The 116,558-nt window shown below is 42.4% G+C and overlaps 2 protein-coding genes across 8 annotated transcripts; both read left to right on the forward strand.

Moving 5' to 3' along the window:
• The first annotated feature begins 19,437 nt into the window (after positions 1-19,437).
• Positions 19,438-41,361, forward strand: DDX52 (DExD-box helicase 52). Its single transcript, XM_080922777.1, has 15 exons — positions 19,438-19,534; positions 20,540-20,738; positions 25,210-25,340; positions 26,612-26,797; positions 28,433-28,576; positions 29,192-29,303; positions 30,636-30,708; positions 31,509-31,712; positions 33,315-33,405; positions 34,731-34,853; positions 34,944-35,094; positions 35,605-35,680; positions 37,222-37,293; positions 39,250-39,336; positions 40,961-41,361. The coding sequence occupies exons 1-15, from the start codon at positions 19,448-19,450 to the stop codon at positions 41,016-41,018; spliced, it is 1,794 nt and encodes a 597-aa protein (XP_080778903.1). The 5' UTR covers positions 19,438-19,447; the 3' UTR covers positions 41,019-41,361.
• Positions 41,362-43,603: 2,242 nt separating this feature from the next.
• Positions 43,604-115,443, forward strand: SYNRG (synergin gamma). Of its 7 annotated transcripts, none has more exons than XM_080923884.1 (23): positions 43,604-43,717; positions 50,877-50,917; positions 53,888-54,009; positions 55,605-55,735; positions 58,291-58,396; positions 59,085-59,196; positions 62,347-62,643; positions 63,870-64,106; positions 64,957-65,034; positions 66,796-66,992; positions 67,560-67,808; positions 70,868-71,001; positions 77,745-77,857; positions 78,058-78,120; positions 83,582-84,514; positions 93,807-94,166; positions 96,630-96,793; positions 97,627-97,680; positions 98,298-98,394; positions 99,866-100,014; positions 110,523-110,633; positions 110,994-111,029; positions 112,146-115,443. In XM_080923884.1, exons 1-23 carry the CDS (start codon positions 43,647-43,649, stop codon positions 112,275-112,277), a joined length of 3,987 nt encoding a protein of 1,328 aa, XP_080780010.1. In that variant the 5' UTR covers positions 43,604-43,646; the 3' UTR covers positions 112,278-115,443. The 7 variants fall into 7 exon arrangements, with proteins under 7 accessions (XP_080780010.1, XP_080780011.1, XP_080780012.1 ...); XM_080923885.1 differs by having other exon boundaries at positions 53,891-54,009; XM_080923886.1 differs by lacking the exon at positions 110,994-111,029.
• The last annotated feature ends 1,115 nt before the right edge of the window (positions 115,444-116,558 follow it).

Raw genomic sequence — 116,558 nt, forward strand, 5'->3', positions numbered from 1 at the left:
ACATAGCCCTCCAACTTCTCCAGTCCCTTCTCAGACCTCTCCCATCATCAACTAAGGTCTGAAAAGATTGAGAGACTTGTTCTTACTTCATGTAAAGAATTGAATTTCAGCTCCACAGTAAAATTCCCAGAGCTTCAGTGCTCTGCTACTAGAAGACTGTTTGCTCACGCCGGGGTGGGGAGGTTGGGGGGGGGGTTGGAGGGGCAGTCCTCATGACCTCACACACCCCTGACTGAGCAGGTGTTTCCTAGTAACCTGCTGGCAGCCGCTGGGCTCTAGATGCTGTAGACCTGCCAGAATCAGAGTTATAGGCAAGCTATCAAAACCATTAAAATTGTGCAAGGTTGTTGAGTTGAGAAACAGCACCCACCCCCAAAACCCAAAGGATTCTTAAGCACCTGCAAAACAAGCAGAAAACATAATCTTTGTGGGTTCCTGTTACTGTATACACCAATGCTGAAAGTAATGGGACCACTAAGAGACTCATTCATCGAAATCGAGAAAATTATAAAACTTCACCGAAGGACAACAAAAGGCTCTTTAAAAAAAGGGAAGCAATCCGTTATTATTTTAAAAAACAAATTTATTTATAAATTCAGTGTTATTTTAATAGAAATCTAAGCTTGGCTATTTCAGTATATAGGAAACTTACAAGTTAACCTTAAAATATGAAATAGAAATGGGAACAGGAATGGCAAAGACAAGGCAAGCGTGGAGCCATGCCTTTAATCCCAGTGTCTGAGAGGCAGAGAGGCAGAAGCAGGCTGATCTCTGAGTTTAAGGTTAGCCTGTTCTACATAGTGGGTTCCAGGCTGTCCAGGGTTACGTAGTGAGACTCTATCCCAAACAATAACAAAATGATTGCAAAGGCAATTTGGAAAGGGAGAGGAATGACATGTAAGTTTTGTCTTGCAAAGGCTGATGGTCAAGGTAATATTGTCTAGAACACAGAGGCTGGAGAGATAGTTCGATGGTTAAGAATACTTACTGATTTTCCCTAATGACCTAATCTCAATCCCTAGATCCCCAAGGTGTAAGGAGAGAACCAACTCAGAAGAATTGACCTCCACATGTGGGCCATGGTACATGCATGCACATATGCACACACAGACACAGACATACACACACAAATAAAATACAAAAACAAAACAAACAAAAAAAAAAACATGAAGCCAGTTAGCATCCTAGTATAAAGCAGGCACAGTCTTAGTCACTTACTGAGAAGCCAGTGACAGCCGATGGCTTCTCGAGGAGAGAGAATCCATTTTCTTTAAGGGCATGGACCATAAAGAAAAGGTCAACCACACTCTGGTGTGTGACTCCACAAGCATGAGCGCAGGGACAACATAAATTGGACTCCATGAGTTATTAACCGAAGAAGATATGGAAACTGGTAAGGAAGGGAGAGGTGAGGGTAACCCTATAGAAGGCGGAGGAAAAGTGAGGCGTGAATGTGATGAGGACGCGTTGCATGTTTGGAAAAGGAATGAGAAGGCTGGAGAGAGGACTCAGTAGTTAAAAGGACTTAACTGTTCTTGCAGAGCACCCACATGGGGAATCACAATCTGAGGGGGTCCTACAACTTCTTCTGATCTCCAGGAACCCCAGCACATACATGTAGACAAAACACTCATACACATAAAAACAAACAAACAGATATTTTAAAGTAAAAAGAAACTCGATATCAAGAATCAGTGAATGATGAATGAATGAATGATTAGCTAAATGAAGGGAAGTGGGAAGAGCTTGTGACAAGAGAAGCGTCAGAATTAGGCAGGAACTCGGTCTCCTCCATGTTCATAGCCAGACTGACATGTCTCTGCATATTTCCATGTCTCTGTGTGTTCCAGAGTCAGCTTGTAGCCTCTGTGAGAACATGGGCACTCTATTTTATTAAGCCACACAGCAGCTAGAAAGTTCTCTCAGACCCAGATTTCATCTTGTTTGACCTATGCCTCACTGAGTATGAGCTGATCTATCTTATGCTTGAACCCCTCCTCTGGCAAAGGAATTTCTACTTCCCAGTAACACTAATGATGACCGGTCCTGACGGTTACCTATGGGCCAGTTTTAAGTTCTTGGTATCAATTCATCATATAAAGGCCCGCTCCAAGGAGCTTGGTTTATATAAAATTCAGACAAAATCCTAGAAAGGACTCTGGGGTTTTCCTCCTGGTCTCAGGAGTCTCATTAAAGAGGAAAGGAGATTTTTGTCTTGGAATAGAAGGTTCATAGAGATTATAAGGCAAGACAGTTGGTGTTCCCTGTGCCACAAGTTTATTGTATTGGGTTCTAAAGAAATAGTGGCTCAACATGTATTTGAAGTATATTCTAACTGTACATGTCATTAGCCCTTTTGATCTATGTAACAACCCAATTTTTTAAAACAGTAGAATAAGCTGGTGTTTGAAAAATTAAAGCACTATTCTGAGGCCAGGGAGCTAATAGCTGGCCTTCTACCTCAGACTCTCTCAGCTCAGAGGCTGAACTGATAGCCACTCCAAGCCTGCACAAGTTTTTAAAAATCAGTATGCTTTACCTCTGGTGATCTAGCTTCCAAGTCAAAAAAAATCAATACCCCCATCTGGTATGTGCTAATGTCACATTCTCAGGGCATCCATTGGACATATGGAAGTGATGCTGATGGTGGTAGTGACTGGATGGATGAAGGAAGCGGACTATTTAGCATCTCCCTTGGTTAGATGGGCTAAGACAAGTGAAAGGCTTCCTGCCTCTCTTCTCCATTTTGGTTGCTCGGCACCCGAGCACCAGTTGAGTTGGCCTCACATCTGGAACATAAATAAATAAAGGGAGCTTCTCCCAGGCCTTTCTCTCAGGACCCAGCTGTAGGCTAGAAGCAGAAAGTGAATATGCAGAGTGGCCAATTAGTTCACTGTGGTGCCCTCATGACCTCTGACCCCTGCTGGGACACCTCATCCATTAGCTGTCCCCTTCCCTTTGCACCCTCCTCTCTCACAGTGTGAGCCTTGTCTGGCCATTCTCTTGCAGCAAAGAAACATGCTCAAGCATTGGGCCCACAGCTTCTTGTCTCTGCTCCTTTGTCCCCTCCCTCTGTTGTCCTTGTTTCTAACCTGGTCACCACTCCTTGACCCTATGTTCGACCCTCCTGGGATTGAGGAGGCTGCATCCCCAAAGCAGGGCTTGCTGGGAGGAAGAGAGTCAGCTTTTGCTTTCCCTTGTTCCTCAGATTTCTTTCCACAAGTAAGTTTTGATCTTGTTTCTTGAAATGCTATAATGCCGTCCCTGGGATGATGATCTCTTTGAAAAGCAGATGTGGTGAAGGATCTGTCTGGGTGTAGTCAACGGTATTGCTCCTTCACTATCCTGGCTTAGCTTCTGTGAAGCTTGGATATATGTATTTATAGATAATGTCCACATATGTATACGTAAAGGTATATATAATAGTCTGATATTAGAAAGGGGAAACCCAGTTCAAGATTATGCATATATGCAGATATTTTGTGAATAAGCATACAGCAGTCATTGAAATAGTAAAGTCAACTCACTCTATCAAACTTGCTAAAGCCTTCCAAGTGCTCCCAGCATCAACTAGCCCTTCAGATTTCCTGCTAGGGATGAAAAGATGCTGATGGTGTCATCCTAGCTGAAAGCAGCAAGTGCTTGGCACCTTAGCTCCAAATCCTGGTCCTGGATAATGGGGTGACGTCCCGTTTTGCGAGTTACGTTCTGTACAGAGCACTTCCCATACATCTCGGCCTCTCATAATAAACAGTGAGGTGATGTCATGATTAATAATCATCCTCTCTCACAAGAATCAAAGGTCATGACCAGGTAAGTTCTGAATTTTACCTGAGGATTTATTTTTTATTTATATGTATACAGAAGTAAGCCTGTGCTTCCAAAAGAGGATGTCAGATCCCCTGAAACTGGAATTCCAGGTGGTTATACGCTGTCTGGTGTGGAGCCGGGAGCAAACTCATGTTTTCTGGGAAGAGCAGGGGGTGCTCTTAAGCAATGAGCCGTCACTCCAGCTCAGGATTGTGTGATCAGTTAAGGGTAGGAAAGGAACACGAATGGGGACAGAATAGCTCTAGAACTCTGAAGCCCAGTGTGATGCTTCCTCCAATTTACAAAGTACTTAAGGTGTTTAACCCCAACGAATGCTGTTCCCCCCCCCCCCCCCGTAAACCATCCAGTATAGCACCAGGTAGCAATGACTAGCAAAACAACTGACATACCTTATTGCTGTCAGCCCTCACAACTTCCCATACATAGGAGCTATGCCTCCCATTTTACAGAGAAGGAAACTAAGACTGAGAGGTTAAGAAACTAACCCAGATGGGTGAAGAGACAGTCAACCTTAAGTGCTTGTATTGCTGTTATGAGTTCTGCTCACAGCACCCACATCCAGCTGTTCACAACTGCCTAAAACTCCAGGGAATGTGCGCCCTCTTCTGGCCTCCATGGGCACTGCACCCATGTGTACAAACACACAGGAAGTCACCTGTACATATATACATAATTAAAAATTTTTTTAATGTAAAAGAAACCCAACTCAGGCCACACATAGCTACTAAGTAGAGGAACTAAGATTCCAATCTAAACCTGTTTGATTCCCCAAATCCTGTGTTTCCAATTCCTACTCTAAAAATAATTTCTTAAAGGGGCTGGAGAGATGGCTCAGTGGTTAAAGGCTCTGACTGCTCTTCCAAAGGACCCAGGTTTAAATCCCAGCACCCACATGGCAGCTCACAACTGTCTATAACTCCAAGATTTGACTCTCACATAGATATACATACAGACAATACACCAATGCCCATAAAATAAAGGTAAATACATTTTAAAGGCCTGTGGGAAATATAGCATATACATACATAAATACACACACATAAGGTAACAGGAAGAAAGGGACAAAGAAGGTAAATTCCCATCAAGAGTAGCAAGGCCAGCCTTATGGTGAATACAAAGATCCATTCTCTTAATGGAAATTCATCTTAATGCCAGAGAGCCTAGCAATGTTAATATAAGGAAACATCCTACTGTGTATCTGTGTCATAACCATATCTGACCACAATAAGGCATGGGCTATGTCTAATTCACCATGGTCTACCCTTCCCCTTGCCCATCATACCCCAATAGCCCCAGCATAGAGCCATACATGAACAAGGCTCATGATAGGAACTTCCCAACCAATCCTGAGAAGGGTACCTTGCAAAGTATTTGACTGATGGCCTTGCTGGCTTAAGGGATACTGCAACCCCAAAGCTTGAAGACCCCCTTTCTTTCTTCCTCATCTCTCTCTCCCTCCCTGCAGCTCCTCTGACAAGCCCACAGGCTGAGTGATAGGGGGTCGCACTGTACCAGAGATGATTTATGGTGCTTTGTTATACAAATCTTTTCATATTCCATTCCCTCTATTCTGCAGCCAATTCATCATGCTATTTCAACGCAGCCTCAGATGGTGCACTGTGGTTCAGTCCTGAGGACAATTGTCCATGCCACTCCTGGTATTCAGATCTAAAAATGAAAAGAACCACCTGTCTGTTGGAGTTATCTTAAACGTCTCTGCTTCTCTAAGGGCCTGGTGCAGTCAGACCATTGAAAAGAGAAGAGCATGCAGCTAACAGGCTTGGAAGGTGAGGTCTGCAGCTGCCTGGGAACTAAAGCAGTGAGTCTGCGGGATGACGCATGATGCTTCAGGGGGCTGCAAAACCACATCGCAAAGAAAACCCAGAGATCTGTTTTACTCAGTGCCCCCAGAAACTCCTGCTCTCTTGGGTCAATTTTATTTTCAGTCCTAGAGATCAAAGGCAGAGCCCCCTGTGTGCTAGGCAAACGTTCTCTAACTCACTGAGTTACAACTCACCCCTTCCAACCCAAAGTAAAATATTTTGAAGCTTCCTCTTACGATGTAAGCTGACATTAAACTAATTCAAATAACTTTCATCATGGCTATATGAGTAAAACAGAAGTAAGCATTTTCTTCTATCATTTTAACTTAGTGTGCACATGTGTGTGTTTGTGTGTGTGTGTGTATACATACATGTCTGTTTATGTATGTACATCTCTGTGTAAATGTGGCCATGTTTCTGATACAGCACATGTATGGAGGTCCGGAGTACCACCTCAGGTATCAGGCCTTGCTTTGTACCTATTTCAGCCTGAGTTGGTTGTTGTTGTTGTTGTTGTTGTTGTTGTTGTATTTTCCCTGTGTTCTACAAACTTGCTGTCTTCTGGCTTCTGTGGAGTCTCCTGTCTCTACCTTCCATCTCCCCATCAGGGCACAGAGATTGCAGACACTTGAAATATGGTGTCCAGCTTTTGCCTGGGTCAAGGAGTCAAACTCAGGTTCCCAGGCTCTCCTTCCCGAGCTGATCCCGGCACCCATGCATTGCTGCAGCCACTGCCATCATCTTGACTGTTTAGTTTAGCAGCCATACCGACTTGAGTTCTTTGGGGAAAACCACACCTCCTAAATGCTGATATAAGAGCGCGTCAACACAGGCCCTTTGTTTAGTGATGACTGCATGGCATCGCCTTATTGCAAAGAAGTCTGTATGTTAGGTATCAGTTGCCTGACTTTCGGTAGTCCAGGTCAGCACAGCACTGTTTCCTACTGTGATGAACCATCTTTCTCCATCTTCATTTTCCCTTTATACACACAGAGAGGACTTTCACTTCCGATCCTAAAAGACAAAAAAAAAAAAAAAAAAAAAACCAAAATGCAACATAGAACAACAAGGTAACCCAGTCACAAAAGAATAGATATAACATGCAGTCACTGATAATGGGATACTAACCCCAGAAAGCCCTGAACACCCCAGAAACAACCGACAGACTGTGTGAAGATCAAGAAAAAAAGAAAAAGAATATTTTAATTAAAATAGAACTGTATCACATCCCCCTTTTTTTCCTAAAGCCCCTCCCAGTTTCTCTCCTATCTCCTCAAATTAATAACCTCTTTTCCTATATTATGGTTACATATATACATATGTGTATGTATAGGTACCCACAAATACTTAATTACAACCTTATAAAAATGTGTTTGTATACTTTTATGCAAAAATGCTTAAAATCTGTACATTTATCTTTGTTTTTTAAAATAAAGTTAATAAAAAAAGAACAACAAGCAAGCTTTTGTTGTTGCTGTTTTGTTTTATTTGAAAGACTGTATCTCCTTATGCTTACCTGGGTGGTCCTCAAACTCATCACTGTAGACAAAGCTGGTTTTGAATTTGTAGTCTTCCTGTCTTGGTCTCCCAAGTGGTAGGATGACAGTTGTGTGCTACCACACCTAGTAAAGAGATGTTTAAGTGTATGCTTGTGTGTGTGTGTGTGTGTGTGTGTCTATGCACACGTGGGTGTTAGCAGTCAATGTTAAGTGTCTTCCTCCATCCCTGTCCACCTGGAGCTCATCACAGCCTAGACAAGCTGGCCAATGAGCTCCAAGAATCTGCCTGTCTCCATCCTTCTTTGGGGTTACAGATTTGTACTGCCAGGGTCTACTTTTTACATGGATGCTGAAGATCTGAGCTTAGCAAGCATTTTACTGGCTTGGCTAGTGTCAGAACTCTTAAAACAAGATACTTTGTAAAAACAATGAGCTCAAAAAAGTTAGATACTCCTACATGCAGGTATTTACCCTTGACCTACAGGATGCTAGCATTCACATTGTTCCATCTGATTGTTTCCATCTCTGTTCTGTTGTAATAAAGGAGAAGGCTATCCCAAAACAAATGAAGTGAAACAGAGAAGGTGCATGCAAGAGATTTTAAAAGTGTTAAGTCATTTGTTAACACTAATCATTATATAATATCAAATAGGACAATCTGATTTGGATATTCCCCTGAGAATTCCCCCCCCAAATTGTACAGTCATGGTCCCCAAACACCCCAGAGTGGCCCAATAAGTCCATTGTGGCAACACATGTATTGAACAGTATTGAAATCTGTCAGAAATGGCACAGGAGAGGCCTGCCGGGAATCATATAAATCACTAGTCGATGAAACAGATTATGTTTCAGCAGTAGACAGTTCTTCGTCTTTTATCATTTATTTGGTTTGGTTTGGTTTTGAGACAGGGTCTCTCTGTGTGGCTCTAGCTGTCCTGGAACTCACTCTGTAGACAGCTGGCCTCTCAGAGATTGGCCTGCCTCTGCCCACGCGCTACCATCAAAGGCATGCGCCACCATACCCAGCCGTTGTTCTCCATCTAATAAGGTCGGATCTTTGTGAGCCGGGTTTTCTGCAGTGGCATACTCAAAACCAAGAACTACATGGATTATAATGTGGAGAAGCAAACGTGGCACCGTGTAGCTGAGCCCATCATTCTGGGTGTGCAACAACCAAGACACTCATACATCTCTCTAGCAAGTAAGTGTGGATATTTTAGAATGAAATTAGAGTTATGTTTTCTTTGCAGCTATGTGTTGTGTCTTCAAATGGCTACTAAGTTGTGAAACCATAAACATGTGCTGAGATGTTTAGACCTAGCCAATTAATATATGGAATTTAAATTGCTCTCATTTATGTATTCGTTCATTCATTCATTCACTTATTCGGGGGTAATGCTTGCACATATGTGTGTAATGAGTGCATTCCAGGGAACACATATAGAGGCCACCTTGCAGGGGTCAATTCTCACATTCTACTATGTGGACGCCAAGGACTGAACTTGGGTCATCAGGTTTGGGTTTTACCCGATAACCCATCTCATCAGCTCGATATGTGGAATTTTAAGAATATTTCTTTTGGCCCAAGTTCCTGAAATTGTTTCAAAGGCTGAGGCACTGCAAACAAGGATGTTTGGGAACCCGGATCTCTGAACAATAAATCCAGCACACATGGCTGTGATGCTGAGTGGATTAACACACAGAGTCTTCAGAAGAGCATCAGGAAGCCGGGCATCGCTGCTCCAGTACTCGGGACGTGTTTCTTCCTTTTTGGGGGACTAAGACTACAAAGACCTTGGAAGGTCTGCATGACCAACAATAACACTGTATAGCTACAGTTACAATCAGGCATTTGGGGCTAAATCTACTATTCACAACTTATTCCATTCTTTCTTATTACTTTAACTCTTTGATCTTCTAAGACTGAAATCTTCAACTGCTTCCCCACAATTAAAGCACATAGACTTTGTCTCTGGTGCACCACAGAGTTTTGAAGACTACCTGTTAAAAACTGTTTTACAGGTTTGCATCATCTGAAAGTCAGAATATGTTTTTAGATTGGCTTCAAAGAGACAGAAAGTGTTTCCTCTCCTTCTGACTCCCAAAGTCCAACTGCGGCTTCCCACAGCTGCCGAGCTGAGGAAGTGGTGAGGCGTAACTTCCTACCTATTGTACAACCTCTGACTTGATGCGGCTTCAATGTCTCCTAAGTTGCCTCCTATTCTAATACAACTTCAGACTTGTGTAAAAATAGTATCCTAATCCTGTGTTCCTCACCCCGGTTTTAAAACTATTGATAGTTTACCTCATTTGCTTTTATATTTACACTTTGATCATTCCATTCACATGGTGTCTTGTGGATATCTCTACTCTAATTTTTCTCTTTGTAATGAATAGAAATCTTGTAGGGACATACTTTGTTGACAATGTGAATATCTTGTTTCTCATCCAAATTTCATCCACTAATTTTCCACAAACTGGGAACTAAATCATTACTGATGAGTGTCAGAAAATCATTCTCCAATTCTAATTTCATAATTTTTCCCTGCGTTTTATATATTTGCCTTTTTTTTTTTTTTTTTTTTTTTTTGTGTGAGACAGGGTCTTGCTATCCATCCCATGCTGGCCTAGAACTCATGATTCTCCTGTCTCAACCTTCTGAGTGCTGGGATTCCAGATGTGTGATATAATATCCAGCTTCTACATTTACTAAGTAATACTCTTTATTGTTATAATATTTTGTGTGTGAGAGTGTCTGTCTGTTTGTCTGACTGAGGACAATTTGCCAGAGTCATCTTTTTCCTTCCACCATGTGGGTTCCCTAGGATCAAAGTCATCAAGATTGGCCCCTTTACCCATCACCTATACCTCTTGAGAATCTAACAAAAAGGCTCACTTGCCCTCTCCCATGTGTGTTTTGATGGTTTGTATAGCTATATTTCCCATTCAGTGGGTGTGGTTTATTATTATCACTATTTTTATACTAATTACTCCCGTTTGGCCAGTCAGAATTTCTTCAGGATGACTCTCTTGATGTATTAGTCAGGGTTCTCTAGAGTCACAGAACTTATGGGTAGTCTCTATATAGTAAGGGAATTTGTTGGTGACTTATGGTCTATAGTTCAACTTCCCAACAATGGTCGGCAGCAGTTGTGAATAGAAGTCCAAGGATCCTGCTCGGTCCCACAAGGCAGGCAGGTAAAGAAGAGAGAGCCTTCCTTCTTCCAATGTCCTTAAGTCTTTCCAGCAGAAGGTGTGTCCCAGATTAAAGGTGTAACCACCATGCCTTGATCTGGGACTTGCCTTGTCCCTGATGACCTTGAGCTCAGAGATCTCCTTGCCTTAGTCTCCTAGTATTCTTAGCCACTGTGCCTCAAGATCTTTATGTCAGAAACTTGTATCTCCCAGCCTCAAGATCAGGATCACAGGTGAGCCTTCCAATTCTGGATTGTGGCTCATTCCAGATATAGTCAAGTTGACAACCAGGAATATCCACTACACTTGGTTATCCTGATTTTTTTTTTCTGAGTGCTTCCTAACTTACTGGCTTAATCCATTGTTCAAAAGTCATATTTTCCTTTCCAAGCTCTAGCCAGTTTCCCAGAGCTATGATTCTTTCTGTCGTAAACGGAATTTAGAAGCCAAGATGTGAGTGGAGGGTCTGAGTATCGTCTCTAAGAGCAAGGAGACACGTACACGTGTGCATGTGCATACACACAGAGCTTTAGGTTAAAAATCATGATTTTAGAGGCTGGGGAGATGGTTTGAGTGTTAGAGTAGCCTCGGACTAAGTTTGAGGACCCACATTCAAATCCTCAGCACTAGCACGAGTGGAGATGTGAACCTGTAACCTTGGTACTGGACCTGGAGTGGGGGTGCACTGGCACGAGTGGTGATGTGAACCTGTAACCTTGGTACTGGACCTGGGGTGGGGGTGGGGACAGAGACAAGTTACCAGAAAGAGAACTTTTCTCAAGAGAGCAAAGTGAAAAGCAATAGAGGAAGAGACCGGACTTCACCCCCTTGGGGGCCACATGCTCAAGAACTTGCACACACTCACTGCACATGCGTATCCGTACACACTACCTATTTTTTTTCAATCCATGAATTAAACTGCCCTGCCCAATTCCTCTCTGCCATTATAGAATTCATTCTACTGTTCTCCCTTTCCAGATCAGTAACTTTCTTTTCTCTCTGCGAGGAAACGGAACCTCATTCTTCATAGTGTATTACTTATTCACTGACTCCCAGAATACCCAGAATGAATCAGAGGCCTGCCTGCTACTGCAAGGAAGCACTCTAGAGTTTAATATTAATTAATAGTTTTCCCTTTCTTTAGTCTAAGAGTATTTAGTAAAACAACATTGTCTGTAAAATTCCTTGGGCTGAGGAGGTCCCCGCCACATACACAGCTGCTTTCCCATGTGATTATTATGCTTTATACTTGTATTTCATTTTAGGTTGTTTTCTAACCATATGAACATTAACAGAGCTCTAAAACTCAGGACCCCCCCCCAAAAAAAAGAAATATTAAGAAGCCAGGAACAGTAACCCACAGCTATAATACCAGCTTCTCATGAGGATGAGGCAGGAGGATCACATTGACCCATGGTGTTGGGCAACATAGCCAGACTCCACTGAGACTGACATAGGGGAGGAAGCAAGGTGGGGGAGGGGAAGAGAGAAATGCCATCCTTTCCCTCTTCTCAGTCCAGCCCCAGTTTTTACTTCCTTCCCACTCACTCCTTACAGGTGATTAAGGCATTTATCTCCAGGTTTTCACTCTGTTCCCAAAAGCAGGCTCATTTTCTCACTTTGTTTTGTCTTGCCCCAATAGTAGCATACTACAAATAATCTTTTTATACTTTGCTCTCACCCCCCCCCACTAAATCATATATCCTAGAAATCATTCCCTATTGGTTTACACATCTCTTCCGGATTGTTTTCTACAGGTATAGGATTCTCGTGAGCTTATCTGGTCACTTATTCAACTACTCTCTCACACACATCCTCACACTGTCATTGGGTTGCATTTATTGTTCTGCAAGTATGAATACAAGCACTGCAACAAAGAACCATGTGCATGTGTATTTTCAGGTTTTTGGAGGCATAAATTCAGGGTAGGTCCTTAGCGGGAATTAATGGCTTGAAAGTCAACACTTTTCAAGTATGTCTAGGTACATAATAAAATTTGAATTCAGAAATTTAGAGTAGTTTTGTGATCGTGTTCATTATACAGTTGTCCAGATGGGTACTTTTGTTTTAGATTTTGAGTCACTTGACATTATATACCATGTGTTGCTTTGTTTTGTTCTGTTTCTTTGAGACAAGCCCTTGATTATATTACCCAGGCTAGCCTGGAACTCATTATGTAGCCCAGGCTACTCTAGAAGTTGTACTGTACTGGCTCCAGCCTCCTGAGCACTGGACTTAGAACAGGAGCCTCACCAGGTTCACCATCACATCCGCCCACTTTCCGTCTTTCAACAGCACAAATACACCTTAATAAAGATGTTCTGACGATGACTAACAACCTCTTCCCAAGCAGATTCAGACTCATATTTACTCACTGAATTTGATTTTTAACTCCAAGAAGAATACAGCACAGGAATATTGGGGGAGGGACCCCTTGGTCAGAGAAACAATGGTAGGTGAGGACAGGTGGCATCTGCCTGTAGGAATGAACACAGTCAGGATATCTCTACTTCTCTAAGGAGGAGGTATTTAATCTGTGCAGAGCCAGGGTCTCATGATAAATAATGAAGAAGTTGATGAGAAGGTGCTACAGAACCAGCAAATTAGACTGCAAATCATGCAAACAAGTGTGTGTGTGTGTGTGTGTGTGAGAGAGAGAGAGAGAGAGAGAGAGAGAGAGAGAGAGAGAGAGAGAGAGAGAGAGAGAGAGATCTTAGGTTGAAACTACCACAGCTTTGAAGTTGGTAAGGTATTTTAAAAAATCCTTTATAATTATGATTGGACACTCTTGATTGGGCATCAAAGGAGCAAGAATATGTACATCCCAGTCAATCTGTGCTCAGTACAGTAACATTATTCCTGAGCTTTATTGTGTGTGTCTTCCTTTTGGATGGCTTCTCTTATGCGGGGTGGAGATGCTCTGATAACCATCTATCCTGAAGGAGACTGGTTCCATTTGGAAATCTTTGGAATTTGGGGCTTTCGAAGCTGAAGATCAAAGATAGGAATCAGTCATCTCTTCCATTGCTGACCAACAATGGCAAAAAAAAAAAAAAAAAAAAAAAAATCCTCTTTTGTCTTTCTCACTGTAAAAGAAAAACAAAAGTTTCCCTGTGATACAAACATTAACACTTTACCACATTTACTTTGCCCCTTTATGCTTCCTTCACATGGTTGCCTTTCCCACTGTAAATTCCCCCTCTTAATCCCCCCTGTAAGTAACAAATACCCCAGGGGATATTCTCTGTGACTGTGTAAATATCCTCCTTCTTGTTTCATGAAGAGATAAGAACAGGTACCTCACAAGACCCCTTAAGTACCATTCTATGCAAATGAGCTCATGCCAAATCCTATAACCAAGAAGCCAAGCTTTATTAATTACCGTTGCCTTCCTGACATCACTAACCAGCTGTGCTCCAGGAGCTCAAGCCTTGAAACCACACAAGCGGGTTCAGTATCCAGTGTTGCTACGTACTATGTATGAGAGTGACAGATAGGCTGCTTCACAGTGCCGAGCCCTGGTTTCTTTCTTTCGGGTGGGGAGAGCTGTTATAACAGTTCGGAGTACTCAGTCTGAAAGGTACTCAGGACTCTGCAGCAAATGAGAGGTGCTCAATAGGTGATGGCTGTTAATAATTGTGAAGGAGATTTGTTTTAGTTAGCTTCGAACTCTGAGGTAATCTCTCTTCCAGAAAAAAAAAACACATCCTGTCATACTACACACTGTGTAGTTGGTCTCAAACTCTAGGGAAGGCTCGTCGGAAAATAAGAGCTGCCCATGTAATTCGAGGGAGGGGGGAGGTGTCTGTGGATTCTAGAGCAGGCATTCCAACAAGACTGGAGCGCCACCATGAGGTCAGCGCTGGTGCAGGTGCTGTTTGTTGGAATTCTGTCCTAAGGACATTAGGAAGATGGTTACCAATGGTAACCATTGCTGGGTTTGTTATTTATAGCCTCCTGTCCTCTACATAAACTGGATTTTAAGTGAGCCCTGGAGGTATGGTTCAGGAGTCTCCATTTTCCTTGGAGATACACGACTATTCCTTTCTCTAAAACACTCTTAGAAACTCCACTCAAGACTAGGGATGTGGCTAGTTAGTAAAGTGCTTACCGTACAAGCATGAGGGCTTCGGTGAAACCCCCAGAACCCATGTAAAGCCTGGTGTGGTAGCCTGGATCTGCAATCCTAGCTCATCTCCAGCGAGATTGGAGGTGGAGACAGGAGAAACTCTGGAAGCTCCCAGATCAGCAAACAGACCACGTCTCAAAGCGGAAGGCAAAGAAGTAACACCAAAGTTGTCCTCTGACCTCGGTATGAGGGCTGTGGTCTTACTCTGTAGCGTAACTTGTCCTTGAACTGTCAGCAACCCTCCTGCCTTGGCACCCTGAGTGCCAGGATTACAGCCCACGCTGCCACACGTCAGTACTTAATGTGCTTTGGATGTGCTCCTTTCCCTGAGGACTGTCTTCAGTTTCACTAACTCTAAACTTACCTCCCTTGCACTGCTGTGATCGTAAATTTTTGAAGTGTTTCTATCATTGGCTTAACATCCCTGAATATTCTCAGTACCTCCAAGTGTGCATAAGGCTCTTCACAAGGAAGAGCACCCACCTCCCTGTCCAGTTCCAAGTCTTGTTACAAACTTGCTTCCAGCTTTCTGGGACTACTAGTAGACCTGGTTTTTCACTGTGGCTGTTTGCTTTATTTAAATACCTTTACCCCCCATGGGGCAGTGGTGGCTCATGCCTTTAATCCTAGCACTTAGGAAGCAGAGGCAGTCTGATCTCTGTGAGTTTGAGGCCAGCCTGGTCTACAAAGTGAGTTTCAGAACAGCCAGAACTGCATAGAGAAACTCTATTTCAATCAACCAATCAATCAGTCAATGAATTCATACCTTTACCCACCACACCTATTGGAGAAAAATAACTTTTTAAGACAGCATCTCATGTAGGTTCCAGGCTAGCCTTCCACTGACTATGTACTGAAGGATGACCTTGAATTTATTTTTAAATTTTTATTTCTTGTGAATGTGTCTGTGCCACAGCATGCATGTGGAGGTAAAGGACAGCTTGTGGGAATCTCTTCTCTTCATCCATGTGGGTTCCCAGGAATAAACTGAGATCATCAGACTTGACAGCAAGTGTCTTTACATGCTTAACTATCTCACTAGCGAGATGACCTTGAACTTCTCTGACCCTTTGCCTCTGTATCAGGATTATAACATTGCCTAATAATGGGGACTGAATCCCATTACTAATAATAGGGCTTTATGAATCCCAAGCAACCATCTACTAACTGAACTATCCATAGCCTGCTGTGCCAAGTTCATTCTCTCTACAAAACCCACCCTAATGTTCTACAATGCACATTCCATCACCTGTGAACCCTCAATAACAACTCCTTCACTCTGTGAATCTTCTTCTGCTGTTCCTAGAATGTTTTCATACTCTGTGTGAGCCCCACACCCTAGTAGGCTCTACTCCTTGAGCACAAAAAATGGTATAAGTAATCCCTGCATCCCTGTGCTCTATGGTGGACACTGTAAAAACAATGTTCTCTTGATGAAGCTTGCTGGATGAGAATTAGGGAGTACAAGAAGAAAAATATTCTAAGACACCCCTTCAGGCTATGGAGTGGTCACTCTGTTCATAACAACAAGCTGTTCCAAGCAGCCGCCACCTTGGTGTTGCACAGACTTTGTGTTCTCACTGGCTACAGTTGAGAAGCCATGTGTGTCCAACAATCACACCATACTAGTTTTTGGAGAAATTCCAGTTATACAGAACCAGGATTCAATTTCCTCTCCACTTTTATTGACCATACTTTGAAATAGTCTCGTTTTGTTTGTTCCCCAAGAGGAAATGCTCTCTTAATGACTCAGCTGGACATTGTTGAGGCAAGCAATGGTGTAAGTCAGCTCCCATTTGACTTCATTCATTCAGTCTGCCCAAATCTATTAATGCAAAGCACCAGCTAAAGAAATGGGTCCACTGCTAAATCCATAGAGATCTTTGTGTGTTTTGTCGAATTTCACTAGCTCAGTAAGATTTCCAGAGCTGGGGAGGTGGCTCAGTTGGTAAGTTACTAGCCACACAAGCACGAGGATTTTCATTCAGAACCAGGAAACCCATATACAAAGCAAGGTGTCATGTGCCCATAACGCTAGAAACGGGGGTATGGGAGGCAGTCTAGGGTACAATTGAATTCCTGAAGCTCATCATTGGCTAGTAAGTCCAGCCAACTGGGGAAGCTTTGGGTTCAATAAGACAAACCTTGTCTGAAAAAAATAAATGTGGGGTATGGAAAGATGGCTTAGTGGTTAAGAGCACTTACTGGCCTTATGAAGGACCTGGGTTCGGGTCCCAGGATTTACACAGTGGCTCAAAACCACTTATAACTCCAGTTCCAGAGAATTCAATGCCACCTTCTGACTGCTTAACATGAAAAGACTTCACACTCGGTGTATTTAGAGGCATTACACATTGCCCCAGCTTCAGAAATTTTAAAGCTTGTGGGCCAATGTGGAGCTGTAAGTGCAGTGCAATTAGAAAAGAAGCTCTGGCCAGGTGTGGTGGTGCACCTGTTATCTGAACATTTGGGAGGCAGACGAAGGTGGATCTCTGCAAGACCAACTGCCAAGCCCCTGCTTTTAAAGTAAAGGATATAGAGAACAAATTGAATGAGCAAGACAAATCTCTGGAAGGAGGGAAGTGAGCTGCGTCATTGGTATAATGCTAAACATGTCCTAGTAAGGAAGGCCACCCACAGGGCTTTCCTCAGCTCCTGGGAGGTTAACTCTCTAGTGAACCATCAATACCATGGTGCTATAAATGGATAGGAGATACTACAACCTCCACTGTGTTAACCTGGATAAACTTTGGTCCTGGCTAAGCTAAATGCTACAGACTTCTTCACAGCCTTATCTGGTTTTTGGTTTTGTTTTTTGTTTTGTTTTGTTTTTTTAACTTGGGTTCTCAGGGTCAATGTCAGATCATCAAGTTTGCAAGGATGGTGTCTTTACCTGTTGAGTCATCTTCTAGTCTCCTCAAAGTCCCGTTTCCCCATTTTTAGGGGGATTAATATACTTAAAAAAGTAAGATGTTCCCACTGTAAGCTGTAAGAAGGGATCAGGGAAGAGATTTTTATGATGCCTTATGCTCACTCCATATCTGCTCTACTTGAGTATGAAAGTCTCACTAGAACTGACTTCTCCTCTCTCCTTCCTATATCATATACCTATATAAATGATATAGACATATGCCATTTCAGTCTATGCACTGTATTATTTATATGTTGATGTCCCCAGTTTTGTTTCTCCAGCTTTCAGTACTGAGATTCAGACTCTTGGGTCCAAGCACCAAATTGGATGTCTTCAGTTAATCAACTAGAGATCTTCATGTCTACAAACGAAACAATTCCATGATCTATGTCTCGTTCTCACCAAAAGGATGTTCCTCCTTTATTATTAGTTCAGTAGATGGCATGCCATCAGCCCAGCCCAAAGCACAGTATTTAGTTATCTTTTGGCCTATTTCCTCAGTCTGCACAAACTCCAACAGGTACATTAAACTCTATTTCCAAAAAAAAATCTATATCCCAAATCAATCCACATTTGCATGGTTATCAATGCAGACAAAGGCAACATCATTTCTATTTACTCTCTGTTTACACTCTTATTTGCTCTATGTCCCTTCTTTAAGTAACCCCTAATACTGATGTATGGCACTTTCATGTAGTCATTCATCAAACATTAATGGAAAGCAAACAGAACCAGGGATATAATAGTAAAACAAAAATAGATCTTCATGTTCGTGGGCTTACATTCCAGAAGAAAGTTAATACAAAAATTTTTTAAGTTGAGTAGTTCAAACACAATGAGAATGAATCTAAAAATCAAATGGGATAAACTAAGATAAGTTGCCCCTTCTATAAATTTTGTTTTTGTAGCATTAAAAATTTTTTTATTAGATACTCTGTGTATTTACATTTGAAATGTTATCCCCTTTGCCCACCCCCTTCCCATCCCCCTTTACTTGTCTTCACAAAGGTGCACTAGCTCCCAATCCCCCTCTCCACCTCAGCCTTGGCATTCCCCTACATTGGGAAAACGTGCCCTCCCTAGACCAAAGGCCTCTTCTCACATTGATGCCAGACACTGCTATTCTCCGCTGCATATGCAACTGGAGCCATGGGCCTCTCATTGTGGCTCAGTGGTTGGTGTTCTAGTCCATGGGAGCTGTGGAGGATTTGGCTGGTCAACAATGTTCTTCCCATGAGGTAGCAACCCCATTCAGCTCCTTCACACACCCCCAGCACCCTCACTGGGGTCCCCGAGCTTAGTCTGATGGTTAGCTACAAGCATGCTCAGCTGCATGACTCTGGCAGAGCCCCTGAGGAGACACCCCTATCTGGTTCCTACCAGCAAGCACCTCCCAGAATCAGGGATAGTGCTTGGGCCAGGTGCTGCGCATAGGGTAGATTTTGTAGCAAGTTTACATTAAACTCTTCATCAGGTCCTTGTTATAGTTTTGAGATCTGCTTTGTTTGCCCCTGTAAGCTTAGCTCCAGCCACTCCGACTTTCTTAATTTCTTCCTTCATCCCTCCCTTCCTCCCTTTTTTCGTCTTTCCTTCTTTTCGTGGCACTGGAGAAGCAATTGGCTTCTGTTCTAACAAGGTTTCAGACCCTTTCCCTCCTTCAGATGGGTTTCCTCTTATCTGGAATGCTGTTCCCATGTCTTGGGGAAGTGGCCCCCTTCTCAGTTCAAACATTTGCTTGAAGTTAACCAATCTAACTAAAGTAGTTTCTACCCCTTCTCTGTCCATCACATCTTTTAATTTGCTTCACGGCACTTTCCATTTTCCTCAGTTACAGTAACTGTTTAATAGTACCTCTGTCCTTACTAAACTGAAACCTAAAGTGCAGAATCTTGGCGTGTTGCTCACCAAACTATCACTAAGTCTAGAACACTCCCTCGCACCAGTCATAGCTAGGCTCCGCCTCTTGGAGCTACTTCCGGTTACGGCCTGTCCGGAAGCAGTCGCAGAGAGAAAGTCGTAAACGCAGGCGTGGTGAAGCCGCGGGGCCTTCTGGGTAAAGATGGATTCCTACGACCTGTTTCGCCGGCTCGGAGCCGGCGCCAAGTTCGATGTGAAGCGGTTCTCAGCAGACGCTACTCGATTTCAGGTACTTTCTGTACGCGGGGAACCGAGTGACTGAGAAAGGGCGAGATCCGGAGAATGAGACCGCTGCCAGCCGGGCAGCCGGCACATTAGATCCCCCGAGGCCCGGCTCTGATCACCCCCTAGCATTTCCCTCTTGGGATTCAGCTTCCCCTAAGATTTACCCCAGACTTTTGAATGAGTATTTATTAAGCTCTGGTAGACTCAGTTGAGTCTGGCACAGATACTCTTTTGTTTCCCGGCTTCTTACTTTACTCACAAAGTTGGAGTCCTTTCCGAGGCCCCTTCTTAGGAACTAAGAAAACACTCTTTCACCGTAACCTAGTCAGATTTGACTTAATGTGCAGATAAGATGTACTGTAGTGGGCAGTTTGGTTTATTTTTTTTCCCCCCATCGCTCCAACCAAAGGCATTTAGAGTAAACAACCAGAAGAGTGGTGTTGAAATGCGGGGATTTCTTAGAGAAGTAGTGAGCATGAAAGGAAGTCAGTTGGGGCTTACTTGTGAAACATTTTAAATATAACCTTACTGTAAAAGAACAGCCTTTATAGAGAGTGATATCTGTATTTCTTCGCCCTGACTCCACTGCTATGGTTACATTTGAACCCTGAATCGGGGTTTTCTGGGACCAAATGCAGTGTCTGCTAGTGAATACTTCTGAGATTTTCGCTGAAGTATTTGGTGATGCCTAGATTTTTTTTCTTCTGTCTTACTGCTATTTACCTTTAGGGTTGGTGTGAGGATGAAATAATTTAGTATCTAATAAACATTCTTGACACATAGTAAGTGTCTATAAGTATCCATTGCTGTTGTTGTTGTTACTGGTAAGAGGCCAGAGAGTGTCTTTGTTTCGATTCCATTTGCCTGAACACACTACTTAGCTCAACAGATTCTTGTTTGAAAGGATTAAACATGTGAATTATTGAACCCATGTCCTCTATATTACTAGTCATGTTTGAATGGAAGCAGTTCTGACAGTAAATTTTATTTAAAACTTTTGGGATTTCAGGTAGGAAAAAGAAAATTCGATTCTGAGTCTTCAGAGGTTCTGAAGGGACTAGACTTCTTCAGAAACAAGAAGCCTGTCTCAGAGGAGTGTGGAGCATTACAAATACACCATGATCTCCAAAATGAGGAGAAAACAGAAGGGGGCCTGTTGGAAAGGAGTACGGAGCCCAAGAAGAAAAAGAGAAAGAAGCTGATTGCAGGTTAGTGTTGGCTTTCTGCTGAATGTTTTTTCAATTCCAAAACAATGTAAGCTGATAAATCTTGTTGATGCCATTTGGATTCTACCTAGTTACTGGCTGTAATTGCTACTGTAATGATAGTCATGCATAGCCTTCTGGAGAACAATAATCCCAAAGTGGAGGCACTCTGTTAAAAGATTCATCACTTCCTTAGAATAGATACCGCAGAATGACTTCCCACACCTTTGCCTCTACTGGGTTTTTTGAGACAAGGATTCCCAATCTCCCTGGGATTGGAGGCTAGGGAGATGGAAAAGCAGATTCAGATGTTGCCACAAAAGCCTAATGATCTGAGTTTGATTCCCAGAACTCACATAAAAGTAGAAGGATAGAACTGAGTCCACAACCCTGCCTTGTCTCTGAGTTCAAGGCCAGTCTGGCAGCCAGGGATACACAGGGAAAAAAACCCTGTCTCAAAAAAAAAAAAAAGTGACTACACAATGTTTTCCTTTGCCATCTACACAAATGCTATGGCACAAACCCCTACCCCCAATCATAACACATTAAACCAAGTGCTGGGTCACAGGCATGAGCCACTAGTACTGTTTTTATTTGTTTGCTTTGTTTTTTTCTCCAATCTAATTAATAAAATTCTTAATTTAGATATTATTATTATTATTTATTTTTTAAAAGTGTGTATCCTAGGCTGCCCTTTAATTCCTGTTGTAGATAAGAGTGACCCTGCACACCTGCTCATTCTGCCTTCCTCTCCCAAGTGCTGTAGTTTTAGAGGAGTGCCATCACATGGTTTTCTGTTGTTCGGAGAATCGAATTTAGGGCTTTCTGCAGGCTGGACATGTAGTCTGCTCACTGAGCTGTATCATCCCCACTCCCTTCTTAAAAATTTGTATTTTCTTGATAATTAAATGAGGTTAAGCTTTTGTTTGTTTGTTTTGAGTTTCTGTGTAGCCCTGGCTTTCCTGGAACTCACTATGTAAACTAGGCTAGCCTCAAATTCACAGAGATTCTCCTGTCCTCTGAGTGCTGGGATCAAAGGCCCATGCCACTACATCCAGCTTTGAATATCTTTTCATATGCTTTGTGGATGTTTCGTTTCAGCTTTTCTAAATTTTCTTTTTCTTTTCATAGTTTTTCTTTCTCTCCTGTATAGGAAATGCTCTGTGGGAGCATTTATGTGTTACGCCTATTAAATTTCTTAGCTACATATCTTTTTTATACAGTAAATACATAAATTATGTAATGATGTGAGTAAATTTTTTTTTCAAATTTTATTTTCTGTCCCCTAGTTCTATATTTCTTGAGATACTGTATTCACACTGTTCTATGCCTGTTTTCAAAAAAGATGGATATACTATTTTCATATGCATGTATACTATCTACATTCTGTTATGAACCTTTCTTCTCTCCTCTCTGTTCTTGCCTTCTCTCTTTTGAGACAGTCTTATTTGCTCCTGACTGGCATGGAGCTGGCTATATAGACCATGATGACCTTAAACTTAGGGCAATACTTTCGCCACTGCCTTCCCTTAAAAACAAAAACAAACCCCAAATACCAAACAGTAAGCCCAAGATATCTTGGAATTGCTTAGAATCAATAAGACATTCACTGACTTACTCTCTTTAACAATGTATAGATGCTCCACAGTTGACTTAAGTTTGATTTAAAAAAAAAAAAAACCACTGTTTTTATCCATTTGTGTGTGGTGTGGTGTGGTGTGTGTGTGTGTGTGTGTGTGTGTGTGTGTGTGTGTGTGTGTGCGTGTGTATGTGCGTGTATGTGCGTGCGCGCGCGCGAGTTTTCATATGATGTTGCACATGTGGAGGTCAGAAGACATTCTGCAGGAGTCTATTAGTCTATTTTCTCTTTCTATCATGTACATTCAGGGAATCAGTCTCATGTTGTCAGGCTTGAGGTTTAGTATCTTTGCCTGCTGAGCCATCTTGCCAGCCCTTAAGATTGATTTTAGAAGGTCATCTATGATTGGCATTTAGTTTTTCCCATACTTTTGCTGTTGTAGTGTTATAAAAATGTCAGTGAACTTTGTGTGTTTATATGACTGTATCTGTCCGACAGATACTTAGAATTCAGTTTGCAGATAGATTTAGATATTATAGTATAATCTACCAGAAACATTGCATCACTCAGAAACAGAGTGTCTTGATCTTTGTCAAACACTGTATACTTCGTAAGGCAAATACAGTATTTGGTTTGACTAGTGTCTATGTCGAAGACATTTATTATGCTTCCATATTTCTGCTATTACATTCTAAAAGTCTTCCTAGCTTCAAGGAAGTTGGTGAAACCTTTGTCCACTATTAAGAAAAGAAATGTCACAAATTTAGAGATAGGACTCAAATTTGGACAATTGGAAATCCATAGATGTGTGTTATAGCCATTCAGTAGTAAGTGTATGTAGACTGTAGGCCTGTGATATATGTATTTATTTTTAATTAGATATTATAATTGTGGATTAGTGATGATTGGGGTTTATTAGTTCTGCTGTATGTGTGAACCAAGTCTACTCTAGACTGCTAAAGTGATTCTCCTTCACAAGCTGTCTACAGGAGATGTCTTTGTGTCTCTGTCTCTCTCCGTCCCCCTTTCCCTCCCTCCCCTTCACCTCTCTCTCTTTCAAGTAATTCTTCCCTGTGATATCTACTGGAAATATAAGGAGTTTTCTCTCTGTAAATTAATCTCTTCCTATTTTACATTCTTTTTGTACTAGGTTATTCATCCATTTCTTCTTAGTTTAGTAAGTGTCAGATATTATGGAAATTAGCATAGAATCAAAGATCCCCTATGTGTTCCTACCTGTCACTTTGTTTTGCAGCATTGAAATCCTCAATCCTGCTGGTCTATATGTTATAAAGACTGAATAGAGCTAGGTGGTGACACACACCTTTGTTCACAGCACCCAGAAGGCAGAGGCAGCAGATCTCTTGAGTTTAAGGAAACCTTATTTAGAGAGTGAGTTTCAGGACAGCCAGGGCTACACAGAGAAACCCTGTCCCAAAGAAACGGGGGTGGGGAGAGAAGAGTGGATAGTGGGTATAGTAGCACATGCTTTCTAATCCTAGTGCAGAGGCAGGCAGATCTCTAAATTCTTGGCTAACCTTGTCTATCTTGTCTATATAGCAAGTTCTGGGTCAATCATGGAAGGAGAGAGAGAGAGAGAGAGAGAGAGAGAGAGAGAGAGAGAGAGAACAGGAACATAAACCTTTGGACTCTTCTGTTTGGTTGGTTGGTTCTTGTGTTCCTGTGCCAGTGTCACTCCCTTTACTTATTGTGGCCTTACATCTAAAAACAAACAGAAAGCAGAGCAGCGGATAGATGACAAGGCATATTACCATTCACATACAGAGTACTGGGGACCTAGGACCACATACAAACTAAATATGTGGCCTAACATCTAAAAACAAACAGAAAGCAGAGCAGCGGATAGATGCCAAGGCATATTACCATTCACATACAGAGTACTGGGGACCTAGGACCACATACAAACTAAATATGCACCCTGTTGCTGAGCTACAGCCAATCCAGATATATACTTTAAAATAGATGCAGTTTCATTGCATGTCAGTTATGTCTCAGTGAAATTAAAAATTCTATTTTAATAATGCCACAAAAGATCAGGAGAGATGGCTTGGCAGGTAAAAGTACTGACTGCTATTTCAGAGCATCAGCATGAATTTCCAGCACCCACATGGCATTTTACAATGCCTGTAACTCCAGTTTCAGGGCTTGGGATACCTCTGTTTGTTTGTTTCCCTGGCTACCTAGCATACAAATATAGTACACAGACAAAACATCCATACTCATTTTTTAAAAAATCAATTAGAAACCCAGGCATAGTAATATTTGCCTACAATCTCATTATTCTGGTGGAGGAGGCTGGAAGACCTATAGTTCAAAGCCAGACTAGACTATTAAAAAAAACAAAATAATCATTGAAGATCTTTGCTCACTACTCATAGAATTTTTTTTGATTGTTCTCACATATTTGCTCTACCATATAAACATTAAAGCAGCTAATTTGGTCACTAAGACAATCAGGTCTGTGTCTATTGAGCCAGTGTGGTTTACAGATCCAGGAATAACTGCTGTCTCTGTGCCGTGGGCAACCCTAAGCATGGTTGTTTCACTGCTATTGCACATGAAGTCTTTCTCTATCGCAGTAGTTTCTAGCTCGATGTTTGATGAACAAGCTGGCTGCCCGGTATCTTCTCAGTCCATCTCCTGTCTGACACATACAGTTGTCTCGATTTTCACAACTGATACAGCCAACAGAAGGAAGAGAGTGAACCTGGGCTCTCTGACTGCCACATTACAGCTCTCAGTTCCTGGCCTTATATACACTCATTTCTCTTCTCCATTGGATCTGCTTATGCCTTTTCTGGTTTAGTGTGAAGTATAGCCAGTTTGCCACACCTAACACTGTTGCCCTTGATACCTTTGATTTTTAAAACATAGAAGATCCTGCTCAAGAAGACTTCGATGGTACAATACAGTGGACATCCTCTGTAGAAGCAAAGCTTCAAGATAAAGCCAATGGAGAGAAGAAATTAACTTCAGGAAAGTTGGAACATCTCAGAAAGGAAAAGGTTCGAAAAATACCTTCATTTCCCAAAAGTGTACATAGTTTTCACTGGACTTCCCATTTGTGAATTTATTTTGTTAAGATGGAAAACTAATTACATTTGTTCGGTTTTACTGTAATGAAGACTGACAGAAGCCATCTGCATTGCTGGAGTGCTCAATTATAGTTTATAGTAAGATCATATAAGAGTTTAGCTCCAGTTGTTCATAGACTTGTTGTGTGTGTATAAAGTTCTTAAGCTCCTCAAGTTTCAAGAGTAATAGTGTGCCTAGAATTAACATTTTCAAGTTTCTTGGGCTGGGGAGATGGCTCAGTGGTTAAGAACATTGACTACTCTTGCAGAGGACCCATGTTCAGTTCTCAGTACCCATAAGGCAGCTCACAACCATCTGTAACTCCAGTTCCAGGGGAATCTGATACCGTGTCTGACCTCTGCAGTCATCAGGCACACACGTGATGCTAATACATACATACATACATACATACATACATACATACATACATACGGACAAAAACACTCATATACAGAAATTATTTTTTAATTTAAATTTCTTAACTCCTTTTGGTAAGTATAAAATTTGGCACCCTTTCTTTCAGTGTTGAACTTATGGTTTAAAAGCATTTTTTTCCTGGTAGGGATTATGGGATTAGAATTCTTTTTGTTGTAGCCTACATGGATCTCTTGATTCTCCTGCCTCTACCTCCCAAGCCACTGTATCTATGGAGAGATAAAGTTCTTAAAGAAGGTAATTTGTGATAAGTCTATAGGACATGAAAGAACAAATGAATCTGTTGCTTCCTGTGCCCTTGCCACTTGGCTGGTAGAGACTGCAGTGCTGTGCTTCAGTGACCCTGACGCCAATCTGTGGCTGTTGGTGCACTAGAACACGTACAAATTGCCCAGTCAGTACCTCTAAACAGCACCCTTGGCATTCAGTTTTAAGAAACACATGGGCTTTTTTTGTTTTTAAAGTATTAAAAAGCCCTGGCATTTGTATGCTAAGAACAAGATTGAAACATAATTTCAGAGCGTACCTTCTACAGGTTTCTATAGTTATATAAGTGTGACAGAAACACATCACAGTGCAGACAGGTGGATCCCATCATTTGGGAGGGTTTTCTGGCTTTGATTCCCATGAAATGTACTCAGTGTAGGTGTTGACTGGGGGCTTGTGTCACTATAGCTTTTGCCAGAACTGTTACTGCTGTTGGAAAGTATCTAAGATGGTTGTTGTTTAGCCATATCCATGTTGGATCTTTTGTCTCAATTTATAGATCAACTTCTTTCGGAACAAACACAAGATACATGTTCAAGGAACTGATCTTCCTGACCCAATTGCTACATTTCAGCAACTTGACCAAGAATATAAAATCAATTCTCGATTGCTCCAGAATATTCTAGATGCAGGCTTCCAGGTGCCCACGCCAATTCAGATGCAAGCCATTCCAGTTATGCTGCACGTGAGTGTGAAGATCTAGGATCCTTAACACCCTCCTGTGTTCTCACGCTCTTCCTGACCCCTTGAAATCCTCCCACCTTTAGGCCCCCATTAAGTCTTTCATTTGATCTGAAGGCCAGTCTCAAGTGTTTGTATCTCATAAACCTGCTCAGTGCAAGTAGATGCTACTTTCCTTTATCAGTACTTTGTGTGTGTGTGTGTGTGTGTGTGTGTGTGTGTGCGTGCATAGCCTTGAATTCATGATCCTACTGCCTTAGCCTCTCTTAGTTAAGTTTGTAATGCCCAGAAGCTGCAACAGAAATACAAATGCTTTTTGAAGTTCTTACGCATATTCTAACTTGGCCTTCCCACTGCCTCCCATACTTTTATTATTGACATCGCCTTCACATACGATAAAGCACAGCTGAACAGTGTGTAACCCACATAACTCAACTGTTCTCCAACAGAGCTGTACATTTCCGTATACCTCAGAAAATTCTCTTGTGCCCCATTCATTCATTCCTTACCCTACGTGACGGGGGGACTAAAACAGAACAGTATTCTGATTGCCATATTCGTGTACAATTGTCTCTAATCTTTTACTCAATGTTTTTGAAACTTATAACACATCTACTACTAAGTAGCACTCTACTATATGAATATATTAGCAATATGCTTATTGAATCACTTGTTGATAGATGTGTAAATTAGATGAAATGTTAGTAAACTAAATTTTTCTGAGGACTTTGAAAAATAACAATGATACAGCCATGTAGTGGTGGCACACACTTTTATTCCCAGCACTGCCAGAGGCTGAGACAGGCGGATCTCTGAGTTTGAGGCCAACCTGTTCTACACAGTGCAGGACAGCCAGGACTCTTACACAGAGAAACCCTGTCTACAAAAATAAACTATCAAATTTGCAGTGCAAAGTTCCCTACCTCCCTCTCTCTCTTCCCCTCCTTTTCTCCATTCCTCTTTCTCTCTTTTTCCCTCTCCCCATTTACAAAATAATCAACCTCAGTTAAGGAGAGGAAAGATATGAATTATCTCTTTTCACTCCATTACATTATTTCTTTTCTTTGCTTTGTATACTGAAATATGCTGTGTGTTTGAGTGATTTTATTAAAGCACATTTACTTTCCCCTTAGGTTATTTCGACCATTTTTTTTTTTCAGCTTAAGGCTTTAAAAATGATAGTGACCCCCTTTGAAGATTATTATATTCTTGTCACCTAAGTTGTCACCACTGTTTAATTCTAACATTCACTCACTGTGTTATTTAACAAATTCATCTCAAGGGGATTCAGTGGGGTAGAATGTGCTTTGGAAACAGAATTTAATGGGAAATAGTGGTTGTAATTCTCTCTGGGTTTTGTTGTCCATGGTGCCTACCATTCAAATGCACATGAGTGGCAGTGCTCAGTGCTCCAACCAACACTGTTAGGGCCATAGTGGTGAGAGTGGGTGCTAGAAATAGATGGGGGCAGTTAGAGAAGTGGGTAGGGTGTGAACAGTTGGATTTAGTTCATTCGGTTTTAAGTGGCAGAGTGTGAGTTGGGATTATATCATTCAGTTTCATTTGTTTTCATGGCTGCTCATGTTGTCTGACCAGGCTCTGAAAACTTGATTAACTTGTTCTGTACTTCTGTTGTTAGGGTCGGGAACTTCTGGCTTCTGCTCCTACTGGATCTGGAAAGACGTTGGCATTCAGCATTCCCATTTTAATGCAGCTGAAACAACCCACAAACAAAGGCTTTAGAGCCCTGGTTATATCCCCAACCCGAGAACTTGCCAGCCAGGTATGACTTAGAGTTTTGAGAATGTATCTGTGTGTGCCTTGATATCTTTCTTGCTAAGTTGGTAAAGCTCTCAAGAGTGTACTTTGTATAATATAACATATGAGCTGCTCTTGTAAATGTCTACAATTTTCTAAAATGCAATTTGACAATTACAGTTCTTTAGTAAAGGCCCCGAGATCTTTCAGATTGAGAGGGTACAGTGATATGTTTATTGCTGAGTGTGGCACATGCCTTTAGTCCCAGCACTCTAGAAGCAGGGGATCTAGAGAATCTCTATGAGCTCTTGGCCAGGGCTACCGGGCGAGACCTTGTCTGAAAAAAGAAGAAAGAAAAATAAAATGCCCCGGTTTTCTGAGAAAGTAAAAGCTCGTTGATGAGTTCCACTCTCCTGAGCAGTAGTAGGACGTCTCACTCTGAAAACCGCAGCAGATGGAAGGAGTTTGCTTTTGTTTCATGGGCGTGGTTTAAGATCATGGGTCTTTCCGCACTGCAGACCACCCTGCAGCACACTGCAGGTTCCTCTGTGGGTTGGTAATAGGGACACCAAAGGCATAAAAGAAGCTGTGTGCCCAGGCCTAGTGTCTTAACGTTGGTTCTCTCACCTCTTTGTTTTAGATTCACAGAGAATTAATTAAAATATCTGAGGGTACAGGATTCAGGATACATATGATCCACAAAGCTGCAATAGCAGCTAAGAAATTTGGACCTGAATCATCTAAGAGATTTGGTAAGAACTTCCTGCTTAGTGTATGTAAGGGATTTGGAAATAATAAAGGTCGCAATTGCTATATAAAAATTGTTACAGGGCAAGTCAGGAGAGAGAGAGAGTGAGTATGTGTGTGTGTGTTTAAGTCAGGGCTTTAGGTAATTCATACTGGCTTCAAATCTATTTGAAGTTGAAAATGTCCTTGAACTTCTGACCCTCTTGCTTAGGCTTCTAAGTGCTGGGATCACAGACGTACACCACCACACCCAGGCTATGTAGTGCTAGGAATCAAACCAAGATCTTTGTGCCTGGTAGGCAAATATTATACCAACTGAGGCACATCTCTAAGCTCCTTATTATTTCATTTTATTGAGACAAGTTTATCTGTATAGTTCTTAGACAGTAGAACTGTTCTATAGGCCAGGCTGAACTCAGAGATCCACCTGCTTCCGCCTCAAGTGCTGGGATTAAAGGTGTAAGCCACTACTGTGTCCTGCTTTCATTAGTTCTTTCTGAGGAAAGTGAACATAGACTTTCACCCTAAAGATCTGTCTATCCCAGATGATTCTCCCCATCAGTCACCACAGGGAAATTTGTAGTTGTTGCAGCTGGGATGGGAACCAGTAGAAATGCTGTAAAGCCCCTCAATGCCCAAAATGGTCATCTGCAGAAAGTTGGGTGGCTCACCGTGTCAGCGATGCTAGGGGTTTGGAACCCCACCTCATGCCCTGGTTTCTAATCTTTCATGGGAATGCCTTGGCAGATACGATTGGATTACTTGTCTCCCTTCTAGGAACCAGAGAATTTGCTTTTAACTTGAGCTCTGAGAATTTAAGACTTTTCAAGCCAAGCATGGTGGCACATACCTGCAGTCTTACCACTGAGACAGGAGGATCAGAGAAGTTTTAAGGCCAGCCTGGGGTTAGGATAATACATTGTTGTCTCTTAGAAGTTGAAATAGCTGCAAGTGTAATCAAGGGGTGCAGCTCTAGCCTAGTGTCTATAATAGCAGGCCTTGGCTTTACTAATCGGACACTCAGGTAGGGTAACATGACCACGGCTTTGAGGGAGTCTGAACTACACAGCAAGACTCAGACGCAGGCAACGAAAAGGTTGAGGAAGCTGCTCAAATTGTAATAAAGAGAGCAGAGATAGAGATAAAGAGATAGAGGGAGAGGTTTACACTGTGGTGGAGGGGGAAATGTATATGGCTTACTAACAAGAATTTGATTTTTGTGTTAACAGCTCTTCCCTTCCTACTTATGGTTATTAACTGAAATCCTGAAGGCTTAATTATGTTCTCAAAGAAATTCATCTTATTTTTGCAATTTCTTCCATTTGTTTTTCCTGTAGATATCCTTGTGACGACTCCAAATCGACTGATCTACTTGTTGAAGCAGGATCCACCAGGGATAGACCTAACGAGGTGCAGTGTGTCTTTAATTCACTTGCTTATGTTACTAGTTTCCTTGTTACTGTGACTGCTTATTTGGCAGACAGACATTGAGGGGAGGAAGGGCTGCTGTTTGAAGGTGTATAGTTCATTGTGGTACTGGGGCAGGGAGTTGAGGTCTGGAGTCCTTGCATCCACAGTTAGAAAGCAGTACAGTGATGGCTGTTGACTCTTAGCTGCCTTTCTCCTTTTTATTCAGTCTGAGTCCCAACCCAGTAGTGTGCTTTGTAGCTTGGGTCTTCCAACCTCAGTTAACCTGGTCTAGATAATCCTCATGAACAAGCCCAGAGGCTTGTCTCTGGTGATCCTGGATCCTGTCGGGTTGACAGTATCGTCCATCCCAGTTCCTTTGTTCTCAGTTGCTTTTCTTGTCCTTTGGTGCATATTGTCTGCCAGCTTATGTCAGTGCTCTGCTGAGAATAAGAATTTGAATTATCTAGCAGAAAACTGGGAGTTAACTGGTCAGGAAGAAAACTATACACTTGACTAAACAGTACATCACTCCCCAAGGCCTTTTCATGTCTTTTAGCAAAGGCAAAGGGATCCTGAAGGAATCCTCTGTTGTTGCTAATATAGCTTGTCTTTGAGGACTTAAAGGAGGTAACCGTGAGTTACATTTATCATGTTTTGTGCTAATTTTTCTTGTACATTTTTTTCTCATGTGAGAAAAAAAGTAGCATCATTGTTGGGTTTTTTTCATGTATACTGACAGTTCCGTGAAGTGTCCTGGATCTTCCAGTTCTGTAACCATGGGTTGTTTTGCTCTTTATTAGTGTTGAGTGGCTGGTAGTAGATGAATCGGACAAACTGTTTGAAGATGGCAAAACTGGGTTTAGAGACCAGCTGGCTTCCATCTTCCTGGCCTGCACGTCCCCCAAGGTCAGAAGAGCAATGTTCAGTGCAACTTTTGCATATGATGTTGAGCAATGGTGCAAGCTCAACCTGGACAGCGTCGTTTCCGTTTCCATTGGTGCAAGGTAAACACTTGTTCTTTCACATTATTCCACTCACTTGTTCTCTTGGGGGACTGGGTCTTTTGTTTTGTTTTAATTCAGTGAGATAGTCATTTAGTGTGACACCAAGTGAGAGAAGTTTTACTGATAGAAGTGTACTTTTCTGCATCATGTCAAAGTGTTGAATCTGTACACACCCGTTAATGAGTTTGAAGAAAGGGTCTCTGTTTCATTTATCTGCACTATACAGATTCGGTCACGAGACAGGAAAGAATCTCCACAGCTGCTTACGGATGCAAAATACATCTTTCCTGTCACTTTTCCCTTTAACCCATCCTCCCTGGCCCTAGAAACCATCCAGATTCCAGCCAGCCTGGGCCTGGGCTTCATTGCACGGGTCTGAAGTGCTGACTGAGCACATGTAGAGACTGCATCTCTCTTCAGAATATGAACAGTTGTTTCCAGTGAGCTACTGAAAATACATTTTTAAAGAAAAATTACTGATTATCTCTCAAAGAAGATGTTAACTGGAAAACCTCCCCAGAATCATCAGTTGGGAACCCTGAGTTTACCGACAGCTGAATGGTGGCAGCGAGGAATGAAAGGAAGAATAAAAGGGGCATGTCTTCAGTTGTCAGCATTTAGTTAAATCTTTAGTGCTGCATTTAAGTGGCATACAAAATACAGCCCCACATGTATGAACTGTTATGAACACGGCACAAAGAACTGAAGAGAATCAATGAATACATATAATAGCAGTTAGGAGCCAATCATGGTGATCTTGTCAAACTGGATCAAAAAATAGACTGGCAACATTTAAAAAAAAAAAAAAAAAAGAAAGAAATGTGCTTTTCAAGGTGAGAGTAAGAATTTCTCAGAATTGAACAATGAAGATTTTCATGTTTGCCTATTTATTCGTCCCACCTTCATTCATTCACTCATTCATTCATTCACAAAATGTGCCATAAGCTCTGTGGCCACCCCTACTTGGTTTCTCTGATTGTTTAAGTAGTACTTCATGGTCCTACTGCTGTTACTTTGCCACGTGATAAGTAATTCTGGTGCAAAAATGGATTTGATAAGCACCAGGGATGTAGTTGTTGATAGAGCAGTTATGTAGCAGGAGATCTCTGTTCTGTTCTCCAGCACTGGAAAAGGGTTTGAGATAGATAAGCATTTTATGCTAAATAAATACACTACCTTAGTTTTAAAAAAAAAAAGGTGAAGGAAAAGCATGGGTTGGCAAGATGACAAAACAGGGTGCTTTCACTAAGTGTGCTGCTGAGGTAGGTCCCAGAACCCTGTGCAGGGACACACTTGGGAAAGTTGGTGCTGTGTCACACAGGTGCACACATGGTGGTCAGAGGACAATTCTTGGAAGTTGATTTAGTCTCAGGCTGACCCATTTACACGGCAAGAGCCTTTACCAAAGCTCTGTGTCATCACTGGCTGGTTTGGGTTTTTTGTTTTGTTTTTAGACAATAAAGCTTTTCTACATCTAGTCCCAGCAGACTAGTCCTAAACTCACAGAGCCCTGTACCACCCTCCCAGCTGCTGGGATTGCAGGTCTTTCACCAGCATGCCCAGCTAAAATTTGATTTGTAAAAGACGTGTTTTTTCCCTTAGGAATTCTGCAGTCGAAACTGTTGAACAGGAGCTTCTCTTTGTTGGATCTGAGACTGGAAAACTTCTGGCCATGAGAGAACTTGTTAAAAAGGTGTGTTGGAATGTACTTTGGACTTCCAGTAAAGGTCATTCATGCTTTTTGATCATCCTGCATTGTATTTAGTGTTGATTCAGTCTTAGTGATCCAGTACATGGTGAGGCTTCTGTCCTTGCTGGAGAAGAGGACGTTCCTGGTGATGCCCTGAGTCCACAACTGCCTGTCCTTCGCTCCCTCATCTCTGCTGGTTTGTTAGAGATGACCTGGGGCACTGAGGAATGAGTGATCCCCTCTGTCTGCTTTTGCTTTTTATCCCAAAATAAGTAGAGGAGAAGCCTTGGTTAGAAAGTTTAAAGGCTAGAGAGTTGGCTTAGTGGTTAAGGGCACTTAAAGCTCTTGCAGAGAACCTGGGTTCAAAGTCCCAGCACCCACCTGGTATATCACAACCATCTCTTAACTGAAGTTCCAGAGCACCTGGCACCCTCTCTGACCTTTGTGAGCACCAGGCACATACTTGGTTATGTACATACATGTAAGCAGAACACTCATACACATAAAGTACATCCTTGGGGCCTGGAAGAGGCATGCTGTAGGAGCCAGGACATGGACTTCCATTTTCTCAAAGACAACAGCAGATATGACTGTAGTATGCTGAGAGCTCCTAGCTGATGCTCAGGTGTTTCTTGATCCTGGTGGGGAATGGGAATTTTTTATTTGTTTACATTGAGACATCTAGAACTAAAGATACAGAAAAATTCTAAAGTTGGAGTAAGCAATGAATTAAAGACACAGTTTTTACATTATGACCAGAATCAAAGTCCTGGGACTGAGAGGTGGTGGTTTTAGCATGGACATAGATTATTATAGGAAGGCAAGTTTATTGGAGTTAGTGAGATAAGAAATATCATTCAAGGACAGTGGAAGCCCTTTGTAGAGGATGGATGGTGAGGAAGATGCCAGATTGAGATACTGGCAATAGAAGTGTATGTCTTAGAAGTTATATTGTTGTGATAAAACACTGACAAAAAAAGAAGTGCAACCCGGGGAAGAAGAGTTTATTTCAGCTCACAGTTCCATATTAGAGTCCATCACTATGGGACATCAGAGCAGCAGAACAGGCACATAAAGGCAAGGACTGATGGAGAGGCAGTGGAGGGATGCTGCTTAATGGTTTGTTCTCTGATAGATTGTTCAACCTACTTAGAGCACCTGGGATCACCTGCCTAGAGATGGCACCACACACATTGGATTAGCCCATTAATCACTCATTAAGAAAATGCACTACAGACTTGCCTGCAGACGAATCTTAGTGGAGGCGTTTCTTCAGTTGTATTCTTTCTTACAAGCTATATGTGCTGATTTTTGCTTCTTTCTCCTAGGGTTTCAATCCACCTGTTCTTGTTTTTGTTCAGTCCATTGAAAGGGCTAAAGAACTTTTCCATGAGCTCATATATGAAGGTATTAATGTGGACGTCATTCATGCAGAAAGAACACAGCAGCAGGTAGAAAGTCAGCTCTACTACAAACGTCATGCACTGCCTGTTTGCCCTCTAGATTGGTACTAAAGCGTTTAATGTGTCTTCTTTCACCAGAGAGATAACACAGTCCACAGCTTCAGAGCAGGAAAAATCTGGGTTCTTATTTGTACAGCCTTACTTGCAAGAGGGATTGACTTTAAAGGTGTAAACCTGGTCATCAATTATGATTTCCCAACCAGCTCAGTGGAATACATCCACAGGATAGGTGAGCCTTTGTTTTCATGCCCTTGTTGCCTACGTCGTTCTCAGCACTTCTGCCGTTCCTGTTCGACTCACTCTTCGGTTCTAGGTGCTGTGAAAATCCAGTGACCTCTTTTCAGGTGTGGGGGAGGTTACATTTTCTTATTTAATGATGTGTGTGAGAGTGCTGATGGTGTGGGGGTTGGAGGAAGACATCAGGTGCTGGTCTTCAACTTTCCAGTTGTTTAAGGTGAAGTCTTTCTTGCCCTTCATTGTATATGTCAGAATAGTGACCTGTGAGCTTTCCTCATCTCCACCTCCCATCTTAACATAGGGACACAGATCACAGACATGTCTTATTGCCCTGGCTTTTACACGGATTCTGGGGATTTGTATTTCTATCCTCTTGTTTGTGCAATAAGGGATTGCCCCACTAAGAGATCACTCCAAACCTCCGGGTCATTTATGGAAACCTTGAGAGTTGTTTCCAGTCAAACAAACAAATAAAACATTTTCATGGTCTGGTTTCTTCTAGGTCGAACAGGAAGAGCAGGAAATAAGGGAAAGGCTGTCACATTTTTCACTGAAGATGATAAACCATTACTAAGAAGGTAAACTAGAGGCTGGGTTTTAGATCTCTTGTCTGGTGTGTTTGATTCCAGCATCACTCCTACCACCCACCATCCAAACATTTAAGAAGCGTGTAAATTAGGAAACATAACTTGGTAATTTAGTTGCAGTTCATAAAATTGCTTCATTCTTCTTCTGTGTGTATTTATTAGTAGATTATTACAAATGAATATGTCCCAAATGATATATTAGTTAACTAAATTTTAGCCTTGAGCTGGATGTGATACTGCCTATAATCTTAGTACTTAGGTGGCAGAGCCAAGTAAATTGACATTAGGTTGAGGCCAAGAATCGGGAAAGATCTATTAGCATTTGGAAGTGTTGACAGTAGAATATTTAATTTTAGGTTTCAGACTAACAGAACTCACCAGAGTGGAGCAGTGTTATTTGCTGTTTAGTATTTGTGGGGGGACGGCGGCGGTGCTGGTGGCCTTACTGTGTACCTCAAGCTTGATTTAGTCTCTGAGTAGCATGGACTATCGTCAGATTTAGAGCCTGTACCTCCCAAATCCTGGAGTGATGGGGTGACTTTGCTTGTTGCTAAGATTGTGGGGCTTTTCAGTTTGAGGCGCTCTCCTTTACCATGGTGCACCGGCTGTGTTATTTTGGACCAAATAGAGTTTTAAATTTAGTCCCAGAATCACTTGCCATAGAGGAAAAAGTATTTTAGTGACACATTTTATTTTTGTCAGTTATAGCCCTTTGAAGTCTGGATATCATATACTTTTAGATTTCCCAGTCTTAATTTCGTCCATTATTACAGATTTTTATGTAGATTTCTGATTTTGGAGACAGGGCTTCACTGTGTAGCCTAGCCTGGCCTGAAGCTTACAGTCTGCCTGCCTCTGTCTCCCAAGAGCTAGTATTCCAGGCTTGTGACACCAATCTCAGCTATAAAGGTGCAGGGTTCTCGATTCTGGCTGCCTACAGTAATTTTGGACTGAAGGATCTGATGGCACCTACATTCTATACATGTACCTTCAAAGCTTCCATTTCGTCACACAAGCTCTGTCTTGCTTTAAGCAGACTTTCACCTGTCTGTATGGAGAGGTGTGTTGTAAGAGCCTCGATGGCTCTAAGGGCTTAATAACCACGAGAATGTGACCAATGACTCCAACATCAGTGAGCCATAACGATTAGTTTTTCATCTGTGAGATGAGGTTTGTAGGATTTCCCATCTTAAGTCATTGTGAGGACTGAATAGGTAATAATACGTAGAAATCTTTCAGTCCAGCCCTTAATAATAACTGTCACTTAATAAATTGAGACTTACCTCTAGCTTCACTGAGGATTAGAAATAGCTGCCACCTAAAGTTACTCATCCATATATTGATTTCAGTCCAGTGAATGCTTCTCTCAGGAATCTAGTATGGGTGCACTTAACAAAAATTGGTACTCTCTGAGAAGACTGTTGTGGAATACTCGAGTAGTTTTAGTAGCTCTTGTGTTGTACAGAGAATTGTGCACATGACTAATTTTGTACATTAATGAGATATTCCTGTTTCGTGGGTTTCTTTTTCAGTGTTGCTAATGTTATCCAGCAGGCTGGTTGTCCTGTGCCTGAATACATAAAAGGTTTCCAGAAACTACTAAGGTATGCATTTAAACTTACTCAGAGCCTTTTCTTTGTCTTTACACATTCTTGCTTTTTGTTGATTTTGTTTCTTCCTCTTTGCCTTTATTTAGTTTATAGTTTAAGTATATGTATCCTAGAATGGTGAACTATTTAATTTTACATGTTTTTTTGTTTATTTGGTTTTTTTGTTTTGTTTTGTTTGAGACCGAGTTTTACTATGTAGACCCAGACTGACCTCAGATTGACAGACATATGATCCAAATGCTGGGATCATACAGGCCTGTGTGTCACTAGGCCTGAAAAGATTTTTCCTGTTTTTAGTCTTTTTTTTTTAATGTATATGAATATGCTGTCACTGTCTTCAGACACATCAGATCCCATTACAGGTGGTTGGTTGTGACCCACCATGTGGTTGCTGGGAATTGAACTCAGGACCTCTGAAAGAGCAGTCGGTGCTCTTAACTGCTGAGCCATCCTTCTTCCAGTCTCATATGTTTTTAAATCTTACATACAAATGGTTCTTGAGTTAAAACAGGTTTAAGATCATCTAAGCTCATTGTAAACTGAAGGTATTATAAGTAGAAAGTGGGCTAGGCAGTAGTGGCACATGCCTATAGTCTCAGCATACAGGAGGCAGAGGGAGGTGAATTTCTGAGTTTGAGGTCACCCTGGTCTCCAGAGTGAGTTCCAGAACAGGCAAGGCTACACAGAGAAACCATGTCTCAAAAACCAAAAACAACAACAACAACAACAAAATTAAATTAGCACATCTAATCTACCAAACATCCTAGCACAGTAACCCAGTGTACTGTAGACTTTCAGGGCTTATGTGGTTTGCTTTGTTTTTTGAGACAGGGTCTTACTCTTTACTTAGGTTGGCTTGAAAGTCACAGCAGTCTCTCTACTTTGACTGTTCTAAGTACTGAGATTACAGGCATGGCTTACCAGGACTTGCTCTAGAGTATCTATCTGTCACCCTCATTGTTGACTTACATGGAGCTTTGGTTCCCTGCTGCCATCCAACATAGCTAAAAAAATTTTGTGCCACATAATGCATGCTGGAAGGGCCAAAGTGCACAGTAGTTTGTTGAGCAGGAGTCTGCATCATAAATCGTAAAGGCTATGGTGTGGCTTCCATGACAGCAGCAACTGGGTGTGCTCCTTCGCTCTGCCCTTGCCTGTTGAGTCTCCTGTGTGTGTGGCTGAGTGACATTCACTGCATTCACAGTCCTGTGTGTTTTGCAGGACTCTTCTCTTGCAGGACTGCACTTCTGTGTGCACTAAACAGCAGTTCCTGTCTTCCCCCTTTCCTAGTCCTGGTAACCATTGTTTTGTTTCCTGTTTCTGGTTTTACTTTCTAGGTACCTCATATAAGTTGAATCATACATTATTGTCTTTTTGTTGTGGACTTACTTCACTTTGCACAATGTCTTTTAGTCAGAATTTCCTTCCTCAGAGCCCCTACCGCATTTTACCTGGCATCTGTGTGTCATTTAGTTTGCAGCTGCCTTACATCTGTTGAGTAAGAAGTACATGATGTTGAGTCTTTCGAAGACTATCATACACTCTAGCTTTTTATCCTCTTCAACATACTCTAACCCTAACAGTGATGTGCTTCTAAAGCATTTTAAGTAAACATTTTACTTCAGAATATATTAGTTCCTTCTCAACGTTTTCATCTTTGAAATTGGATTCTTAAAAACTATTCAGTGAGTGAAATATGCTTAGAATTATTAATCATGATTACTTGTCTGGAGTCAGATTCTCTAATGTTTACTGACATAGAACATGAGGTTGTCCCAGAGTGAATTTAATCACAGCCAATGTGATTTTAAAGGCTGGTTTCCTGTGTCCTTGTGAACCAGGTGTAAGTGCTGTCAGCTGATCTGGTCCGTTGAAATGAGTAGAGCCTCGTCTAGCTTTAGCATCTAAATGAACTTGTGTTTATTTCCTCTCTCACTTCTCAACTTCCAGCAAACAAAAGAAAAAAATGATTAAGAAGCCATTGGAAAGAGAGAGCATTAGTACAACTCCGAAATATTTCTTAGAGCAAGCTAAACAGTAAGTACCTATATGGTAAGAAAATTACTACATAATTAGTAGGCATTGCTTTTTCTTACAAAACATTTTTAGAAGTAAAATGAATGCATAGATAATGAATTATAGGAGATGGTAAGAATGTGTCTCAGGATGCCTTTGATTTGGGAATTTGCATATTTTACTGTTGAAAATTTTCAGTATTGATATATATTAATCATCTGAGTTTCCCACCATTTTTGAAAGTAAAGTTTGCTGTGAATTAGAATTGTAACTCATACTCTGCACTGTCTGCATTAGGCCAAGCTGCTGAAGCCAGTAGTTAGGATCACTGACAGATGATGATCAAACCTTTCTTGAAGCTTCTGTCTCCTGGACAGGATTTCATATGATCTTAGGCTTACGCTAAAGTGCACTATATCCCTCAAAAATTACTACTTAGCTTAGGGTTTTCTTGGAGGGGTGGTGAATACTTAGCATAGGTCTTATAGAATACACACAGGTATGTTTTATCTATTAGTGCTAAGAAGCTACATGTTTTGGTAGGGGGTTGCCAGAATATTCTGAACTCCATTACCCTAATTAAAGAAGGTGATACTTTTCACAAATTTCCCAGTACTAGAATAGCATGTGCTCTAATAGAATCTCTCAGTGTGTGTGTGTGCGTGTGTGTGTAGTTTTTGTGTGGCAGGTAGTTTGGAGTACGATGAGGGCTGTTAGGCACCTGTTGGAGTCCTGCTTCTTAGGAGAGCTAAGATAACAGGTGCACTTCTCTTGGGCACTGAGTAGAAGCCGGTGGAGGCTTTTCTTGACCCTGAAAGTCAGATGGAGCATAACATGGAGACAATTGAATTTAATAGGATGCATTATTATTATTATTATTATTATTATTATTATTATTATTATTATTATTATTATTTAGATTAAACACTATTGAGTAATTACACTTTAAATGTTTTGTGTTTATAGCAGTCTTTTGGGTTTACTAAAACTCAGCTACAAGAAGCCTTTTGAGTGCTGGTTAAGTCTGTGGTATCAGCCACACACTTAAGGCTTTCTTTCCATTTTCTTCTAATTTAAAGACTGTCTTTCTAAACATAGAACAAGATCCATCATGATCTAGTTCATGCTCCTTCTCCATTACAGATACAGTTCATGTCTTCAGCTCAGCTTCCACATTAAACTTGGAACCCAATCCCTCATTGTCTAGAGGGCCTCCCTCAGGCCCTACAGACCTAGCCTGGTGTGATGAGGGGCAGATTTGGATTTAGAGCCTAAAAACTGATTCTAATAGGAACTTTTCTTGGGTAAATTGGGCAAGTTGCTAATCCAGTGTGTGATGACAGGCAGGTTTTATCCATTCTGACTGGTTGTCTTCATTTGAAAAATTCGTGTACAAACAACACTTAACAGCAAGCAGTGTCTGGTACTTACCACATGCTCTGTCCTTTGTGCTGTGTAGTAGTGTGGTAGTGTACAATGTTTTTCATATGGACAGAGGTTTTATGCTAGGCAGAAACCTACATCTTTGTTCCCAGCTCCTCAGATGCTTTGCAGTACAGTAACTTTTAGCACATGTATATTTAGTCACAGTTATAGAAGTAAATTTATGTAGAATTTTTGATTCAGCATGTCTTCCTTTTCATAGGAAAAAGGTTGCTGGCCAAAACAGCAAGAAGAAAGAAACTCTTAAAAAAAAAAGTTAAAAAAAACCACCTTAGAAGGCATCCCTGCAATGAACTCGGCATGAATTCTCATGGAGTACTTAAGACCATCTTGACCAAACATTTTAAATCAACAAGGATGTGAGAGAACAAAATGGTCCTGATTTAGTGATACGTCAAGCTTCACTTTGTAGGTGGAATTTATACAATGGAAATAACATGCATTGACATTTCTGCCTAAAGTCAGAGAGATACTTCTTATAGAAGAACAAGAGCTGGTGCTAAAATAACACCCAAATGTGGTGAACTTTTAAGGATTTTGCCCTTCAAGTGTGAAGGAAAGTGTGATGCATGCTGTGGAGAGGCATCTGCAACAATTTTAAAATAAAACCTTGAGCTTGAATGTACCGTCCACACGTGTGTGCATGGGGAGCGGGTGTGTGGGATGTGAACAAGAGCAGCAGCACAGGCCAGCCACAGGAAGGAGCCTAGTGCTCCCTTTAGTGTTTCTTCCTGGTGTGAGCCACAACAAGGGGGTCCTCCATCTGTGGTTACCCAAGTTCCAGAGGATTGGAAACTTCAGTCTACTGGGTTTTACTTACACTGCCCTGGGGAGGAAGCTCATGCTTAGCTGTCAGTGTTGCGACTGTAAAGTTATGATCAACCTCTCCCTGCCTGACTCTTCTCCATCATGTAACCATGTTCTTTCCTGCCTCTTTCCACTCAAGACGATTTGGCTTGAAAGCGGATAGCACTCACTATATCCTATCCTGATAAGGAAGAACATTCCCGTTACACGATACACCTGGCTTCATTGGCACTCATCTTTGATGGCCTTCATCCCCCTCACTCACCAGAGGACTGATCATTTGAACCAAGGCAGTGCGCACAGTGTGCAGGTTTTCCTCAATTACCTGCTTTGAACAGTGGAATAAAAAAGGTTTAGTACAAGTTGATGCACTTAAGACTGGAGCCTAGAATTGCTCCGGCTCCATGCTGCCACGGGACTACAACGTAGGTGACTGCCCTTAGCCGGATTAAGCCTCTTTACTCTAGGCAGTTAATGCTTCAGTCTAAAATCAGCACAGGAGAGTTTTTTTTAATGTGTATTTGTTTTGAAAAGGGATCTCTATCCCGGACTGGTCTAGGACTCACAGCAGTCCTACTGTTTCAGCCCCTTTACCTCTGAGAGTACAGACATGAGACTGTCTTGAATAGGTGGGACAAAGATTCTTTTAAAAATAAGGCTTCATTTTAAAAAGCTAAAAGTAATTTTTTATTCTTGCAGGTAATTGAGTCAGTGTGTATCCTAAAGTGGGTATACACTTTAAACTGGTGTCAACTGTGTTCTTTCATTTTAGACCTTCAGCTTTTCAACTGTGTTTTAAGACTGAAAGTACCTATCTCTGTGTCTGAAGTTCTGTAAGCTCAAAACAGATATTCCCTCAGCAAGCATTTAGCTTTCTTTTAGGTATGCAGGACTTGCTAACAGCACCAGTCTTGCATTAATGGCAGTGCTGAAGTACGGAAACTTCAGTGCGTCAGAGCAGGGTTCTAGCTCAGATGGGAAATGTTCTTGGAAGGGTACAGGTAGAGATGCTAATGGATCACTTTGACAATCCCTATCCCATTATTTTCTCCTCTTTCCTGAGCTATCATCCAATCCATGAAGTAGCCACAAAACTTGTATTGGCTTGTTTTGTCAAAGGGTCAGTAATGAATTTAAACTCCTATATGTCAGTAAGGAGTCTCCTACATAAAAGCTTTGTTCAGGGAAGAAGAGTGAAATAGTAAGCAAAACCAAACAACAAGGAAAAGAGATCTCACAAATAATGGGTCCTAGCTAAAGGGCCAAGGACTCTGAGGATACACGGGGCTGGACACACTGCTTGCACCTCCAAGATCTGAGCGTATTACAAAAACTTTCAAGATTGACTTTTCTCAGTTCTAAAATAGCAGTAATAACTCAGGGACACCAAACGTTTAAATGCACATAAAACTCACTGGTGTAATAAACTAATAACCAATTATAATTGTCTCTTAGCAAAAGCTGTAAAGCAAGAAGTGGCAAGGACTCGTTATGATTAATCCACTAAGAGCTTGACAAACCTTACTTTCAACACATTTTACTTTCAGGTAGCTTGATTAGGGATGGAGGTGTCAAAGTAAAAATATGTGTAGGTTCAGCATAATTGTGCTTGTTGCGCCTCACGAAGGCAAAATCGAGTAGTGCATCTTGGAGGATATCCTCTTTGTGTGTATTGGGTTCATGTGTGCTGTGCTCTTGATTGGCTTAAAATGCTGTCTGTACCTGTGATGGATGCTGAAGAGAGTCAAGAGAGCCGAGGAAAACGGCTAGAAAGGCCGTCTAGGATCCGTCTGTTGTGTAAAGAAACAGCAGAAGAGCACTTGTGTTCCATCATCCGGTTAAATCAGGACCTACTGTGTGCACTAGTGCAGATCCGCATTTGCAAAGTAAACTGCACCAGCCGCAGTGTTATGGCTCCTGCAGCACGAGGCGGGGGCGTGCCGCTCGTGCCCGAGGGCTATGAAGTCACGTGGGCGCGCCGCCCCGCCCCGTCGTCGGCCGGGACTTAGTGGGGCGGTGTCTGCCCCGGAAGTGCCTGTCTTCGGCTGACAGCTGCTGGCGCGGCGGCGGCCGGGAGCAAGATGGCGCTGCGGCCCGGAGCCGGAGCCAGCGGCGCGTCGGGGGCGGGCGCGGGGCCCGGCGGGGCAGGCAGGTGGGTCGCCGGGGCGGGGCGCGGGACCGGCGGAGTGGGCAGGTGGGTCGGCGGGATGGGCAGGTGGGGCCGGGCGCAGGGGCAGCAGTTGCGAGGCGCAAGCGTCCTGGGGACTCTCGGGGAGCGCGCTCGGGTGCAGGCTCCGCCGCACCTGCCGCGGGGGCCTCGACTGCCCGCGAGTCCCTCTCCAGGCTTGCTGGACTCCAGATGCTGTTGAAGCGAAGGCTGCGACGGTCTAGTCACAGAGCTGCCAGAACCGTTTTAGGAGTGTAGAGTATTGTCCTTCCTCTCATAAAGAGCCCTGTCCAGTCCTTTTTCTTTTCTTCACTTACAAATAGGAAAATCTGAAGACCTTTGAATTACTCATTGTCTTGAGATAGAGCTTGTCTAGTAGATGAAACTCTTTAACATTTGTCTGTCCCCTTTTTAAAAAGACATCTTGAAACAAAGAGAATTCACTGACCAAGAGCAGTTATGCTCTTGTTACAACAAAAGCTTCTAGACTTTATTGAGCTCCTTTTAAAAATAAAAATCTGCTCTTTGTTATATTTCAGATCATTTTTAGCCTGTGCTTCCTATATCCAGGATAGTAAAGGGGCATTTGTAACTTAAGTTCATTTTCATTTAATGAAATGTTTGATTTCAGAAAGTCTGCACCCATTTCTATCATGACTCAGTTTGTGTTTATCTAATTAGCTAACATACAGCACACACATTCCGAGATAAAATTAGCTTTATATTTTTAAATATCCTAAGTTATCTTTGGAAAGTGAAGTATTTGGGGTTTTTTCATGTATAGTTTAATTTTGGAGTCACACTCCAAATGTGTAAAAGATTTTAAGGTTACCACCTCTTACAGGTGCATATGTGAGATACACACACACACACACATTCACAGTCAATTGAACACTTGAATAAAGCAAATGTGTGTGGCTGGCCAGGTTTTCTGCTTCCTCTATAGTCTGACTTTAAACTTAAAAGGTTTTACTTCCTCCTTGTTTCTCACTGTTTCGTTAGGGTTTTTCATTTTTCATTAGCGGTCATTAGAAATCACTTTTGCCTGCAGAATATTTACATGATAATTTCTGAAGTAGCATTTCTAAATGGCATTAATCTAATCAAATGTATGATTAATAATGGGACCAGTCCTAGAAATTTTCAAAGAATTTTGTTTTAGGCACACAAAGGGGGGGAACCCTAGGTACAGAAAAGTTAAGGGCATTTTTCTCAGTTTAGTTTATAGTATTTTAATGTCAATCACTGGTCCAAGCAGGGGTGCTGGTGCATGTCTGTAATCTGAGACGTAGGCAGGAAGATTAGGAGTTCAAATACATGCTCAGGTATATGGAGAATTGGAGGTTAGTCTGGGCACCCTGAGATCCTGTCTTGGGGAAAAGAACAAGGACAATAAACTTATATGCACACCAACAGGCACCAAATATACAGGAGACAGGAAGTGGTTCTTTGAAGGGTATTTGGCATTACATTTATTAGATACTTTCCTGGGCTGAGAAACTGTATACTCAGGAATATTTTGGTTTTGGGAAAGCAAAGCTAAGAGCTAAAGTTATCTATAAGAAAGCTAACAAAGTAGCAGAGTATATAATTGGAGTAGAACAGAAGCCAGCACTAAGATTTCAGTGGGGAAAAGAAATTACCAGCTGGAACTGATTCTGAGGCCTACCTTCTGCCTCAGATACTATTTCTTAAATACTTTGTTTAAAAGTATTTTAGCTACTTAGTTTCCTAAGAGGCTAGCCAGAGGCAGCCACATGCAAACAGTTGCTTTTGCCCAGGATACTGAATGGACTGTCCTAGAATAAAAGCTTGAGACTTATAAATGACAATATTTGCCTTTAGTCAAATAAAGCAACAGAGTTGAAAACAACGGGGATGAGTGTTTAGTGAACCCACTTGTAGTCATGTGTAATGACTACACATGTAAATGTATAAAGTACTGGTTTGAGAATGTTGTTTATTTTTGTGACAGTGTCTTTTATTAATTTAACTCAGGCTAGAGTTGAACAAATAGCCCAGGGCAGCCTCAAATTTGTGATCTGACTACCTCAATCTCACTATTGCTAGGTTTGTGGACTTCACTACACTGAGCTAATGGCAGTATCATTATTTTTGATGACCTCTCTAATACCACAGTTCTCAACCTGTGGGTCTGGACCCCTCTTGTGGGGTCACACATCAGCTATTTACATCATGATTCATAGCAGTAGCAAAATTACAGTTATGATGTAGCAATGAAATCATTTTATGGTCACCCCCACACAAAGAACTGTATTATAGGGTCACAGCATTAGGAAGGCTAAAAACCACTGCCCTAGTGGGTTCAAAAGACTCAGGACACACCCCAGTGCTCAGATTGTTCACAAAGTAGCCTTAGCACTCTGTTTTCTTGCCCTGCTCTCCCACAAGCTCTATGGGTACTTGTCTCTCCATCCTCTGCTGTTTCTTGCCTATCCTCGAATGTTTTTTAAATGTAAGTATTTGTGAATTCCACCAAAATGCGCAATAGTTAAGTTGGTCTTCAGCTGCACCAGGGGGAGGGGAAGGAGTTGAGATTGTCATAGGGGATTGGGGGAGTGAGGGGCTAGCAAATGCTATGGGAGGAACACATCCGCAATGCCAGGGGGCTACTGGATGAAGAGAAGAATTTCATATGATAAGAAGGAAAGGGACAGTATGCCCAATCTGAAAAGGCCATGAGGGGAAGGAAATGAGAACTCTGTCTGACCCACAGAGGGATGGATGGGACCATTCTGAGCCTAGTTGTGCGTCTTCTGACGACAGGATCTTTACTGAATCTGTCTCTCACCAGTAATGTATTATATGTATCAGGAACCAGATCCCGAGGCTGAGGAGATCCATTGAGGAAACTGTATTTAGGAGTCCAGGCCTGAGACCTGTAGCAAATGTAGGTTAGTAGCAAAAGGCTTGTGACAAGCAGAGCTCTGGATCTGAGACTTGGCAGTATTTCAGTTAGTCTCTTTTAGTTTGTTCCTTCAAGTCAAATTCTTGGAAGCTCACTTCATTCGAACCCACCCTCCATCGCTGACCTTCCCTCAAGCTCAGCTGTCTTATCAGCATCTTCCTGCTTATCAGCATTTTATCCGCTTATCTAGCCAATCTAAGAATTAGATGTCCAGGCCTGAGAGGAGGTGGGGCTTGATGCCAAGCACAATAATCTGCACTCAACACCAGGGCTCACGTAGTACAAGGAGAGAACTGACTCCCCCAAGTTTTCCTCCCACCTCCACGTGAACAGCTACACACACACACACACACACACACACACACACACACACAAAATAAATGCAACGAAAAGAATGGGAGGGACTGGAGAGATGAGCACTCACATGGAGGAGGAGGAGGCTCAGAACTGCCTTTAACTCCAGCTCCAGGGCATCTGATGCCCTCTTCTGGCCTCCTTGGCTGTCCACACACAGAAACACAAATGAAAAGAAAAACATGTTAGTGCTAGTTAACTAAATATTTCGTAATAAAAACACAGGGGTCACTAAGCAACTTTGGGTTGTTAAATTTTTACTAGAGTAAGTCATATTTATCAGTATAGTTGCTTTGTTCTTGTGTGTGTTTAATTTTTCAAGTAGCTTTAAAAATCTATAACAGGTATTTTTAAATCATGTTTTATATTAATGTGTATGGAGTTTGTCTATATGTGCACACCACACATATGCCTGGTGTCCTCAGAAGAGGATGGCAGATACCCTGGAAATAGTTAGGGGTGACTGTGAGCTACCATGTGGATGCTGGAAACTGAACCTAGGTCCCTTACAAGAGCAGCTTACTAACCATCCCTCCAGCCCTGTAATACATTCTATATTTTTTTCTCTGTGGTTGCCTTAATTTGGGACCTTGACACACATTGGATTCTGTGTCCTCACGTGACAGGAGAGGGAGAAGACAGGGCAATACAGATTACAACTGGCTAAAAGAATAGAATTCACTCCAAGTTTTACTGAACCACTCCACCATACTGGTAACTTGAATCTTTAAGGCAGGAGTGGTTGCCTACTTAACTGTATCCCTTGCTACTAAGCTTATCAATCTTGGTGTGTAAGTGGTACCTTTTAAAACAGATGATCACCAGTGCTGTCCTTGAACTCAAAATATTTCCTCCAGTGAGCAGCATGGTGGCACACATTATAGTCCTACTATCAGGACGTAAGACAGGAGCATGGATTGAGCCTGGAAGTTTTGTCTTAGACCGACAAACCAGTTAACACATAACTCAGCTGTTACTTTCTCATGTATACCATTAAGAAAAGGGCTGACTCAGCCACAGGATTGACCAGTGACCAGTTCCTCCACAAAAGCAAGATGGATGTCCAATTAGAATGCTAAACCATTTTGTCCTTTAAGGGAACAAAGCAAAACACTAAAACACTAGAACCATGGAATCTAAAGTTGATATTTTAGGCTTTTTCCTGCGAGGGGAGGATGAGAATAGGTTTTTTGTCGCTGTTGTTGATTTTTTTGTTTGTTTGTTTTGTTTTGTATTTTTAAAGCAAGAATTCCTGAATTGGACGTTCAGTTCCTGGTGCTCAATAGCCTACTCTAAAACCCTTCAAGAGTATTTTTGAATCTGAAACTGAGAGACTTTCCTAGCCAGAAGGCTTCCTTTCTTGGGCTGGAGAGATGATTCAGTGGTTAAGAGGACTTGCTGGGTGGGGTCTTGGGGTTTGATTCCTAGACCCTCGTGTTGGCTTGTAAGCGGTTGTAATTGCCAGAGGACCTCACACCCTCTTTTGGCCTCCATGGGCACTGCATGCTTGTGTTGTAGCTGTACGTGCACCCTACACATAATTTGGAAAAAAAAAAAAAAGCCTCCCTCCCTTTCTCGATTCATCCCCGTTCCGGTCTCAGCAAAAGGACTGGTTGCTCAAACCAGATCCCTCTTCCTTGTTAATCCTGTCCCTTCAAACCCCTGGTTTTTCCTGTCACTAAGGATGCCACGCTTACCTTCCCTTTACTGGCTGGCACTCCCACTGGAAGACCTTCATCCAGAAGGTGGTGCCTTTTTCCTCCTCTTCCTCTGAACAAGCTTTTCAGCATCGGTAGACATTGGCAGCTACTTTCTTGAACTCAGTCCTAAGTTCTGAGCTGCTTCTTGCCTCTCAGTGGCCATTCTCCCTTTGGTTTCAAGAGTGAGACACTTCAAGGTTGCCTGTGGTGTCCTCTTGCTACATGCGCCAACTTTCTTGCTTATATTACACATTCGGTGGTTGGTTTGTTGTTCTTTATAACCTTAATTTAAACAATTTATCGGAAGCACTGGATTTTTCCAGGTCTTTCAAGTTTGAGTAACATTTCTTTCCCTTCCTTCCTTCTTTCCTTCATTTCTCCCTTCCTTTCTTTCGACAGGGTCTTCCTACATAGCCCTGGCTGTCCTGGAACTCACTCTGTAGACCAGGCTGGCCTTGAACTCATAGAGATCCACCTGCCTCTGCCTCTGCTGGGACTATAGATGTGCACCACCATGCCCAGCTTGAGTAAGTTTCTAACTGCCTGTTGGGTTGCTCTTTGAGGTCTCATCTCCAGCACCTCTCTCCCCCATGGCCATTAAGAAGCTGTGCGCTGGGCTCCCATGTCCTTGCCATTGTCCCAGTCAGCATCCTCTGTGACTTCTGTGTTCCCACTGTTCTCTAACCTACTGGCAGCTACTGGGTTCTCTCCAGACTTCTCTTTTCATAGCTTCTGCCCACTTCCTTCCCATCCCTCCTGCCTTGTTTGTCACTCTTTATATCACTCATTAAGAACCTTGTGGTATTTTCTTGGCCAATTCTTCTTACTTCAAGTCTTTCCATATGCTGCCATTAAAGTACCTTCCCAAAGCACACTTTATGATATGCTGTTCTTCTCAAAATGTCTGATGGCAGAGATGTCACAACCAAGCCACAGTAGCATACCACTTCACACCCATTTCTGTGTGTTTGTGTGTGTAACTTATTATATATAAAGAAAGGATAAATTATATAGCTATAATATGTTATACATACAATATATATGTTTTAGTTAATTTTAGTTAAATTAAAATAATTATATATGTATGTTATATATTATATACACATATACACATTATACATATATATATGGGACTGGAGATGGTTCTGTGCTTACAAGCCCTGGCAGTTCTTCCAAAGGTTCCAGGTTTGATTCCCAGGATCCATACGATGGCTCTTAATCATCTGTAATTCTGATTTTCTAGAGGATTCAACTCCTTCTTATCTTGGTTGGTACCAGGTGTACATTTAGTGCACAGACATACGTGTAGGCAGGAGACCTATACACCACACACACGTACACAAAGGTGGTGTGGGATGTGAAGGCAGAGTCCTGTGCATTGTGGTAGGGATATGAACTGGTGCAATAACCATGAAAAACAGTTTGGTAGTTTCTCAAATGTACACATAGAATTACCATATGGCCTATGCTGTCTCCCTCATGGGAGAGATAACCTAAAAGTTAATTGTTCTCTTCTGAGCTCTTAGTATTTGGACCTCACTTAAACAGTTGGCACACTTACCCTATGTCTTCAAGATTGCAAGCTGCTTCAGTTCTTTTGTGTAGTAGATGCTCATTAAATGTTTCCTGAACAGACATGAATTCTCTATTATTTCATGGATGGAGAAATTGGAGTTCAAGGAGGTCACAAGGTGACAGAGACAGGACTTAGTGTCAGGGCCTTCTGTTTTCTATCTCATATACCCCCTTAAAAGTTCCCTTCACATTATCATTATAATATATTGGATAGTAGGGAAATTTATTCTTTATTAATATTAATAATCCTGGGGCTGAAGAGATGGCTCAGCAGTTAAGAACATTTGCTGCTCTTGCAAAGGACCCGGATTTAGTTCCCAGCATGGCAACTCACAAGCATTTGAAACTCTAGTTCTAAGGGATCCAGTGCCCTCTTCTGGCCTCCATTGGTAGCAGGTATGCATGCAATGCACAGGCAAATGTGCAGGCAAACACACATGTAAATTTGTTAATATGTTAACAAGTCATTGCTGTGCTGCTGAACTGATGCTGGGCTCTGTCTGGGTCCTTCATTTGTGTAAGGATCAGATTTTGATTGAAATCTCATACAGATGAAGGTACTGATGTCTTTGCATTCTTCTTTCAGTTTCATGTTTCCTGTTGCAGGTGGAATGAGACCCTCTCAAGGTATGTGAGAGCTTATATTTCTTTGTCAATAATAGAATGGCACCCAGGGCTAGGCTCATACATGCTAGGCAAGCACTCTGCCCATTGCCACATCCTCAGCCCCCAAACTGAAGTTGTTTTCCACTGTTTCCTAGTTTAGGATTAAATGGGGAAGTAAAAGATAAGTTATATTGCTGCCCAATGAAATAAAGTTTCCTGTAAGTTTCAACTCTGTTTGTTACTTTCTCTTAAATTTTCTTTCAAAGCCAGACTGTGGCACCCACCTTTAATCCAGCACTCGGGAGGCTGAGGCAGGTAGAGCTCAGTAAGTTGGAGGCCAGCTTGGTCTACAGAATGAGTTCCAGGACAGCCAGGACGGTTCCACAGAGAAACCCTGCCCTGAAAAACTAAACAACAACAACAATAATAATAGAGAATTATTTTTTAAATGTTTAGTTTGGACAGTGAACGGATCATTCTTCATGTCTCCCAAACTCACTCATCTACTATATTAGTAAGTTATTATTTAACCTCACAGGTGAAGGGAATCTTCAGGGCAACAATATTAAGAACAAATGATAACGTTGCAACAAGTTGCAATTCTCTTGTCTTCTTCCACATTCTCTGTGCCAGAGGGCAGGAGATGTGTCTTGTCCTCTCCGGTATGTCCAGCATCCTACCTGCATGTATGATAGATTCCCTGTAGATATTGGTTGAATGAATAAGTGAACCTCTTTAGTGTCTCATGCATGTTTCTTTCTGTTTGTCATGGTCTTATTAATAATGATGTAAAAAAAGGAGATCTCATATTCTGATTTAAAAGTATCCAAGTCTTAAGTCAGTGGTAATACACACCTTTAATCCCAGGACTTGGGAAGCAGATATAAGCAGATTTTTATGTTTGAGGCTGATCTGCAAACCAGGCTACACTGTAAGACCCTGTCTCAAGAAAGAATGATATTTATGTCTCAGCCAGCTATGGTGATATATGCCTATAATTCTAGCATTTGGGAGGCTGAGATAGGGTTGTGAGTTTGAGCCAGCCTGGACTACATAGCAAGACTCTATTTCGAGATACACACACACACACACACACACATACACACGGGGGGGGGGGGGAGAGAGAGAGAGAGAGAGAGAGAGAGAGAGAGAGAATAAAAAAGAGCTGAGTCTCAGTTTTATCCACGGAAATCTCTCTATTGAGTAAATCCCATCTCTTGGTTATAGGACTGGAGTTCAATTTTAGCCATACCTTATTGATGGCTGGAGTTGGGAGATAAAATTTTAGCCCATTCTACTATAAACAAAAGTCTAGGGAGGAGTTTACCTACATTTGTCTTTCTGTTCCTTTCTTCAGTTCCACTGCTCTACACCTCTCAGCTCCCAGCTGCCTTTGAAAAGCAGCTCACAGAGCCAGTGCTGGTTGGCTATGGCAGACTCAATGGGGAAACAGAAACTCCTGGATCCCCAGCAAAGATGAGAGATAAGGGCACTCCAAGCAGCTCACTTTGACTTTGTCTCCATCAGTGGGAGAGGTTGAGTTTCAGGCCAACTTTCCAAGGGTCAGCTGTATTCCTTTCATTGAGGGAAGGAGGGAGGGGGGAGAGAGAGAGAGAGAGAGAGAGAAAGAATGGCTGGGCATGATGGTATATACCCTTAACCCATCACTCAAAGGCAGACAGGCAGGTCTCTATGATTTGAGATCGTCCTAATCTTTATAGTAAAACCTTGTCTCAAAAATAAACCAGGATCCCTGTTATAGGAACCCCAAAGGGCTATTTGTTCTCTGCTCCTGGGAATATTTCATCAGAGAAGTTTAGGTAATACTTATATACATGAGACGTTCCCCATGGTTTTCCTTTCCTCGTATTTTATATGCTTTGCACAGCAATGACTATGTAAATGTGCATGTAAAGGTAAAGGCGATGAAGAAGAATAGCATTAATAACATTATAAACATTAAATGACATAATAAACATTAAATGGTTTTACAGATGAGAAATAAAGGCACAATGAAGTTAAGGAAAACAGGTGGTATACACGTGCAATCCCAGCTCTCAGGAAGTTAGAGGCCAGACTGGCTATATAGTGAGTTCTAGATTGGGGAGAAGGGGAGAGCCCCAGAGACACATACAAACATGCAGAGTGAGGGAACAAGCAGATAACCCAATAGATAGTAAGTAACCTGTTCATTTGGCTCCCAGAGTTCATGATCTTAAGTGTTACCTACTTTATATAGTAGGCGACCCCAGAACTTTACAAAATAAGCATTTTGTTATGTTGTTATGTGCCTGTGAGTGAGGAATTCAAGCGTGGCTTTGCTGGAGATTCTGGCTCAGAGCATCTTGTGAGTGGTAGTAAAGCTGTCAGGCAGAACTGCAGTCATTGGAAAGTTTTATGGAGTGGAAAGATCTGTTGTTCTTAGGATGCAGCAGTGCCTTCCCCCAGCACAAGTACTACAAGGAATCAAGAAGAAGCTGACAGCCAGCCCTGGGAGCCAAGGCGTGGTGGCACACATCTGTAATTGTAACTTTGGGAGATGGAGGCAGAGGGTTGGGCAGACCAGTCCTTCAGTCACATAAGATCTTGTCTCAAAATGACCTAGGCTGGGGAGTTACATGCTGCTATCACCACAGCATCCAGCATGAGAGAAAATGGTGCAAGCTTACAAATACCCGAGGGGCAAAATCCCTGGGGCCTGTGGTGAAGGCTAAGTACTGTATTTAGGCCATGCTATTCATTTCATATCCACATTCAAGTTCTGCATAACCAATATTACTTTCATTTAAAAAATGAAATTCTGTATCGAGCTCAAGATCACATAGCTAAGTAGATAGATGATAGAATTCTCATTCATGCCTGTGTCATCAGGACCTTTGTGCTCCTTCCATTGTAATATGTAGCTTTTCAATTGAGTGCTCTGGATGTTCCAGTTTCAAGAAAACAAACCTTAGAACATGTTGATTTTAATAAAGCCTTGGTGTTTTCCAGCAGGCCTGATTCCAATGCAACAGCAAGGATTTCCTATGGTCTCTGTCATGCAACCCAATATGCAAGGCATGATGGGAATGAATTACAGCTCTCAGATGTCCCAAGGACCCATTGCAATGCAGGTACTTACTTCTTAGTTGATTGTTTATAAAGTAACTGCTTTTTTCTAGGCATCTGCATGTCAAGAGCTATGTCTTGATGTTGTCTTTAGCAATAGTTTACATTTTAATGGAGTTTTATTATATCTGGATTCAAAGGATCCCCTTTGTCTTGGCCTCCCAAGAAGGTGGAATATCAGGTATGTGCTACATACAGTTCAGACTCACACATGCTAGGGGACTGTTACTTTTCTATTGCTGTGATAAAACAGTATGATCTAGGTAACTTATAAAAGAAAGAGCTTCTTAGGTACTTACAGTTTCAGAGGGCAATTCCATGACCATTGTGGTGGGGTACACATGATAGCAGGGAGGTAGGTAGGTGGGCAGGCACTGGAGCAGAGGTCACTTCCTTATCCACAAGTGGGAAGCAAAGAAAAAGAGCTAGCTGGGAATGGTGCTGGGTTTTGAAGCATCAAAGCCTACCCCCATGACACTTCCTCCAATAAGGCCATACTTCCTATAAGGCCGTATACCTCCTAATTCTTTCCAGATAGTTTGACCTGCTGGGGACCAAGCATTCAAATATATGAGCCTATGGGGGCATTCTCATTCAAACTGCCATAGTAACTATTCTAAAAAGAATAAATGTTACTTATTGGAATTAGAAGAATAGACAGTAGAGCTATGTGTTCTTTCTTTCTGGGACTATATTTTTTTATGATCTAAGAAATAAAAACTGACGTAGAAAAATCTTGATAGGGAACTCAAAATTATAAAAAGTGACACAGGGGCTGGAGAGATGGCTCAGTGGTTAAGCGCACTGACTGCTCTTCCAGAGGTCCTGAGTTCAAATCTTAGCAACCACATGGTGGCTCACAACCATCTGTAATGGGATCTGATGCCCTCTTCTGGTGTGTTTAAGCAATTTCAGAAAAATATGGCTGTTATTGTTACTCTGGGTCTAAAGAGTTTGTGAGTGGATATTGTGATGAAGAATTTTTATTTCTGGATACTTCAGTTAAGGGTATATTATTGCATTGATATATAATTTACTATTGATTAGATCTGCTGTTATTTTATGTGTAAGAATGTTTGCCTTCCTTTATGTATGTATACCATGTGTGTGCCTGGAGCCTGCTGGGGTCAGAAGAGGCCATCTAATCACCTACACCTGGAGTTACAGGTGGTTACAAGATATCAATTAGGTGCTGGGAATCAAAGCCAGTTCTTTTGCAAGAGCAGCAAGTACTCTTAACCACTGAACCATCTCACCACTCCAAAATATTCATTATCCTATAAACACTGGGAATCAAGTTCAGCATTACCTGTGGAAAGAATGCTAGACACCAGGGTCTTCACTGATGCTGGGAAAACACATATGCATACCTATACCATGTAGCATAACTATATGCTTCTACACACAGCCTGAAGGAGCTCATACCAATGGTGTCCTCTGACTCTAAAGGGAATGTTGAGCCTACTTTTTAAAATATTTTACTAGAATATATCATATATCTTACTAATAAAAATGCTATGAGGTAATTTTGCAAGTTACTTTTTTTAATAATTAAAAAGAAAATCCATGTGTTATTTAATCTATTACCTGTTTCTTCTAGGCAGGAATACCAATGGGGCCAATGCCAGCAGCAGGTGTGCCTTTCCTGGGTCAGCCACCTTTCCTGGGCATGCGTCCTGCAGGCCCACAGTACACTCCAGACATGCAGAAGCAGTTTGCAGAAGAGCAACAGTAAGATATCCCAGGGTGCAGGGGTAACAGGGTTACACTGTAGCTACTCTGTAGTTATCAAGGATTCTGTAATGTGAAGCTGAAGGAGATATACTGTCTTAAGGACACTTGAAAAATAGGTTTGCTTGGTGTTTTATTTTGAGACGGGGATACTTCTATAAGAAGGTTAGAACCAGCTGAATGGTGTAGCACTTACCTGTAAGCCTGACCTCTCTGGAGCCTGAGGTGGAAGAGCTGTGAGTTTAAGGCCAGATAGGACTATAGACAACAAACAAACAAACAAATTTGTGTTGGTTTCAAAAGGGTTCTTAAAGGTCCTTTGATTCAAACTTCTTGTTTTCTCTCTGAGGGAGGGGAGAACCAGGGAGATGGAGCAGTTTGCCAACACAGGTTACAAGACAGCAGCAAAAATGGTTGTTCCCCCAGCCCCTTCCTGTTCCTCCGAGCATGGCTTTTGCTCCTGGAGACACTGTCTTCCTTCCCAAGGAAATTTCCTGTATGTTTGGTTAGTTTTTATCTTTTTGTTTGTTTTGAAAAGGCCCATGTGGCCATGAATTTGCAATCTTTGTGCCCAACCCTCTCAAATGCTAGAATTATAGGTTTTTGTCTCTAGATCCAGCTTCCTAAATTGATTGTTGCTGCTGCTGTTTGATGGTACATTAGTAACTGCTAGGCAAGGGCTATACCACAGAGCCATCTCCAGCCTGCAGATTACTTGCATATATGCAGAACAAAGCATGCTTTTATGTTCATCTACCTCCCTGGTTTTTGCAACTGCTCAGTGCACCAAGATTGTTTCCTCTGCTGCTGGTGATATTGTCTAGAAGTGCAGGAAGGGTTCATGTTCTCTGCTAACTAAAGAATTGAAAAGCAGAAAAGAAATAGTATTGAAGATCTTGTGGAGTCCCAGCAGAGCCATCCTATGGTACCTGGGGAATTGGGGTCCTTTCTTGGGATTCTTAGTCTTTCTGATAAGAAATGGGCACAAAGGAAATTTTAAGAACAGAGAACAGATTCAAACAGAGGCTCAAGGACAGTGTATTAGAGTTTGAAAGAGGAACTCAGGCAGGCTGTAACTCTCACACTGCCTGGAAGCAGAGAGAATGGAGAAGATGAGCTGGCTCACAGGTCAGCCACACAGTGGCAGGCCGCTGCATGGCTGGGCAAGGGAGCCATAGAGACACAGCGAGGAAGCCCAAAGTGTTAGGGAGCTTAGCTCTGGCCAGGAGGAAAGACAGAAGAGAAGAAGAAAGTAATTACGTTTTTTCTCAGTCAGGCCTCAGAAAGGTGGGCACCTCAAAGAGACAGCAGCAGGAGGAGGAGATTCTGAGAAGGAAAGGCATTATCTTAGTTGGGGTTTTATTGCTGTGAAGAGACCCCATGACCACAGCAGCTCTTAAAGACAAACATTTCACTGTGGCTGGCTTACAGTTTCGGAGCTTTAATCCATTATCATTGTGGCAGGGACCATGGCAGCGTGCAGGCAAACATGATGTTAGAGAAGCAGCTGAGGGTTTCACATTTTGATCTAAAAGCAACAGGAGACTGTGTGCCACTCGGTGTAGCCTGCTTCCACAGTGGCACACTTCCTTTGACAAGGCCACATAATAGCCCACTCCCTATGGGCCAAGCATTTAGACATATGAGTCTATGGGATCGTAACTATTCAAACCATTTTTTAATTGATAATTTTTTAACTGATAATTTAAAAAATATTTCTAGGGCTGGAGAGATGGCTCAGTGGTTAAGAGCACTGACTGCTCTTCCAGAGGTCCTGAGTTCAATTTTCAGCAACCACATGGTGGCTCACAACCATCTGTAATGGGCTCCGATGTCTTCTTCTGGTGTGTCTGGAGACAGCAATAGTGTACTCACATATATAAAATAAATAAATCTTTAAAAAATGTTTACAAATATTTTTAGGTTAAATATAATTACATACCACACCCTTCTCTTTTCTCTCTGAATCCTCCTGTCTACACCTCTCCCACTCCTTGCTCTCTCTCAAATTCATGGCCCCTTATGTACAACCTACTCAGTCCATATAGTTTTACTTGTATGCATATAATTTCATAGCTGACCATTTGGTATTAGATGACCAATCGGAGAGCTCTTTCTTAAAGTGAACCTACCCTCCTGGGGTGGTCCCACAGCCAAGGTTCCTGGCCTTGCCTTGTTGGGTTAATCCTTAAGAAAGGAGACAAAGGCCCGTCCCCACCTAGAGGTGAGTTTCCCTCTTTACACTTGGATGATGTATGGCATGCAGAGGCCCCAGGTTTTATACCCAGTTCCACCCCCTACAAAAGGATACTTCTTTGCCTTGCAAATTAGGTAAGAAAAGCATAAATGTAAATGAATCATTCCATAGATCCATTTAAAGTATTTTAGAGCTAGTTTACAGAAGAAACAGATTGTCATAAGAGAATTACATATAATTAAGAGTGAAGATTATAATTCTAGAAATGCAAGTTGGTATTGCTGAAGCTGACAGTATAAATTGGAATGTAGCCATTACTCCTTGAAGTTGAATGTTGATGTAATTGTTTTCCTTTCAGAAAACGATTTGAACAGCAACAAAAGCTCTTAGAAGAAGAAAGAAAAAGACGTCAGTTTGAAGAGCAAAAACAAAAGCTCAGACTTCTGAGTAGTGTGAAACCCAAGGTAATGCACCTGCTTCTCCTCCCAGAGCTCGCCTGGCTTGAATGTGCCTCCTCACTCCGGCGCCAGCCCAAGCTGGGCTCTGGTGGATTTCTTTACATCATGGTTTGCCTAAGTCCTAAGGGGAATTGTTTTTCTTTTTCTATACAGATAGGTCTCTATTGTTAGGCCATTGTCTTCTCAACTCCTTTTTTTTTTTTAACCACCTTGACAATATTGGTAATCATTTTCTTGGGAAGCATTGATTGTAAAGGGGATGTTAGGAATTGGATTTATCGGGATCCTCATAGAACTTTTAGTATCTCACAGCCCTGTGCAATAGTATTTGAGGATGAACCTTTTAATGTTTTTATACCCTGTAGAATGTCTTTTTATGCATTATTTTATATCCTCATTGGTGTCTTCTGACTTGAAAAATTAATTGTTGCAAGTACGCTGTGAGAACGCTGACCTGAAGCCTGTGCAGTGGCTTGTTCCCATATTCCTGTACCTGAGAGTCAAAGGCAAGAGGGTGGCTGTGCATGGGTCTGAGGCCAGCCTGGACTAGACAGAGAGCTCCAAGGCAAACCTAGCCTCAAAACAAAACAAACAAAAACCGGAGGAGGAGGTGGAGGAGGAGAGATTACTGGGAATAGTTATCTAGGTTTTAGTTTAACAATGAAAGAAGTAAACAAGGTCTTTGTCTTAACAGACTGGAGAGAAGAACAGAGACGATGCTTTGGAAGCCATAAAAGGAAACTTGGATGGGTTTTCCAGAGATGCTAAGATGCACCCCACTCCGGCTTCACACCCAAAGAAACCAGGTAGTTTTCATTTTAAGAGACAGGAAGTGTTTAGGAGGTAGTTGATCATCTCCTTGTGTTTAATTGGCCTTTGCGCATATAGGTCTCTGTTGAATTTTTCCTTTAAGCTAAACTCAGATTTAATATTTTAAAATATAGGGATCTGACCCTCTGGTTAAACTTAGCCTGTACTGATGGAAGAGAGTCTATAGTGCTGGGCATGTTGGTGTATGCCTTTAATCCCAGCACTCTCTGGGAGGCAGAGGCTGGAGGATCTCTAAATTTGAGGCCAGCCCTTTCTGCTGGAACTACATAGAGAGAGAAACCCTGTCTTGAAATAAGAAAAAAGATAGCCTGCTGACTCAAAGAAACAGTGAGTGCACTAGTCCATCTTCATTATTATGAAGTGGGTACTTTTCAGAGCTAGGTCAGATTTTACTGTTGATATGACAGAATTTAGAAATTCTCAAAGTAGTCATGGCTGTGATATTCCACAGTAATCAAATAAAACTCAGGAAAGTTCAGTTTTTTTTTTCTTCAGTAAATCTCTTTGTAGTTTTTAATCCTGAGATAAAACTTAGAGAAACAGAGTAAATGGATATTTTTGTTTGTTATCATTTTAAAGACTTAATTGAAATTGTCTTGTCTGCAAATTGTTTTTTCATCTTTTTAAAATTAAATACTTTGACATTTTGTTATAAGGTAACTTCAATAATAATTACCATTAATAGACAATTTCCATAAATCACTTAGCAAGCCAGAAAGTACTGTCTTCTGCTAGAAAATATTATATCAATAGTTTTTAATCTTAAATCCTTATGATTTAATATCTCTTATAAATTAATATCAGGAGAAAATAATCTAATATTGGCATATTATCAATTATTTTTAAGGTATTTATTTTTGCATATGTGTATGTATATGTATAAGTGTATATGTGTGTGTGTGTATATATATATATATATATATATATATATATATATATATACATATATATGTGTATGTTTGTGTGTGTGTGTGTATATATATATATATATATATATATATATATATATATATATATATATATACTAGTGTATATTTGTGTGTGTGTGTTGGTGTCCACCAAGGCCATCAGATCCCCTGCACCTGGAGTCAGCAGGCTATTGTGAAACTGATCTGGACACCAGGAACCACGTATCAGGTCCTTCACAAGAGTAGCAAATGCTCTTAATTGCTGAGCCACCTCTGTAGCCTATTATTAATTTATGATTTTCTGACTCAGCTTTGACTCTGTCCTGTTAATTCACTGATTAGATTATGTACCTTGATTCCTATTACCAAAATCTTGCCCAGAGTAAAGAAAACACTGAAATATAGAAAGCTATTAGCAATGATTTTGGGATCAGGAAAGGCATATTTAAAACTGAAGATTGTAAGCCAAACAAGTAATAATGAAGTGATCCAGGCAGTGTAGCAGCACATCCCTGGAATCTCAGCACTCGGGAGGCTAAGGTAGGGAAGTTGTGAGCTTGAGGCTAGTCCATAGGATATACATAGCAAGTTCTAAGTCAATTCAAGCTATGTAGCTGACCTTGTCCCCAAACAAACACTGAAAGTTAAGACTAAAACTGAACCTGGCACTCAACATAGAAAAGACAGAGCAGTGGCCATTGTAGGCCAGACATTGTGTCCACACCAAGTTTTCTTGTCAGCACAGAGCTGTGGTCAGCAGTTAACGGCAAGTAAGACATGTGAGGTAATCAGTTGGTGTGTTATTCAGATTGCCAGAGGTCAGCACACTTACAGCCAACACTTCTTTTAAAAGAAGTTACAGCAATGTGTTTGCATATTTATTTTCATCTTTCACACAACTTTCAGTAATTCCAGATTTCATGCCACCAGTTCTTAAGTAACAAGCTTGAAATTGCCATCTTTTTCAAATGAGAGGCTGTTCCTTGTTACATTAGACATTAGTAGATAGCAAAGCAATTCAAACATGCTAAAAAAGAAGAAATAGCTAGGTGTGGTGGCACACACATTTGAACCCCAGCATGCAGAAGGCAGAGGCAGAGACAGGTGGATCTCTTGAGTTCAAGGACAGCCTGGTCTATACAGTGAGTTCCAGGACAGCCAGGGCACAGAGAAACCATGTCCCCCAAAAACAAAACAAAAAAACAAAAACCAAACAAAAATGAAATGGAACTGTCAGTGAGTTCTGTGTTAAACATAGCTCCTGCAGAGCACATTTATTATGTAAGTGAATCACACACAATGATAAAAGCCACAGTGTGGCTGGGGAGATGGCTCGGAAGAATTCTTGCCATGTAAGCATGGGGACCTCGTTCACATTCCAAGCACCCATAGAAAACAATGGAATTTTGTTCATTTTATGCAGCACTCGGAGGGAGGGAGGGAGGGAGGGAGGAAGGGAAGGAGGGAAGGAAGGGGAGAAGGAAAGATATCTTTCTAGAGCTGAGTGTGGTGATAGATGCCTTTAATCTGAGCACTCAGAAGGCAAAGGCAGGAAGATCTCTAAGTTCGAGGCCAGCCTGATCTAAGAAATGAGTTCCAGGACAGCCAGGGCTTAGTAGAGAGGCCCTGTTTCAAAAAAAAAGAAAAGAAAGAAGTAGTATCTATATAGACAAACCACTTTGTAATTGTCACTTGTATGCACAGTTAATACTACCTAATAAAATGAAGGACAGGGGGAGCTGGTGAAATGGCTCAGAGGTTAAGAGTACTGGCTGCTCTTCCAGAGGTCCTGAGTTCAATTCCCAGCAACCACATGGTGGCTCACAACCATCTGTAATGAGATCTGATGCCCTCTTCTGGAGTATCTGAAGACAGCTACAGTGTATTCATAATAAAAACAAATAAATAAATCTTTAAAAAAAAAATAAAGGACAAGAATTTGAGTTACTTTTGTATGTTTTGAACCAAATGCAGACTAGCTCTCAATCTTGTTAGAGCAAAGCAAACATCAGGGTGTTCTGTTTCTTGCTCTCCTCCACTGTTCTTATTTGAGTGTGCTCTGAGGGTTGTCACTTCCGCTGTTCATGTTTCAGTGTGTTATGAGCGTTGTTAGCTCCATTGTTCATATTTCATCGTGCTCTGAGGGTTGTTGCATCTGGATTTCTCTCCCTCTAGTTTTCACTCCTGTGTATTTCATTGCCATTTTCCATTTTGCAGACTGCCCCACATCATCTCATTCTACTAAAACTATTTCCCCACCATCAGCCTTTCTTGGTGAAGATGAATTCAGTGGCTTTATGCAGGGGCCTGTTGAGCCTCCCAACTGTGGGCCTTCTTCCACAGGCCGGCCCTTTCAGTCTTTCCTCCCCGGCACCCCACTCGGCCAGTTACACACGCAGAAGGCTGGGGCACAGCCTCTACCTCCAGGTCAGGCTCCAGTGTCTTTTGCCGTACACAGTGTCCGTGGGCAAACTCCTTGTTTACCTGCTGCTTCCCACAGTGTGCAGAAAGCAGGTAATGCCTGGTGTTATTATCAAAGTGTTAGAAAACCTAGGGTAATTTACTTCTCTTACTTATGTAGAATTATGCAGTGCTGTTGGCAAAGGAACACATATGTGATTTATGAGAACCATTGACAGCCACCAGTGCAAGGCTAGATTCAGTTTTTTATTCTTTATTTACCAGAAAAGTTATGTAAAGCCTTTCACTGCTGTGTTAGAACCAGGGGAGACTTCAGGAGCAACTGGCCTCCAGTTTTATGTTATGAATTCCAGATTAGGTTAAGAATAATGCACAGGGAGTACTGCTTTTTAAAAGCAGTCTTTCTACACAAAGAATCAATAAAAAGTTAAAAATGAATGTGGGGGGAGGTAGAGTGCTTGCCACTGAGCCTACTGACTGAGGTTACCCTCAGTGCATTCTGGAAGGGAGAAGTGACATGGACCAGTGTGCACACACACAAAATACATGCAGTCCTTTAAAATGTGGTCTCTAGCCAGCTATGGTGCACACATCTGTAATGCATTCCTTAAGACATGGAGGCAAAAGAATCCGAGGAGTTCAGGGTCATCCTTGGCTACACAGTTCAAGGCAAACCTGGCTATATGAGACCCTGTTTCAGAAAAAAGGTGGGTGAGGCAGGAGGAGAATCTTATCTCCTAATAAGATGCATATGGTGACTCATGTCTGTAATTCAAGCACTAGGCAGACAGAGGCTGGAGAATCTGCTTAGGTTTGAGGCCAGCCTGCTGCAGTGACACTCTTTGCCTTGCACAAGTCTTTAAACATCCCATTACTTCAGTTTTTATCATCTGTAAAATTGTGGGGCAGGCACAGACTCTCTCAAGACATAGTGTGTGTGGAAGGGCCTTGGGAGACCTGTACTTAGACTATAAGACTTGCCATTCAGCAGATGTGTAACCAGGCCAGACAGGGAGCTCCCGTGAGCCAGGAGGGGTGTCTGTGTAAGGTAGCAGCAGTTTGCCACCTTCCCACAGCAGTGCTGCACTATGAGATTCTGCTTCCTATGGCACAGGATCCCTGAGAACTAGAGTAAGGTAATTGTTTTAAGTTCTCCAAAACCTCTGGCTCAAATCCTACACAAATGGGTAACATTTGAATTATTACAACATTCATGCTGTGTGGGGAGGACTTCCCCTGAGAATACCGGGTGGGAAGGGATGAAGGAAAGGCTGGTATGTGCAGTTATATACAAATAACCCTTCGTGCTGTTTGTTTAGGCCCTTCCTTGGAAGAGAAGCTCCTAGTATCTTGTGATATAGGTGCATCTGGGCAGGAACACATTAAATTAAACACTCCTGAAGCTGGGCACAAAGCCGTAGTCCCAGGTTCCAGTAAGAACTTTCCTGACTTAATGGCCCATAACGGGGGTGCAGTAGATGGATGTGTGAGTGGTCCTCCCACCACTGCAGTCGCAGGAAAGACTTCAGATCAAACCCTGTCGAAGGAAGAGAGTGGTGAGCTCCTGGGACATTCAGCACACTTTGTTTAACCCACTGTTGCTCGGATGCTAACACTTTAAGCATTAATCTTAAAATGGATGCTGCTTGATTGTGCTAATTAAAATTTTGCTTAAATATTTATGCAATCTTTTCTCCAATTAACCCCTAAGATTTTGCTCTGAATTCTTTGAATACACTATATTACTTCTTTTCAAATGATTTTGGTAACCCTGTTTCTTAATCAGAATCACGCCTGATCTAAAATTTCCTCTCATTTTTACAACAGTTCCCTTTCGATTCCCCTCATATTTTCTGGTTTTTCATAAAGGTTAAAAAGTTGAGCTATAACTGGAAAAGTCACCAATGAAAATGTACTTACCCTCTCTGAACTAAATTGTTTGCACTGCTGCGTGAAAGATCCAGATTCGTAACTCAAGGCTCTCTGGCCATGAGTCCCCAGCACAGAGGAGACAAACAGGTCTTCAACCTTCAGTAGAACATGAGCTTGGTACCTGCATGGCCCTGTCCCGTTCCCAGAACACAAAAGCTGAATCCAAATTTTAACTAAAGAGACAAATCTCAGGAGGATGTTCTACATGTGTAATTTTAAGCCACTGTCTGTTGTGTTCTCTTAACCTGTCATACACATGAGATGTGCAAGCCTCCTGCAGCCCCATGACTGATTTGGTACCTTGTATTCTTTCTTTACACTTAATACATAGTTACTCAACAAGACTTGCTTGGAAACCAAGTACTTTCATTATATTGGTGACTTTTTTCTAGTGTCTTCAGCCAGTACTCCTCTGTGTAAAAAATGGTGACTTTTCTCCAGACCATGTGCATATTAACCATCTTTACCTTGTAGGTGTGGGCGTGTTTCCCTCTCAGGATCCTGGTCAGCCCAGAATGCCTCCTTGGATTTACAATGAGAGTTTGGTTCCAGGTAAAGTGAAGCTTCTTTGCCCAGCATTCCCTTCTGGATACTTTACTGTAAATGTTATAGTGGTATTTCTAAATATTTATAGTAGTGGTTATTAAGTATGTAGAAGGAATTGTTTAAGAGTATAGGAAACTAGGTAAACCTCATGTTTTAAGGCTACTTTATGGACTGGGGGTGGTGATGCACAGTTTTAATCCAAGCACTTAGCAGAGAGACGCAGTGACTCTCTCTGAGTTCCAGGGCAGCCAAAGTGAGACCTTGTCTCAAAAGAAGAAAGAAAGAAAGCAGAGCCAAGAAAAGAATAGAAAAAAAGACTGTTTTATTGGGAGTGACAAGATTGCTTGTTGGGCAAAGGCCAAGCCATTAGAGTTACTGTGTTTTAAATGATATTATCAGATGCTTATTTCAGAGGCTACTAATATTCCATCAAGAATCACAATACTGGGACTAAAGAGATGGCTCAGTGGTTTAGAGCACATCTGGTCTTCCAGAGGCTCCAGGTTCAAGTCCCAGAACCCACATTATGACTCATAACCACCCACTCCAGGCGTCTTCGGGCACTAGACATGCATGTAGTACATAGACTGACATGCAGACACAACACTTATACACATACAATTTTTAAAATATCGTGTTAAAAAATCACACTAGTATGTTTAATACGTTATGCATTGTTAATATATATATATGTACATATATATATATATATATATATATTCTTTTTTTCTGGTTGTCCTATGAAACTATGAAATGAAAGATTGGGTAACATCATTTTCTACATTGGAAAGTGGTGTTTGGTTTGGTTTTTTAATGTGTATTATTATTGTTGAGTTGAAAAAATTACTAAAATTGCTTGGTATTGGGTGGTAGTTCTCAGTAGATACAAGATGACAGTGAGTTTAAGCCATGATCAATAAACACAGAAACAATAGCCCTTTCAGTCGCAGACACTGAGGTTAGTAAATCATAGCTGCTGTTTGCCGTTCAGCGCCTTGCAAGCTGCAGGTTATGTCCTTTGGCTCATCAGTGCCAAGGCTGATACGGACAAAAGTCGTTTTACACTTGAACAAATGTTGATACAAGTTCTACAGAAGGGGATGGGGAGATGGCTCAGTGGTTAAGAGCACTGACTGTTCTTCCAAAGGTCTTGAATTCAATCCCCAGCAACTACATGGTGGCTCACAGCCATCTGTAAAGGGATCTGATGCCCTCTTCTGGTGTGTCTGAAGACAGCTACAGTGTATTCATATACCTAAGATAAACCTTTAAAAAAAAAAAAAAAAAAAAAAAAAGGCCTCTACAAAAGAAAATTTTTGGGAGAAATTGGTATATGTCTGCTTTGTATTTTAATCATACAACCACAATTCGTAGGCTAGATATTCTCTCAAACCATGTGGGGCCCAGTCTGCCCATCCTCTGCCCTTTCTTCTCTTTAAACCCTGCAGAAACTAGATCTTAGTATATATTTTAGTTTTATTCATTTTCTGTCAGTTTGTCTTTTTGCTTTCATTCTCCTCTACACATGCAGGCAGCCTTTCCTAGTCATGTATGTGTTGGTTTGCATGTATGTGGAGGTCAGAGGGTCCTGGGGATTGAATTCAGGCATTCAGGCTTGGCACCGGGAACCTCTTCCCCCACTGAGCCAAATGCCAGCCATATTTATGCAATCTGACCTAAAATTATAATTTTATACCAATGGTGGCAGCAGCAAAGTCAACCACCTACAGTGTGTTTGCATTTGTCATTTGATTTTTCTTTCAATAGATGCCTATAAGAAAATTTTAGAAACCACAATGACTCCAACTGGAATAGATACTGCTAAACTTTATCCCATTCTGATGTCATCTGGACTTCCCAGGGAAACCCTCGGACAGATATGGGCCTTAGCTAATCGAACTACACCTGGCAAGCTCACTAAGGAGGAGCTTTATACGGTTCTCGCCATGGTAGCAGTAACACAGGTAGACTGTGTGTCTTATGTCAGAACAAGTGTGTTGTTTCTACAGATTGAAAGAGTGTGAATCCCCTTTTCATTGTAGCCTTGTTGATTTCCTTATACATTAAAATTTAGGAGCTTTGTGATATACTTTTCCAAAAGTATATAGTCCATATAATGCACATCCTAGCACATTATCCCTTTGTTTGAAAGTGAAAATAATTGATGAAATCAATTTTTTGCAGGTACTTAGAATTCCTTAAAGTATACTTAGGCTGGTAACAAGTTTTCTTATATTTTGAAATTAGTTTAGGTTCTTTGATTTTAGCAAATTAGTCAAACTTATCAGACAGAAAAATGTCACAGTTGCTGTGTGCTGACCTTGTCTAAGTATTAGCATTGGGGGTTTTAAATGGAGAGAATGTGCATGAAAGAATGGCCTTGTATATAACGTTTGTAATAGTGTAGAACAGTAGTGGATCCTGCAGCATCCTCCTCCTTACTGTTCCCCTGCTAGCAGATAAAGAAAGGGAAACTTCCTGTAGGTCTGCAGCTGGCTAAAATGTTTCCATTTTCCTGGTGTTCCCTGTAGAGAGGTGTTCCTGCCATGAGCCCTGATGCTCTGAACCAGTTCCCCGCGGCTCCCATTCCTACCTTAAGTGGCTTTCCTATGACTCTACCTACCCCTGTGAGCCAGCCAACAGCCATGCCCTCTGGCCCTGCAAGCTCCATGCCCCTCACCCTTGGACAGCCCATCATGGGTATTAACCTTGTTGGACCAGTGGGTGGAGCTGCAGCGCCAACTTCCAGTGGCTTCATGCCAGCCTTCCCCTCAAACCAGGTAAGTGGAGAAGCTCTGTGTGTGCCAGATCATTCCAGAAGGTACATGTGGGCAGCTTTCCTTCAGATTCAGTGCTGGATTAGAGCGGGCACTGTGGAGACAGGTGTGATTCATCCGTGTGCTCCCACCTAGGATACTCAAGATCCTAAATTTGACCCCAGCTCTTCAAAAAATAAGATAATTTTTAAGTATTAATACAAAATTCAGTTGTTTTGTTTTCAATTATTCTTTAAATACACAAAATATTGTTAAGGAGGAAGTTGAGGAAGACATGTGATATCAATCTCTGTCCTTCTTCACAAGCACACACACACAATCACACATATACCACACACATACAGATTTGAAGCCAGACATGATAGGCCACACCTCTGATTGCAGCACTCAGAAGTCAGAGGCAGAAGATCTGAGTTTGAGGTCAGCCTGGTTTACATAGAGAGTTCCAGGCCAGCCAGGGCTTCATGGTAAATCCTGTATCAAAAATTTCACTTCTCAGGTTAGCAAACCAATAATTTTAATGTATAGATACATAATGTCATGCAGGGAAAAATGACTAATCCTGCAAGTTTATTGGCACAACTGTTTGAAAACATGCACCTCAGAGATGGCAGCTGAAGTTCACAGAGTCAAGATGGAAGCAGTGATACTGCTTGGTGAATAAAATGTTACTGCTCATCACAAAGAAACTGTTCAATGATTTCAGTTTCTCAACACAGTGGAAAGTAATCATTAAAGTGAACTGAGTAGATCTCCATTTAGGACATGGAAGGATGTACCTGTTTCATAATTACATTTCTAAAGTTGAACAGTGTAATGTGAGCTTGTTCCATGAAGCAAATAGACCATGAGCAATCTGCTGCTCTGAGTGGTAGCCTCGAAGCCAGTGTTTGCTTCATCTGTTCGACTGGTTATGGGGGCTCATGTCATGTCTGTTCACAAACATTGCTGTCAGCAACTGGACAAATGTAATCCAGCTACTTTTAAAATGTTAGGTTAGCTATTTAAACCAACCCTTCCATTACATTTGTGCCAGTGAATACTTTAAAGTATGAGACAGGATTCTTGCTTTGAGCATCTCTGTTGTTATAGCTCAGTTCTTGCCTGGAGCTGTAAGTGCTCAGTGATAGAGCAATTGTCCAATATGCACAAGACCCTGTGTTCAATTCCAGCATGTGTGCATACACCAACACACACCCTATGCGTGATTATGAAACTAGGCAGTTGTAATTAAATTGAGCAATTAAATGATAGTCTCTGAGGTTGATTCGTGAAGAGGAGTTATTTACTTTGGCAATCTCCTGTTTCCTATGTAAATATCCTTTAACAGGATCAAGTTATCTGAAAGGCCTCAATCGAAAAAATGCCGCTATAAGATTCAGCTGTAGGGCATATTTTAAATTAGTGATTGTAGGTGGTGCCATCCCTGGGCTGGTGGTCCTGGTTCTATAAAAAGGTGGGCTGAGCAGGCCAGTAAGCAGCACTTCTCTGTCCCTGCCTCCATGTTCCTGCCCTCTATTTGCATTCTTGTTCTGTCTTCCTTCCATGATGAACAAATGCAAAGTATAAGCTGAATAAACCCTCTCCTCTCCAAGTTATTTTGGTCAGTGTTTAATCATAGCACTAGTAATCCTAAGACAAGTTGGTACCAGAAGAGCAGAGTATTGCTGTGATCAACCTAATCATGTTTTGTGGGATGATTGTAGAAGGACTTTGAAACTTAAGGCCAGAAAAGCCATTGTGTGTTGAGAGCTAAATGAACTGTAATGCAGGAGCTTGGGAGATGACAATGTTGAGCGTAGTGTAAGTGATGGAGGCCTGGCTTGTGAAGTTTAAGAAGAAAGCCTTTTGTGTGAACAGTTTATGGCTTTGGTCAGCCGGAGCTGAAGAATCAGCTGTGATTAGCAAGAGACCAGAATCATTAAAACCTTGCTATGCCGAAACATGGGATGCAGGTCAGCTGGGGTTGAAGAATCAGCTGTGGTTAAGAAGAGACCAGCATCACTGAGCTGAAGTCTTTTGGGAAGTGTTTCCAGAGAGTTAGCACACAGAAACTGTGTTCCAGGCATGGCCAAAGTTGGACCTTGTGCTGATAGCTGAATTTTTGTAGTGTACAAGTCACCCAGGTGGTGATGGCTTTGAAGGTGTGAAGGGTTTGTGGAGAACAGCTGAGGACTGGTACTGTGTGGCAGGGCTGGAGTCCCTGAAAATAGCTCAGGAGGGGTTGTTGGTGAAAGTGCAGGCCAGTGCAGCTAGGGACCTCAGCAGTTTTGAACAACAGTAGCAGTGGACTGGAACAAGCTGGAACCTGGAAGACAGGCTTCAAGTGCTGTAAAGGGCAGAACCAGGGAAGGGAACCATGCCCTTGGAGTGAGTCCCAGATAATTGGTCACTGAGTTAATTACATTGTGGAAGTTTGGTTTTGCTTGGTTCAGATTGTGACTATGTCCTGGTCCTTCCCTCTTAAAGTAAGAAAGTATCTTATGTTTTATTTTACAGGAGCCTACAGTTAAGAGGCTTTGGATTTTAAAAGAAACGGCTTTTTTTTTTTAAGACTGAATTTTTAAAGACTGTGGGACTTTTAAAATTCATGATGTTTGTGTTGTAATGTTGATATTAATGTGTGATCTTGGGAAAGAACAAGAAAGGAACGGTTATGACTTAACAGTGATGTGTTTGTGTGTCAGATGTGCTGGCTAGTTTTATGTCAACTTGACACAAGCTAGAGTTACCTGAAAGAGGGAAGTTCAATTGAGAAAACTCCCTCCATAAGAGCTGGTTATGAGGAAGGTGGTGCCATCTCTGGGCTGGTGGTCATGGGTTCAGTCAGAAAGCAGGCTGAGCAAGCCATGATGAACAAAGCCAGTAAGCAGCATTCCTCCATGGCCTCTGCATCAGCTCCTGCCTCCAGGTTCCTGCCCTGTTTGAGCTCCTGTCCTGACTTCCTTCAGTGATGAACAGTGATGTGGAAATGTAAGCCAAATAAACTCCTCCACAGGTTGCTTTGGTTGCAGTGTTTCATTGCAGTAGTCCTAACCCGACTCTAACACTTGTAAATCTAGGTGGGAAAGACAGAAGAAGATGACTTCCAGGATTTTCAAGATGCTTCGAAGTCAGGATCCATCGACGATTCTTTCACTGACTTCCAAGAGGTGCCTGCCTCCTCAAAAACCAGTAATTCCCAGCATGGAAACAGGTAGAACAGAGTTGAATATATTTAACTTTACATTTTATCATTAGGGAAAGGGTATCCGTAGTATGAACCTGAAAACAGCAAATCCTGTCCAGAGAGCAGTTCTGTACCTCTTCCTCTCATGACCACTGGGCTGCCCCTGCATTCAGACTGTCACCCTCTGCTTCTGTGCTCTGTGTCCACTTGACCTGTGGCTCCTCCCTTCCTTCCAGTGTACACCTGCTTGTCCTGTTTATTTTTTTAGCCTGCTTTGTGGGACTGGGTGTGGTGGGGCACCCCTTCAAGGGAGGCAGTTGCAAGTGGATCGCTGTGAGTTCTAGGTCAGCCTAGTCTACATAGTGAGTTTCAGGACAGCCAGGGCTCCACAGAGAAATCTTCTCTTAAAAAGAGAAAGACAAAGGAAAACAACAAACCTGACTTGTGACAGCTGAGTGTCTGACCTAACGCCACAGTGGCTTCCTGTTCTCATATTAGATCCAGTTCTTCAGCTGTTGAAAATAATTTGAACCAGGAACATGTGATTTTGTATTTTATAGTAGTATGACATAATCCTGATTTTCCATAAAATTGTAATTCAGGGCCCTGGATTTTAATTATTCATGTGTCTTTTCGGTTTTTTTTTTTTTTTTTTTTTTTTTTTTTGGCCAGTGGCTTCTGTTTGCTCCAGATTTCTGTTTTGTTTGCACACCCCCCCACAAACATTCATTTCACTTACATTTTCTTCTAGAGCATCAGTTCTCAACCTTCCTAACACCGTGACCCTTTAATACAGTTCCTCATACTGGGCTGACCCCCAGCCATAAAATTGTTTCTGTTGCTACTTCATGACTAATTTTGCTACTGTTATGAATCATAATATAAAGGCCTGTGTTTTCTGATGTTCTTAGGTGATCTCCATGAAAGAATCATTTGACAACACCCTTCCCAAAGATATCGTACCCCTCAGGTTGAGAAGCTATGCTCTAGAGTTTGTCATTGGTTCAGTTAGCACACCAGCAGCATCTCATCTGCCTGGGTTCAGTCAGCACACTGTCAGCACCTCACCCGTCCCGCCTACCCCTTCTCTCTGTTTGGATCCTTCTTCACAGATTGGAAGAGCAGACTAAGTACACAATAGAGCTGCGTTTGGTCTTAGTTGTTTCTGTCAGACAGAACACATACTGTGTCTCTCTTATGTTCTCTTATGTGGTTGGTACCGTCACTTCCATTTTACTCAGTCAGACCTCCCACATCACACTATACTAAAGATAGGTAGGAGAGAGGAGTTTTCAGACCAGAAACAGAGATGATTCTGAGTAGAATATAAAGATTATATTCTACATAGCTAGACATGGTGCCACACACATGTAATCCCCACACTTAGCAAGCTGAGGCTGGAGATGTGCCATTAGTAAGGGTTACAGTGTGAGGCAACAGAAACATGTGTAAGCCACATGCAGTGTCTAGTACTATAATGCCAGCGTGCCCATCATGCATCCAGGACAAAACATTGTGTCACATGTTTGCCCAGACCTCCTTCCAGACAAAACTTACACATCCTATCCAAACGAGTCAGGCAAGACATCTCAAATTTACTGAATAGAATCAGGTTAATTTCCTACTAAGAGCCAGATATTTGTTACATCACCATTACTAATCTTCCGTGGTTGGTCCATGATATCACCATACCCAGTCACTAAGCTGAAGGCATGTGTCCTGTCTCTGGTTGGCTCTGCCTGCTATAGAAGCCCGTGTGTGCTCTCGCTCCACCTGCCATTTTCATGTTCAAAGTCCAGTCCTCCAGAGACATTTGCTTCTCACCATTCCTGGTTGGTCTCTCTAAAGCTAATTCAAAAGTTATTTCAAAAATCAGCTAAATATTGGGGTTTTCTAACTCCTCCAGCTACCCATGCATGTAAAATGAGTTACCGTCCCCACTTTCTACTACTGATTGTATCCTAATTGTAATGATCTATCTCTCTAGTTTCACTCTAGTATTGCTTGGCTCAAACATACTATTGGATGATAATATTATAGTATGTGGACTATAAACAGTCCCTCAAGTGAGTAGGGGGAAAGGCCTTTCAGTTGATGGAGTTAAAATAAAAGTTTAAAAATGGTAGCCAGACTTGAGATGTGTAGGCTTTTGACAGATTTTTTTTTTAAAGATTTATGTATTTTAGTTATATGAGTACAGTGTTGCTATCTTCAGACACACCAGAAGAGGACATCAAATCCAATGTGAGCTACCATGTGGTTGCTGGAAATTGAACTCACGACCTCTGGAAGAATATAGTCAGTGCTCTTAACGCTGAGCCATCTCTCCAGCCCAACACACAGCCTTTTCAATGTTAGATACTGTAGTTAATGCAGGTGATTGGTTTCAGGTGTGTGAGAGATTCAAGTGGGTTACATACAAATACCACACACATCATACTAGAGACACACATCTGTGTGTGAGTTATCTGAACTGTGACTATCTATATTCTCTATTAAGCATTCTGCAGAGTCATGATAACTAAGCCTAGAGAATGCACCTTGGTCAGTGTCTTTAGGCAGAAAATGGGCACATTTGTCAGAAAAGACGACAGAACAGATAAAGGTTCAGGAGTAGACTGGGTGGAAAGTGTAAGGAAAGACAGACAAGGGAACAAATGCCTTCTGCAGCACAGGCTTTATTCGGGAAGAGGCCTATAAGGAGAACTCTGGTCTAAGGAACCAGAGAGCCTACCTCCATGAACAGTAATGGGGTGGGAAAGGAGAGGGGGAAGATGACTGAGATTTCCCTTTTGGGAGCCTGTTATTAGGAAATAGGTGAGCAGTGTGGAAAAGAATGTTAGATCCATAACCGTCCCTGTGGCCACCATTAGTGGTGGGCTAGCAGAGTGGGAAGGGCAGGAACCTAGAATAGGAAGTTGCTTTAGTTTGAGAGGCAAATTGCTTTCTGTAATTGCTGTGTTTAACCAGAATGGAGAAGCTTTACACAGTGAAGTGGCCATGGCTAACAAGGGGCACTGTTATTTGGTGAGAAAACCTTAGCAGTTAGAGCAGCCCCTGTTGTGGGAAGCCTTGTAATCTGTGGTCACATCCATAAAGCATCCTTAGAATAAGAAATGGCTTCAAGAAGGGCTTTTCCCACTGTGAGCCCAGAGGGAGCTGCTCTGGGTTTTGAATGACATGATGAAAATGCTGTATTCTTGATACACGGGAAGAGAGAGAGCATCCAGGCATGAAAGTACTGACGTCCAATTGTGTATTCAGAAAGTACTTAGGTGGGGGCAACCAGGAGAGCCAGTCACACAGATGAGGCTCTGAGACAAAGCTGTAGCACCAGGGACCATGGGGCTCTTTGTTTGTTTGTTTGTTTACTGAGAACTAAGCATTTCTTTGGGTTTGTTTCCTGTGGTTTGTTTGTTGAAACAGGGTCTCCATATTACATAGCTCTGGCCATCCTAAAACTATATAGACCATGGTGGCCTCAGTCTCACAGAGATCTGCCTACCTCTGCCTCCCAAGTACTGGGATTAAACACTGCACTATCACATTGTAATCTAAGAATTTATTTACAAGCCTTAATATTTAGCAGAGTGAGAAAAAAAAACAAAACCCTTATCTGTATAAGGAATATCAAATAGTCTTTTCTGTCACATACTATAAAACATGTGTTTGGGACAAGGAATTCTAATACACACACACACACACACACACACACACACACACACACACACACACACACACACACACACCATCCCATAAAAAGTCCAGTGCTCTGCTCCAGGAATGTGAAGACTGGAGCAGTGACCTTCTAACCTCTTCCTTCCTTTCCCGTGCTAACTTTGTACAAACGGGCCAATCGGGTAAGACATGAGCTCACACCCCAGCCATTAGAGAGGAGATTTGGTCACTTTCTGTCTCTGTGTGCTCTTCAGGGCACATCCGCTTGATCAAGAATAAGGTTTACCTTGTTCAGACTCTTGAGTTGGAATGGTGGTTTTAACTTTTAACTTTTAACACCTGCCACAGCCACATGGCAGTAGATTCTCTGGGGAAAACAAAATGTGTTCTTTGATGATCAGGTTCCCAGTTTTGCCTTTCAATAGAATGCAGATTCTTACATTTCAAAACAGTGTGTCCCTCTTACACGAGAACTTCCCTTAAAGAGCAGAAATGACTGTTTTCATGTATAAAGCAGATAATGACTGCTATACATAAGTGGCATAAACACCCTGATGCTGATTACAGCCTTCTCTTAAAAAATAATAGCTCCTGAGAAGGGCTGCAATGAAGCCTGATTTGTGGTGTGCGGGTAATTGGTGTATGTCAACTTTCTGGATGGTAACTGGATTCTCTTAGTTTTCATCAGCTGTTTCATTACCCTGCAGAGTCTCTCTTTGTCCAATTCTGTGGATATAATTTTAGAATTAATTATATTCAATTAAATGTCACATTTAGCAGAAAGATTTTGCCGCTTGAGCTTTTAAAAGACCATAGCTAAAATTGGAGGGTTACAAAAAGCAGGCGGGCCATCTAGCTTCCTGGGCTTTTTGTCCTTAAACACCAATTACCTGCAACATTCTGGTCAATGAGCTATAGTTGAATTATTTATGGAACTATAAAAGCACCCACCTACATGTATAGATGATAAGCCATTACATTTGTCAAGATCAGATAGCAGCAGCTGTGTGGCAGTGATGTGAAATTTTAATATTCAATGCCTTTAAGTCTTGAAACACAGTGGACCCAATTACCATGCGTGTGGGACAGCCTGGATTTTACACAGTTGTGGGCCACTGATAAGAAGATTTAAATGACTGTGGAAAGGGTTTGCTGCAGGGCAGAGACCTCAGTAGAAATCCATTTTCTGTCTTGTACTGTGGTTGAGATTGGCCCTGACTGTGGTGCAATGGAGTCATTCATATGTAAAGGTTCCTCTTCCAGGGAACTGCCTGGCTCTGATAAGAGGAAAAAAGCAAAGCTTCTATCCTATACTCCAGTCTTCCAAGAATTGCCTACGCAGAAGCTACTCATTCCACTATTCTTTCCATCCAGAAAAAAAAAAATGCACAGATAAAACTATCTTCATCTAATTGTGAAGTGATTGATGTTTTGCTACAAAGATAGCCCAGCTCTCTGGGAGCTGGTGTGATCCTGGTAAAAATGTCCTCTTATGTCTGTCACTGCTTATCAGATGTCAAACTTCCACACAATGATCAAAAGCAGAATTTACATCTTGGCTTAAAGAACATTTTACAAATAGACTTTTATCTTAACTGTCTCATTTCTACAGCCTGAGCCCATTTTAAAGAAGTCTTACATTTGGTGGTTGTAATTTATCTTTAAATATTAGGTATACATTTTTGGAATCTCACTGTTAAATTATTGTGAAATCTAAGTTAAAACCATAGGAAGTTGTTGGTTTTTTTCTTTTAAGATTTATGTATTTATTTATTTTATGTATGTGAGTACACTGTTGCTGTCTTCAAACACACCAGAAGAGGGCATCAGATCCCATTACAGATGGTTGTGAGCCACCATGTGGTTACTGGGAATTGAACTCAGGACCTCTGGAAGAGCAGTCAGTGCTCTTAACCACTGAGCCATTTCCCCAGCCCCCATAGTTTCTAACTTTTGAGCAAGAGCCATAGGACTGTGGATGCAGCCTGGTTGGCAGCCTACATACCCTATTGTACAGGAAGCTCCTGTTCAATTTTCAGCCTAAAATTGTAGCCCCAGCATTCAGGAGGTAGAGGCAGGAGGTATCTTCCTCAGGTACATGAAGGATGCATGACATACTGTCTCTTTAAAAAAATTATTACATTATTTTTATGAGGTGGAGGTAGGTGCTTGTGTGCCATGTATGCATGTGAAGGTCAAATGACCACCTTTGGGTCTCTTTTCTCCTTCCACCATGCAGATCCTGGATGGAACCTTTATCCACTGAATGGACTCACCAGCTGCTTTGTTTTGTTTACTGTTAGGAAAGACTAGAGAGAAGACTCAGTGGTTACATTTAAGAGCACTTGTTCCTCTTCCATAGTGAGGGAAAGTTAAGAGAACATACCCAGATAGGGAGAAAGGATGGCTATTTCCTTACTCGTGGGAAAGGCAGGAGAGAAAAAGCCTGCCCAGCAGTGAACATCTGGGTGAAGAGATAAGAAAACAGAAGTAAGATCTTATAAAATGCTCCCTCCCATTCCCACAGATGTCAGCCTGCTTCAGTAAAGTAGTTTGGACTTTGTTGTTTTCCTTAACTTGCTCAACATTTCTGTCTCTGGTATTTCCCAGGAAATCTGTCTGCCCCACAGAATGAATACACCTAACACCAGAATAAGTTCCATCTTTAACTCCCAGATTATAACTTGTAATTCTAGCTCCTGGGGATCCAATGCCCTCTTCTGGCCTCTGGGTATACCTAAATACATGTGGCATAACCAGACATGCACAGTTTGTCTGTCTGTCTGTCTGTGTTTGAGACTGGGTCTTACTATGTATCTTTTGGTGTTCTGGTACTCACTCTGTAGACCAGGCTGGCCTTGAACTCACAGAGGTCCACCTGCCTCTGACTCCTGAGTGCTAGAATTAAAGGTGTGTGCCACTACGTCAGGCATACATAAGTAAATTTTTTTAGGAAGGAAGAAAGGAAGGAGAGAAGAAAGGAAGGCAAGGAAGGGCAGTGAATTGTGACCTCTAGCTTCATTCTGAGCCCCGTGTGCTGGTGAGGGAGGGTTGAGCTCTGGGCAGTAACACAGGTCTCTCCTTTCTTGCAGTGCTCCATCACTCCTGATCCCACTTCCTGGAACTAAAGCCTCCACAGACAAATATGCAGTGTTTAAAGGGATTTCCACTGACAAGCCCTCTGAAAACCCTGCTTCATTTGGAGGTAAAGGCAGTTTGTCAGTTGATAAATCTGTGGCCATAACTTTTAATTAAGTTGTATAAATCTTTAAGTGACACATTTTTTATTGAATGTCAGATACTGCTCCACATGTTAAATATGTTTGTGCAGCCCAACGTCCCGTGCTTCTCTGGCTGTGATCTCTGGGTTCCTCACTGTAATGAGTTTCTGTCTCTCTGTCGCAGAGTCTGGTGATAAATACAGTGCTTTCAGGGAACTCGAGCAAACAACAGACAGTAAGCCTTTAGGTAAGTTTGGATTCCTTTTTTTTCTTTTCCTTTTGCCAAGTTGGGGAAAAAAGCAGTGCCTTGTACATGTTAAGTAAGTATTTTACCTCTGAGCTACCTCCTCTAACACTTTAGGAATTTGTGTGTATGTGTGTGTTTGGTTTTAGTGACATCATAAACATCTGTTTTTTAATTCTATATCTATATGTTTTTGTTTGTTTTTATAATGTTTATGAGTACACTGTAGCTAACTTCAGACACATTAGAAGAGGGCATTGAATCTCATTATAGATGGTTATAAGCAACAATGTGGTTGCTGGGTTTTGAACTCAGGATCTCTGGAAGAATAGTCAGTGCTCTTAACCACTGAGCCATCTCTCCAGCCTCTCTATATATGTTATTTTTAAAAACTGGCAACCCAGATATTGTAGCACCCACCTGTAACTGTGACGTAGACAGGATGGTTGCCACAAGGTTGGGGCAAATCTGGGTTACGTAGCTAGTTCCAGGCCAACCTAGTGAGAACTGTCAGAGCCACTAGAAAGGCCTAGCTGGTTGGGAACTCACAGGGATCCACTAGTCTCTGCTATTCAAGTGCTGGGATTAAAGGTCTGTGCCACTACACCCAGCTAAAAAGAAATTGACATTGTTATCATATGGCGTAGTAATATTGTTGTGCTACATACTTAGACTGCAGGTGTTTTCATTCAGAAGTCCTTAATGGTTGCTGCAAGGCATAGGAAGTACTGTAATGAGCTGAGTAGCACACAGTCTTATGGGGCAAGGATAATCTTGGGAACTTTGAAATTACAGTGAGGCAGTGTGGCTCAGTTATTGTGAGGTACTTTCTCAGATTTTGGGTAATATCAAATCAATAAAATTTCCTCTGAAAACAGTGTGTTGCCTTCACTGGAGTCTTCACATAGATCCTGTGTCAGAAATATACATTTCATAAAGGCTGCTCTCTGTACAAAAAGACAGCTACCAGTCCGAATCAAGACTTTTTATATCAGTTCCTGATATAGTACTTAGCATTATTTATGTTTTCTTGGTTTCTTGTCCATCATTTGAAAAGAAAAGCACTGTAGAACATCATTACTTCAAAACAGCTCTGGGCTGGAGAGATGGCTAAGTGGTTAAGGACACTTATTATCAAGCCTGACAGTCTGGGTCTTGTCACCAGAATGCACATAGTGAAAGGAGAGAACAGCTCCTGCCAGTCATCTATGACCATAACACATTCGAATGTGGTAGCATGCATGTACACATACACACAAAATACATAAATAAACCTACATTTTTTAATTAAAAAAAAAAAAAAAGCTGGCTCTGGTGAGTTTATAAACCTCAGCAGGCACTCAAGCTTGTTCTCCTTGAATAGCAGGTTCAAAGCCAGTCTGGAGAACAGCAGGAAACAACATCTGTAACAAAGCAGAAAGTATCATAAGGCAGGAATGCAGATTTCACATTCAAAGAAGTGGGGTGTGGCACGATTTGACATAAAAAAGCTGTAGCTTAGATGGCATCTGTGAGAGTCGATCTGCACTTCCTATAGAGAGCCTAAGTGTGAGGCAGCACAGCTAATAAAGAAATACATCTCCTTAGGATTTCTCCTCATTAGTGACACAGTCCTAACACTTAATACTCTTCAAGAACTAAAAATCATTAAGAAAATGGAAACATAGTATTGTACAAAATAAATTCATGGAAGCAAGCAAGACTTGGCCTAATTGGCATTTTACCAAGTGGCATTCCAAAGTTTCAGAGCTGAGATATGTGGCTCGGTGTAGAGTGAATCCTTAGAATTCATGGGCGGGCTCCTGGTTTTCATCCCCAGCACTGCTAAATTAATCCATTAATTGAATGAGTGAGTGAGTGAATCAGTCAGACATTAGCTGCTCACCTATTCAGGAGGAAGGAGCAATCAGTTCCTGTACTGTACTGAGTTTGATTCAAGTCACTATTGTTCAGGATTTTCAAAATTGGCTATAATTTAGTGAGAAAGATGAAGAGGTGTGTATGTGTGTGAGAGGGAAGTTAGTATGTGTGGTTACGCATGGCATGTAGTTTGGGTAATCCATAGGTTGCAGCCTAAACCTTAACTCTGGATATTGTAGAATGTATCTGCTCAAATGGGGATTCTTCCTGAGAACGCAGCCACATTCTGTTCACGCCCTAAGTGCTCAAAACTGGCTTCTATACTTTTTCATGGGTGGGAAATATTATCTATGAGTGAGGGCAGTGTCATAGATATTCCCCTGCACCAGCATCTCTCCTCAGGAAGGGAATTCAGTCTCTCATGGATTTTAAGTTCCAGCAGCATTTCCTTGTGTTTCATCCAACTCTTTAGGATGTGAAAGCAATTTCTCCCTTTATACTTGTGTTAGGCACTAGGCACTTCTGAGGAATCTTGATGTCATTTAATCTTAGGCAAGTTTCAAGTAGAGCCTGGTTTAATATCAGGATTCTTTGTGTGGTATGGTGTTAATGATCATGATATGAATATTTAAAATTTTTATGTACATAAGTGGGTTTGCCTGTATGTATATGTACCTACCACATTCAAGCCTGGTGCCCACAGAGGACAGAAAAGGGCACCGGATCTCTGGGAACTGGATTTAACAGGCAGTTGTGAGCACCCATGTGAGTGCTGGGAACTGAACCCAGATCCTCTGAAAGAACAGTCGGGTTCTGTTAACTGCTGGGCCATCTCTCTAGAGATACTAGGGAAGGAAGGGTGGTGGTATCCAAAATGTAAGCAGCCCCATTCTGAGCCCAGGTCTGGGTCATCGTCTTTTTTATTTGCCTTTGTTTCACTCCATGTCACTTGGTTTAAAGCCCTCTGAGTTACTAACTTTGTTCAATTTAGGAGAAACTGTTTTATTCCTTTTTGAAAACTTCCCTTGAAGTGGGGCATTTGTGGTACAGACCTTTCCTCCCAGCACTTAGAAAGTGGAGACAGGAGAATGAGGAACACAAGGTTATTCTTGGCTACATAACAAATTTGAGTCAAAAATGAGGGGGGATGAGAGCGTGCTGTGATGTAGAGCCTCTGTGGGCTCAGAAATGAGTCTCTCCTGCGGTGCTGAGTGACAGTTCAATGTCACTCACAGGTTCAGCCAGAGCTGTTTGTAAGTTCTGAACAGTGTTCTGCATAAAGGAAGGACACTTGTTATTGGAGCTTTAACTAAACACACCCTTAAAGTTCTCTCAGGACCTAAAAAGTTACAAAAATAAAGGAGGAACTTGAAAAACCCAAAGCTCTTTAAGAAACTTGCAGTGGGGCAGCAGTCACTCCAGTTAGTCTTCGCGCTGATGTCATTCTCTTTCCCTCTCTCATTTCCTTCACCTCTTTCACCCAGTTTACATTTCTGATGGAAAATTTTAGAATTCATCACCAGTAAGTTTAGTTTGCTGTGCGATTTGTGTTTAAAAATCAAAACCTGTCAATTTCACAGATATTTCAAAGCAACACATCAAAATTAGTAACCCATGCCTCTAAAGATAGCGCTCTTGAGGCTGAGGTAGGAGAATTATCTTGAGTTCAAGGTCAGCCTGAGCTACCATGTGAGACCTTGCCTCATAAAAACAAAACTGACAAAAAAAGTGTTTACTGCTAATTATATTTTCATTTATAGAAACAACACAAATGTCATCGATTCATCTGTAAAATCCTAGCGTCATTTCTCATTGGGATTTCCTGTCAGTTTGTGAAATTGACTAATGTCATGTCTTGAATACAAAAATTATAGGAAACTTGAAGGTTGCTCCTCTTTCTCATTTTTCTCTAATACAATGGGAGGATTTATGTTGATGACTTTTGCTAACACATAAATTCAGTATCAGATTAAAAAGCAAAATTACATTGTTTCCAGTGCTTTTTCTCTTTGGTAAATTAAAGTGCAGATCATCCATGAAGCCTGGTGGGTTTGGAGCCAATCTCTTCTTTGGTGGCATTTTAGAAACTGGTTTTAAAATTTGGCTTTACGTACATCTTTTGGTTCATATGCATCGATGTTTCATTTTTTAGGAAAAACAATTTTTTAAAAAATGAATGAGAAGCTAGACGTGGTAGTGAGCACATGCCTATAATCTCAGCACTCAGGAGGCCGAGGTAGAAATGCCACAAATTCAAGGCCAGTATGGTCTGTCTAGTGGATTGTAGGCCAACCAGAACTACAAAAGTAGACTGTCTATTTGAAGAAAGAAGAAAAGTCATGCGATGGTGGTGCGCACCTCTAATCCCAGCACTTGGAAGGCAGAGGCAGCTGATCTCTAAGTTCTGAGCTCAAGGCCAGCCTGGTCTGCAGAGTGAGGTCCTGGACAGCCAGGGCTACACAGAGATACCCAAAAACAAAAATAAATAAATAAATAAATAAATAAATAAACAAAAAAAATAGAAGTGGAGTAGCAAGGAAATTTAGGTTTCTATCTTTTAATCTCCAGAATTGGCAATCATGTTTATAGATATTTATCTCCAGAATTGGTAATCAGGTTTTTAGATATTAAGTGATGTTGGTTAATATAGCAAAACTCGTGTTTGGTACATTGCTGGCTTTTGTTAAATGGCTTATCCTAGTGAGTTTCATTGTAGACCTTATTTAAAAAAAAAAAGGCCTACAGGATAAAAATGCTTATTGCAGAACCGGATGGCCTAAGCCAGTCCTTTGATCTCAGATTTAAAACAAAGGAGAAGAGAGAGTCAACTCCCAGAGCTGTCCTCTGACCTCCTGTGGACACTAAACTTACTTTTCAAATAAGTAGCTATTTTTTAAAAGATTGTTACAAAAATATAGTCAAATTTTTGTCAGTGTACTTGAGCAAGACTATATATTATATCCTATCTAATACTTTGTGTTCCTGTGTGTGTGCTTAGCACTGAACCTAGGCCATGGTGTTACCAAGCATGAGTTTGCCACTGAGCTACACTGTTAACATTTAGTAATGAGGTTGTTTTATTTATTGTTGGTGGTGGTTAGTTGGCTGTTTAGTTGGTTGGTATGTTTGAGACCTGGTCTTTTTATGTAGCCCAAGTTGGCCTCAATTTGTGATCCTTCTGCCTCAGCTTCCCAAGTCCTGGGAAGGCGCGTGCCACAACAACCAACTTCTAAATCTTTTTAAAGTCTTAGTTGTTCAGAGTTGTTGTTCACTCCGAATACCAGATGCAGGATTCTTCTTAATACTTCATTGATACCTTGGATCTTGTCTAAAAGTATATGATGTTTCATCTTTAATGGGCTGCGATTAGTGAGCCTCTCTGGAGCCTCCAGCTTCTGGTTCAGTTCTGGCCAGAGGAGAGAGTCTTGAGCAGTGCTTTCCTTGAGCCAGTGCTTTCCTTATCACTGGCTTTAGTGGAGAAACATATGGTCTGATAAGAGTGTCAGCCAAGGGTGGTGTACAAAGTTACACCTCTGTTTAGTGCACACCACGTGCAATGTGCTCCTCTGCTCTGCATCCTCACCGCACTGCACTTCTCTTTCAGGAGAGAGCTTTGCCGAGTTCAGATCCACAGGAACAGATGACGGTTTCACTGACTTCAAGACCGCCGATAGTGTGTCACCCCTAGAGCCACCGACAAAAGACACTTTTCCATCAGCTTTTGCCTCAGGAGCTGTACAGCAGACACAGACACAGGTGAAAACCCCTCTGAACCTAGCAGACCTAGATATGTTCTCCTCCGTGGATTGCAGTGTCGAGAAAGCTATGCCCTTTTCAGCTGCATTTAGCACTTCAAAGTCAGTTTCCACTCGACCTCAGCCGGTGGGTTCGGCGGCAGCCTCGGCAGCACTGGCGTCTACAAAAACTTCTAGTTTGGCAGATGATTTTGGAGAGTTCAACCTCTTTGGGGAATATTCGAACTCTGCATCTGTTGGGGAGCAGGACGACTTTGCGGATTTCATGGCTTTTGGTAACAGCTCCATCTCATCTGATCTAAAAGCAGATGACAAGTATGAAGCCCTCAGAGAAGAAGTGAGTCCCAGCCCCTTGTCCAGCAGCACTGTGGAGGGTGCACAGAACCCACCTGTTGCCTCAACCAAGTACGATGTTTTCAAACAGCTTTCCCTAGAGGGAGCTGGACTGGCCATTGAGGAGTTCAAAGAGAACACTCCTTCCTTAAAAAGTGACGATGACTTTGCCGACTTCCACTCCAGTAAATTTTCATCCACAAGCTCAGACAAATCCCTGGGAGAGAAAGCAGTGGCTTTCAGACACGCCAAAGAAGACTCCGCCTCCGTAAAGTCTTTAGACCTCCCCTCCATTGGTGGCAGCAGTGTTGGCAAGGAGGACTCTGAAGATGCTCTTTCTGTTCAGTTTGACATGAAATTGGCTGATGTGGGAGGAGATCTTAAACATGTCATGTCTGATAGCTCTTTGGATTTACCAACAGTTAGTGGCCAACATCCTCCTGCCGCAGGTGAGGAATTGGTGAGATTGCTCTGGTGATGGTCATGTAGATAACAGAGGTGACTCTGTGGATATTGTCTGACAGACCAAGGCTCTGGCCCATTACCGTCTGAGATCTCTAGGAAGAGCTAGCCTGCAGTTGTCTGTCTGCTTGAAGCAGTATTAAACACAGTGTTATGGAAACCTTAATCCATGGGTACGCTGACTGCTCTGAAGCGTAGATTGGATAGCCAAAATATTTTTATTTTGACACCAATACTCACTCAGTGTCAGAGGCCGATAAAGACCCACTGCTCAGTGAATCCCACATAGCCAGAAGTTTTATAAAGACGTTGGCAGTGTCTGCAGTGTCTCTTCATTCCTGTGAAGGATCAGCAGTACCCGCCCTCTCCTTTTGTCTCCTCTTTGGTGTATTAGGGTTGCTAAGACAGTGTTTGTTTGGTTTACAGAAACCAACTCTGACCGGGCCAAGAGAGTGAATGAACTCCCCCCACTTGTAGTGCAGTTTGCCAGCTTCCCTGAGACGAGGGAAGAGGTCACTTAGGGATGCTCCGTGGGTCAGGACCTTGTGGGGAGCAGACCTGTTTTCAGTGTTACTGTTTTGCAGTGTTAATGCGAGTATTAAATTGTAATGACCCTGTAGATGCTAGGCTAGGGTAGCTACTAACTTCTGATTGGATGTGTGAGAACCTATTTCTAGGGAGTCCTCATTAAACCCTGTGTGGCTTTACATGTAGCAGTTTATTCTCTGATCCAGCTTCCTATCACAAGAACTAGATTCCCAAGTGTCCTAGTTTTTATTTAGTTTTGTTTTTTGATATGTATATAGAAAGATAAACCTATTTTGTGGCCTTTAATATGAGAACTATCTCGGTATTACTATATTATTATAGAAAATGTAGTGTGCACATGCAGGGTTTGTTTCTCTACCTGAGAGGGACAGGTAAGACACTGTAAGTTTACAGGCTTGGCAGACATTGTGAAGTGCTGTAGAGTTCGCAGATTTCAAACTGGCAAATGGGCGCCCTTAGTTACTGAAATGGTGGTGGTTTCTCTTGCTGGGTTTGAATGGGAAGCAGTTAATGCCTGTTAAGTAGTTAGCAATGATCCGCGTCCTACCTGCTGCCGCCGAGGGCTTTCTGGTGCAGCAGGCTGGCTCAGCTCCTGATGCCCTTCACTAGTAGTTTCTCCTTTTTTCCCCTCTTCATGTTTTTCCCTTCAGTGTTGTTTGTTTGATAGGATGCCTTGTTATTTTTAATATGAGCTGCATGAGCCACAACACTTGGTTGCAAAGGGGCATTGTTTTTTAAACAACATTTGATTTTGATTTAAAAACAATTTCACAACATATATACTAGCCTTTTGGACTCTAAAGTTATTAATTAGAGGCTATTTTTCTGAAAATGAATCTATATTCTTTCACAGTGCCAAACCACATATCTTTGTGAAATGAGTTAATCCAGGTTTGGGATGTCTTTTTCCCATCTTTTATTTGGGAAGGGGAGGTTGGCTTTCGCCTCAGTTCATTCCAATGGACCTGTTAAATAATAATCTGTGCTCGCTCGTGTTCTCTCTGTATGTTTGGAACATTCCCAGAATGGGACCTGTCATGTTCAAGACAGCGCTCTTCAAAGGGAGGAGACCTTAAATGCAGATTGTTCCCTCCTGTTGTTTTGTAACCCTCCAGTGGGGAAGGAGCAGCATCCATTCCTTCAGAGCGGTTGTTAAGATGGGTTGATGACTGACTATCATGCCTACATGTTGCTGAGCAAGGCTGCTGCATGAGTAACATCCTGGAGAGGGTGAGCCACGGGCTCTGCCTCAGTGCACTCTGACTTTATTTCAGCCTTTTGCTCACCATGGGTCTATTGCTCTCTTAGACTGAGAGTTTAAAAGACATCCTGGAGAAGTAAGAAGTGGGCTAATGGAGAAAAAAGAAAAAAACTTGGATGAGTACAGTCTATGGACCGTAGTCCTGTTTGGAAACCCTAACTTAACTCTGAAGGAGGTACTGTCTCTAACCCATGCTGATAATTCTTTGTATGAAGGTAGACAGATATACTAATAACATTACCTGGTTTCTCCCTGCGTATCATTCATTCAACCCTTTGAGCCCTGCTGCATATGATTCTGAGGAGGCTGCTTTTCCACCCCCTAAATTTACTCTCTCTGGTACAGCAGCATCTTGATGTGCAGTCTTTAAGATTCTTTGTTTGTCTGGCAGCCAGAGCTTACTCTGATTTGTGACTTTCTCAAAGAGTCAGCAAGCCCTCTGGAACTACCTGCCTGTGAAGTAGCTCTTTTTGACATGGAAAACCTTTGTATTTTAATCAGCGCCTTATTATTTTTTGGCTGCTTTTCTGATGTCTTTTTTCAGCATAGACACTTCTGTGTGAATGTGCCGTTTGGAACTTGCTTTATCCTCTTCTTCTGCAAACACTGGCCTGCATGCTTACTCTGATGACTCCTTTCTAGCTCTTCTGTACCACTCTTTTCTGCAATCTGTAAGTCTTGTGTTAATAAACGATTCTTTGGCATATTTTGAAAGTGTGGGGATGTGTGTAATTTGTGTTTTTCAGTTAGACCAAAAAAATGCCTGACTGGTATCAAATTGAAGTCATAGTGTCCCTTGAAACTGTTCTCTTTTTTTTTCCTCTTAAGAAAGCAGGGATACAGTTTAACCTTTGCCCCTCATAAACCCAGAAGCCTTTCATGTAGCCTAGAACTGAGGGCAGCTTTAGGCTCTTGAGCTCAGTTGGTAACATGCTTGCAAGCATGTACAAAGTGCTTGTTTAATCTCAGCACCAAATAAATCAGTACATGTAGAAACATATTATTCACAGTCCTCAGCAATGCAAAACGAAAGTTTAGAACTGAGACACATGCTGGTAATCTCTGCTCTGTGAGGCTGAGACAGGATTGTGAGTTCAAAATAAGCCAAGTATATACAGAAACAGTAAAACCAAAAACCAACCAAGCAAACCCTAAAAGTGGAAGGAGATAACATAGCAACTGGGTTGTCCTCCAACCTGTACACCCAGACGTGGTATAGTGTGCTCACACATAGACACATCACACACACAGTGGTAATAAGTGTTAAAAACTTAAACAACCCACACAACAAAAGAATGAAACTTTACACTGGTTTCATTTGAAGAAAACATTTTCGGGCCTGACTCAGTGGTAGAGTCCTAGCACTGCAGCCAATCAATATATTAATTAGCTAATACTTATTTCAAAATGAAAGTTAGCAGTGAGTAGCCAGACATGGGATTATTTGCTCCATTTTAGAATAGAGCGAGGAACTGTGGAAATAGAAGTCTTTCTCAGGTTGCAAATCCACGCCACGTAAAGATTTTAGGGAAAAGGCATCTCGGTGCTTTCACTTTTTAAACGTGATTTGAAGATTTGGAGTTTGTTGTTGTTTTTGTTGTTGTTGTTTAAGAATTCCTGAAAATAAGAATTTTGAGTAGGATTCCAGAAGTCACTTTGATATGCCACCCAAGAAAGGAAAAAAATTGGGTGTCAGGCGAAATTTACTCTAGGAAAAATCGGGCTTTCCACTTGAGATGTATATGTGTTGAAAAGTTGAGGGAGGTTACTGTTAAAACCTTATACAAAGTACTCTGCATTTTAACCATCTGTGCTGCTAAAAAGCTGGGAAGAAAAACCTCGAGCTAGACACCCCAGCAGCCAGCTACCCCAGGGCTCTGACCCCACAGGACTTTGGCTTCCTTTGTCGGTAGAGTCTCTAAAGCCAGATCAGTCTCCCAGGCTCCTTAGCTCCCTGATGGGCAGAAGTGACTGTCCCTATGTGTAACTGTCACTCATTGTATCTAGACACCATATTATTTTTAGGGGTGTAGTTCTAACAGCATACTAATACAATACCTTTGTGTGTGTGTGCACGTGGTGAAGACTTGCATAGGTTTAAATAACACTGTGGTTGCTTATCCTGATGCCAGGTAAGATACGGTTGGCTAATGCTTGTCTCTGTCAGTGCATGAGACATCCCACCAACATGCTGGTCTGCAGCCACTCTGTTGCTCCTGTTAGAATCCATGCTGGCTATCAGAGGAAACAGGTGAGCTCACAGAGAACACTGGCAATGTCACATAAGCTGTGCTAGCTTCTGAAATCATGGAAGGACTTGGATGATGATGATGATTAATTGTTGTTGTTGTTGTTTGAGACAGGGTTTCTCTGGGTACCCCTGGCTGTCCTGAAACTCATTCTGTAGACCAGGCTGGCCTTGAACTCAGAGATCCACCTGCTTCTGCTTCCCATGTGGTGGGATTAAAGGGGGGGTACCACCACCTGTCAATTATTTTTATTTAATCTTTGTTTGATTGGTTTGAGTCAAGCTCTCACTGTGCTGCTTAGGTTGACCTTGAACTCCTAAGTTTAAGCTATCCCCCTGCCTCAGAGTAGCTAGGACTACAGGCACATGTTACCATGTCCAGCTATTATTACTTATTTTACTTAAATTTATGTTTATTTATTGCATGCTAAGCAAGTATTTTACCACTGAGGTATAATCTCAGCCCAAATTACTTTTTCTTATGAGTGGCTTCTACTTAGTTCTATCATTTGAGGACTTTTGATAAGTTGTTTGGGAAATGTCAGCCAAGTGATTCCGAGAATATAAGAGGGCCATATACCCAGGAGGCTCTACCTCCTAAGTCTGGTCTCTGTCCCTTTTGGTAGCCAGAAAGCCTTCATTGTACTTAACATCTTCTGCGCTCCTTTGGTATCATTAGATTTCTATTGTTTTTACTATTTTTAATTATATGTATGTGTGCGGGTGAGCACTTGGGTGCAGATGCTGCAGAGGCCAGAGGTGTTGAGTCCCCCAGAGCTGGAGTTACATGCAGTTGTAAACTCCCTGGCATGGCTGCTGGGTCCTGTAGAGTGGTACATGCTCAACCAGGGATTCCCTGACCCACTGTGGACAGGCTTGCTGTCTCTTTGGCCTGTAGACTCCTCTGAGTTTAGTATTCTCACGATTGCAGCTTTTCTTTGTTGAACTTAAAAGTGTTGATATAGAAACCTGAACATAGCGTCACAGGAGTCAGTAGAAACACAGAAAGGGAAGTTCCTATACAGGAAGGTGGTCCTATACACTTTGTGGCCTGGCGCACGGTGAGATAGATCACTTTTCCTTTTCTCTGCAGCAATTCCTTCAGGATGCTTCAGACTTACTAGAACATAGACCAGACAGTGGAGAATATTCACTAAGGGAGAATTGGGCCCAAAATGGGGAGGAATGGAAATATGGAAATATTTCGTGGTTTGTGTTGATAAATGAAGGCTGGGCTAAGTCTGTATTGGCAATCTCTCCTTGGGCCAGCAAGTGTTGCTACTGCTATTGCAAAAACACTTCACAATAGTGGAATTGTACATATTAAAAAAAAAAAGGAATTTTTTTTTTCATTTCTGTAAACTCCTTCCTTAAAAGTCAGTAACTGTTCATCTCTAAGGCATACACCCATGGCTTCAGAAAACATCTATGGGAAGAGTGGGGTAGGCGAGGGAAAGGTGTCTGGTCTTCTGTGTCATGTGGTGGCAGCTTTCATGCTTGGAAATACCTCATTTTCATGTACAACAAGCATCAGAGTGGTGAATAAAGGTCAGGGAAGAGCCCGATGGGGTTGGCTGCCTGTGGGAGAGAAAGCCATGTCTTGATCCGGCAGGAAGCAGATTGCACTGTGTATTCTTTTTCCTTTGTCACAGAGAATTCCTGGTTGCAAACAGACCCGTGTGAAAGCACACTTTGCCTTGTTACCCGTGCCCCATCGCAGCGTCTGCCCAGAGCGCTGGAGGACCGGAGATAAAGTAGTGATGCTTCCTTTCATTTTGGCCATTCCCGTTTGCTTTTGTCTTCTCCTCTTGGAATTTTCAGATTTTGGCTATGAAATCACAAAGCCACCTCTAGTCACTTTGGCAATTACAGCATCCTGTGTCATTTTTTTCCTAGCCAGGGCTCCTGTCCTTCATGCTAGAAGCCTTGCTGTTTATTATTTTTGGAATCTTTTTACAGTACTACATGGAACTGCATCGCTAAGCAAATGGAAGCTACCAATACAAGAAAATGTGGAGTTTCCTTGTTTGCCTCTTACCTTCACTGAACTAATGTGCCAACTTTTTCTTAGAAAATGGTTTACCAATATTCACTCTACCAAAAAAGCACCCTCTGTATTTCTACTGTATGTAGATGCTAAGCCTTAGGGATAGGTATTACGTAACTGTTTGCTTTGGATTCTTATGTAATGACAGCTTTAGTACTTAGGGATTAAAATTAATTACTCTTTAGTAAATTACTTTTCACCCACTAGTAGCCAGTGAATAAACAAAAGTAAAAACATTCAGCTTCAAAGCTGCAGTCAGTGACTCACAACATGTTTACTCTTCAAAGCTCTTTGCCTAAGGCAGTGCATATCGCTTATAACTCGTTTACCTGGTCATGTGAGTCAGTTGGTCTTTATTTAAACAAAAAACAAAAAAACCTCTTTTTTTGTGGCATATTTGCACAAAAAGGTCTTTTTATTACCATGGCAACTTGGTAGCAGTATTTGGGCCAGAAAAACTTACCTTTCCATAAGTTTTTCTTTGTTCTATAGAAAAAAAATCACTACCCTTTTTTTAATAGGTCCGATACTAGAGCCAGTTTCTGATAGGGTTTCCCCAAAGAGCTTTCTGGAAGAGTCTAGCAGTAAACATATCTGCTACGAAGCATTCTTCTGAACGCACCCCTGACAAACTAGTTTTGTGTCTCAGAGCATCTGCCTCCCGATTGAGTAGCACCTCATTTGGGCCTGGACACCTAGATCTAGGTCGGTCCTTCTGCCCGAGGGGAAAACACTACAGTGAGGGGGACTAAAAGAGTGTTTTGTCTAATGGCTTGCCTCATTCATCCTGAACTGTAAATCCGTCATCCAGATCATCCAGCTTTACGTTAAGCAGGCCACACATGACAGGTGCGGTTTGCATTGCAAAATTTTAAAGTCCATTATTTAGCAAAAGAGATTTGCTTTTTACTGGTTGACTATAGCTGGCATTTTTATTATTCACTTAATGTTCTTATCAGAGTTTAGGGAGATATGTGGGACAATGTGGGAGAGCTGGGGAAGTGTCCGGAACCTCTTACCTACTCAAACCAGGCTGCACTGTTGCTGGTAAGGGAGGAAAAGTGGTTAATGTTTTACCTGTTGACTGTGGTGAAATTCCTTTGGATTCCTTGTCAGTTGTTCATGCGTGTGTGTGTGTGTGTGTGTGTGTGTGTGTGTGTGTGTGTGTATTAGTATGTGTGTGTATTAAGGTGGTTGGCCTTCTCACCTCATATATAGTAAGTAAAGTGAAATAAGGTGCCTCCAGCCTGACCCAGTGCCCTACTGAACAGGGCTTCTCCACCCCGCCCAACGGCTGCAGCTTCGCTGGTTCTGCTATTTGAAAATTATGTGGAAAGCAAGGCTAATGGCTCAGGCCTATAGTTCCAGCTACTGGGGAGACTGAGGCAAGAGGATTTTGAGTTCAGGTTCAGCCTAGGCAAGTTAGTAAGAGCCTGGAGAAGTGGTCAGTGGGCAGGTACCTGCCTGGTGTGCTCAGGGTCCTGATTCAATCCCCTGAACGATGGAAGGGAAGAGAGGGGAAGAAAATAAGCTTTTCCCAGGAACATCCCTAAAATGATGAGTTGCCTTTTTATTTTTTACTCAGAAAGAATTCAAGCTGATATATGTGTTGCTCTCCAGACACTGAACAACCCTCCACACACAGCATCCTCATAAAAACATAGTCTCGTTGCCACTTTATAGAGGAGCATACCAGGGCTCAGAAAAGTACACATGGGGCTGACACTGGTGGGTTGCCAGGGGTTCAAGGCCAGACTGAACTATAAAGGCCAGTGCCTGTGGTAGGAAAGTAAGTAGGTGGTAGAGTTAAAGTTAGACCTGTCTAGACTGAAAAGCTGTATTTGTTTTCTTCTAATACTACCTTACCATTCATTCATTCATTTTTCTGAGACAGCCCTGGCTGTCCTAGATCTCAACTCTGTAGATCAGCCTGCCTCTGCCTCCCAAGAGCTGGGATGGAAGGCGTGTACCACCTCATCCCTCTTACTTACTTAAATGTATATAAACAAGATGGTGAGTTCTCTAGCCCAGCACATCTTTCTCCCACTTCTTTCCCTCTTGAATGCGTATGAGGAGGGAGATGCTGAAGCAGAAGCATCCCATTTGCTGGCCTAGAACTCAAGAGAGCCGCTCACCTCTGCCTCCTGGAATTGAAGGTGTGCTCCACCACACCAGGGCCCTTTATTCTGTTCTTTTAAGGACCAAAGTGGTTCAGGTTAATTTTGATTTCTCTCATACTCCTTCCCAGCAATAGGATATCCAAACTGACCAAAATGAAGCTGAGGTAAGTGACTGTTTGACTAAAACCCCTAATGTCTTCTTTCCTGATGAAGACATTTCTAGTGATTTACTCAAAGTTAGGTGAGAAGGTGTTTATTTTTTGTTTTAAGAAACTGTCTGTTTAGTTTGTCACATTTCCTATAACTGTGCTTAAGAGAAACACTGTCCAACACAGCCTAGAGAAAAGGAGACAAGTTTTAGGTAAGAAATATATGTAAGTATGTCTACAAGCTTAGAAGGGAGTAATTCATGAAGTGGTCTGAGTCTTCTCTCAAGCAGTATGTGCATGGCTGGGTAACCTATCTTTAGAGTACTTTTTATATATGAAGGAAAGTACTTTTTGTTGTTGTGTTGTTTTTGGAGACCTGTCTGTCCTAGAACCCTATGTAGACCAGATTGGCCTCAAACTCACAGGGATCTGCCTCCCAAATACTGAGATTAAAGGTGTGTACCACCATGCCCAGCTAAAATGGTTCTTTATAATCAACTAGAAAAGCTAACTGAACACCAATATGGTTTCGTAAAGATCAGATATTACAACCCAACTTCTTTAATTTTAGCACAAGCTTTGACTATATATTTTTGCAGCATGGCATATGACTGGTGAGATATTCTAGGCGTTTTGCCTAATTTAGGAGCTTGCCTCTAACTGTGGGACCATACTTACCTTTCAGATGTAGAGGACTTAAAACTATGCTGCTTTTGGAAGCTGTAGTAGGCATTTCACAGTGAGCATGCTTACACGATGTAGACAGGGTGATGCACCTCAGGGAAGGAAACTCTCTCCATTTGTCCTCTCAGCAGGCAGTGGGTCCTCAGCCACCTCAAACCTTCACACGAAAGAGATTTCATTTGGCAGTTCTAAAAACATCACCATATCGTCTCTCTCCAAAGGATCGGCCTTGGCCAGCGAGGACGCTCTTCCTGAGACTCCCTTCCCAGCTTTCGCCAGCTTTAAAGACATGATGCCTCAGACCACTGAGCAGAAAGAGTATGAAAGTGGGGACTTGCAGGATTTCACAAGGCAGGACATGCCCATGGTTGACCGGAGCCAAGAGACCACATGTCCCAGCCCAGCTTCCAGTGTGGCCTCTCACGAAACCAAGGAGGGCGCAGACGACTTTGGAGAATTTCAGAGTGAAAAGCCCAAAATCAGCAAGTTTGACTTTTTAGTAGCTAATTCACAGAGCAAAATGAAGTCCAGTGAAGAAATGATCAAAAGTGAGCTGGCAACCTTTGACCTTTCTGTTCAAGGTAAGTGTCTCTCCCTGTGAGCTTGATCCACTGAAATGATACACATTCTTTCCCGAGTATAAATGGTGGTCCTTGAAGCCAGCCATGATGACGATCATCTGTGACTCTAACATTCAGGAGGCTGAGGCAGAAGATGAAGAGTTTGAGGTCGGCCTGGCTACATGATGAGGCAGCATCTCTCACACTAAAAAATAATTTAAAAGAAAAAGTAAAGTGATGATTAATTGTTTAGCAGGAAATAGATGTTCCAGCGTCAGAGAGAGGGCCCTTCCTGAAGCTGGAGACCAGTCACTGTTCCTCCTGTCCCTCCTAACTGCTCAGTGAAGAAAGGACAAGAAAAGCCTGTACTTTCTCTTCACTCTCATTTGCTTACAAGTGTGATGTCAAACATGGTGGCACACAAATTTAATCCCAGCAGAGGCAGGAGGATCTCTGTGAATTCAAGACCAGCCTGGTCTACATACCAGTTTCAGAACTAAAGAGAGAGAGAGAGAGACCCTGTCTCAAAAAGAAAAAAAGAAAAAGAAAAAGAAAAAAAAAAAAAAGATATGCTGTCTAATACAGCCAAAGGTCTGGATTTGTTTGCCTCTGCTTTTATTCCTCAAGTTCAGTATGGCAATGTGTCTGCATTCAACCTACAGATCTAAGGGTGTTATTTGTTTTGTTTGACACAGTCTTATGTAGCCCAGGCTGGCCTCAAACTCATTGCGTATCAGAGAATAACCTTGATTCAAGCACCTAATCGTCCTGCCTCGACCTCCTAAGTACTCAAATACTTCCAAGTGCTAGTGTGCACCACTGTGCCTGACAGCTGAGTGCACATTCATTTATGCATGTGTATGGGCACACATGCCAGGGCATGCATATAGAGGACAGAAGAGAACTCTTGGAAGTGTGTTTTCTCCTTCCATCATGTGGGTCCAGAGTTTGTCAGGCTTTTTTTTTTTTTTTTTTTTTTTCTTTTTTAACCTTCACACCCATGAATACATCTGTAATGATCTGTTTGGGGCCTGAAGAGATGACTCAGGGATTAAGAGAAAGAATCCCAAGTTCGGTCTGTAGCACCTACATCAGACACAACTGCCTGTGACCCTAGCTTCAAGGAGGATCCTGTACCTCTGGCCTCCATGTGTGCTTGCTTGCATATACTTATTTAAAAATAAAATAAGGAGGCTAGAGGGGTTAAGCACACTTGTTCTTGCAGAGGACCCAGGTTTACATCTTGCTTCTAGTAGCCACACAGCCATTCATAATTCCAGCTTGAGGAAATCTAATGCCCTGACTTCTGTAGGCACCAAACATGCATGTGGTGCATGCACACAGGCAAGACAAACATAAGATGAAATGAATAAATCTAATAAAGACATTTTAATAAATACTTTTAAAAATTTATCTGGGGCTGTAGAGATAGAGCAGTGGTCAGGAGCACAAAGTGTGTTGGATGAGACACACTCCTTTAATCACACCACTTGGGAGGCAAAGGCAGGCAGATTTCTGCGAGTTTGAGGTCATCTTGGTCTACAGAGTTGTTTCCAGGACAGTTACATATTAGACCCTGTCTCAGAACATGCACTGCGCTTGCAGGGAAAGTGAGTCTGGTTCCTAGCACCCACGTCTGGCAGGTCCAGGGAGTCTGACACCTTTGTCCTCTGTGGGCACCTGTACTCATGTGCACATATCCCAACATATAGCACATGTTCATAATTAAAATTCCCAAATATCAGTACTTTTATGATATATTTATTTTTATTTTATGTGCATTGTCTATGTGTTAGATCACCTGGAACTGGAATTACAAACAGTTCCGAGGTGCCATGTGGGTGCTGGGAACTGAACCTGGGTCCTCTGGAAGAGTAGCCAGTGCTCTTAACTGCTGTTTTAAAACTACCTGTCTTAATTGGTCCATAAACTGAAGTAATAGCAAACAGTTTTAAATGTCTGACAGAGATAATACCTCCCAGTTAGTCAGTCTCAGGTACATCTTCCTCCAAATCCTGCTTCGTTGCCACCCCCACTCCCTGTCTCTGAAGCTCTAGATTTCACAGGAGAAAGGCAACCTGAAAGCAAAGAGGCACCAAGGTGCAAGCCTACAGCCAATGACAGGAGGGGCCTCATGGCTCCTGAGCACCCATATAGACAATGGTACTTTGCAGCTAGACACCAGTGATTCAGTCCTTTTGTTGGACTTTGTCATCCTACTGATAGAGGAGAGGATCTTCTGTTCTGTTTTGGTTATCTTAAACATACCTGTTCCCAGACACCTACAAGTGTACACACCCGCACACCTGCACACTCAGCAGTGAACTATAGCATGGAATCTGTAGTGTAGTGACAGATCAGAGAAGAGGAAGGGAGGGAACTAAAGGAGGCCTCCAAGCACAAGAGATGGTCAGTCAGCAAGCAGGACTCTGCTGGAGCCAGGCTGAGTAACGGAACCTTTGCGCCTACTGCCCCTCCACCCAGGATCACATAAGAGGAGCTTGAGCCTTGGGGATAAAGAAATAAGCCGGTCCTCTCCTTCCCCGGCCCTGGAGCAGCCCTTCAGAGACCGCTCCAACACTCTGAGTGAGAGAGCTGCGCTGCCCGTCATCCGAGACAAGTACAAGGATCTGACTGGCGAAGTGGAGGTGAAACATGTCTTTTCCATTTTCTCCAGGGGACAGGGAGGAAGAGGAGGGGACACTACACACCAGATGGCAAACAGATCCTCAGAGGTCAAGGCTGGTAGCTTAGCCCGGGATGAGCATGCTCCCTGTGTGTTTCAGCCTCTGAAATCTGTGACTAAAGTTGAAATTGTTCGTGGGACTTTGCAAAGAAACAAGCATTTAAGAAAAAGCTTTTTTCAAAACTACATTTTGTCATCCTACTGAATTTTAAGGCATTAAAACAGGAGGAGAGGAGATATGTTTTGGATCCTCTATTTCTGTTTATGGTATCTTAAACACCCTGTTTCTTGCAATACAAGTGTACACACACACTCCTGCACACACAGAGTGAGCTATGAAAGTTTCCATCTGTGGGGTTTTTGTTGTTTTGAGATAGTCTCATGTAGCCCTGGTTGGCCTAGAATTCTCTCTGTAGACCAGACTGGCCTTAAACTCACAGTGATCCTGCCTCTGCCTCCCAAGTGCTGGTATTTCAGGGGAATGCCACCACGCCTGGCTGAAAGCTGTAGTGTCAAACTAGCTCGTGTACTAGACACCTCCACGGTAAGTGCCCATAGAAGTTTACATTGTCACTCACTGGAACAAATGAGACAACATTTGCACAGAAATGTAAAGATGCTGCAGAATAGGTCCTTTGTGTTCATATTTCTTGTGTCTTAGTGGATTTAAAAATAACTGGTTTTACCGCATGCTTTCAGTAGAAAGGCGTCTTCCAAGCCCTTTGTATTGAGATAAATCATAGACAAAGGCTCCTGAGCCGGTCTGTTGAACCCAGGTCCGTTTATAACCCACAGGAAAATGAGAGATGTGCGTATGAGTGGCAGAGATGCCTGGGGAGCGCCCTGGATGTGAGTATGTGGCTCTGTGCGCCCAGCACTCCTTGCCTCTGTTGTCTTCTCCTTGGTCCCTCTGAATGGATGCAGGCAAACATAAGGGGTACCTATTTCCATCACCATGCAGAGCATGAAAACCATGTGGGTATCTCAGGAGGTGGCTTAGTAGTTTAGAGCACTGGCTGCTCTTCTGGAGGACCCAGGTTCAATTCCCAGCACCCACATGGCAGCTTACAACTCTCTGTAACTCCAGTTACCGGGGATCCAACACCCTCACGCAGACATACATGCAGGTAAAATACCAATACACATAAAATAAAATTAAATAATTTTCTTTTAAAAAAGAAAGAAAATCATGCATCCTTTAGTTGACAGTAGTAGACACTGGCTCATTTGTCAGCTGTCCCTATATTTAAAGAACTAAGAACCTGCCTCTCTTTCTCTCTCTCCCTTGCCCTCCCTCTACCCCTCCCTCCCTTCAGAGTTTAAATTCTTAGATTTGTCTCTGCGTGGCACATGCACACACTGGTTGGACATAGCTTATCATGCTGGTTAGGTTTTCTCATAGTGGGGAACTGACTGGCAGCGATCTTTCTTGGTTGTATTAGATGATGTGATTTCATTTCTTGTAGGTCATTAAGAAGGCAAATGACACCTTAAACGGCATTAGCAGCAGTGCTGTTTGCACAGAAGTTATCCAGTCAGCCCAAGGCATGGAGTATCTTCTAGGTGTGTTCTTTGACATTTCACAAAGTCAAACTATGGCATAGTGCATTAGTATGGGTGTTCACTCCCTATAGATATTTTAGGTCTGCGCTTTCCCACTACATACAGACTCGATGGCAGCTGCATTCACAGGTAAAACACGGAACTCAAAGCAGTAGCGACTACTTTACTTGAAGTCTGTGTAGTGAAGTTTTCAAGTCTTTGTCTTATTTATATCTCAATGTAAACCCTTATCTGTTGGGGTTGAGGAGATAGCTCGGTGGTAAAGAGTGCCCACTGCCTTTGCAGAGAACCAGCATTCAGTTCCCTAGACCTGTGTTGATCGTCTCACAACTGCCTGTAAATCCAGCTCCAGGGGATCCAAGGGACTTTTCTGGGCTTCACCAGACCCTGCACACACATGGCTATGTAGACCTGGCTAGCCTTAAAACTCAGATCCACCTGATTCTGTCTCCCAATTGCTAGGATTAAAGGTGTTTGCCACCAGGCTTGGCAATAAATATAATTTTAAAAATGGAGATTTCTAGCACATGGAATCTCAGCAATGTTTTATTTTAAAAAATGCTTAAGGATTCAGCATGAATTACTCTATGATGACATCAACATTTAGATTCCTTAAAACTTTTTTCCATTTTCAATCAGTTAGTGAAATTTCCCTGATTCACTATAAAACTCATAAAGAAATCTGAACTAAAAAGCCACACAATGTCTCGTGCTCACTAGACACTGTTGTGAGCCTTTGACAGTGTTTACCTATTTCTTCCTTCACCCATCCTTTGAGAGGCTGCTGTTACTGACTTAACCTAAGGTCCAGAGAGGTTCAGAACTTGTTACAGGACACATGGAAGGTAAGAGAGGTGAAGCAGTTCCTACTTGAAAGCTATACTGCATGCAGACTGGGCAGCACAGTGATCTGGTGATGACCACATTGGAGGCCTGGGGATGTGTCTAGTGACCATCTTAAAATGAGGGGGTACTTACTTGCTTTCGGAGTTTGACCTGATTAAAGACTGCAAGAAAAAAACTGTTCCAGCAGATCAAGAAGGCACACACCTTCTTTGAATGAGAATGGCCCTTATAGACTCATAGATTTGAATATTTGGTCCCCAGGTTGTGGAACTGTTTGGGAAGGATTCAGAGGTATGGCCTTGTTGTAGGAGGTATGTTGGGGACAGGACCCTTTCGGGCTTCAGAAGCTTCTTGCCATAACCAGTATGCTCTCTGCCTCCCCAGCTTGCAGTTTGAGATATGAGTTCTCAGCTGCTCCTGCCACCATGCCCAATTAAACACTTTCTTCTATAGTTTCCTTGGCCATGGTGTTTTATCACAGCAGTAGAAAAGTAACCAATACATATCTCTACTCACAGCCCCACCTCTGCACAGTTGTTCCTCCTAATCAAGTCATCAGCAAGCCACAGTGCTTTGTCTTCTTCTATTTTCCCATGCCTAACTCTCTCCTCTCTCCCCCCATCAGGTGTGGTGGAAGTGTACCGAGTAACCAAGCGTGTGGAACTGGGGATAAAAGCCACTGCTGTGTGTAGTGAGAAACTCCAGCAGCTGCTGAAGGACATCGATAAAGTGTGGAACAACTTAATCGGCTTCATGTCACTTGCCACACTCACAGTAAGCCTGGTAGACAGTTCAGCAGTTAACTTCTCTTTCCAGAAATGGGTTCTGAAGCAGAGAATAGATTCTTACAATGCACTTCTCAGAGGATGAATGTACCAACTGGATTGTGTTATGTTGATGCAGGTCTGAGATAGCAGTCCCAGACTGGCTTTGGAGAGTTCCAAGGCCCACAGTACATCTGTTTAATGTGTGCATTTGTGTGTTGGTGTATGTGTGATGGGGTGGTGTATATATAAAGGAGGTGCATATGCCACACACAGTATGTGTGCAAGTCAGAGAATATCCATGTCTGCTCTTACTTTCTGTCTTGTCTGAGACAGGGTCTCTGTTGTCAGCCTCTGTACCCACAAGCTTCTGCAAGGTCTTCCTGCCTTCTCTTCATAGCTAGGAGTGGAGACAAGCAGCTTTATCACTCCTGGCTCCGTACAGGTTCTGGGGGATTGAACTCACGTCCTCACACTTGCACAGCAAGCACTTTGCCCACTGAACATCTCCCAGCACCAGTCATTCTCAGTTCTTACCTGTGCAAGTTTTTTTTCCAGAAATGGTTTGAGTCCATCCCTCACACCTACCTGTTTATTCCCCGTTGTGTTCTTCAGAAAGCTCTGTGGAAGACCATCCTATGGCTGTCCGCTCACCACTATCACCACTTCCTGGGACTCATTTTTCCCACATTATGAGTAGCTCTACTCTGAATAAACAAATGACTAGCTCCCCTCTGGGTGTTGCAGTCTATCAAAGCAGATGGAGAAGGTCAGAATGTGTACACATACATGCAGTCTGCATGGCTGCTGCAACATTTTCCAGGTAGAATTTAAGTTCATGAGAGGCCTGGCGATATTCTAAATCACTTACCAGTACTCCGGTTAACTTGTGACCCTCTGAGCAGGGCTGCATCTCTGCAGTTCTTCGTGCTCTCAGCCGACAGCTTGGTGGCAGGCAGCTGTCGCATTGTGTCCTAAACTGCAAAGCTCACTGTTGCTTCATTACTTCTGGCTTTCTATCTTTTATTTAAATGAGGATTCAGAGAGATGGCACTATTCTGGTTTGTTCGCTTTGTTTGGCTTGGTTAGGTTCCCCCCCACTTTGGTGGTACTAGAGATGGACCTCAGGGCCCAAGAAGGCTGGAGAAGTTATCTGCTCTTAATCCACACACCCCTATCTAGTTCTTTTCCTTCTTCCCCTTTTTTAAAAAAAGCTCTTTATTGATCTATTCTTCTAATAGATTGATAAATTCTTGCAGCTACCTGTTTATTCTTTGTAAACCATAGATCTGATTGTTCCATCTAAATCCCATTTAAAATCCTGCAGTGGGCATTCATGATCTTCTAGACTTCAGCCAAAAGTCTTAGCTCAGTGCAGAGCTTTCCTGCTGCTGAACAAGGCTGCCCTGCTCTTGTGTCGAGTGTGTGTAGTTCTCCCCAGAAGGCACTGCCAGTGCCCTTCAGCCAGCCCTTCCCGTGGGTGTGTTCAGCCCATTTCTCTCTCACATCTTGTGGTGCTTACCTCTTTCGTCTCTCTTGTTGTTTTACAACAAAATGCTTCACTGGATCCCTGAAGACGGGATCGCCTGACTCCCCACTGTGGTGCCGTTGTCATAGCAGAGAAAGCGTGGAGCCATCGGGCTCTGGTGGGACCTGAGACGGCTGATCTCTTGTGTTGGCAGACAGGAATGAGATGTGATCTGTGGGGGCTGGCCCTCCCCCTTCCTATCACCAGCGTGCTGACTTTCATGGTTCACTGTGTTCACAGCATAAAAATAAACTTGATAGTCGGGGAACACTCGGTTAGTGCTGGCAGCGATTCTAGGAAGGCTTTCTCCTGGCACCTCTTGGGCTCCACCTGAGCCCAGTACTTCAGAGGTATCCCTGTGAGTGCTGAGTGTGTCGGGGGCTCTACATCCAGAATCATTGCCCTGCACTTTGGAGCAAACATCTCCAGTTGCTCTAAATGTAAGGTCACCAAAAGAAGCCAAAACAGCACAGAGCACTGTTCTTCAGATAAGAGACTGGAAACTGCCTGAAAGTTAGAGTTCGTAAAGTAGCACATGGCGGCTCTTCAGTCGGGGGTGTTATGGGCGCTTTGTCAGGAAGCACTTGTGAAATAACAGACCTGTCACCACAGCGGGGAGGCAGGCTGCCAAAGGGATGTGCTTAAAGATAAAATCCCTGTTTATAAGTATTCTGTCTTCTCAGTGATCTTTAATGAATACTTGTTGCATTTTAATGGGAGATAAATCTTTCCTCTGGTAGAAAATTCACTCATACACTCAAACCCTTTCCTAAAACTCCCTTTGGTGTCATGGTCACTTTTTCCTTCAGCCATCTGGGTTGTCCAGTTGGCCAAACTGTGCATTAGGGTCTTGGGTGCATTAAATCTACACAGCAGCTTGACTTCCTTCCTCTGCCATCGTCCTGTCCTGAAGCAGGAAGTACCAGAGGCATCTGGCACGCTTTGCTTTGTCCTGTCCTGAAATGGCTGATTAGGTGGTAAAAACCGAAGATTTTTTCTCGGGGACGAAAGTTTGTGGAGAATAGCGAATGAGAAAAGCTCCAGAAGCTTGTCCTAGCGCACTGTGAACCTCAGGTCCACTTGCTTCTGTACCCACCCTTGACACATCTTTTAAGATGGCGGAGATTTATGGGCCTCCCACTTGACGTTTAGATTTGAAGGGTCCTTGTTTTTGTGGTAGTCAGTCCTCATTGTACGCTGAATACTAGGTCTCTATCCTTCCCTCTAGTCAGCCCTCTTCTGCTGGTGTTGCTGGAGAAAGCTGACCGGATGAGAAAGCATGTCTTTGTTTGCTCTGAGTTCTCAGAAGTGAAAATGTCCCTGAAGTCTCAGAGCATCATCTGAGTTCATTGTGCGTCTGTCTTAACAGTGAGGATGAAGAATGACCGGCAAGCATCTAGCCAGGTTGCTCACCTGTGTTCTGTCACTGGGGGCAGTGGGAGCCATTTTCTTCCAAGCACATCTCCAACTCCCAGGCTCCTGGGTCCTGTCACTGTTGATGAAAAGGACTTACCTTCTAGTCTCCGATCTGTCACTCCGGGCCACTTTTGAGTTCACACACAATAAATATTGCGCCATGAGTTGAGTAATGCCCTTCTGCTGAGTTTGACAAATGCATAGCCCCATCTGTATCACTTGTGCCCTGTCACTATGGGAACTACTTCAGCCTCCCAGACAGCTTCTTCATACATTGTCCCAGTCTCTCTGTGGCTGAAAGTTTTCATACCAAGCATCATTTTTGTCCAGATTTTAAAATTTTTATAATGATATATTCTTGTTTTATGTGTTCCAGTGTCTTGCATGCATACATGTCTGTGTGAGAGTATCGGATGCCCTGGAACCATTGTTGCAGACAGTTGTGAGCTGCCATGTGGATGTGGGAATAGAACCTGGGTCCTCTGGAAGAGCAGCCAGTGCTCTTTAACCACTGAGCCATGTCTCTAGCCTTGTCCAGGCTTTAAAAAGAAACCATGGAGTTTGATTTTGTTACTTTGGAAGAAGTTTGAGGCCCATTTACCTAGAATGTTCTGCCCCATTCACATCTGAGGGCTCTAACTCTACATGGCCAAAATGTGAGGTGAATGGAGAAGGGACTCCACAGTTATACCTTCTCAGACTCTGTTTGCAAGCATCCACTCACAGCACCCATATCTAGACTCTCCAGGGTCACTGGCCTGCCTTTGCAGACACATGTAATGGCACAAAGCTTGGTTACCTCACCTGTATGGTGTCTGGATGCAGGCAGAGTATATGTGAAGACCAAGCACTCGATTCCTAACTAGCTGTGCTCGCTGGCTGCTGTTGCTTTTTTTTTTTTTTCCTAAAACAGTTGTGACAGCAATAATTGCTCTCTGTTCAGACACTTTCTAGACTATACCATGTCATTTCCTCTTGAGAATGGGCAGATGGGTCCTCAGCCTATAAACTTTAACCCAAAGTACCCACTGCAGGAGAAAAGGCATGGGTCCCACAGAAATATAATGTGTGTGTTGTCACAAACAAGCCTTTACTACAACAGAACCAACAGAGAAAGCAATATAGCGTCAATAGTATAAAACCCAGCATCTGAATACTGAGCCTTTTGCAGTTCCAGGGATAAACACAAGTCGTCATTACACAGGATGAGCACTGTTACCTGCTGAGCCATCGCACTGGCTCATAACGTTTGTGTCTATAGGGGAAGAAATTAAGGCTCAGGAACATCACAATTTAATTGAAACTATTAAAATCTGGATTTTGAATCTCTCTCGTCCTCCTGCTTGGTAACGCTGCACTAGAGCTGGCATGTCGCTCTGTGGCAGACATGTTGACTGTTTTGTCTTGTTTTAGAGCTTGTGCTCCGTATACTTGCAGCCTTAGTTAGCTATATTCCCCAGCTCCCCGAAAACAGATAGTAACAGAAACAATGTACAAACGCCAGATGTACTACTTTTTCCACCTAAAAATCCCCAGGTGTAGTGCACCTGTACAAGGTAAAGCAAAACACAGTCTCAACTCCAAAGTGGATTTAATATTTTATTAAGCTGAATGTTTCATAGCAACAACTCTTCAAAGCTCAGGGTGACTATGGATGGAAGCTCCCTCTTGGGGCAGAAGCAGGCGTTTCTCTGGTGGTAAAGGCCATCTATTGTGGTGATGCTCTGATGGTCGGATTCCAGTGAGGTAGGATGTTGTGGTGGTCAGGTTACAGTGAGGTAAGACACTCTGATGGTCAAGCCTGAGAGAAGGTCGGCTAAGCTTTTATCTCTCAACGTACTGGATCAAAGAAATGGTTTGGCCTGGGAAACAGACCTTTGGCGTATAAAACCTAATAGAAGAAAAAAGGATAGTCTTTCTCCAGAGCTGTGACCAGCTAGAAGTCGCACAGACCCTTTGATTCTGCTGTTCCTTCAGCATGATACAGATCCCTTGGTAATTCCTCCCAGCTGAAGAAATGGCAGATATCAGAGTGTTGACTTCCGCAATGCTGTGGTGGTCTCAGGAGAACAGTGTGCTTTGGTGGTAGCATCCCCCACACCCTGCTCTTCTTGCAGGCACCATGCTTTAAAGATGGCCTCTTTACCATGTCCTCAGCTGAGAACATGCCACGGGACCCTAGAACCTGTGTTATCATCTGTGCTGCTTTATAAGCAAGAAGAACTTCCTAGGTAGGATCATTGAGTTTGGGGTGTGGCTGAGAAAATGACCCTGGATCAGCAGAGTAGGTCCCGTGTCATCAGTATCCTGACTGGAAGGAGCAGGATAAGAGTAAAGAAAGGTGGGATAGCAGTTGTAACGAAGAGAAGGTGGCAGATGCCCCTGGAGCCAGGAATACAGTCATGGACATGTCTAGAGGTGATCTCCAAAGCTATAATCTCAAGGAAAGAGAGTCTCCTCCAGAACTCCAGAAGGCATGAGTGATGTCAGTCCACTTCAGACTTCTGGGCTGTGAGGGGTTAAAGCCATGTTCTTTTTTTTTTTTTTAATGTTTATTTTATGTACATTCCGACTTTACCTGCATGTATGTCTATATGAGAGTGTCAGATCTTGGAGTTACAGACAGTTGTGAACTACCATGTGGGTGCTGAGATTTGAACCCTAGTCCTCTGGAAGAGTAGTCAGTGCTCTTAAACACTGAGCCATTTCTCTAGCCCAAAGCCATCTCCTTTTAAGCCATTAAGTTTTGGATCATTTGTTACAGCAGCAAGGACAGTAGTATACAAAGCACTAGCCAATCAGATGCTCCACATCTAGATTTGCTTGTGGAACTAGTGTATAGGCTACTGTTCTCATCTGTCAGAGTAGACTGGTTATGCTGAAGTAACAAACACTCCTCTCCAATCCTTCTCAAGCAAGCAGGCCTTCTTTATTGTTCAAGCCTCATGTCCCTCTCAAGGCAGAGAGGCTCTAGCCTGCCCTCACTCAGCACCCAGGTTCACGCCCTACACCCTGTAAAATGTCGCTGGGCACCCATAAGGGTCAAAGGAACATAAAAAATAGCATGAGATGTGCATTGCTGTAAAGATCCAGGCTTGTACCCTCAAGCTGACTCTGTGATTAGCTCTGTAAGCAGGACACATATGATGCATGCCCTTAAACTATCTGCCCACAACTCTTTCTACCTGAGGAATTTTTATGTATATAAGTACATAAAATAGGTATAAAATCAAATGTTTACTGCTAGTAAGTCATGAAGACACTTATTGTAAGTTGTCTTTTGGTATGCATATGATTTTATTGTTTATTACATCTATAAGCAAGCTTGCATACTAACAAGATGAATGTGCTCCTTTGTGTTTCATAAGGAATTCCATCTGAATGTCTGATTCTACAGAGTAGAATAGAGAGCATTTTTATTTTCAGAGTTGATTGATGTTTTAATTTATTAATTCTCAATGCTGAAAACACTTCACATAAACATGAGGTACAAAATGGCTGAAATATGTTTAAGGCTATTTTATAAATTGTTAGAGATTTTAATTCCAACACAGGCAAAGGATGGTATATCTCTATAAATTTGAGGCTAGCCTGATCTACATAGTGAGTTTTAGGACAGCTAGGGCTACATAGAGAGACCCTTTCTCTAAAAACAAACATAAAGAATAACCCACAAACCACCAAACCAAACAAAAAGAAACAACAAAAACTAAATGCTATACTGATTGATCCCAAGCCAAAATTCATTTAATTTTTTGAAGTAAACTCAAGTCAGCAATTTAACAGCAATTTTGAGTCAAACTGTGACAAATAGCAAAAGAAAGATACACTGATTTGATACTTAGATGCTAAACAATGGCAGCAGAAAAACATTAAGTCTTTGTTTTCTGTAGCCCAAGCATTTTGTCTCTAGAAAAACAGAAAACTGTGTTTGCACTGTAAGAACTCTGCAGTTCACAGCAGTGTCTGGGATTTGAGCAAGGTGCTGGAGGCCACACTCACTGGTGAACAGCGTGTAGAGTGTGAACTGTCTGTTGTGTATCCAGCGGGAGGGCTGCAATGACGTCACGTGACACCGTGGAGGAGTGCAGCCAGAAGTATCTCAGTTCCTTAGCACTCTGAATCAGCATTTGGTGGCTGCATACTCAGAAACCTTTTACTATTGCCAACTTTCTGTAGCTCCCATGTAGAATAGTTTGAGAAGCTAGAGATGGCTCAGCAGTTAGGAGCACTTGCTGTTAGTCCAGTTTCTATTGCTGTGAAGAGACATCATAACCACTGCTGCTCTTAGGACAAAAAGCATTTCACTGGGGCTGGCATAACAGTTTCAGCTATGGGGACAATTCTTATTCAAACCACCACACTGCTCTTGAAGAGGACCCAGGTTCAATTCCCAGCCCCCACACAGCAGATAACAAACACCTGTAACTTCAGTTTCAGAAAATCTGATACACTCTCCCAGCATCCAGTAGCACTAGACACGTGGTACGTAAAGACATATGGGCAAAACCCTCATACACATAAAATAAAAATAATTTTTAAAATGAAGCTGTTATATATAATGTAACTATGTCTTAATCTTTACTAAATATGTGAAATACTTGCCAATCAAAGTTGATGATCAGTTTATAGCATCTTGTAGCAGGAATGACGTATAATTGGCCATTGATCAGTATCATGTTGCTACTGGACATTACAGTATAATCCTGTGCTTGTGGGTATGTGCTTAAAAGGGCTAATTTGGTTTTGTTTTTCAAAAACAGGGTTCCTCTGTGTAGCCCTCGCTGTTCTGAAACTTGCTTTGTAGATCAGGCTGGCCTTGAACTCAGAGATCTGCCTACCTCTGCTTCCTGAGTGTTGGGATTAAAGGCATGTGCCATCACTGCTTGCCTAAGAGAGCTAATTTTATCATTTGGAAGATTAATTTAATGACAGGGTAATTAAGCAGAGTCCACCATTCTCACGGCACATTACAGCATGCCCTTTGCAGTTGCTTTACTGCCCCCACCCCGTAAACACATATTCAAGGGATTTTACTAATTTGACTGATTTTAAGTCTTATGGTTCCCCCATAATTCTAATTATTTCTCCAATAGTCCCTGACCCAGTAACTTGATGTCAAACTGTCCCTAATGCTCAGAACTAGGGTTAAAACCAGAGCAGTCTTGGATAAATGTGGACAGCTGCTTGCCTAGAGTAGCCGTTCAGGAAGGTATAACCACCGGGTCACTCTGCTCTGGGCAGCTCTTCCCAGCTCCAAGTTTAGAGATGCCACACAGCCCAACCTTGAGAATCGCCACGATAGGGAGGGTTCTTACAGTGGAAGTCAGAAAGTGTTTCACTGGAGGTCTGACTTACTGTTCTGCTGGCTGCTCACATTTAAGAAAGTGGTTGAGAAAAATGCCGACAATGCAGATCTTAAAGATGCCTAAAGCCTTCGCTGTGAACAGCACGAAAGCTGAGAGATGAGCCTGTGTCCAGCAGCCACCAATGCTTTGACCAGTGAAGTTTTCAAAACGTTTTTGTTGTTTTGGTTTAGTCTTAAGCTAATCAGAGCCGGAGGAGATGGCTTACTGGTTAAAAGCACTGGCTGTTTTGAAGAGAAGATCCAGGTTCAACTCCCAGCATCCACCCACCAGCTCACAACTAGTTCTAGGGGATGTGACGCCAGCTCCCAGTGTCTATGGGCACAGCCTGCAGGTGGTACACAGAAATGCAGTCAAACACCCACCCATACACATAAAAAGTACTAGAAATTTAAATCAACAACATTCATGCCAGTATTATTCTTAATATGTAAAAACAAAAGTTGACTATGAACCCAAAAAGATGTGCAAAAATGAAGAAAATATATGTTCTGTGAAAATCATTTGGCAATATGGAATTTACAATGATGTGAATATATATCCTCTGCTGCTGCTTTAGTTTTCAAGTGTTTTGTTTGTTTGTTTTAGGATTTTTTTAAGTGTGTGTGTGGGGGTCCTCACTATGTAGCCCCAGCTGGCCTGAAACTCCCTCTGCAGACCAGGCTGGCCCTCAGATCACAGAGGCCCTCCTGCCTCTGCCTCCTGAATGCTGGAATTAAGATCCTGTGCTACAAGACCTGGAAATTTTTCAGAATATTTCTCTCTGTCTCTTTCATAGTCAACCCCGATCTGATTCTAAAAGCCTCTGCTGCCCTGATTTCCATAGACAGAGATTCCTTTGTTTTAATACTTTATAAAGTATTAATGTGAAGTGATATCAAATGTTAGCATTCTTGTGTCTGGCTTGCTGAGTATCATAATATTGAAATGTAGCCATGTTGATTAAATATCATTTTGCTCCCTCGCTGAGTAATAGTCTATTGTATCAACATGCCACGACTTGTTTATCCATTTTCTTATTACTAGACATTTGTTAGTGCCAGATTTGGCTAATATGGATACAGTTGCTATGAATGGTTTGGTTTGGCTTTTTTGTGGGGTTTTTTTTGGACCAAGATTTGCAGACATATATTTTCCTTTCTCTTGGACAAATATCTAGAAATGAAACTGCAAGTTCGTACGGCAAATGCATATTTAATCTTTAAGAAATTGACAGGTATTTTCAGAACTAAGACCCGCCCCTTTAATCATTGCACTGCACTCGCCATAGCTCGTGGATTTTTGTTGTTTGTTCACTTGGGGAATAAGCCGGATGGTGCAGGTCAGGAGCACTCGCTGTCATAGCTGCCGACTCTCGTCTCCTGGCATTCGCTGGGCTGTAGGTCCCCACCTTGCACTTCTGACCTTGCCAGCTACAACTCAGCCTGAACCAAACTATTCTCTCCTCTGACCTTGGGCTTAAAGTGTAGCTTCTTATCTGCTGAGCCTCCCTCCTTCCATCTACAGCCTGCACATGCCCAGGGCCCGTAGATTCTGCCCCCTTAACAGCCCTTGCAATGAGTCCTCTTCTCCTCCCTCTCCGCTGTCATCCACCTTGCCCTGCGGACTATCACCCCCAGTCTCTTGCTGACACTGCAGCCAGAAGGCAGGCTGGTGCCAGTGATTTATGCTTGGTCCTGTCTCATCTCCTTCAGTTCCTATCTGGATCCTTGATGTTCTGGCCTCATTTCCTCCCCCCTCTCCCACCCTCAATTTTGTCTCGTAGCTGGACTTTTGCTTACATGTCTGTGTCCTGCCGAGTGTCAATCATCCTTCCTTACTCCTGCCTCTCCTGGCCTATCAGCCATCACCCCGCTGACCTTCACCTCCCTCTGCATCATCAATACTCAGACAGGATAATTGTGAGTTCCAGGAAGCATTCTCTTGGCTAACTGCCTCTGCTGACTGACTGGACACTCAGTACTTACCCCATAAGTGCCATAGCACTAATGCCCTGGGTTGCCCCACACCTCCTCACTCCATCTTAGACCATGAGGTCCCCAAGGCTAGGGAGCAGTTTATTCCCATGGCATTTGCTAGTAGCTAGAACATAGCAAGCTACTCAGCAGATTTTTGAAAACTCAGCACTGGTGTTAACTTAATTTTATAGCTGGCCTGTATAGTATTTGAAATTGCTATGTCCTTACCTATCTCCCCTGTCATTCTCAGCCAGATGAGAATTCACTGGATTTTTCCTCCTGTATGTTACGGCCTGGGATCAAAAATGCTCAGGAGCTGGCTTGTGGAGTGTGTCTCTTAAATGTGGACTCCAGGAGCCGGGTAAGTCCTTGCCTTCCTCCTTCAAGTAGCAGGGTTCACCCCTAACGTGATTTAAGGGGCGGTCGCATGTAGCCAGCCCTCTTCACAAGTGCTGTACCCAGAGGCAGGGATGCTGAAGTCTAGAAAGGTCTATGGGAGCAGATCTGTTTTTTCCACAGGGCAGTGGGTGAGCTGCCGAGGGAGTGAACAGAGTCCTCCCCTCCCTGCCAAGCACTGGATTCACCCCAGGGACAGGGGTGGGTGGGAGGGAGAATGCCAAGCCCTGCGAATTCACCTGGAGGCCAGGGGGCCTATTCCAGGGACTTGATTAGTTTTTTTGTTTTTTTTGTTTTCTTTTGACCTATGGTTTCAACTTTTCAGAAAGAAGAGACGCCTGCAGAAGAACAGCCTAAGAAAGTATGAGCCAGTTACATGTTACTTTAGTGTCTCCATCTAAGTCCTGTGTGAGGCCGACAGATAATGTTGTCCTGGGCAATACCAGTCGTGAATCCTCTACTGACTCATTTTCGTCCCCATGTTTGATCAGATCAGCTAATGTGTCTCTGTGGGGCCACTGCCGTCCTGTTTGCATGCTTGTAGCTGCTAATCAGCTTCTGCTGTTGTCCCTACTCCTCTCTGCCACGAGTCAGCACCTTCTGGAAGACTAGAAGTTGTAGTGACAGAGAATGGGATCAGAGAGCTTCAGGACCTAGTGAATGACATACCCAAAAAAAAAAAAAAAATCATCTGGGTTTTAGGACTTTCTCTGTGGTGTTTAAGAAAACAAACTGCAGACTGTTGGCAGCTGTGGTAACATAGGGACAGGGAGGCTCTCATACGTTCACTCAGTTGTCAGCCCCCGATGGCATCAGTCCAGTGGTTCTCACCCTTCCTAATGCTGCGACCCTTTAATACAGTTCTTCATAATGTGGTGACCCCCCCACCACAAAATTATTTTGTGGGTACTTCATAATGGTAATTTCGCTGTTGTTAGGAATCGTAATGTAAATATCGGTATGTGACCCGACATGGGTCCTGACCCACAGGGTGAGACTCTCCCTGCCTGAGACTTTAAGAGTTAGTATCAGTTGACTTCTAGCTCGTTTAAATGTTTTCAGTCCTGATAGAACTGTAATTAGCCACAGACCTCTAAGGGGCCACATGTTACAGCAATGGCAGTCTCCGGGGAGGTGGCCTCTAGTGAGGGAAACAGAGTACCCGCAGCTGTGGCTATTTTAGTTCCTGTGTCCTGCCCCCTTTTCTCTCCTGTAACCTCTGCCTGCCTTTTCTGTGAAGATTGGGCCCATTGCTGAAACTAGGTTGGATGGTACTGGCTTTTATACCTTTAATTAGTGGTAAAAATAAATAAATAAAACTTTCCTACTTGGATCCTGTAGCCACCTGCTCGGCTTTTGTTTGTGTGTGCCATTCGGGCCTCAGTCTCAGTGACACGTGGGGAGCACCTGTGGTGGCTGCTGATAAGCTTAGATGTAGGAAGAGCCTGACTTACCCCCATCTCTCTATTTCTGGCAGGCATTCAACTCGGAAACGGACAGTTTCAAGCTGGCCTATGGGGGACACCAGTACCACGCCAGCTGTGCCAACTTCTGGATCAACTGTGTTGAACCCAAGCCTCCCGGCCTCCTCTTGCCAGACCTGCTCTGAAAAGCTGCTCAGTGAAGCTGAGTTTTGGTTAATTCTGTCACAGGACTTAGGGTTACAGGGACCAATAAATAGAATGCAAGTACCGCAAAGTCCCTTTCTACCGGTCTCTTTGAAGCATTCTCCGGGAGGTAGGGTGGAAAGCTGCAGAGGAGGTCCCACCAGAAAACCTTCCTTCCGCCTGCCCCTCTGTGAGACTTGAGGTAAATTGTTAGACCCAAACTGCACATGGCACTGACACTTGCTTACCTCCTCTGGTTTTGTTGTTGTTGATGGTGATATTGGTTTGATTTTCGTTGTTAAGGAAAGGCCTTGATGCATACCCCTGGCTGACCTTGAATTCGCATCGATTCCCCCATGTCTGCCTCCCAAGTGCTGGGTCACAGGCATGTGCCACCGTACCCTGTTTCTTTTTGTCCTCTTAAGATAAGTAAAAATCCAGATCAGAGTTTTCTGTGAGGAGTAATCTGCTACTGAATTGTATGTGAAATGCTAACAAGAGAAGAAAAATGAATTCCGTTAGCACTGGAATCCACAAGTTTGTCTCCAGCCGGCACTCATATCTCCAACATTATGGCCCCAGGAAGCAGAGCGCATTTTTCTGCATTAAGATTTTTAATACTTGAAGTGAATAAAAAAGGCTTGTGAATTAAAGTGATACTCTGTCCTGGTAAAGAGAACATTGCTGTCTCCGCTGGACAGGGGCAGGCAAGGACACATATTAACCTCCTGTGGCACCTCACCCTCTTCCCCTTCCTGAAACTCTGAAGGAGGCATGTCCAGGATTCACGTCCTTCTCCTCGGAGCCTTTCTTGAGAACTGCTGTTCTGCCTCAGCATGAAGCATGACACAGAGCATGATGTTTCCCACCAGATAAAATCTGTAACAGGCGTGGACTGAAATCACTGAGAGAGAGTTCCAGGCCTAGTGCATTAGCTCTCACCCTTCCCAGTGCTGGGACCTTTTAATACAGTTCCTCATGTTGTGGTGACCCCCCCCCCAGCTCTAAAATTATTTTTGTTGCCACTTCATAACTGTAATTTTGCTAGTGTTATGGATCAGAATGTAAACGTGTGTTTTCTGATGGTCTTAGGTGACCCCAGCTAAAGGGTCATTCAAGGGCCTCCACAGGGGTTATCACTACCCACAGGTTGAGAACCACTGGCCTAGTGAGAGGAACAGTAAGGTAGGTGTGCATGTGCGTGTATGCATCTCAGATGCAGCAGAGGAAAGCAGTTATCAACAGCATGAATTTTCGAAGGAAAAGGCTCACCACTGGTATAGGAATTTGCCACATAAACAAAAGCATCAAACCAAGAGAATGGAAGATGAAGTAGTTAAAAGAAGTTGTTCCCAGGAGAAGCCAGGGGGTCTGGGACACCTGTTTCTCTGGCTTGTGGGTCTGGGCTCTGGGAAAACTCTCTGGATCTCACATGCTTCCCTCATCTGACATAGTTTTTATTTGGAAGTCTAAAATGTTGGGGTTTTATTTATCTCACTCCTGCTTTTACATAATTCATCATCTTCCCTGCCAGGACAAAACCTGAGGGGTCCCTGTGCTGTTTCTTCTTGTACCTTGTGTAATTTCCCCAAGATATGGATCTTTATCAGCTGCTGGTGCAGCTTCTCCTTGGCCTTGCCTGCTGTGGACCAGAAGGCAGGGCGTAGATTCCAAGAGTCTGTCTACTCATCTGTTCCAGGTGATGTCTTCTCTAGCTGCTGACACTGAGAAAGCTGTCTGCACTGTGAACACATGGCCTTCCCCTCCCTAGGCTGGTGGAGTGTGGAGACTCCACACTCAGAGGTAGGCTGCTTGTCAGCACGCTCTTGTAATGGTCCCTCTAGTGTCTCTCCACACCGCAGAGTAACAAGTAGGCCCTCCAGTCTGTACTATAAATTATTAACAGGATTGACCTTAGCATTAGGAATGTTCCCAGTGTAGCCACATTTACACCACTGAAGTGTTTTCTGGAAATGCTATGTGAAGTATCTGTGACATGTGTTAAAGTACCTGTTAGCTAGATTGCCTCTGCTCCTAGATGTATTCCAGAATGCCTCAGTTAAAAATCCCTTACCATAGAGTTAGTCACTCCTTAGGAGGTGCCAGAGGAAAATTCAGTGGGCGTTGGCAAAAAGCCTTTACCATGAAAATTATTGACTGTTTAATGCTTCAAAGGCTTAGTTAGAATCCTCCACCAGGGGTTAGGGGGAGTGTGCAATATTAGCCGGCTGCTTTTCTTTGCACGCATGTATTAAAATGACTCATGTTGCATTCAGCTTCACTTCAGCTCTTGTTAGCCAAGAGCCTGGTCCGTGTCCTTGGAAACAGTAACCAAGGTTACTCTCTCCACGCTGTGCATTGTGTTGGGCAGCTTCACCCACTGCTTGAATGGCAAGTAATAAGCACTTGGGTTTGGGTGCCGTGCCTCGCCTTTTCTGTCCTGTGCTTGGTGTGTGACATGTGTGGAGACAGAAGGGTCTCGAGGTCCGCATGGATCTCATCTGAGCTTCCATCATCAGGCTGTTCGTTACCATTCCATCTTGGATACACATTTTAAATTAGTGTTTTGTGTTTTTACGTATTTTAGGTGTTTAGGTGTTTTGTTAGTTTTATTTTTGGTCTTATTTCCTGCTTTTCTATTTTTGTCATCAAAAAGATTTCTCAGAAAGAAATTGGAAATGCTTGCTTTGCACTAGGGGATGCTTTAAGGCTTCTAAGTACCTTCGACAGTTAACAAACGAACTGTAACATTTTCAGACATTTGTCATAAAGGAATCACTGGAGCCTGCCATAGACATTCCAGAAAATGCCAGAATGCAGGTCAAAATGTGGTTTATCTATATTGGAAAGAGTACACCAAGTAATATTGAAAAGCCCCCTCCTTTCAAAGTCTAGCCAAGGACTAGGGCTTATGTGAAATAGCTGCTTAAAAAAAAAAAAAAAACAAAAACAAAAAAAAAAAAAAACACACTTTTCTAACAAAGTGTCATCACAATAAATTTTTACTTGGTTCCATTCTTATATAGTGCAAGTGGCCTTTAAACAGGTCCCCTGTGACCTCATGTTGTAGCTGTAGCTCAGCTAACCTGATGAATATTCCACACAAGCCCTATTGAAACAGCCTTCTTGTGTGTGATACGGAACATGGTCCTGTCTGTTAAAAGATGGTGTGTGGCTTTTCCCTTGTGTACATTCTAATAAACAAGTTCTCTAACTGTTGTGTTTATACACTGTAAAACTGGGTGTCTGTTCTGAAACAACCCCTTGTCTAGCAGGAAACACTCCTGACTGCAGCTCTTCTCTTTGTTGGGTTGAAGAAAGTCACTAAGATGAACACAGGACAAAGGACTCCCAGATACACAGGGCACCCTTGGGTGACATAGTAGTATGTCTCTTGGTGGGGAAGAGGGCTGTTCCTGTGTGTGCATGTTCCTTTCGGGGGGTAGCTTTGGGTGTCATTCCCCAGGTTGGGAAGGAGCCAGGTGCAGAGCAAGGAGATGGGAGAGACTTTAGGAACGAGGATGGAGGGAGCAGTGGCCTGGAACTTAAGTAGGCCTGACAGAAGGAACCTTCTCTGCAGCCCTAGTAGGGATTTTCACAGCAAGGTTTGTCTCAATCACAAGGAGTGGCAGCAAGTGTTCTTTTCTGCAGTACAATCACTAAGGGGATCCTAGTCAGAAGCTGACTTAAAGCTTGGCTTCATGCTAAAGAAACCAGACCCCATAGATCGGTTTTTGGTCATGTGACAACATTGCATGCTCCTCTGATTTTCCAAAGAAACTGTTTCAAATGTTCCTGTTTAGATAAAGATGAGTGCATAAGGCTAGATAGAGTGTAAAAGAAAAGGTAAATTTGTAATGGAATCCCAGTGCCATAAACCAGATAAAATCTGCAAGATGGAATTCAATTATGTATGTCAAGGGCATGTTTCTCTATAAAACAGATCAAAAAAGCCAGAAAACCGTTCTGTGAGCTAATAAAAGGAAAAGGTGCTCTGAGGGTTGCCTAGCCTCCCAGCACTCACCCAGGAGGGCAAACAGAGAAGAGCTTGTTAGAACTTGTGCTGCTTCTCTGACAAGGTTTATTGGAAGCCATTGCTCTTTGCTTAGGCTGAGGTTTTTGGTAGACAGAGGCCTTTTGTGTTACTAGGTGAGCAGAGGCTTGCCTTCCATTTCTTTGAGGATGTGCTTGGTATTTTAACCAAGACAAAAATGGAACTCAGCACCTTTGATCAGCATGTGTGTGTGCCCAACCTTTTGACCTTGTGACATGACTTTTGTCTG

Source organism: Micromys minutus, assembly GCF_963924665.1.
Source record: "Micromys minutus genome assembly, chromosome: 10".
Classification (NCBI taxonomy): domain Eukaryota; kingdom Metazoa; phylum Chordata; class Mammalia; order Rodentia; family Muridae; genus Micromys; species Micromys minutus.

What these genes read in the sequence shown, in the direction of transcription:
- DDX52 (XM_080922777.1), top strand. Translation starts at nt 19,448, where the DNA reads ATGGATTCCTACGACCTGTTTCGCCGGCTCGGAGCCGGCGCCAAGTTC. An exon ending in TGAATCATCTAAGAGATTTG is followed by an intron (nt 29,304 to 30,635) that starts GTAAGAACTTCC and finishes TTTTTCCTGTAG; the next exon opens with ATATCCTTGTGACGACTCCA. An exon ending in CAGAAAGAACACAGCAGCAG is followed by an intron (nt 34,854 to 34,943) that starts GTAGAAAGTCAG and finishes TTCTTTCACCAG; the next exon opens with AGAGATAACACAGTCCACAG.
- SYNRG (XM_080923884.1), top strand. Translation starts at nt 43,647, where the DNA reads ATGGCGCTGCGGCCCGGAGCCGGAGCCAGCGGCGCGTCGGGGGCGGGC. An exon ending in CAATGAGAGTTTGGTTCCAG is followed by an intron (nt 65,035 to 66,795) that starts GTAAAGTGAAGC and finishes TTCTTTCAATAG; the next exon opens with ATGCCTATAAGAAAATTTTA. An exon ending in TGTCACTTGCCACACTCACA is followed by an intron (nt 100,015 to 110,522) that starts GTAAGCCTGGTA and finishes TGTCATTCTCAG; the next exon opens with CCAGATGAGAATTCACTGGA.